A 113355-nucleotide genomic window follows, 5' to 3' on the forward strand; every position below is an offset into this window, starting at 1 on the left:
GCCCCACACTCACCCTTTGTCTGGATGAGGTTCCTGTCACGACAGGGGTAGAGACAGCCCCACACTCACCCTTTGGCTGGATGAGGCTCCCGTCACGACAGACATGAGGGCAGTCCCCACAGTAAGGCTGACGTTCCTGTCACGACACGCGCCGGAGCAGCCCCGTGTCAAACCCCTGCGCCGGTTGTGCTATCGCGACAGGGCGGAGAGCGGGCAGCGGAGGGCGGGAGGCGGAGGGCGGGCTGCTCCCCTCAGCTCCCCTCAGCTCCCCGGCGCAGGTTGAGGCCGGGACAGAGGTGCCCACCCCGGTTCACGCCGGGGCAGAGGGGCGGGACAGAGCCCACCCCACACCTGCGGCCTCTCCCCCTGCGGCCTCTCCCCCTGCTCAGCCCCAGCTCTTCCGCCGCCGCATGAGCTCCGCACCGGCCGCTCCGCCTCCGCCTCCGCCTCCGCCTCCGCCGCCTCCGCCCCGAGGGCGGCCGCGCTGCGCAAGGCCGCGCCAGGCGCCGCTGCCACCGCCTCAGCGCCGGGGGGCGGAGCCTCCCCTTAGCCCCGCCCCTCGCCGCCGGCTCCGCCAATGAGCGGCGTCCACATGCCGCGGCGGCGAGAGGGGCCCGGGCGGCCCAGCGCCCCTGACTTACATTAGAGCAGCCGCCGCCGGTGCGCGACGGGAGCCAGCGGGGAGCGAGCATAGCCCGAGCCGTGAGGGCGACAGCGGCCTAGGGCTGGCTGAGGGGGAGCATCGGGCTGCTTGAAGGGAGGGGGCGATCCGACCCTTCCCGGTGGAGGCGAGAGGCGGGCAGAGGGGCACCTACGCCTTTTTCTTCCCCCCCCCACCCGCCTCCGGAGCTGAGCGCGGTGAGGCGTGCCGGGCCGTGCCGTTATCGTCCTCCGCGGCGGCGGCTCGGAGCCCGAGGAGGCGAAGGGAGAGGCCGCTCGATCACCTGGCCGCGGCCCATCCCCGCGCAGGCACCCGCCGCACGCCCGCGCCCCTGAGGCGACAGCGGCTCCGGGGGCCCGAGCTCTCCTCAGCCGCCCGCCCGGAGCTGGGGGGTGCCTGAAGCCCCGTTCATCCCCACCGGAGAGGCCGCTCCGCTCCCCCGGAGCCTGTGTGGGGTGGGAGGGGGGCGAGGGCTTGTTTTTCTTATTTTTCCGGCTCCTTTCCCCCCCTTTTTCCTTTTTTTCCCCTTTTTCTCTCTTTTTTTTGGTTAATCTTCCAAGTATATTTTTCCCCCCTCTCGGCCTCCCTCAGGAAGCGCTGAGGTGGGCTCGGGTGCTCCTCTCAGTCGCGGCCGGGGGTCTATGGTGATAGCACGGGGGCGGTGGGGCAGAGAGCGAGGGGCTGAGGAGGGGGCTCGGCGCCGCCGCCGCGCCCGCTGAGGAGGAAGAGGCGAGGCACCATTTGCTGCTCCCTGCCCCAGCCATGGAGAACGCGCACACAAAGACTGTGGAGGAAGTTTTGGCTTATTTCGGCGTCAACGAGAGCACTGGGCTCAGCCTGGAGCAAGTCAAGAAGCTGAAGGAGAAATGGGGCTCCAATGGTAGGTGAAGCGGCCCGCGGGGATGCTGTCCCTGGCATTCATCGTCTTCCCTCTCTCATCTCTTCCGTCCCTTTCCTCTTTTAAGCTCATCCTTCCCGGGGCCCTCTTCCGAGGCCTAAACGTGTGTGTGTGTTGGCGAAGCCGGCATCTCTTACAGGACCCGGAATAGGAGCGAGGGAGAGAAGATGGCTGACTTGAACTCCACCTCGTGGGTTCTTTCATAGCCCGAGCTCACAGGGCTGCTTTGGGAAGGAGGATGTCACCTCCGTTTCCTTTCACCTTAACGCTGGGAAATCTCCTTTCAGTCTGAAATGAAGCCCTGGAGGTTGTTTATTTATGATTTTAGTGTGGGTTTCGTCCCTCTTGACCTTCATTTTCCCCTCCTTTTCAGTGCCTTTTCGTCCCTTATTTTACATTCTTCTCTCGAGTCGCGGGACGCAGGATTCGGCCGATGTTTCTTTTTTAACAGTAATCCTTCCTGCTTGGCCTTCCCAGTCCCTTTTGAGCTCCAGTGCCGTTGTACCAAACTGGAAAGCTATGGGGAAATTACACGGTGGGGATATTTTAGCTTTAACACTTTTTTTTGCCTCTTGGAATTACTAAATCTAGTTGTAAGGAAATGGAAGGGAGAGAGAAATAAGAAAATGCCCTTAAAATGGAGGAAAGAATCTGAAATATCTTAATTCAAGTTTGTTGTTTGGTTTTGGGGTTTTTTTAAGTGAATGTGGAGGAAAACCTTGGTCAGAAAGCGTTTGAAAAGCGTTTTGAGCCTTTGACCCTTTGTGTGCAGCACCAGCCTAAGTCCCACAGCTGGCTGGAGTGATGACTTGGCTGAATTGTAACCCTTGGCACATTCCAGCTAACCTCTAAGTGTGTTAAAATGCAAACCCATCAGGCCTATTCAGATGCTTTAATGAAAAGAGGCACCTTAATGAGGCTTTCAGTATGTCTGTCAAATCCAGCCCGGTTGAGTGTGCAAACCAGGAACGTTATCTAGTGGATGCCTTGCAATGCTCTCTAATGTGTTTCTCCAATGATCTCTTTTTGACATGCTTCCTGGAAAAATCTTGCGCTGACAGAGTTACCAGCAGAGGAAGGTAAGTGTGTTCATGAAATCTGCTAGTTCTTGTTGATAATTCATCCTTTTTTAAGGTACCTAACTAAATGGCTTTGTTACATATTGCAGGAAAAACCTTACTTGAGCTTGTGATTGAACAGTTTGAAGACTTGCTAGTTAGAATTCTGTTGCTGGCAGCTTGCATATCTTTTGTAAGTATGATTTATTTTGTCATTTCATAGGCTTCTGTATTGCAGAATGACAATGGATAGGAGCTGTGTGTACTCGTTACCCTTTCTCAAAAGGTAGAAGTGTATGATACAAAGGAAATTGCTATCTCTTAAATCAGTTGCTTTGTGCAGAGGTTTCCATATGCTAGAAACCAAAATTTCAGGGCATCTTTCATTGCATGAGTCATAAGTACGTAACCACACTTGACAGGTATTTTAGAAAGTGCTTCTCATTCAACCTGGTTTGCTTATTTGAGGTGGGATTTCCCAATGCTTTTGTTGGCTTTGAAAACTAACCTTGAGTAAGTGTTTAACTGGACATTCTTCTTGCCTTTGAGTTAATCGTTATCAAGCTCAATGTATAATCATTGGAAGACATTTTTGGATGCAGTGCAGACTGTAAATAGAATCTACATGGTGAATATTCCAGTTGCCTTCCCTTCCTGATAATAGCAAGGTGACAGTTGTTGCTTTTGACAGTGACAAGAATGATGACGGCTGTGATGGCACCATTGTTGACCAAATTTGGTAACTGACCTTTGAGTAGTCCGGTCATTTAAATGGACATCTTGCTTTACATACAGGATTAAAAGAATAAGAACAATTTTAACTATTATAACTTTAAAAGTGTTTTTATGCAGTCTTTTTACCTAATGGGTAAAGGGTATGTGTTTGCTGAAAAACTGAAAAGGAAGATAAAGGCTAAGTACAGAAGAAAGATGAAGGCTGTATGTCCTGGGGAGCTGGACAACAGAAATAGAAGTGTGCAGAGCATTAAATTGTTTAGGTAGGAGTAAAGTTTATAGTAGACTTTGCCCTGGAGTTGCAATTAACTACTTAGAAAGAATAAATGCTGCAGCTCTTGGAGGGAGTGGAAATTGTGGTGACCCTTTAGTTAAGGGCAAACTAATTAGGATGTTCAGAGGAGAATGTGCTCTGGAGCTGTTCTGTTTGATGGGGGAGGGTTGCTCTATTGTGGCTGCTGCAAAACATGCTGTATTGCTCCTCTTCCACCAAGAGAGGCTTCAGCTATCCCCCACGCTGACACTTCTCAAAGAGCTCTGGATTTTGGTACGCATGTACTATCATCAGTTGAGTGTTGGTCTTGACCATGGAGACAGATGTGCTTTACTCACTCTTCTGTTTCATGGGGAGTAAATCAGGCTGGTTGTAGGAAATTGAATGAACAGGTCATTCAAAAGCTTTTTTTCCCTCTTCTTTCCCATTTTCCCCTCCCAGAGGGTGAGAAGGGGATGTATTTCTGTACCTGAAGAGGCGTGACTTTCATCTCATGAGCTAAATGACAGTGCAGAAGGTTGTTAGCCTTTCATGCCAAAGTACATTATGTGGTTTTATTACAGCCAAGTAAGTGGAAAATAAATTCGCCAAATTCTAAGCTTTTATTGTTGAATCTGAGTAAGTACAATACCAGACTGACGGAGGTCATATAACATACACTGCCAAGCCCTCTTTGAAAGCTTGATTAGTATCTGAATTCAGTTTCTTTTTTCAGTATGCTTAATTTTACTGTCTAATTAAGAGGCTGTATTTTAATGGAATGTGGGATAGATCTGGGTTCTGTGCAACTGGCGTGCTATATGACCTTGGGCTACTGCTCTGCCTTTTCTGCTCTATTTGAGAGCTACAGAGATCCACTATAAATTGATGCTAGTAGCAAAGATTCTCTTTTGATGAAATCTTAATAAAAAAGATACAATTTAGTACTTTAAAAAACTTTGTTTATTTCTGGCTTTTTTCTTGCTCAGAAGGTGATAATTTATTGTCTGTATGAGAAAGAGCATCTTGAGGTGTATAGATCACCGTTGTTTTGCACTGTGGAAGCTTTTCTGGTGACTGTGTTGTGATCACAAATTATACTAGATTTTTTACTATTGGGAGTAACTGCACAGAAAAAGCCATTTTTAACAGAGATCTGCATGAGATTTTGGTGCAGAAACATCCCCTCTTACATACAACATAAACTTCTTTGTTCGAAGTGCCTTTTGTGTCCTCTACTCCCACACCCCCTGTCAGGTATGTGTCAGTAAAATAAATCAGACTAACAGCTGAATCTGTGTCCCTCTGGCTGATTGGAGGGGTCATATGCTGCGTGCTTGTTGGCTGTAGATACTATGTCCTGTGTTCCAAGTCGGAACTGCTGTTACAGATGTGTCTAGTTAGTAAAAGCCTTAAGTATGGCTTTTGAAGAGAAACAATATAAATAATTTCTTATGGTGAGTAAATAGATCTGTTTATAGGCTTGGACTTTGTCTCAGTGTTCTGTGAAGCCTACACAGAAGTAAACCCGTAGAGTGTATCTCAGCTGTTCAAGGGCCTTCACAGCCTGACTCTGCTTGCAAGTAAAAGGATGTTTAATTTTCCATGAACTATGGCTTTTAATTCTTGCTGATTGTGTAGCATGTACTCAGATCTACACTATTTACATAAAAGAACAGCTTTCTTTGCTGTGTAAATGACAAGTTGCAAGATGTTAATGGTGCATCTGATGTAAAGCTTTTCTTTGGTGAAGTATCTATGCTTTAAGGAGTGATTGTATGCTTAACTGTGCAATCTTATCTTTGGCCTTCATATAGAGTGAATTTTCTTCTACAAGATGCAGCATAGACTACAAGCTTTACCCAAACCTGAAGTTTTAATACAGCATCCTAAGAGCATTATGATTGTTCTGGGAATGTTTCCTAGTAGTGGATATCCATGTATAGATTAAAACAATGTATTGTGATTTAGTCCAGAGAAGATTATAGCCTGTAAATTAGCAGGAGTATAACCTAATCTGTGTTAAAAGGTGAGCAAAGATACTCTTAGAGGAAGTAAGGTGTGCTGCAGAAATGCGCAGGCTTTGTCCTGAAATCACCCCAAAACCTACCTGTTAAGGTCAGTGGCAATGAGTATGTGGCACAAGATAAAGATTGCTGTGGAACATCACACTGACATGCTTTCAGCTAAACTCAGATTACTTAATAGCAGCTGAGATACCAACTTATGGGGAGGGGTGATTAAAGCTTTGAGAAGAGATTGTGATTCCATTTTTCTTCATGAAAATCAAACTGGGGGTGCTATGTATCTTTAATTTCCTTATTGTTACACGAAACACAGGAACATGTTTATTTTCAGAAATCCAAAGTAGCATTTATCTGATGGGTGCTATTAATCTGCTAACCTGATAAAATTCTTGTACTTACATGTGTGGTCAAACTCTCTTGGCTTGGTTTTCTGATTTTCCTTTCTTTTCCTCCTCCTTGGGTAGCAAATAAAAATCTCTACTCCAAATTGACCTAAACCCGGGAGCTTTTTCTGTAGTAGCTCCTGGTGTTCAGTATAAATGTAATGGAATAAGTATTAGGACTACTGAAATAGTTTGCAACTGCTTAATTTTAAGCTAACATGTATTGAAAAGAGAAAACACTGAAAGACAGGTTTTCGAGCAGTAGTTTTTACTCTGTCCAAAGTATACTAAATCTCAATTCACAATATCCTCTTAAAAGCAGTCCATAGTTTTACATGGCCTGCTTTAATGAGTCCAGGGCTCCTTTCTGTTAGGATGAGGTCTTGCTCACACAGCCTGCTTCTAAGTTTCCATTGTCAAAAGGAAAACCAAACAAATACCCTTGTCACGTTGCTGACAACAAACTGTTTGCTTTTCCTCTGTTAGTGGTAAGCGGGTACAGCCTGCTGGGCAACCCAGCTCTATCTTGAAACCTCCATTCTTTAATTCTGTTTGTTACTTAATGGTAAGTAGTCATCTGAGGCCGCTTGCCTCCATTGCTTACCTGACAATACAGAGATAATTACCTTGTAGAAGTGCAGAAAGCTGTAAGGATGCTGATGTTCTAGCTGTTTGCATCAGTAGCCATCTCATTGCTGGCTGCCTTCTGCATTGTAGCTCTGCCCCCTTTTTATCAGTAACCATGAAGACTTAAGTGCCATTTGCCTGTTGTTGTGTATAGTATCTTGCAGGTTAACTCTGTTAGGCTTTGATTAAAATAGACTTCTGCAAGTCATAGCTCTAGCAGCCCTAAAGCAAATATGCTGAATGAAAGCTGCTGTTGGTATGGGACTTTTGTGTCTTAAGTTTCTCCTTATGTTGTCAGACTTGGGTTTCTCTTGAGCAATTATCTTCCTCTTTCCCTACCAGCCACTCTTCTAAGCTTCTTAAATGCATGCTAGCTTTACCTACTGACCATACTGTCCGAACAATACATTGGAGATCAGTGACCTGGAAATGAAGCTGTTCTGCATGTGAGTCTTAAAGTGATAAGGGCAGAAATAGGATGGGGCCTTTCTGAGTAGTAGTCAAATAAAAAATCTTGCTGTAAAACTCTCCAGGGTCTTAAAAGTATATAGGTGGAAACTTTGACAAGGACTCGGTGCCTTTGACAGGAGTTGTCTGGGCTCTACCAGGCTTCAGCATATGATTTGTTGTTACTAGAAACACCTAGTTAAATACTTGTATTCCTTGTTCTGCTTTTTCTTTGGGTTTTGTTGTGGTTTTGTTTTTACTTCAGGCTACTGTAAAATAATAACCTTACCTGTTACAGTAGTACGTGTTATATATCACTAGTATCCTAAATGTAGTGTTAAAATAGCGGTAATCTGCTATGCCAAACCCAAGAGCTCGCCATGTATTCTGTTATTTCTGTGACTATATTTACTAAAACATTCTAGAACTAGAGTTCAGGTCACTCCACTGCTAGTAATGGCATGGAAACCTTTTAGGGGAGAAATGTGTTGCTGCCTTCCAGCATTAATTAGGTACTTCATTTTCATCTGGTCATAGATTGGGGGTTTTGGGTAAAATTATCAAAGATCTAAACAATGAGATCTGTACTGTCAGGATCTCTAAGCTGAGTTCATGTGCTCTTTCTGAAATAATGCCTTATTGAAAGAAAAGATCTGTTGAAAACTTAATTTTGGTTCTCCTTGACATACTTGGATCTTGCTGTCCTTGTACCTACTTTCCTTACCTCTTACAGTTGCAGGTTTTCTCAGTGTTCTTTTACAAGACATGTGGTCTTCAATCTGAAAGGATTATGTTTTAGTGTTGTGTAAAGCAGATGTTTTGTTGCAGGTGCCTTGTAGGTGCCTGCTCTGTTACAGACATCACAATGATCAAATTTACTTACTTCGTTGGAAGTAAATAGGCTCTGCAGAGTTCCAATAAAGAAAGGGAGGGGAGAAACAGATACTAAGCAGCTTTTCTGATGGCAGTGTGTGACCTTGTTATATGCTAAGGAAACTGGAAATGTACCGTTAGCCTTTTGTGTAGCTACACAGGAGGCAGCAGAGCTGGTGCAGAGTAAAAGCTGTCCATGAAATAAAGGGTAATGCGTGGAGTGAAGACTACAGCGTAGACTGTATGACTGCTCTAGCAGGTCAGATGACTAAAGTTGTTACTGGGTATTGGAGATAAGTGGTGTGGGAGGAGGGAAGAAACACTGAGATGTAGGGAGTGGAAGAGATCCTAACTAAATCCCCTCTCCAGAGGGATTACACAGACCCTTAACATGTTGTGTTGCCAGTTGGAAAGTTTCAATCTTACTAATCATAGCCTAGATCTTATAAGTTTATCCTTTTTGTAATAAAAATCTGTTGTTGCATTGCATTTGCTTGACAGTTTGTTTTCTGCTTGAGGTTTTCTTGCTGCTGCTCCTTCCTTTTAACATCCTGGAGTGTTTCACAATTGAGCAATAGCTCTGAGCAGCATGTTGGTGGAATTATGGCGCTCGCTTTAGTAACGGTTTGCTCGCTGCAGTCTTGTAGTGATTCAGAGTGCTGTTGCCTGACTACCAGCCCTAATTATCTCAACACGTTGTTCCTATTTACTGTCACTTTCCAGGCTTCCTGTTGCTCAACATGTTGATGAAAAAGCTCTTCCTCTCTGGTCATATAAGTTTGACTTTCAGTAGTGACAGAACACTGCAGAAGCCCTGACACATCCCCATTCAAGTCAGGTGAATGGCAGAAGGCTAAAACTAGATGTCATTCTAAAGCAAAAGAACTGAAATAAAGCATGTGGAGCCTTTCAAGCAAGTCTTCAAGTGGATTTATTTTTTTAAATCTTTAAAATCCAGTTTTGGGTTTTAGCAGCTACTCAGCTTAGAATTCAACTTCAGATGTAACTATACAATTCACTTTAGATGCTTCAATAAGACACTGCTTATGTTTAAATAAGTAGATGCTTATTTTTTGTATCTCTTCTCTGTTTCCATTTGTGTATCTGAGTTGTTGGTAAAGAACAATTAACTTGGTTAAAATTCAAATTCTACAAAGTTTTAGTGTTCTGAGTAGTCAGAGTAATTCGTCTGTGTTCTGTAGCTGTTGTCGCAACTTCTGCTTGCATTTCTGAAGCAAACGTTACCCAGATAAATAGCTTGCCCCTTTAAAAGAAGAGCAGCCTTGGAAATAAACTCTGTACTACTTTACTAAAGATTCTCTTTCTCCTTTTCCCCTGCATATTGCCAACTCATTCATGAACTACAGACTTACAGCTTGGAAGATTGAGGGGTTTCCAGAATTACTCAACTGAAACTTAACCGGGTTTGCAATGTGTCTGTGTAAATAATTTAGTAATTTAAATCATTCTGTTTCTCTTCCAGGTCCTGGCCTGGTTTGAAGAAGGTGAAGAAACAATCACAGCGTTTGTAGAGCCTTTTGTAATCTTACTCATCTTAGTAGCTAATGCGATTGTGGGAGTGTGGCAGGTATGCAGCTATTTTTAGTGTCAAATCTCAAATGTTTGGAGTTTTCTTAGTCTAAGAGGAAGGACTACACAGTGGAGTGTCAGGTGTCTCATACAATGCAAGTAATCTGTGTTACTAACTTTAGATTCCCTAGAGTCAACATACCATAAAACTTATGCACAGAAAGTGTTGACTTAAAAGTAAAATGAAAGCTTCAGAAGTATTGCCAAAAGGGCAAAGTGCCCATTGGTGTGTCTGGCCCCACACTGGTGAACACATGGATGGGGTAGTCCAGAATGAAGGAAATAAGTTAAATCTTGTAAAGCCAAAAAACAATCAATTGGATCAGCTTGCAACAAAGGGAGTTTGTCCCAGCTAAGGAGCAAAGGATGGAACACTCGTAATCTCTTTCCTCTTGAGATAAGTGCTGTGTTTTAGTACATTTATTAATGCATTAATACAGTGTTAATTCTTCCTATTCAATTACTATTGTACCTACTAAATGTACATCAAAAGGCTGCATGGCTGTCAAAAGGCAGAAGCTTCTTCTACATACCATGAAATTTCTCCTTCATTATCAGCTGTGATATCAATCAGATGGCTTTTTATAAATCATACAGGCAGTAATACCAGTAACACATTCTAACACTGCTTGAGATGCCAGAACAAAACTGTTCATAGAACTTCAGGTTACTATTTTGATCTCTTCGGGCAGGATATGTTTTTATTAGAATTGCTTTTCTACAGATAAAAGGTTTTCTAGGAGTTTTAGGGTTATTTAAGTTCTTTGTAAGGTTGGTTTTAGTGGTTGGTTGGCTGGTGTTAATGTGATAGTTACTTGCTATCTTAGCACATTAGGTTTCATGCTTAAAACATGAACCTGTCAAAAAAACCCCAACAAATTAAGAGGAGGAGTCCTGCTAACAGGTTAAAACATGTTAGAGAGGAACCTACACACTGCAAGCCAGCAGAAAGGGCAGTGAGTGGCATTACTGCACATTCCTGTGCTCTGCTCTGTGCTAGCCCAAGTAAGCTGCCTAACTTGTGCACAAGAAGACTAACCCTGGAAAAACTCCATTATTAGCAGCTTGCTGAGCAACTGCTAGAGCTGGTATGGAGGGGAAAGCTAAAGTCGATCAGGAGATGACAGCATTGCCCCTTAAGTGTCATTTTCCATTCAAATCTTTATAAAGCAGTTGTGCAAGAACTAATCTTTAACTTGAAACTGAGGTACAATTCTGTGCTGCTGTATCTTTCAGAGTTATTCAGAGCTCATGTACCAAATATTCATTCTCCTGTGGGAACACTGTCCCCACAATTCTACATGTAGTAACTTTGAATATGAAATGTAAGGTAAAGCTATCCATATAGTTTGAGGATTTTTATTTGTAGTTGTATACCTTGTTGTAGGAAATAACCAGTCTTTCTTTTCAGACATGATAGTGTACAAAGAATACATATATATATGTATATGTACATATACACACACATACAGTGAATGGAATTGTGAAACAATTACTGTAGAGCTTAAATGACTCATTCCCTTGTCTTAATGGGCATGGAAAATAAGTCTCAGTACATAGTCTCCACCCGTAAATGTATCTGTTTCTACAGGTACTGGATGTGAGCAACTGAGTCATTGCCTTAGATCTGCCCTCCTCAACCTTTCCTCTCACATGCACTTTCCCCAAAGTGCCATCTGTTAGTACTTCAGTGATTAGTCTTAACTACCATAACATCAAGCAACAAACTGAACAAAGGGATATAGTCTAACACACTGAACTGGCTGTCCCAGCTGAATCATAGCATTGTTCAGGTTGGGAAAGACCTTTAAGATCGTTGAGTCCAACCGCTAGCCCAGCACTGGCAGGTCCAAAACTAAACCCTGTCCCTAAGTGCCATATGTACATGTCTTTTCAACATCTCTAGGGATGTGGTGACTCAGCCACTTCCCTGGGCAGCCTGTGCCAGTGCTTGACAATCCTTTTGGTGAAGATATTTTTCCTAATGTCCAATCTAAACTTGCCCTGGTGCAACTTCAAGGCTGTTGCCTCCTGTGCTGTCACTTCTTATCTTAGATAAGAGACCAATACCCACCTCACTGCAACCTCCTTGCAAGTGCAACCCTTGATTTCTGTAAGTAAGTAAAATTTGGGAGTGTTAGTCCACTTCAGTCTGAGTCTAAGCTGCTTCAGCTGGTGAGATGCACTTAAGACTATATCCATGAGCCTTATTTCTGCTTAATGCTTTTTTTCCATGTCAAAAAGCATCCATGTGTTACATAGAACTCTTTGTGTGGCCTCCCAGTAACAAGACACGGCAGATATTATTAATGGGGAATGCTGCAGGGTTTGAATAAATAACTTCTAGATTGTAAATGCCCTCTTAATATCTGAATTATATTATAATTATTTCCATTCAGCAACCTCATAAGGAGAGAGGTCACATCATTTTCTGTATTAATAAATGTAACTGAGCTGAGTCACCAGGATTCATCTAATAATGCATTTGAAGAACCAGATCTGACACATGTATTTTTCCTTGAGGGCTTTTAAAATTGCACCTTTTTTGTTGTCTTTTAGGAAAGAAATGCTGAAAATGCTATTGAAGCTCTTAAAGAATATGAACCAGAAATGGGCAAAGTATATCGACAAGACCGAAAAAGTGTACAGAGGATTAAAGCAAGAGACATTGTCCCAGGTGATATTGTAGAAGTGGCAGGTAAGACTCATTCCTGTACTGCATACATGTATTAGCATAGTAGTGTAAAACTGTTGTGGGGGCCTTATCTTAATGATTTGAGGCCCTGGGGGGAGTTTTCAAAGACACCTAAGTATGTGCTTTCACTTCAGAACAGTCTTGCCTCTCTTCATCCATAATTACCTTAAATGTGCATTTGCACTGAGGGAATTGTTTTTCGAATTGCCACTTATCTTAATTGGTAGGTCTAAAAGCAAAGCATCTTAATTGGAGCACAGGTTTAACACTTGTCAGGACTGTATTCTAAAGTCTCGTTTCAGAGTGTCTTAACTTGCCTGTTTTCTATCACAAAATACTCCTTTTTTTCCTTGCATGTAAATACATTCAGTTTCCTTAGGATTTGGAATGTAAAGACACTTTCAGTCACATTCTGCTCTTTATGTAAGGAAAGATAAGGTTGATTTCAACTCTGATACTTGTAGTAGCAGCACCTTTCTCAGTCCTCTCAGCCGGTATGACTAGCATGTGGCATCATTGTTTCCTCATCTTTCATAATTCTTTATTGCTTCTTTTGCCTATTGCTGTGTAGAAGGCACAAATAGAGATCTATACAAAGTAGAGCTTCCTGTTTCTCCAGTGTAAGCATTTGAAGTACCAGTCTTAAAAGACTGGACTATTGCATCCAGCTTTCTAATAACTTAGATTTGCCCTGAGAGGTATATCTTTATTTGGAGGAAGTGCAAAAATAGAAGTACTGTATACTGACAGCTAAACCCCCTTCATTTTGGTGATAATGCTGTACCAATAACTTCTCTTAAACTGGACCTGTCAGTGACTTTAATGTTTCCTATCCCTTCCCAGATAAAACTAGGTGATTCTTGTAGAGTGTCAGGACTGATGGCATACTCATATTTTGTAGGTCATTATCAACTGTTACGTGAGTGATTGTTCCTTGGGGAACAATTTAGGATGTACATCAAACTTTCTTTTTGCTAATGTCACTTTGCTTTTAGAGGTGGTAGCTGTCTCAAGAGGAGATAAATATATAACCCTTAAACTTGACTCTCCTCCTGTTTTAATTAGCAAGCAGAGAGAGTATGCACTCAAAATGAAGTTGGTGTTGGCTCTCTGCCCAGCTTTCATTTCTTGAGAAACTTCTAAGATTCACTGAGCTCTGTCTGGAGCCTCAGTTTTGTGCATAGGATGATTTCAGCCACAGCAGCCCTGGCTGGGATAGTTCAAAGCATGAATCTCATGAAGGCTGAAGCTGGTTTCCTCTTAACATCTGTTGGTGAGGAACAAGTACCAATACAAAGTGCTGATAGCTGAAATAAAGGGTGAATTGTGATACCTTGTCACTTACTCAGCTGTTTTGACTCACTATTGCTGCACTGTACAATCAAATCTGCGAGCTCTGCAATGAGGTTTGGTTTCGGCAGCTGATGTTTTTTGTGTCCTTTTTGAGGCAAACAGAACTGTATAAATTACAGATTCTGCAGTAAATGTCTAGTCCAAGTCTTCATCCTGTTTTTAAATGTCAGCAATAGAATGGTAGTCTTGGAAGCAGTTTATATCCTGGGAATACACTGGGGTTGTGTTTTTTGGTACTTTAAAGCAGTATTGGTAAATTGCAAAGTGATGACTGTATTTTGGGCTGGTTTGGGGTATCTCACTAAGGAAAAATGCTGGATTTTGCTGTTCTGCCAGGTGTCTAGAGCACAGAAAGTTTTCTGCTTGATTCTTTCTATTGAAAGAGGTGGAGGACAAACTTAAAAGCTAGTATGCTCATGCAGGGAAACAAATTAGCCAGCTTCTATGACTGTCCTTTATGGTAGGTGGTCTAGCTTGTGGATTGGCTGTAGAAGCTCATGCTGGTTAAAATATTCTGCCTTGGGGCTGATGACACAACAGTTTGTCTTAAGCTCTCAGCATATTTTTCTTACATTGACAGATATGATCAACTGCAGCTTTAAGTGAAGGTACTTTAAGTCACATAGATGTCTGATACAGAAGTGCTTCAGTATAATATGAATTCTGATACTGAAACAATACTGACTTGTAGCTAGACAATGATGATATTTTAATTGTAATCAAGCTCAGAAAAGCCACCAAGCAAGTAGAGAAGAGCAAGACATTATGTACCAGTGTTAGTGTCAAGACCTGGAGGTGAGAGAGACTGTGTGCATGTCTCTGCCTCAAGTGCAAGAGTACTGCGATGGCCTTTGACATGGTGTTTGCAAAAAGATGACCATGTAGGGAAGTGACAGAGCACTTCATACTGGGATACATATCTGGGTATGGAATTCTAGGCAAAGTGCCAATGACATTTGTGTGTCCAGGCAAATATCTTTCAACCGAGTGGCATAAATAACCAGGTGATAGGTTTCTCCCCTATGCTGATACCTAATTTTGAACAACTTTGTACAGATCTTCCATTACAACATAGTTGTATTTAACATTATAACAGCTTTGTTAATTTGGAGTAGCTGTAAGTGGGCTTGACACAGAAATATGTCTTTGTTGCAGGAGCTGGTAGATTGAAAATGGGGGAATGTATTTGTGTCTTTATATTGCAAGAGTTTCCTGAGAATAAGTAGCATTGAACCATTTCCAGAATCATTTGGTATTTTCCATAGTTTTGAACCCATTAAAGGTAATCTGATTGGCTTAACGTAAGCCAAAGACAGTGCAGTAATGGTTTATGCTATTACTTTTTCTTCTGGCTCCTTATGCTGTTCATGGAGTTTGACTGCATTCATTATATAGACTACAGTTTGCTTCATGACCTTCTAAAATAAAGCTCCTGGAAGATGTTTTCTGTAAGTGATCAGTTTGCAGAGGAAATGGATGCTGGTTTATTTGACTAGAAGTGATAGGGAGAGACTGCGGGACTGCACAGTCACCTTATAGTAAATATAGAATAACCTGAATTAGATTATCCCTAAAGTGGGAGATAACCTAATGTCTTACATGTCTCTTGGGGATCAGTGTGCATACAGACACTGCAGAACGCTCTATGAGCAATTATTGGTCCTTATGCCCAGTAGTTAACAAATCCAACAGAAATCCTACACTAAAATGCCAGGTATATGAGCTGACACTGTAGTCCATGTTTGCCCAGAGAATGTGCAGGCATGAATTTCTTAACTGTATATGTGTGAAGGAATTTCTTCCATGTCCACTTCAGCAGAGATGTTGGAAAAGATGCTGTTTAATCAGTGGGAACTCTTCAGGATGAAATTGGGATTACAGGTTTGGGCTGTATGCCTTAGATTTGCTTGCAGACCTTTGGTGGACATAGTTCAGAACTGTAGTGTGTGAGGGTTACTAAGCTACACTGTTTGTTTCTTAGAATTGATGAACTGAAAAGAAGGCCAGATGCTGTCCTCAAATGGCTTTTCAGTTTGATGTTTTAAATGGATTATCTTGCTACTAATCAAAGCTTAAGTTTATTGGGGGGTGCATTCTAAATCTGTAACTAGTGGCTATCTTAATAAAGAAGTCCTTGGTTTTAATGGAGGTTTTGTTTGCCTTGCTTGAAGTAACATTTTAAACAGAAACTTAAGGCAGCATGGCTTTAGTTCGTAGATGTTGTGTATGAAGTCCAGTATACAAACTAGGATAAACTGGAGGCACGTTTGGGAACAGAAGCTCTTGACACTTCCATTGTATTTTCTGGTCTAAAATCTGACTTCCTGTAATTTAATAAATGAATGTATATTAGTTGCAATCAGTAAATGACCAAACTGGAGCCATGGTAGTTCCTCTTCTCTCTGAAGTGTTGAATGATGGTCCTTGTCATCTGTTCTTACATCTGTAAGTACTCAGTGGATTAAAAATGCACACGGAGTTTCCAGAAGCTGTTGCTTATTAAATTAGTGTGTATTCCAGAAGACTTAACTTTAAGATTGTACCTGGCATAAAGCACACAAGAACTGCTTTCTGAGGCTTTTAATTCTAACTGCAGAGTACCTTAAGACTTTTCCTAAAGCATAGATGCCTTATAATTAAGGAAACATGAATTTTGGGATGAAGAAGCTTGGGAAGATAGATCCTTAAACTGAACTCCTTCAAGTTCCAGTGCGGTTATGAAGAGCTTCAGGTTCTCCCTGATGGTATAAGCAATGAACATTGATATTGAGGATCTAACTCTAAAATATCTGGGTCCTTGCACCTGTGTTTCTAATAACTAGAATCAATTTTCAGACTTGGTACTAGAGATGTAGGTTTGTTTTTTTCTAGCTATTGAGATGAAAGAACAATGAAAAGGAGGAGAAAGTAAGTCCAGAATAGTGACCTACTGGAGGTTATAAAAGCATACTGCTGTGAGGGTCACTTGAGACACAAAGAAGTTGACTGCAAGATAGTTTTTGGTTGACTTCGGTTTTCTTAGTGCAGATTGTTGTGTTTGCATTCATTTTGCTTTTTCCATAAAGTACTGCTTTTGAACCAGAAAAAATACAGGAGCAGGATCAGTGGTTGATAAACACATCTACAAGTGCTGCATAAATCTGAGCTTCAGCAGGCATTTTGGTTGTCAAACACGAGCGCATCACAGGCAGTTGCGAGATAACCAGATGCTGTCCAAACTCCATTGTACACTCCACTGAAGTCTGGTGAGGTTCAACTGAGGGCACATCCTAAACTTGTGTCACTTTGAACTCACATTTGAAAGCTTGCAAAGCACATATCCAATTTTTTTCCCAATTCCTGGAGCATTTTCCTCCAGAGTTGCCAAACTGTTGGGTAAAACCAATGAAACTGGGTTTTAATTGTCTGAATTCAGACCATGTCTGATTTCTGTGCTGATTAGAATCAATATTGCAGCTGGGTTTTATTATAAGCACAGATAGTACTGACCGAAATACTTGAACATCAAGATAATGTTCTGTTAATACCACATCACCGTGGCAAAGCAAGGCTGAAGACAACTTGCACCTTCCAGGATTCTTACTGCTTGTTCCTGTGTTGCCCAGATGTAACCTACCTTGGGAACAGGGCTTCAGCTTTGATGGGAAGATGGCTTTGTTCTCTACTTGATCTGGCAAAAGTTAAAACTTAATTTGCCACTTTGTTCTTTCTGCTATTTTTATAGGCTGATCACAAGAGTTTTTAATCTAGAAGACAATGATATAAATAGAACCACTAATTATAAAAGCTAAAGGTAGATAAATTCAGATTAGAAATAAGTGCAGACTTACAGACAGGGTCTGTTGGCACATCTTATTCAGTATTCTGGTGCCCTCTTCAGAGAGGGTGACACTTAAAAGTGTGTTTGTTCAAAACAAGAAGAAATACAATAGAAATGATTCAAGTCTTATGCACTATTTAATACAGTATATATTTTTTTCTCATGAATATTGTCTAATCTAATGTGCATCATAAAAGCAAAGAATGAATGTATTCAAATGTGCTGTTCTGTCATCCTAGCACTAAAAGCAAATGGTGTTTTACTGGTACAGTTAAAACTGAGTGGATCAGTGGTATTGGATTTCTTTTCAGAAAAAGCTGTATTTTACTGCTTTGGAATGGAAACTTAAAATAAGTTTCCTTATAATATATAATTTTATAATATAATATATATAATTATATAATATAATATAAATTCCTTAAATTAAGGAGACTTAAAATATGCTTCATACTCACTCTTCCAGTTTTGACAATTTGACACTCTTGGCCTTGTATGAAGGTGTAGATAGGCTCAATCTTCCTGTTCTGTAGAGTTGCTGATTTTTGGTAGCATTTTATTATACCCTGTTCAGGAAGTGTTAAATGCTTAAAAACTGTTACTACAGAAGAAAAATGAGGTTTCTGATAGTCTAACAAAATGAAACACAATAGGAAGATGAGATTGTGTGCATGCAAGGGGGGAAGAGGGGCTAAACTGAGCTTGTGTTAAGGAAGTTTAACATATAAAGCAGTTGTGCTGCGACAGCTGTACTTCTGCATAGAAGCAGTTGTTCTGGTCAGGTCTAAGCTTTAACTCTTTTTGTCCCCCAGCAGAAACAATGCTCATTTCTGACTTATCAAAGTGTGAAGCATCACATATGTGTTACTTCAAGCCTACCCATTTCAATTCTTAAACCTTAAGGTGATGCCCATACTTAATGTAGGAAGCTTCACTGTCATCAGTTTATTAATGAATGTTCACACAGTGGTGTGTCCTCTAATTTAGAGGATAAGAAACTTCATTTGAGCCAAGAAAGGGGACTTTGGAATGACTAACTCTTCCAAGAAGCTAAAGATCTCATTAGGGAAAGTGGATTAAATAATGTACCCATAGTAATATGTGATGTTGAAACAAAGGCAAGAGTTGCTAACACTTAATGTTTTTTTGGCAAAAGAATTGTATTAATTTTTGTATTGAATTTGTATTGAATTGTATTAATTCATTCCTGTCCCTTTTAATTGTAAAACCCCATCCATGGTGTATTTTGAATCAGGAATGTTTTAATAGTAGTGTGGTAGGTTATATCTTCAGACTTTAGTAGCATTTCTACTATAGCCTTATCAAATTAGAGCATCCTGCTGGAGCAGATAAAAGACCATAGTGTCTTTTGAAGACCTGGAGCATATAACAATAAACCTTAGTCTATTAAGACACTTAAAAGGGGAGGGATGGAATGAAACAGTTTTATACTTTTTCCTGTCTTCTCCATTTGGTGTTTTATGGCAGTTTTTTGGGGGTGTTTTTACTCCCTTTTGGGAACTGTTGTGTTCCTGCAGTGTTCAACCACGTGCTGAAATAGTGTCCCAGTTCTTCAGAACTCGCCTAAAACAGAGTTACAAAATTGGACAGCAATGGCAGAATAGTTTAGAACTGTATTGATAATCTTTATTGCTAAAGTCCAGTTCCAGCCCCACAGATACAGGTCAACACTAGCTTTGGTTAATGATAAATAAGAAAACTTTAGGTGGATGTTGTATATGAACAACTGTTCTGACTGGTAGAGGCAAAATTACTCTGATTTACTGTGATCAGGTAGATGGGCTGTTTGCAAACATGCAACTTTCTTTGCTAAGAAGATGAATTGTTCTTGTAATGCTTCTGTTAACATAAAAAGGAAGCAAAACTGTCCACTTTTTATGATGTACCTGTTTGTAAACCTGCTGTTAGCAAGTGGGAGGGACCAGAGGCAGTTAACAGAGCTGATATCGGTGTTCAAAGTACACATTTAAAGTAGTAGTTTCATGTTGAGGACTCTTGTATATCACAGTGGCTTCTTGAAGGTGAAGTTAATACTGCTTCCTGCATCTCCTACCACAAACAATTTTGGTTAGAAGACCTATAATAACATTTGAAACTTGAACGATAAATATGGTCTTGTTGTAGTCTTAAAGTTCTTTGTTGATAACCAGATGTAGCTAAAAATATAACAGGGACTGAAATCCACACAGCTTTAATAAGCTTATTTTGCCTCCAGCTTCACTGTTCATAAAACTGTGCCTCAGCACTTCTCCCTGTCTTCCTTGGTTGCTTAAACCACAGGCTGATCTAGCCTGCAGCATGCTAGTAGTGCATTTGGGCTGTATATTTGGGCTATATTTTGACCATATTCTGAAATTAAGTATTTAGTAGTATTGGTGTCTTGGAAACTGGTAATGCAAAAAGGATTATCAGTGCTCAAATGAAATACCTACATAATGAGGGGATCATTTTAGTCACTGCTTGTCATTAAATGGGGACTAACATTGCTTAATATATTCTATATTTGTAGTTGGAGACTTGAATCCTCCATTTCAAGGCAGCTTTGCGAGGTGAACAGGGCAGTTTCTGTGCTGGGTTGTCCTTAAAGACTAGGTTGTAAGGAAACCCTTTCTTGAGGAACTGCAATCATTTCTGCAAGTGCACACCTGCTTTGTTGGGCTCTGATAAGTGGGGTTGTACTGTGCTTGAAATTAAACATACCTGTAAATTACTGTACATACAGAGTGGAAATTGACCTATAACATTATCACAGCACTGGGAGGAGTAAGATGAGATGTGGAGAGCTTTGAACTCGAGAGGAAATGCTACAGTGTTGAATGTAATCACTGGGAATCTCAGTGAGATTAACATTGCCAATAATCAGATTGGTAGCTGAAGGAGCCAGGATTTTTAGCTATTCAATTGTCTGTGCTTTCAGTGAGGGAGTATGGCTTGTTTAAAATAAGAATTCAGATCAGAATGAAATACCACTCCAGGCTTCATCAAGGAGTGGAAACTTGAATATTCTGCTTCAATATAGGCTCATGCACAGTTAAATAAAATGGCTGTTTATTCTGGTTTACAGGGACCAGGTTGTATTTAACCATTCCTTTACTGTGTGCTGAATCACAGTATAAAAATCCTAAGAATATTCTGTGCATGAATAAAAGGGTTGTATGAATAAAACTGTAAGGATTTGAACCAAACCCTATTCCTGCTCATTCAAGAAGCAGTCAATTTTATAGTTAGAAGGGCTGGTTTAATCAGTAGTTAAGCGTTTGGCTGTGCTGTGCTTTAAGGACATGTACCTGGGCAGTTTTGAAAGCAGCTTCTTTGATTTCTTCAGAATAGGTGTAGAAATGGGGTGACTATTTAGGATTTAAAAACCCTTTGGTTAAAGTAATGAGTGAAAATACTTCTGCAACTGACTTGCTATTTTAGATGTAAAACTGGATTTATATCCATTTAGACTGTAGCAGCTCTATACTTAGCAATGTTAATACATATTCACCTTCTAATTTCTTGTCTTTCAAGTCTTGGGTCATACTTTTACTGGTTCTATGGATTGAAATGTAATTGTATTTAAAACACCCCCAGTTTCTTTCTTATGTTGAAGTGTATGGAAAAAAGCCTTCTACTTTGAGATGAGATCTGCACTAGACGGCTTACTAAAATTTCCTGTGGGTTCTTATCTACCATAGGATGATTTCCTATGTATATTCAGTTTCAGTTATGCTCATGAAAGTATCTTCAAGTCTATAAATGACTGGTTGTCAGAGCTGTTATTTTGCAAAGAGCTGCTTAAAATAGTTCTGTAACTGACCCTGATGTACAGCTTTCCTGCCTATTGGAAATGCCTTGAATATTTCACTCCAGGCTTCTCAGGCAAAGATGGTGATTGAATAATGTGTTCTGTCTTAACTTGTTGAGAGGAACATAGAAAGCTGCAGTATCCTAATAAATCTAACACTTCAGTTCTGGTGATTCAGGCAATTGATAATGATGGTGATGGTTTTCATGGACATACTGATGCTCAAGTATCACTTGTCTGTTAAAGCAGGGGTCTCTCCTAGTTTGAACAACTGAGCTGTTCATAAGAAATGGGTTGGAAAATCACTTGCAAACTTTCACATATGTTCTGTCCAGTTACTGGAATGTTTTAACATGATTTTTAGCAGCTTTTTTGTGCTACTCTTGAATAAATACTTAACAGTGTTGTCAAATGTGGTAGTGTATCTGGGTTGGCTGTAGTTTTCCAGCTGCTTTAAGTACTTTGAGAATGTTTCTGCAGATTGGCAGGGGTTACACCACAGTGTGCTGAAGTATTAGCCTGTTGTTCAATGATATCTAAAAACCAGCTGCTACTATATGTCTGCATCTAAACCTCCTCATGACATCAAGAGAGCATATTGAATAGTTTTGCCATTTTTGGTCTAGGTCACCGTTTGTCTAATGCTATTTTCTCTTGCTGCTCAAGGGCATTGTGGCTTAAATTAGTTTTCACATACTGTAATGATACAGAAAGGGGATTTGTGGTGATTTATTGGATCCCTTCATATACATATACTTACAAAAATAGATCTAAGTCTACAAGCAAGACTACGTAATCTTTTGCTGATTTTAATGGTTGGGATTTCTTTGACCTTAGAAGAAGTCACATGATATAAGTTTACTTAACATTTGAAACAGCTCTTAATTCCCTTCAGTGTTTTGTTGCATAGTTTTTGTGTGAGTGGTTGTATGTTCTATAGCTGTAAGACCACAATGGAGTTTCTCATGGTTATTTGTTAATGTGCATTATTGCTGTTAGTTGCATAAGCAGTTCCTGCAGGAATTGCAGCTTGTTTTAATTTTACTGCAGAGACACAGGCTCCATCTACTGAGAAGATCAGCTTTTATGAGCTAGTTATTCTCCCTTCTCTGTTTCCTTCCCTTATTTTATCATAAAAAGGAAGCTGAGGTTTGAATACATGCAGTGCTAAATTGCATTAGGAATGTTTGATTATACACATTCATCAGCAATATTGGCATACAGAATGTAGAGCCCCCAATATGAGTCAGAAACGTGCCTCTCATTAATATGCTTTAGCACAAGTTAATTTGCATGCAGCCATTTATTCACAGTAGTCACAAAATGGTGGAGCTTTAGCTCTTTAAAACTAGGAAAAGTTAGACAAGAGGAGGAAAGGAAGTGGAAGAATTCTGGGATGACAGAGATGCAGGAGCTAAACTGGCCACACAGCTCTGGCAACTGACTTCTTTACCCTCTACCATCTTCAGGAGCATACTGTTATCATCCTGTATCTCATGCTGCCTTGATATCTCAAACACCAGGGTTTAAGGGCTTGGGTTTTTATTCCCTCCAGTGTTCTTTTCTGCAAAGTAGATAAACATAAGAGTGCTGAGAGAATTCTAACTGGGACATGGATTGTGGTATGTTTAAGAAGCGTTACTGAAAAATAAAGCTAGTGTATGCCCTGAAATTAACTTCTAACTCTGAAATATCTGACAGTATTAAAGGATAACATGAAAAGAGCAGATTTGCAGAAGCACATTATTCTCACAATTGGTGGCAAAGAAAAGGAAATACAACTTCTTTTAGTTTCCACATAAATGTGAATAACATTCTGGTCTCTGGAGAGCGGAGGATTTGCTTTGGGCATAGGGAAAACCACCAGCTGACATTCCAGGACCAGTCATCCTGAAAAGGAAACTTGATGCACTTTAGCTCTGGGGTTTGAGTTTTTATAAATACATATTCTGAAATAGTTATTTTCCTGCTGATAATGTTTTCCCTTTGCTTTCAAGTGGTAATCATGTGATTAGAAAAACAATCCAGGGATTTACAGCTTCTTCCTTTGAGGTTAGGTAGGGATAGAGGCCTTGAGGGCAAATCTCAATTGCTGAAGTATATTGGATACTCAGAAAATTGGAGTATTGCAAACCACAAAGTAGTAATATACTGTTAGTAATCTCAGTCATTTGGACCATTACTGGAAAATGGTTTTCCTGGCTGATGGAGATAATAGTATGCTTGGTTAGAAATCTCTCAGATAACATTCTAACTCTGTCTTGTTCATTTCTTTGTAGTTGGAGACAAGGTTCCTGCTGATATAAGAATTACTTCTATCAAATCTACAACTCTAAGGGTAGACCAGTCAATTCTCACAGGTATCATTTCTGTGAATTTCGGATAATTATGTGCATAACTGCAAGTGCCTTTTCACTGTTTGTTTAGAATAATCAATTAGAAACAAGCCTGTAGCTATTCAAGTGCTCTGTTACATTAAAGTGCAATAGATTTCTGATCTAGTAACTTAACTCTTAGAGTAGCTGAATGCATTGCTTCATTACTGGCTTTGCATGTTGACTTTAGTGGGATAAACATTCTTACTGAGAAGTGTAATGCTTTTTTTGGGCTTTCTTTCTTCCTACCCCTCCTGAGACACACACCAGTAACTTGTGGGAAACTGCAAAATGAAGGATTTCTATTCTAGTTTGTGCAGTCTTCTAGGTTTAAACATCTTGTCACTGCTCAAAAATGAACGTATGGAAAGCTTACTGAATGTCTTCTGTAACAGTTACCCTTTTTTTCTCACAGGAAGGAATAACTTGAAATTCAGGCAGCTTTTAAAGCGCTGTTCCTAAAGACTGAGTGCCCTAAAGCCTTATTTGCTGAAATTGTGTGCACGAGCATTCATGTGTTTCCTGGTACCAGCTCTCCAATGCAGGAGCTATATTTAGAGCACTTTTCAGATTTGTTGAAAACAAAACAAAGTAGCAGTACTTCTGAATATAGGAAAGAAGCTAGGAATCGACCAGGCTTGCTATAACGTTGATTCTCTTGGCTGGAACATGAAGATCTGTCTGCCTGTTTTGGTAGCATAAATTAATGTTAACTAGCTCTGAATTTTAAAACAGTAAAGTATTCATAAGAAACCTATTTTTGATCCTCGAGTCTATCTTGAAACAGGCTCCAAAGTTTCTCAGTACAGATGCTGAATAGCATAGAACTGATTGAGCTTACTTATGTTTAGCATAAGAAAATGTAGACACTCCGTGTTCATCAAGCTGTCAGAACTGAAATAAGTGGAAGAAGAAATGCACCAGGACCAGAATGGGAACAAGTCCTTACTTTTGTTTAAATAACAGAATTAATTTTTTAAAGAAAGCTTTTTCTGTTTTCAGCCTATTTTAAGTTGATGCTTGATTCTCCTAACTGATAAAGCACAACTGAAGTCTAAGATGCCACTTTAAAGCTTTTGAAAGTAGGAAGCTTTGGCTCTCTTGGCTTACAAGAAATAGCATAACTCAGTGATGGAAGCTAATGGCAGCATCTTATGCAATCAGATGTGGTAATTAACATCTGTGGTTTATAGAAAAGAAACCTTTATATACCTGTGTGACATGTTTATAGAAATTGATACTCTTAAGGTCCTTATGGAAGACTTCTCTGAAGTCTTCAAACTAAAGAGTTAACAAACAGATGGGTGCATCAGGTCTGCCAGTATAACCATGATGTATACAATCACAGGTGTGTAACTGTGGTAACATCTGATTATTTAAAGGTGAACATTCCTCTTGCAATGCATAAAGAACAGAAATGCTTGTTATTGCATGAGAAACACACACAATAGTTCATGGAGTAGATCTTCCTGCATTAAGAGGAGGGGTGGAATATCAGCTGCTTACTTTTCCTGTTCCTTAAAAGACATGGTGTGTGTTTCATTTAGTCTAACTCTATAAAATGTTTACTTTCCTATTTCCATTGAAAGCCATTCATTTTTTTTGTCAGCTGAAATATTTCCTGTTTCACTTAAGCAATTAAATAAAATCATTTGAGGAAAGAAGTTTGACAGCCTACAAAATCTTAGGACTGAGGATTATCACTTTTTGATTCCCTATAGGACTCCGGATGATATATGTGTAATCTCTTCTTAAGACTATTATCTTAATTTTAGGTGAATCCGTGTCTGTTATTAAGCACACTGACCCTGTGCCTGATCCTCGTGCTGTAAACCAAGACAAGAAGAACATGCTTTTCTCTGTAAGTTACTTGGGTTTAGATGTTTAAAGCTTCTATAAAATAACACTGAACAAACAAAAATGTGCAGAACTTCAGGTCTTCACCTAAAAGCTGTAGGACTTCTTTGCTGTATTATCTGTATGTGTGTCTCTATGTACATGGAACTAAATGAATTAGAAAACAGAAGTAACTTCTAATAAAAGTGGTCCTGAGCGAAGATGTTGCTTGAAATGAGTTTATATGAGGAAAGTGATTTTTGCCCTTCACACTTTTAAAGTGCCTTTACACTGCTTATCTAAAGTAAGAGTTCTCAAGACTGGTAAGTAAGCCCAAATCAATTGTGGGATTGAGAGGCTAAAACTTAGAAAGCTAGTTATCAATAGAAATCAAACAGCTGTGTGAATTTCCTTAAAGGAAGTATTGAATGCCTTTCAGATAACAAAATAACTATTCCCATGTTGTTGACAGGCATCTTGAAGAAAATCTGTTTTTTCTCATGTTAAGTGTGTTCACAGGGAGCCCCAGAGAGCACATCATAGTAAATAACATTAAATATGGCAAAATACAGTTCTGATAAAAGGAAGGGGGAAAAAAAACCCACTTAGGATTCCAGTTGAAATACATACTGCTTATTCAGCAGCTGGGTTTGACTGTGTTGCTTATTGTTGATCGCTACTGTTTCAGTTGAGGCTCATTCTGTAAGCAGAAATTCTACACTGGAGTATTCCCTTACAGATATTGGGGTAATGTCATTCTCCTTATCTTTTTGTGTATCCCAGCTGAAATACAGTCTAGATTTATGTAAGGTGGTTTTATTGGTTTGGGGTTTTTTAATCAAATTAAACCAAAAACCAAACAGAACCTACCACCACCACCAAAACCTGCTTATAGCTTGACTATAACTTTCCTCTTCCCTTTTCTTTATGTAGGGTACTAACATTGCTGCTGGTAAAGCTATGGGAGTGGTTATTGCAACAGGAGTAAACACTGAAATTGGCAAAATCCGTGATGAGATGGTGGCTACCGAGCAGGAGAGAACCCCACTGCAACAGAAACTGGATGAGTTTGGAGAGCAGCTGTCAAAAGTCATCTCTCTTATCTGCATCGCTGTTTGGATAATAAACATTGGTCACTTCAATGATCCGGTTCACGGTGGCTCCTGGATTCGAGGTGCTATCTATTACTTTAAAATTGCTGTTGCTCTTGCCGTTGCTGCTATTCCTGAGGGTCTGCCTGCTGTCATTACCACCTGCTTGGCTCTTGGAACCCGGAGAATGGCCAAGAAGAATGCCATTGTTAGAAGTCTTCCCTCTGTGGAAACCTTGGGTTGCACCTCAGTTATTTGTTCTGACAAGACTGGTACTCTGACCACGAATCAGATGTCAGTCTGCAGGGTATGTTGAACTAGCTGCTTCTATTTTGCTTTTTCTCCTCAGCCCCTCTGAATAGTCAGCATTGCTTGAATTCTTTTGATTGCAAGTCTTTGAGTTCTCATATCATAAAAATCTTGCTTTATTTTCCTAAGATAAGCTTCCACTTTTAATTCAGTTTTCCACTGTGTAGTGTTTAAGGCTTTTATCTCTTCCCTTATTTAGTCATGGCCAAAAATAGTTGTACCCTCACTTGATGGAAGGCTAAGTTGTTTGCAAGCAGCTTTCCATTGACTTGTCTGTAAACCATTCAGTCTCTTGGTAACTATGTAGTATGATTTAATCCCCTGTTTCAGAAAGGTAAGATACTTACACACATCTTGCTTCTACAGTGTAAATGTGAAAGACTGCCTCTTTTACTTAGCAAGATGACAGTGATGGGGAAACTTAGTCATTACTACAGTAACTTGGATAGCCTCTGGTATTTTCACTGCTGAGTGGTTCCACCTTTATTTGGTTACTCTATCTTCAGTAGCTCTTACTGATCTGATGTAGATCACTGGTGTTCCCAATGTGCAGTATTGTATGACTAATCTGGTAACTTTGAGGTGTGGTTGACCCTGACAGCAGCATTGCCAGGGTCAGCTTCAGTGTGTGGCATATCTTTAGGTAAGCATAAGTTAGTACCCCTTGTCCCTTCCCCCCCAGTATTCGTTCTAGTGTTGATGAATTTGAGGCATTTATAGCTTAACATGATGCATGTTCAGTTGCCAGTTCTTTCTCCTGCACTTGATGTTTGGTATAGTAATTTCATGGAGAAAACATGAGGTTCTGTGTAACTGTAGATGTTCTGTGGTGTGGCAACTCTAGGACATCAAATGTTCAGAGTCATTACATCAGGTTTGAATTCCAAATGTATAAATGTGGAGCAGTGCACACCAGTGGCAAAAGGTTGTAAGCCTTAAGCACTTTATTCACATGTGATTGATGGCTTTTTCTTTCTAATTGGTGGTTGACTTGTTCTACTTCCTTAAGTATTGTAGTATTTATACCTAAGAGACACAAAGCAGCTGCTCATCAGTATTCTAGAGGAGGTTACTTGCAGTAGAGTTGCATAACTGCCCTAGTCTTTGCAGGGATTTTTTTTCATCATGCAGATGCCAAAAGCAGAAGGCTTCCTGGTTAACTCATCGTTTAAGTGGTGTTTATTTAAAAGCCCCAACCGCTCTAGTCATTACATTTGAAGGGCTAAATGCTTCTGATTTTGTCCAGTGCAACTCACTTGGTTCCTTGTTAACCTCTGACAGCTACAAAAGAACTTTAATTGCAAGATTTTGCAAAATGTAGCAAAATCATAGTATCTGTGAACTCTGCACTGCTGCTTGGTTTCACTCTTGCTCAGCTTTTGAGGAAGACTGGTTTACAACAGTCATTCTACTTGTAGTTAGATTTTATGTCAGGAGTTACGACTGAGTGTCCAAAAGAACTCTATACTAAAGAGTTTCAGTCAGAAATGATACTGCCTTAGGAGGAGACTTGAGGCAATGTGTTTTAAGGTCCTCCTGCAGTATCTCCCTTTGAGAATGCTCTTACTCTCTTTGTGGACTTCTAATCCATCAGCTTGTCTAGGTTTTTGATCTTTAAACCACTTTGAAGATTATAGAACATTGATGCAGTTCATTTGCAGAACACCTAATTATTAGGCTGTATTTTGTGAAGATGTTTGCCTAAAACGTACATCAGCACAGAATAGGGAAGGAAAGACACTGGCAAAATGGCTTATGCTAAGCAATGGGTAAGATATTCCATTAAGATACAGAATCAATTAGTGATAGATTTTGTTCTCTGCTACCACTCCAGCAAGACATGATAAGAGTGTGAGAGCTTCAGGCACTATGGGTTTTATCTGCCATCAATCCCAGATGTGGTTTTGCCTGGAGGCCTCCTAGAAGGGAAACAAACACAAAGGCAAGATTGAGATGCAGGTGTCATGGGGTGCAACTGAGTCTCTACTGAAAATAACACTTCAGTCTGTGCTAGAAGGGCACTGGAGCTGTCTGAATGTATCATCCAGCAGACTGGTAGCTTAAAAAGAGTGACTTATAACTACAAAACCAGGGCAAGGAAACACTTAGTGACTGGTATTAAGGGAAACTGGCCATAGTCTGGCTCTTGCCTAAAATCTCACCTCTTGGAGCTAGAAGCTTCTGGTATTTGTAGATGCTTTTACTTTGGCAAGAACTTCCAGTTTCCGAGCTGCCCTGTGCTGCTTTTATTGGAGCTGCTGTTTTAAACATACACAGGGGAATTGATTTACAAGTCTGAAGCCTAGGAAGAGCTTTGGGCTATGTTCAGGATTGTCCAGTGGATGCGTGAGTAGTCTTCACAGCTGAAGTTAAGTGTATGTAGTTATGTGGTTTTCAATTATGTGATGTACTTGTGCCACAATTCAGTTCTCAGATGAGATGTATTAAGCAGAAATGCTGTTTTCTGCACTTTGTGCTTCAGTATAAGGGGCTCTTCAAACTATGGGATCAAAGTACAGAATGTCGTATCTGGTTTTGTCTAGTTCGTGTATTCAGCCTGAGCTTGCCTCCTGTACCTGCTTTCCTAACACCTGTGTTTAAATCCCTACATTAATTATTGTTTGAAAGTAATAATGCTTCTAACTCTTCATTTCAGATGTTTATCCTGGAGAGAGTAGAAGGAGATTCCTGTTCTCTGAATGAATTTACTGTAACTGGTTCAACATACGCTCCCATGGGAGAAGTGTAAGTGTTGTGTTGAAGTTAAGTATTTGTCTGTTTATGCACTGTTACTTTAAGCTTGAAAAGCAATGCATGGAATATTCAGCAGTGATAGTTAATAAATGAAAGCTTAAGCAATGAGAATGCATACTGAAGGGCTAGAGGGGAAAGTAATTAACAGTAAAAGGAAGTTAAATTCTATTCAAGTAAACCTTCATGAAACTAACTTAACACAGACTTCAGTATTCCAATGTTTCTTTGATAACCTAAATTAGGGGTAGGTTGAGAGGATATATTTTACTGAAATCTTACTGGACTGAGATGAGCTAACCCAGTGCTTAAAACCCTGCATGAATCTGAACAGCTTTGGTTAATCTTTGAACTCAGTGTTTCTATTCCCTTTTCTCAGAGAAGGTAGGAGATTCCTTTTTCCTATGAATATGTTGGAGTTAGTTCTTAAACCTACTGCAATTTCCTGTCCCCTGCCTTCAGTGGTTTATTGGACTCTGCATCTGTACTTGAATAGATGTGTGTTTGTCTTAGCCATTGCATTTGAGCTTGTGTTAAACCCACTCCCTTAGGAAAGGAATGATGTGTCTGGTTTACTTCATCAGTTGCAAGTCTCTAGCAGTGGGAGAGGTGGTTCATCCTGACAATTTTAGGTATTTTTAGGGCTCTGCTTCTAGAAGGAGAGCCTTTTCTTACTGCAATGTTACAGCTCCTTTTACTTGCTCAGTCCTCCATGTGTTTTTAATCTCACCAGCTCAGTTTTACTTGCAGAAGAGAATTCTACTATGTATGAAGTAGAATGAAGAGTCAGTTATTGTAAACATTTCAACCTTACAGAGTTCCACATGCATGCCTCTGACTCTGTGCCTTCACTGATCTCAGTAGTGATTATCTCTGTTTAATTTTCATAGCTGTTAAACCATGGTGTTCTCAGCAGCTGGAAATCTTTATTCCCCAATTCTCTTTGGTTTCAGAACTAATTGCTGTCAAAAGCTTACGCTTTCATTTCAGGAGACAGCATTTACTTAGGCAAGGTGACATTCTAGCTCTTGCAAAGCATCCAACTATTACGCTTTAGCTGGTCTTGCAAGAGCTCTGGATAAACAAAACAATAAAATATAGTGTGGTGGCAGATGTTGAGTATAAGATGACAGCCATCAATGTATGTTAATGTTCTATTTTTACTTGCTGGAACCAGGGAAATGTGAACAAACATGTTCGTTGTGCTGCATTCACGTACGTAAAGAACATTCTGTGAGAGGGGAATGGCCACAGAAAGGCTGCTACTGGTGCATAAGGAAACAAATAGCTAAGTGCTCAAACCTTTAGGGTTGATTTATTTCTGCATTGATGGAAAGCTTTTGAAATCATTGGCTTTGTGAGGATTTTAAGGTGACTGACTTTGAATTGCAAGTTGTCACAGACAAAAGAAGTTCATGGGGATGTTAGGAGGCAGCCTAGTCCGATGCACTGCCCCAGAGCAGGACCTGCCCTAGATATGAACCTTCCTGACAGATGTTTTTGTTGTGCTTAACTTCAGATACTGTTGTCTTCCACAGCTGTACAAGCAGCCTACTCTATTTCATAACCATTAAGTGTTTTTGCAATAAATCAGGTTTTTCCAATCACTCTCACAGTATTTGATACATCCCTTCCCCTAAGATGTTGTTCAGAATATAAACTTACAAATATTTCTTACTGAAAAACTGAAATGTTACAGTGACAGATTTCCCAGGGATGTTAGGAGATTGTCAAACAGCTTAATCCTCTTTGAGTTCAGAACAAGTGAAACCAGGAAGTATTAACTGTGATAGGCAATGTGACAAACTAGGAGTTGCTGGGAAGTTTAAAGAGTTGACACCTTAAAGGCACTGCTTACAGCTGTAGTATTATGTGCAAAATGGCACTTGCAAAACACACTTGTGTTTTTAAGATGCATTTGGTTCACATGCTGTGTTATACAACACTGGAATTTGTTTGCAGTACTGCAAGAGACTGAACAAAAGCTTACATAATTGGACATATTGTAGTCCATGTTAGGAATTCTTCTGGAGTAGTGATCCACATCTTTCTACCACCAGTCCTTTTTTCAGCTCCCTGGGACCTTTAATGATAGATGTCATATATGAGTTATGTCTGCTAATTCTGGTAGGGGGGAATAACAGCTTTGAACACTGTCTTGGGTCATTCATGCTTACTCTAGAAGTACGCTAATGTTACAGAAAATGAATTCATTTACTACCCATCTCCAAATGTCAAAGCAGAGAAGTTGCTACTTCTTTGTGACATATAAATGGTGCATTACTTCAGGGAAGATTTCAGCTATTCATTATTAGGTGTACATGACTACTAGAAAAGAGTATTTCTTTTGTAGTGACATTTGGGTTATGAAGTTACTTAGCTCTTCATTGCTTTAGGAGGTTCACATATAATACAGGGTAATCTTTAAGAAATTGGAAGCCAAATCTCTTATGCCTGCCCAGAGGGTGCATTTAATGCATGGCAGTAAATCTGCAGAATATGCAGTAAGGTTAAGGAAGCTGAACTCCTGAGTACTCCCAACAATATCCTTCTTCTACTTGGAACAGCCAAGTCATGCGTATACTCTAATACTGCTCTCATGCCTCTTCACTGAGCTCTTCTGCATTGCTGTATGACTATCACTGGAGGAAATAAGGTTTTGTAATTCAGGTAGTGATTTCATTGATGACCATGTAATTCTGTTCATGACTCTGATCTCAACTTCAGAACTCACCTTTGTATTAAACCTGCTCTTCTCGACAATTTTCTTGTTCTGTAGTTCCAAGCCCATAACTAATCAGCATTGTACTAAATGGGAATACTAAAGGGATTAAAGAAGAGGAAAAGGTGAGATGCTAATACTAAATAACTAACTTAAATCTCATTTTCTTCCTTTGGAAAGGCATAAAGATGACAAAGTTATTAAATGTAGCCAGTATGATGGCCTTGTGGAACTTGCAACGATCTGTGCGCTCTGTAATGATTCCTCTTTGGATTACAATGAAGTAAGTACATATCCTGGAACAGAGGAGAGTGTGAGAATAAGGATAAATGTTTGTTCTCATCTGTAATACCTTTTAGTGGTAAATCTCCTTCTAGTCAAGAGAGAGTATTTAGGACCTCTTAAGTGTTAATTCTGGGAATGACTTGTTTGAACACAGAGAATGAAAGCCAGGCAGCACGTGTAATCTGAAATGTAGAGGTCTCCTGGTGTGTAGAATGCACTGCTGCTTTCTTGCTTTGCCTTGTCTTTTTAAGGGTGCTATATTTCATAATGACTTAAATGTTTGATGATAAAGTACTGACATCCTTCTCTGCTCATCTTGAGAAGCCTTCACTTGAGAGTGAAGCCTTGAAGCTTCCTACAGATCATGCTCATCAAAGCTGCTTTTTAAAACTAGGGGATTTTTTGGTTGTTTCATAAGCCATTGTAAGACTTGTTAAGCTTTTTGTCCATAGTGAAACTTGAGCATTTGTCTCTGGTAGGTTCCAGGTGAAGTTTAACGTAAACCTCTCATGGTTTTGTTTGCTTTGTCTTAACTAAAGGCTAAGGGAGTATATGAAAAAGTTGGTGAAGCCACAGAGACAGCGCTTACTTGTCTGGTTGAAAAGATGAACGTGTTTGACACAGACTTGAAAGGACTTTCTAGGATTGAACGTGCAAATGCTTGCAACTCGGTCAGTATTCTTCCTTTTATCTGGAATTCATTGGGGAACGAGTTTTGTAGTGTTGTCTAATTGAATTTTTATGTGCTGTTTTCTTTCTAAGGTGATAAAACAACTCATGAAGAAAGAATTCACTCTGGAATTCTCAAGAGACAGAAAGTCCATGTCTGTCTATTGCACACCGAACAAACCAAGCCGCACATCCATGAGCAAGATGTTTGTTAAGGTTAGTTCCTCACACAGGAAAGTGTAGTTACAGAATGGCTGCAGAGATAGCACAATACTAACTTATGGCACAACTGCAGCTTGAAGGTAAAGCAAGGACTTTGTAATTTGAGCAGATGTTGTAATGGAAAGGGACTTATTAATCTAAATGACTCTTACTTTTTTGCCTCTGCAGGGTGCTCCTGAAGGTGTAATTGACAGATGCACACACGTCCGTGTTGGAAATGCTAAAATACCATTAACCTCGGGAATTAAGCAGAAAATAATGTCTGTTATTAGAGAATGGGGAACTGGTAGAGACACGTTGCGTTGCTTGGCTCTGGCTACCCATGACAGTCCACCTAAAAAAGAGGAAATGAATCTTGAGGACTCCTCAAATTTCATTAACTATGAGGTAAGTTTAGTAAAATATCGTTTTAGGAGTTCTCTTTCTCTCAACCTGAGGAATGGGGACTCCTTGCGTCTGATTGCTTCTTGAGGAAATTACATCTGAGTTTTCTCTTTGAGTACTTTTGATATCAGACACAATAGTTAGCCATATTTGTCAAGGGAATGCTCAGTCTGATAACAGACTATATGTGTCTTTGAAGAAACTGTGTTCTTGATGCAGTTAAATAGCTAGCTGCAAATCAGATTATTTTATGTGCATACATAAAGTCCTCAGGATCAGAACACCTTCAACTCCGAAAATTATTGCACAAATTGCATTGTGGTTTCAGCTTTACTGGTTTTCAGTTGGATGTTGCTCAACTGCAAGACCTCTTTGGGTATTTTGTGATGAAACACACTTGTCATTTTGTGCTCTGAGGGTTAAGCTCACTTCCCTGCCTCCATACTGTCAGCTGCTAAAGCGTGGTCCATGATAATCATCTTAGCTGTTCTGTAATTTTCCAATGAAATCTGTATCTAGGATTTAGGGGGTGGGGAATGACAACAGTTACGTGAGAGCTTTTGGCTTGTGCTCTGTGCTCCTGGCACTGGTTATAAAAGGAAAGGTTTGACTGCTTGCAGGTTGAGTTTGCAAAGCTGACAACTAGAGCACGTTTCAAAACCACAAGAAGCGTGTTGGAAGCAAGATATGTTTGTAAAGGTAGGATCCCACTTCAGGGTGTGGGTGTGGCTGTGCTCTGAGAGTTAACTGTGTTATCCCATATGTTCATGGTGCAGATGGTACCATGTAGCATTGTGATACCAAAAGCATTCAATTCTTACTTATTTCCTGTTAATGTGCGTGTAGATCTGTTACTTCTCAGTTCTTCTCCAGCTGTCTGAATTCAATGTCAGAGCTAAAGTGCTCTCAGGATGGTGAAACAGGGAACATCTGTAAAGTAACCCTTTCAGGAGGAGGGAAAGACATAAGAGCATGAATATCATTCATAATACACTGGTTTTGACCAAATGGCAGGATGACACAGACCTCTGTCTTAATCACTTGAGGTAGAGCCACAGAATATTGTGGATGAGGAGTGAAAACCAACATCACTACACTGAGAGATACTTAGCAAGCAAAATGCTTGTTTTACTACTGTCAGTTGAAGTTTCCTAAAACCTGGTGCCCTCCTCTTTCAGACCAACTTGACCTTTGTTGGCTGCGTGGGTATGCTGGATCCCCCAAGGATTGAAGTAGCTTCATCTATAAAGCTGTGCAAACAAGCTGGCATTCGAGTCATCATGATTACTGGTGATAACAAAGGCACAGCAGTGGCTATTTGCCGTCGCATCGGTATCTTTGTAGAAGATGAAGATGTTTCTACAAAAGCCTTTACTGGTCGTGAGTTTGATGAGCTCTCCCTTGCTGCCCAGAGAGACGCTTGCCACCATGCCCGTTGCTTTGCTCGTGTAGAGCCTTCCCACAAATCCAAAATCGTTGAGTTTCTTCAGTCTTTTGATGAGATTACAGCTATGGTAAGTAACTGAACCCTTGTTTGTAAGGCACACACTGTTTACACCCAAATTATGCCTTTTCAAACCAATTTCTTACCTTGGAAAACACTTGTTTTCACATTTCCCTGAACTCAAAGCCTCAGAATAGTTCTGCACTTAAGTGATTTTTAAAGGTTCAGAACGATAGCCAGTGCAAAATTCCTTTCTGGTCCTGTATGTAAGTGCCCACCTTATTTCTTCTTTCAACTTAAAATTCTTGTTCTAGACTGGTGATGGTGTCAATGATGCTCCGGCATTGAAGAAAGCAGAAATTGGAATTGCTATGGGCTCTGGTACTGCAGTGGCTAAAACTGCTTCTGAAATGGTTCTAGCAGATGACAATTTCTCGACCATTGTAGCTGCTGTGGAAGAAGGACGTGCCATTTATAACAACATGAAACAATTCATCCGTTACCTGATCTCCTCCAATGTTGGAGAAGTTGTTTGGTAGGTTTGAAATGTTTTTGTTTGACCTGCAGTAGTGATGATGGACTCTTTGTTAGTTATTCATTTCTAGTACTTCTCACTAAAACCAGAGAAACAGGTTCTCCAGGTCATTGATCATTGTAATTGTGTGGAAGTCTGTGTACTTGCAGCCTAGTCTTGACTGGAGACTTCTAGCGTACCACGAAAGATTGAGATTGCATATAATGCTCTAGTTCAGTTAGTGGCCACATGCTTCAGAATTACTTCTGTGATTGGAGTAATACTCTAGAATAGGTAAATAAACCCCTCAAAAATGAAAAGATCTGGTATTTCAGTTAGTCACAGATACAACATACCTGTTTCTTTAACCTCAAGTTACAGAAGAATGTGTCTTCTGTGTCTTTGGAAGGAGTAGTGACCCAATGCCACAGAATGCATTTCTGGTAACAGTGTAAATACTGATCTCCTAACAGTTGTTTATATCAAAGCATGCTTTCTTACATCCCAGAGTGGAGATGTAACACAGCAATTGTCTTGCCTTGTCTCTTGTAAACTTCAAAGCTGTCCTTCATATGGCTTTGCTGCAGCCTCTGTTTCTGTTCTGTTTATTCACGCAGGCTCAAAGCCATGAAAGTTACTTGCTCATTAAATGTTTGCAGGACCTGTCAGTAATCTAGATAAATGAAGCTTAAGTCACTTGAGCTAAAATGCTGTAATGTTTTTAGTTTTCTGAATGTAAATATTCAGCTTGTGTTATTAAATGGATAACTCTATTTGAGAGAAGTGATGCCTACAGGCTTAGGCTTAAGAATTAAAAGGACTTCTTTACTGGCACAAGAATAAGCTTGTAACTGGTGGGTTTTCTTATAGTATCTTCTTGACTGCTGCCCTGGGCTTTCCTGAAGCTCTAATTCCTGTCCAACTGTTATGGGTAAACCTTGTGACGGATGGTCTCCCTGCTACTGCTCTGGGCTTTAATCCTCCTGATCTTGATATCATGAATAAGCCACCACGCAACCCTAAAGAGCCACTGATCAGTGGATGGCTCTTCTTCCGTTACCTAGCTATCGGATGTAAGTAGCAATAGCCTTTTTCTTAAGTAAACTTAGGCAGATTTTGTGGGTGTTTCTTGAGAACCACTTGAAAGCAGTTTGATCTCCTTGTATGCTAAAATCAACCTTAGGAAGACAAGCATGTTGCGGTGGGATTGGGAGCAAAGAACCAAGAGTAGCCATTAGTGAATGTATATCTGCATTAGCTGTTGAGGTCCTACATTGAACCACCCTAAACCTGAAAATGACAACTGTCATTTTTGTGCTTGAGTAGAGCACAACAGGTTTGGTGGCCTGGCTGTAATGGGGGGAAAGAAAGGAGTATCAATTTGTTGTAGATGTAGATTTAAACCTTAAATACAGCTGTAGTGCTCTAAAGCTAGAGTATCTATGTGGATATTTAATGCATCCTGTCTTCATGCCAGAAGTTGTGACCTTAATTTTCCTAACTGACTTGATAGATCTTAAAGCAAACCTTAGTGTTAGTTGGTGTAAGTACAGACATGTGGAGTTCTGAGAGGAAGGAAGAAAAATTGCAGGTTGATTACTCCCAAGTGCTGTTCTTGTTTGCCTTAACTGTTCTAGCTGTCAGCTTCCATAAACAGATATTAGGAGAGTATTTAATGGTTATGTAATTTACAACTGGTGGAACAGATTTCTTCCACAGGAGATAGATGAGTTACAATAGATGAATTACAGTCTGTTTCTTTCACAGTACTGGAGGTCTTGAGGTAGCAGTTCAAGTGTGGCAAAGGAGATCTTGTCTGTCATGCAGTTCACAATACTGATAAAAGCACTTTGCTTTCTTGAAGGTTATGTTGGTGCTGCCACAGTGGGTGCTGCTGCTTGGTGGTTTATTGCTGCTGATGGTGGTCCAAGAGTTTCCTTCTACCAGCTGGTATTTGCTCAGTTTAATACCTTTGGGGGGGTGGAGAGGGGGGGTACATGCTTCTTTTCATATTGGTTATTGCGATGACTGTAGGAAAACAATGGGTTACAGAAATTTATATCATGAGACAAGCCAATAAGATGTGAAAGTGACTTCCCATTCTTCTGTTCTAGAGCCATTTTCTGCAGTGCAAAGAGGACAATCCAGACTTCTTCGGTGTCGACTGTGTGGTTTTTGAGTCTCCCTATCCAATGACAATGGCTCTTTCCGTACTTGTCACCATAGAGATGTGCAATGCTCTCAACAGGTTTGTATGTCCAAGTGGCAGAGCAAAGTTTCTGCCCAGCTTATCCAAAACCCTGCTTTTTGTGCAGTTTGATTGCTAGCCTATGGACAGCTCAGCTAACGAAGAATGAGTCACATTTCCTTTCTGAATCCTGTAGTGCAAACAAAATGACTCTCTGGGATAACACTTGAGATCTGTTATCATAAGGTATATTTTTAAGTCTGCCAATTCACTCTGGTATTTTACTAAGCAGGAGCCACTGAAATATTTTCCATTATTTCTAATCTAAGCTTAATCAATCAGATTATCCCTCCTCTGTTGGTATAAAGTGATATCAAGGAGAACTAAAATAAGAATGCTGAAGATATGGAAAATAGTTTTTCCTTCCCTAAGGGAGTGTGGGTTTAGCCAATTAATATTAGATTATAAATGGAAACCACTAAATAGCACAATGTCAAGGGTATTTTTCTTCAAATAGCTTAGAGGTCAGTTAATTTAAAAACAAATAAACTTTAAATACTTTAAAGTTACTGAGGTAGCCCTACATAGTGGGATGTTGCTCTACATCTGATGCTCTGGATCGTGGCCTTTAATACAGCATAGCCTAAATGCAGATGGAATCTGAAGAGCAGAAGGAAAGGACAGGCATTAAGAGGATGCAAATCATTGGCCCTCTGTATAGCCAGTCTTGAAGTGAGCTTCAGAAGTGGGTGCAATAGGTCCCCAGGCATACAGTAAACTGGGGAGAGTTCTGCCATATGCTGCTGTGCCCATCTTTCCCTTATCCCTCTCACGGAGAGGACATCAGCATCATAGTGCAAAACATAGACTAGATCAGGAATCAGGGGAACACAAAAGCTTTAAGAAACAAATGTGAGGCTGAACCAGGTCTGCTTTGCTAAGCAGCCTTTCAAGGGAGCTTAAAGCTGCAATGTATCTATAAACCATTTCTTTCTTTCATGACTGGGATAACTGTGACTTGCCATGCTGCTTTTTTTTCCAGCTAGTTTTCTGATGTATTGTATTTCCTGTTAGTGTCTTATGGACACATCTGTACCATGTTTCTGTTGCAGTCTATCAGAAAACCAGTCCTTGATGCGGATGCCCCCATGGGAAAACATCTGGCTGGTGGGCGCCATTTGCTTATCCATGTCACTCCACTTCCTCATCCTTTATGTGGAACCTCTGCCAGTAAGTGCACGTCTTGCACCCATCCCTGATCTTGGGAACAGAGCTAGAACTTGTCTACAGTTTAAGGCGAGGGATGGAGAAGGGAAAACAGATGTAATGCTTGGCTTTCCTTTCAGATTATCTTCCAGATCACACCTCTGAATGTGACACAATGGCTGATGGTATTGAAAATCTCCCTACCTGTCATTCTGCTGGATGAAACACTTAAATATGTGGCCCGTAACTACCTGGAACCTGGTAAAGATAGTGTGCGGCCTGCCACCAAAGAGTGTTCTTTGTCAGCATGCACCGAAGGAGTTTCCTGGCCGTTTGTGTTCATTACTATGCCCTTGGTTATCTGGCTTTACAGCACAGACACTAACTTTAGTGATATGTTTTGGTCTTGACTGACACGATGACAAGTTTTACATTCAAAGAGAAAAAGTTTAACTTAATTTTTTTATTGTTTAGAGCAACTGTCTATTTCTGCTGAATTTTCACATGAACATATTTGCCGGTGATGGAGGTTTCATAATCTAGATTTTGTTTGTTTGTTTGCTTTTTTCTGACTTCAGTGGGGGCAATATATTCCTCTTTTATACACAGTTCAAGTGTCCATTGACATGTACAGAGAACTAACACTATTTTATGCAAATATTTTTTTGTAGATGAAAGCATGTACAGTGTTCTGTTCAATAGTCTACTCATTGTGTACAAAAAGCAAAACAGGTGATGTTGTTTGAGCCAGCGGACACTATCAAACTAAATTGGCAGCAGATTTTAGGGAATGAATGTGTGTTGTCTTAAAACTAAACAAGCATGTAACTGTTTGTCTTCTGCATGATCATCCAAACTTAAGTTGTCATAAAGTCAGGTTTGCTTCCGAAGCAGAACTCTCTGCACTGGGTAGAGAGTGCTGTGACCTCGGTCAGGATTTCTTCTTGGTTCCCCCCCTCTCCCCTCACTCTTGGTTCTTGACTGTCCTTGTTTACACCACTTTCTGTATGAGGTATGCCTGATCTTGCTCGTGCAGAGAACACCATTCCAGGTGCAGCCTGCGGGGTTCTTCCATCCTCTCCACACACATAGGGTTGGGGTTTTTTTCTAAGATTATTTATTTGTCTATTGTATTTTATTGTAACAGACCTTTTTTTGCCAGTGTTGCCCATTATGCAGGGATAGGGAGGGCTACTTCTGTCTACCTAAATCTAAACCAAGCCTTTTTAACAACCACAATCTGTTTTAATTCAGAAGAGGGGTTAAGTTGGGTTTTAATACTTTATTTACCTGTGTCAGATCCTTTCTTTTTTCTTCCCCCCCATCCCTTTAAGATCACAGCTTTTAATGAGACCTGGAAAAAATAACTTGCACTGCATAGCTAGAAATTGGATTTTCCTACACTTTAGGGCACTAATGATCAGTTGTATACATGGAGTTACTCTGCTGGCCTGTCGTTAGCCTGACGTGAAGTAACAAAGCTCGTGTGTGTGTTTTGTAAAATCTGTAAATAGCACATGACCAAATTGAACATATTGTATAGAACTATTTTTATTTTAATGTGGCACTAACCACCTTCATTATGACGGTAAATGTTAAAGCATGTTCTCAAATTCAGTCCTGTACCAACAACGTGTAAGTCATTAACAGTCCTAACTGTGGTGTTTTTCTCCAATGCCTTCCAACTTTCATCGACTAAAGTGAGTATTTCTTTTCCATTTCACCATGCCAGTGGTGACTTGCTGTAAAATAGCATATGCTGTATACGTGTTGAAGAATAAATAGTAATTTCCTTCATTCCCATGCTGTGTTTTGTCAACCTCTGCTGTGCTACATTATTATCACCACTTTAGACTCTTGTTTTGTGCTCTGAAGCTCAAAAATTACTGATTTCCAAAGGCAAAGGGTTTGCTTTTGGGTTTAGTGTATTTTAGGGTCTTTAGCACCCAGGAGCCTCAGTGCCCCAAGATCTTACAGCTTTTGGTCTTAAGTTTGAGATAATATTGGACAAATCTGTAACTTAAGACGCTGACAGCTGTTAACATATATGTTCAGTGTCCAAAACACTCTGGTACTTGTGGTCAGGTGCTGGTTTACTCCAAAGCTTTTTCCTGCTCTGCAATAGGGGATGCTGCTCTGAGCTGACTGTACCCTTCTTTACTCTCTGCTGTCTGCAGTGCTCAAAGTGCAGGTACTCCTCTTTGCAAAACCAGCTTATTTCCGTGGTCATCTGAAAAGACAAAAGACCAGTCTCAGCTTAACAGGAGAGTCTTTGAGAATCAGACTGGGGTCATTATGTCTTTGTAGAGTAGCAGGTGCTGTGTTATCTTGTGCTGGCTCATCTGCTTGAATAACCACATTCAAACAGCTTTCGGATTCCTCATCGAGGAAAATGATAGTTAAAAGCTATGTTCTGTCTGTGCCAGCTGGAATCCAGTGTGCACAGATAATTCTCTAGGTTTCAGGCTTTCAAATACAGATACTAACCTCAGAATACACCAGCCCTATCTGAAATTCCACTGCATTGTGAATACTCACTGTTTATATAGACTTTGACTTGTTTAAGTTGATGCTGAAGTGACTCAGGAGCTGGACCTGATGATGTAGTAGGTGTGTTGCCAAACTGTAAGCATTTGAATCCTGTTGAACGCCCTCTTTAGTGTGGAAGAAGGTGTCTTTTTAGCACGCTAAGGTTTTGCATACCACAAAGCCGATGGCCAGCACCAGCCATTGCCTGTATGGATAGTAAATGAGCAGTATGAGACTTGTCCCTGTTTCTTGAAACAGAAAATAGTAGGTCATGTACCTATTTTGATCTTAAGGAATTCTAAATCACAAGTATGTGATTTGTTGGAAACTAATGTTAGCAAGTTAGTTCTGTGTGCTCCCAATGTTATTGATGAACATTTTGCAGGGCAGGCAGGTCACAAACTCTTTGAACACTGGTTCTGAGTGAACCTCCAGAGCTTTTTAAAGCCATCTTGTCTTCCAGTCACCATGAAGGATTCTGCTTGTACAGTCCTATCCCTGTGTATGATGCTGAATAATCCTGCTCTAAACCCCCTTTTCCTCTGTCTCTAAGATGCTGAAGAGGAAAATGACTGTTGATGGTAAAATTCAGTCTTCAACTTCTTTATTAGAGCTCTGTGTTGAAGATGAATCTTGCTGCTTGTGTCATGGATTTCTATGTGGACATCTGAGAACTTGCTCATTTCTCGTGTCTTGGGAGTGCTTCCATTAGGATCTTGTGTTCCTTGGAGTTTGCCTTTGAAAGCTCAATGATGGCTGGGTGAATGGAATGACATTCATCCTACAGGCTCCTGAGGTTATGGAAACAGCCAGGTTTTAAAAGGTGCTCCTGAAGAGGCCAAGCACTCATCATCTACCCTTTTTGTCTCTTATTTCTCCCAGTCTTGCTGTCCAAATGTCCTGTAGAAATGGAGCAATAGGGTTCCTCAAGATCAACACTTATTTACCTTGGGTTCAGTGGTAGCTGTTGCTGTGCTTTCAATGTTTCTGCTTTCCAAGTGCTGCCACTACGTACTAAGTCACAGCCTTGTGTGGTCTGGACTGGCCAAATGTTAAGACCTACCATGACCTTCCTCTTAAGCAGTGAAATCAGCATCTGCTGGAAGCTTCCTTATCTGGCATCTTGGAGCTGTGGGTCTGGTCTTAACCCTTCTCAGCTGAGGGAGGTTCCCGTGTGTGCTTCGGGCATGGGAATAGCATGAGGCAGTGCTTCTCAGTTACAGAAACCATAGAAAACCAGTGCAAAGTCAGTAATGCACTGCAAGAAAATGTGTGCACTTAAATGCTGATTCTTAATGGTGTAGATCCTGTAGGTCTTTCCTTAGCTTCAGTCCTTTCATCTGGAGAAGCCAGGAAGGGAGTTCTTGTCCATTTAGGACAAACTGACTCCCCAGCATCTTGAAGCTCTCGCTTAGTTTCCTTGTTCCCTACACATCTCCTTTCCAACCTCCTCACTGTCCTAGGGTTATCTAGGGATGGAAATAGGCAACTCCTATTAATCCTGTGACTGTATCAATGGAAGCACTTATTTAAGCAGAAATAACTCATAAGTTACCCAGGCCTTATCTCTTGACCCATCTTGCAGAAAACAGCTTTATGCTTTCTGTTTCCTTCTGCTCTCATCTCACTGAGCTTTTCCATCTCCACCGTCTTTGGGATTCCTTAATGTCTTCCCATATCACCACTTATTTCCTAGTGTGAGAGGTGTGTAAGGCTAGCATCAATCATGGGATTAATGCTACCTTATGCTAGGAACACCAGGAAGGATACCAGCTTATGCTGGGAAACCAGCAGGGTTTGGTACCAGAGCAGCTCCTCATGAACTCAGTGTTCTGTAGCCTGGTCCAGAGCAAAGAAAAGGGTCAGGCAGCTGCAGGCAGGCACTTCTAGACAGGGGTTTTATCTTTATAGTGCCTCAGGCCCTCTCTGCTTTCAGATGTGATTCAAAGTGCTGTTTGGGAGCTACGCAGCCAGCGGCTCCTTTTTGCTGCTTTCCAAGCAATAAAAATAGTTCATACTTAGTTCCCTAAAGCATTATAGCAAATAAATAAGGATGAAAGAGGCTGCAGGAAAATATATGAGTTTGTCAGAATGCTACCAGGCTTATGTTTGTAGGGAGGCTATTTTAGGGAAGGGCAGAAAGAAAATGAGGTTTTTAATGGGATGATAGAATGCAGTACAGCAGTTCTCTGTCTCTGGTCCAAGAACACAGCCGATGCACAGAATATACCTGCTAAACAGCCTAAAGATGGTTGAATTTGCTGAGATGAAGGGAGGTAAAACTGATCCAAAGCTGTCTGTCTCTTGCACCTGTCTTGTTTACTTTTTTTGCACTTCTAACCATTAACTGTTTCCCTAATCTCTGCTAATTACATCCTTAATTACATTAATATGCATTCCCAAATCTTAGCAGGAGAGCCTAAATTGCATAGTGTTGCAGCAGGGCTTTGAAGAGCCACCATCAAGTTGTAGGCAGAATACTCGTCTCTCCTAGACGCAAGGCTAACCATACGCTGTACTTAAGGGTAAAGTACAGTACTAGCTTTATTACATTGTACTCTACCCTTTGCCTACACATTAATCTGTGTAGTTAATGACTTCTTCAAAGCTTTCCTACTGCTTCCCAGAATAAGCTGCATTACTTGGAAAAGGGACATTGTTAGGTCACTTTGGGGCCAAGCTTGGATATAATGCCTTGAATAGAAACTGCCCTTTAAAGTTCTCAAGAACTTGAGCTCAAACCTTGTAGTATAGAACTCAAAACTTACAAGTAAGTGAGGCTCATCCATTGCCATTGGTCAGGCAGAGAAAGGCAAAAGCTGTCTAAACATGTCTTAATTCTGTTTCACTGAGGTCTTACATAGGAAGCACTGGCTTTGCTGATGCTAAAGGGAGCTCTGCTGCACTCAGCACTGCTGAGCCCTAATCCAGAGTCCTGGGCTTTAAGAACAAAGTAACCTGAGAGTGTCCCTCCAATGCCAGGGCAGCCAGTTATCAAACTTAACATTCTTTCTTCTGTCACTGTTGATCTTAGTCTTGCTTGTATGATGATACTGAGCATTCATCCTTTCATTAACTGATGCCTTTTCTTTCTTTCCTTTTCAGCAATACTGGAGTAATCGCTTCCTAAACAATTTTGCAGCAATGTAAGGTTGTTTTGTTGCGTGCATGTGTTTTTAGCAACACATCTACCAAACCTTCTGCATGTATTGTGTAAAGATTCTTTGCTTTCCCTAAAACAAAACTCATTGTGTTTCTCTGTGGAAGAAATGTGTGGTACCATTAGGACTTCATTATTACAGATGTACAACCGTGCAATATCTAGCATACTGAATGGGAAACTCTGTCTCCAGAGAAGTTTGGGTTCTGTGCTGCATGGAGAAGAGTTGGGTTATCCTTGAACAAGGAATTGTGGAGCTGTCAGCCAATTTTCCCATATTTCTGTATGTAAAATGTCAGTTTATACAATGTACAATATCAAAATAATGCATGCCTTCGATCGTAGCCAAATCTTTCTCTGTATTGTATCATCCCAACCGTACTACTCTAGAACAGCTTATGTACAATGCTATCCTATTTATAAAATCCATTGGGAAATAACTTACAGATGAATGTTAAACCATAAGCCTCCAGTTCAGAACTTTGGCTTTTTCTTTTGATCCTGTGTGCAAATGGACCTCTTTTGCACTGTAATGTAACTTATTTAAATCTAAGGCAGTAAGACAGATGTTGGTGCAATACAAACTATCGTGATGCATTTATCTAAAACAGCAACAACCGACTTTAACCAGTGACCACAGCTGCATGTGCGACCTTTAGAAGCTGTAAATAAGATCAGTTGTCTCTTTCCATGCTGACAGTAAGAAGCATCACACCCGGTTTCATTTGTATCAGGTAAATAAATCTCTTCTACCATACATACTTTGCGTGTTATTTTATGCACTTTGTTTTCTGCAGGTACATTTGTTCATACTTCAGCGCTCTCTTATATTAAGGCCAGGATGACACTCACTATAGCACCAACACCATTGCAATCTTTCCTCCTAGAACTATGCAGATGCCAGCTGCTCTTCCGGCAGTATTGACCTCCTCGCTGGTGTGATTTCCTCTGTCCGGGGGCTTGTGTGTGTGTTTAAGGGACACTGTCAAGTACTTTGATCACTCAATTTTTTTAAACTGCTCCATTGTTTGTAAAATCCCTCTGAGAAACTCAAAATAAACGATTCTTTCCCAACTCCATCTTCACTTTTTTGTCCTTTTCTGTCTTCTAAATTGCCCCAGCATGAAGCAGTTGCTCAATCTCTTCCCCTGTCCGTAGGCAAAAGGAAGATGAACCAAATGTGTTTGCTACAGTGCACACCATGAGTAAGCTACAAGGAGTACTCTTACACTGCTCTTTTCCAAAAGAGGGGCTCTTCTGCCACCTGCTCACAGGGCAGGAGTCTGTAAGTTTCCAAAGGCTATAAACTGAGTTTAGTTTGGAGTAAGAGGCAAGGGAGCCTCTCTAAACACACAACTTCATCCAAGTGCAGTAATGTGCTTTAATGTCAATGTAATGCCTCTTAACCAGCAGCAAACAGCATTATCTAAATGAGGTGACATGTATGAGACCCTTCAACTGCAACAGTGTGACATTTAAAAAGACAAGGGTTGAATTCCATTGTTGAGCTGCCCTAAAGGAAGCTGGAGGATGCGTTTGTGCTTGTGCCCACTTCCTACTATGGTAGTGCTGAGCTCTGCTCCTCACCTCTGGGCTGAGGCTGTCAGAACCGGGTTCAGCACTCAGCTCTTATCTACAACTGCAGCTCTTCCCAATGTTGTATTTATAGCCTGTCATCAGCAACACACCAACAGCACCAGCGAACAGCCCTTGCTGTGCCACCCAAAGGCTGGACCATCCCATTAACACTACAGAGGCACCTGAGCTCAGGGACTAAAGAACTGCTCTGGTATCACCCTTGTCACCTCCAGCTTTGCTTTCATTAGGAAGCAAGAGAGGAAAAGCCAAGGCTGCTCTGTATGCAGGTGGCAGAGTCAACCTTTCCTACAGAGGCAGGCAAGGAGCACTGCTTTACTGCTGCGGAGTGAGACCTTCAGCAGCTCCCAGCAATCAAGCTGCAGCCAGTTCACACCTTCCCAACCAAGGCACGCACCTCCAGTGTACTGTGACTGCAAAGCATGGAGCGTTGTGATCCTGTGCTTGCTGCTGCCCTGCATGGACACCCCTGGCAGAAGTCATGACTTGAATGAGGTTTCTGTTGTCGCTGCCCTTCACCATGACTTGAGCACAACCTTAAGCATGACTTGAGAGTCACCTGCAGCGGGCAAACAAGCTCCCATCACCCCTGAACTCATCAAAGGTGTCTCCTTTCCCTTCCTCGCTGTCTGCAGCCTGGCTGACTCGAGGCTGCGATGCCAACAACGATTCATGGTGGAGCTATTCAGCTTTCCAGGGATTCCTGCCAAATACCTGTCATCTCACCACACTGCTAACAGCACTTCCAGTCCTCTCTGCAGCGGCCGCTTTGCTGTGGACACAGTTCACCTCTGCCTCTAAGTTATGCATACCAAATCCTGTAGCTTTGTAAAACTCTTAAGCCTCTGGTTTATGGGCACTGCCAGCTCCTTGGGACATCCCACTACAGGCTTTATACCTTTAGAGAACTGACAGCACAAGAACCAAGGTGCAGCTGCCAACCCATGAGCACAAACCTGCCATCAGGTGCTGCAGACTTCAGCCTCAACCAGAGAGCACGGACTCATGATGAGCTGCTTCCCAAACCCCACATTACTCATATTCACAGCATCCACACCTCTCACAGATCAAAGTAACAAGAACAGAAGGAAACTGCTGTAGCATCGATTCAATCTCTGCTCTGTCACACAAGGCACCTGCATGTGGCCTATCAGAAACCAAGGCCAAGTTTCCAAAGCACCCAGAACCTGCTTTAACAAGTCCTCCACCTCCCGGAGCTACAGCACCTCCCCAAGCAGCACCAGTGACGTTTCTACCCACATCCCAGCATTGTGTCAACCTGATTTTGCAATAAAGCAGCAAAAAGCTGTATGTGATGTGCCAAAACAGGCCTGGGGAATGAATGTGTGCACCGCACAGCATCAGATCTGCATCAGGACATGCAGTTAAACCAGAGACGTAAACCACTGCTGCTGCCAGTGGTTAGTGGGGAACTCAGAGCCGTCCTGGTGAGACCAGCTCAGTATTTAGCCTTTCCCTACATCTAACCAGGTTCCAGATGCTCCTTAGGGAGATCTCTACAGAACCCAGAAGGGCTTTCATCTGACAGACGTACATTGAAAGACCAACAGCATCCAGCCTTTCACAAAACAGACCTGCTGATGCTCTGATCTTAAATCCTAATGGGATTAAGAGCTCCCCTCACCAGCTGCACAACAGGCTTTGAAGTCTTCACCAAGACACTTCCATCTCGGTGAAAGCCCCACTGGCAGCATCCCACCAAGCTACTCCATCTACCTGTTGCTAACCGTGCAAGGGTAATCCTCACTGGGTTGACACTGGAACCATACTGGGGTTAGGAAGGGGCCAAGTCCTGCTTGCAACAGGCAGCACCTCCCTGCGTGCTGTGGCTGCGCACCCGGCAGTGTGGTCCCTCACACAAGGAATCCCTGTAGCAAGTTGTAAATGTCTCTATACACTACAGCCAGATGATGGACGTGCTTCCTTCAGCTGTGTAAAGCCTTGGAATTTATAGCATGGATGATAAACCATAGCATGAAAGGAGATGAAATCCATCTGTTTCCTAATCACCCTTTCCAGGCAATAGAAACAGCAGGAACAAAAGCAGGAATCTAAGCACAGCACAGGAAGGGTTAAATGCCTTCTGCAGAAACTCAAGTATTTCCAGTGTTACTGGGTGGGAGGTCCTTAGAACATCTCAGAGGCCAAGATTTCCATGAGGGGAGCAAACACTTGACCTTATGGAACCGGCCATGGTTCAGTGTGACATTACCCTCTGCAGAGCAGACACCAAAAGGAGCCACCTCCTCCTTTCCTGCCTACTAAAAGCTGTCCTGGCAAGCTGAGGAAAGGTGAAGTCTGTTTTCAAACCCCATTCCTCCTCATGTAACAGCCAGCGGCAACACCAGAATCCAGTAGCTACTCAGGCTAGTACTGTTCTCTCACAGAAATGCCAAACCTTCTCATGTTAAATAGGTCCCTGTATTCCAGGCCCCTGGGACTACCAGATGGACAGAGACAATTCAATCCATACGAACATACCTTGCTTTCACTACGGACCTCAGTAGGGAAAACAGAAACTGAGGGACCCCATCAAGTTTTACAAGGGATCACAGATTGCAGCTTTAACTGCCTTCCTGATAGACAAACATTTATCTGAGGAGCCATACGGATGCAGCTTACTCAGACCAGCGTAAGCAAGATGTGTGGCCACAGATGCTGCTCTTGCTCTGCTGATGTCATCATGCTGGGAAACTATTTAGTATTCCAAGAGGATGAAGCCAAGTTACCGGCTTCAACTCATCCATACTGCACGTCAAAGAATAACATTATATATTACAGAGTAAACATTAAGAAAAAAGCAGGAACAACAATTCTAGTAGCCAAATAGTTCAGGGAAGGAGCTGGCATCTGAATGGCTTTTACAGCAAAGCCCAGGGCAATGCACCACCTCCCCAGCACAGAGATCAGCCCTTCTGTACTGCCACTTCAACCCGAGCTCTTGGATCAGCTGCCAATGTAAGTAGTTCACTTCTGACAGTCATTAAAGTCTCCCAGCCTGGGTGGTAGATCTGGGGTTTTATATTTGGTTATGGTGTAGTTGTGTACCTTGAAATCACAACAGCAGGCACAGCCTTTGAGAGTTTCATACAGCTGAGATCCAAGGGAGGAAGTAAGAAATGCTCCCTGCTTCCACCCTGGATAGAGTCATTTCCACATCACTGAACTGAAAAGCAAGGAGGGAATATGACCACACAAAGAGAGGCCTAATGAGGAACACAGTTATTTAAAGGAGTAAAACCAAGTCCTAGTTAATCAAACACCTCTCTAAAATCAGCAGCAATAGAAAAGGAAAACCCACCTCAATTAGACAGAAAACATTAATCCTGGCCAGCAGCCCTCAGTTCTGTCTATGAGCTCTGCTTCACCCAAGATCTGGACATCAGAATTGGAAATACTGCCAATATTTCAGGTGTTAGCAGCACATTACAAAGCATGAGCATGCCACTTGCTACAGAGCCTGCATTATTTAGGTCATTCCATGCCACATCTTGAGCACGTGGCTGCTTTGAGGCTCTGGTAAACTCAGTCTTTTAGCTCTCACCCAAATGGATTTGAGGTTTGAAAAAATTCAGTTCCTTTCCATCACTTCTGTATCCTTCCTATGGCAGAGTAGGAAAGAATTCAACCTTACTAATGACACCTTTGATTTAAATTCATGGATTTCAAGCAATCACAGGTGCTTTATCCTTATCCAGCCCAAGACCAGCACTTGCTGACAGGTCAACCCCATACATTACAACCCACATACATTGAGGCTTTCTTGCCTCACCTGTGAATTGCTTCACACTGGGGAGCTCATTCACGACTTGACACAATCTGAACTCCCATTTTTGGCTTTATGATCTCTTCTATGGTGCACAGCACATGATTAAGAGACAGAATGAGGTCAGCTGCTTATTATGAGCTAATTGTTCTATTCCCTGAACTAGAGCACCAGGAACTGGAGGGTGCAAGATCTCTGCAAAACCCAGACATCACATTCTAAACTTAGAATGCTAATGAAGGCTCATTAACAGGCAAGAAGAATCCCCCGTGTATCTATATGATGCACTCAGCATGTATGGCACCTGAAAGATCTGTAGTCACTACTGTACAAGTATCAGCTGCATCACCCCAATACATCAGGTACTTACAGAGGTATCATATGCAGGATACAACTGAACTTCTCACTGCCAATAAGGAGCCAGGTTCTCAGGAAAGAGGCAAGGACACAGCTCTATTCATAGCTGCCTTTAGGTGTCCTTACACATACTGGACTTGTTTGCTATAGCCACACGTAAGCACATTGATGGTTTCTTTACAGCACACTCATCTTGAGGTGCAGCTTCTTGTCTGTTCTAAAAGAAATGATCAGATTATCTACAAAGATACTATAGTGGCTTTAGTAGAACTGTGGTTCCCCAATTTCTTGTTCTATGTGAATGCTTCTGGAAATGCCTAAAGCCAGTGGTGTCACCTGCAATTAATGACCTGTTTAAAGGCATTAGAATAGAATGGCCCAGCAGGTTGCAAAATGCAGACCACATACCTCATATATTTCTCTCATAAAAGTTGAATATCATAGAATCATAGAAGTATGTCCTTTCTTTAGTTTAGTGACATCAAGAACTCCACTCTTTCATCCACAACAGAGGTTTGGGATGCATCTATAAAGCTGATGAAGCTACCCAGCTTCCAGATGCAGAACACAATCTGACGAGTGCTCAAATTTGAGGAGAAAACAGAGATACATGTGTATTTCTTTCTGTTATGAAAGACAAGCAATGAGCTGGTATCACTGCAGCACAGAGCAACAGCAAGAACAGACTCTTCACAAGAAGAACCCACCAGCATGCAATTAGTAAAATGTTTGCTGACTGAAACGCAGCCTTTTGGTGTATTTGTTTAAGGGAAGAGCAGTAACAGCTCCTGCCAAGGCACTCACCACCATGGCAGCAGCACACGCTTTCCTCTTCTTCCCATATAGTCTTCAAATAACCATAATTCTATTTGATATTCTGGAAAGCCTAAAGCCCACAAAATTCCAAGAGAGAACAAATACCCAGCTCTTTTCTTGTTTTAAATGGATAAACTATTAGATTCCTGCTTTGTAAGATGTGACACTGAAGTATTTCCAAACCAGGCTATAATAGAAGTAATCTGCCTATTCTTTTGGTTGTACATTTTCCTAACTGATACAACACACTTCACAGAGGGAGAGATTTTGCCCTTATCTGCAGTATACACCTACAAGTAGGGAGAAGGGTGGTTTTCCCCTTTTATTTCACCTGATATTCAAAACTACTTCTTAGCTTCATAAAGAGTCTGTGTGCTCCAGCATACCTGTGCTAACAGAATAAATACAAAAGGAATTCAATTGCCAATATGAAGATAAAAATACCTGGTTTAGTAAAAAGGAAGGAAATCAGAACTTTAAGAGAAATAAGAAGCAATCCCTCCTCCCACACATCAACCCCACAAAACCAAACCAGTTTCTAAGTTACACAAAGCAGCTTGCCCTGGAAATGCTGATGTTGAGAATCTGTGTATGAAGCAACCTGGCTTCAAAAGGTGAGAGAAAACACAATTCCAGTATCACCTGACAGAAACACAAAGTACATGAAGGTGGAAAAACAAGACAATATGTGTATTTGCATAACTTAACATTTCTACAGTAACGCAAGCAAAGAGGGATGAACTCTTTTTATATGGTTTTAAACGTCAGTGCTGTACACAGAATGTGAAGTGCTTTGAGTCACTGCTCTAAAACCTTTTAGTGGCATCCTGAAATAACACTGCGTTCCAAACTAAACGTTCATCTTGAGACTGGAAGTGATTACAGGGTTTAGTAAAGACTGAGGAAGCAACTGTGATTCTCCAACACTGGGTCAATGCTGTACACACAGAAATCGGTCAGCTACAAAAGTGTCCTGGAAGTCCAAGTTTCCGAGTGCTCCGAACTCTTCCTGAGCAGCACGTGTAATGCCCTACAAACAGACAAGTTAATTCAAACACAGCAAAAGTGCTGCTTTCAGTGACACCCAAGCAGCTCCTCCAGGCTGCAACAGGAGCATCAGCCCAAATGGAAGCACACAAACAAGAGTAAGACCTTTTCCACAAAGGAGTACAAACCACTGTATTTACAAACTGATCAAGCACAAACAGCCCTGCCCAGAATTCAGATGCTGTTTTCATCAGGCTTATGACACACTTCAGATTCTAATGCTTTGGGTTTTAGCAGGCATTTTTTGAAATGAAAGTTGCAAATAACCTCCAATTCAGTCAGTCCCTTACACTTAATAAATATGAAGCATCAAGAATCTTCATGGTACTGAGATGCATAGAACTGTTAAATGGTTCCAGAGTCTTGTAAGAAAAGAACTAAAGTCCTTTGTTACTGCAAAAAAATATCGTTTCTGTTCTTCAAGGAAAAATGGCCCTGGTGGTGTGGTCAAGTGCCAAGACCAGCAGGGGGCTGAGGCCATTACTGCATGCCAAACCACTGCTCTTGATCTGCCCACTGTGCTGCTTCACTGTCACTGCCTTCCAAGTCCCCCTCTTCTCCACTTCCCTCCATATCATCCACATCTTCTTCCTGGGTTGCATCTGTTGGACTTTCCTCTTTCTCCATTTTCTGCATTCCTTCCAGTGACTTCTGATCATTTGGATCCAAACTGAGGAGAGTAAGAAAAAGAAAAGAACTGTCCTAAATCTTTTATTTCCCTCTTTAGTTATGACCTTATTAACAAACCTCATCTTCTTGTCTGCACTTCCTGTTTAACACCATCAAGAAGTCTATTTTAGTAGATGATGCAGCTTCACCTCCAGCTGACTCTAACACTGAGTGTTAAGTCTTTATATAAACCAGTTTTGATCCCCAAGAACGTGCTTATCCAAACATCACACTCCTCCAGGAAACTTCATCAACTCTTCCAGATAATACTAATTATAAAGTAACATAAAAGCAGGAAAGATTTAAATTGCTGTAAGTACCTATGTGCAAGTGAAAAGCAGCTGACCCATTTAAGCTATGTAAATTTGTAGTTGACATAATAGGCTACATTTAAAGCAAATATAACTTGTTGAAATCAAAGCATAGTAACAGTTAATATGGCAACGCCATCAAAAAACATTTTGGTTATGCTTAATTAAATCACACTATTTAAATTTACTTAATTGCTCATTTTTTATATAGTGCCTGAAAGGAATGGACTGACTATATAGTAATTCATAGCCATAAATGCCTTAATCCTTCAGTTGATCAAGGAATTACATGTCTAAGGGCATATTCAGCATTAATACGGTCCCTAAAGTTTGTACATCTCACTTCAAAGCTTTATGACCAACTAAGTCACGAATGGGATGTCATTTGTAGGGTTTTAAGGGAGAATGATCTAGAAGTACCTCTGATGCAGATCCTAATCTATTAGTGGCTCAAACTTTTACTTAGTCAATTACTGGTTCTTATAAACATACTGCAATCTCAGTCTCTGCTTTACCTTAGGGCAATACTGTACTGGTCCATTGCTTCCTGGTACTCATTGACAGCTACAAGAAAGTCTCCCAGTATTCGGTGCAGAACACAGTCACTCTGGTTAGCCAGTGCATTCCTCAGCAAAGCAATTCCATCTTCGTATTTCTGTTCTCTACCTGTTTATAGGCAAAACTACAGCTTTAATTAATAGTTTAGATACAAGTATATAAAGTCAGAGTGTACAGAGCAACGGCAACAATACACTTCTTGCAAGATTAACTCTAAACAATGACTTTTTGTTGCAGTAATGGCTACATTCCCCATTAGAGACACTCTGGAATCAGCACATTTTGTCTGTAATTGTTTTAAGTGCTGGTGTAATATAAGCTGCTAGATGCAATTAATTCCTGTGATTTTTCCTTCAGGATAGAACTGATAAATCCCTGGGCTGTAACATCACATCACTTTATTGATGGGATTCTTCACACCAATAAAGCTGCAGAACACTCTTCTGTGTAAAGCATCATGCTTTGAATAAACTGACATGGAAAAACCCAAAGGAACTTACTAAGAAGTTCTGCTTTCTTTACCACAGCTTTAATGTAATCAGGTCTTTGTGTCAGTGCTTTGTCCAGTAATGTCTTGGCTTTCTCCTGTGTGACTGGGTCCTCGAGACAGACTGTTGCCAACAGAGTGAGTGTCTGGGCATTTGCTCCTAGGGTTTTATACACGTTATTTGCCATAACCATGGCTTCCCGGATACTGTTGGATGCCAGGTAACATTCAATGAGACCTGATGAGATGAAAAGGAAGCATTTCAGGTTTTGAGTTCACACTACAGACACTCACCCCTCCTCAATTATTTGCACTTAGAAGCATTCAAGACTTCAAACACCTGACACTCCAATAGGCAAATACAAACTGCAATGGAGAAAGCAACTCTACATTTTAACATGTCCATTCTATACATAATTGACTTTATCACTTTATTTATAGATAGATACTAAAAAAAGAAGCATAAATACACCTAATCTTTTCCTCCACTTCCAGTACAGAGATGTGAATACTTCAGCTGGGCTCCTCAGAACTATTTACTTGAAGTTGCTGTAAATATGACAAAATGAAGCTCCCAGTGGAACTAATGATACAGTTAACATCATCATCCCAAAGGGATCTGCTCAGAACACCCAAGTCTGTTTATATCCAGATTAAACAAAGAGAAGAACTGTCTATTCTCGTCTAACCATCAGCATGACACCAAACCAATAGTGAATGTGTGAGCAGCTTCACTTCACTCACCTTCATAGCAATCCAGCCTGCAAGGTGCAAGACGTATTGCTTCACGGAAGTGTATAATTGCTTCCTGGACTCGGCCCATGTTCCTAAGAGCAGCTCCTTTCAGCAGGAGAGCTTGAACACTGTTACTATTCAGCTGGATAGCTTTGGCTCCTAAGTATAAGGCACGAGAGTATCGTTTACTGTAGAAACTATGACACCTATGGAAAGACAAGAGGGGTTGTAAACATGTGCTGGCTGTGGTGCCTGTGCACATTCATAGAGGTTTAAAAGAAGAAAAACAAAGGCAATTACAGGCAACTATTGAACTTCTTGCATTTGAAGGTAAGAATACATGTTCAGGGGAAAATAAGTGAACTTTAGGAGCTTAGAAAAAAAGCAGTATGAATATTAACTGCTACAGCTATTTAATATATCATTAGTGCACAGATGTGCTAACTCTAATAGGTTTAAACATACAGAAAACAACCAAAATAGGTATTTATGGATAGTTAAGTCAGCCAAAGAACAGGATAGGAAAGCACCTTGTGAACAAAAAAGCCTGAATCCACTGTATCGACTGCAATCCACCAATCAACCATGCAATCAACCAAAATTTGCATGCAGCAAATCAAGAGTTGAGATAAGAAAGGCAAGAAAAGAACTTACCCTGATACCACCCAGGGTTCTGCATGCTGATCAGATATATTGAAGAGACGGCAGCCTAAGTTCTCCACATCCTCTAATCGACCTTCACGTGCCAATAAGTAACCATACACATCCATTCCTAAAGGGAAACGTTTCAAGATCCAGCAGCAAGAAATGGAAAGTTCATTCACACCAAGAAAAAACAAAACCAAACCCATGAACATCTACTTTAAACTGTATCTCTACCAGGAATGGTTCCAGATACAGAGCTTCTGAATTGAAAGGCAGGTACAAGCAGATACAACATTCCCCTGCATGTTTGATTGCATGTAGCTGCTACTCTAATGTTACTCATCAGATCACTACATTATGTACATGTTCTTTTAGGACTCACCTTTTATTAGGTAAGGATCCAGCATTTGTGCTTGTTCAAATTTTAGAATAGAGTTTTTATTATCTCCAGCTCTGAAATACAGGTCTGCCAAGCTCCCCAGTAAGTCCACATTATCCCTCAGCAATGACTTCTTCTCTAAAGAGCTTTAAGAGAAAGAAATGCTGTTATTAATGCCATTTTAAATACAATTATATATAAATATTAATACATTATCTGACTGCATCATGCTCTTGGAACTCTTACCAAATGGTATTTATTGCTCTTGTGTTGTCTCCAGTATGCACAAAAGCATATGCCTTGATCCACACGGAAAGCCAATCCAAGTTAGGAATACTCTGAATCACGTTGATGGTCATAGAGGCCACTTCAGCACCTTTCACTGACAGTGAGAGCAAGCCTGTGCAGGAGTGTATAGACATCAATTTCAGCCATTATAAAGTGCTTTTAATACAAATTAATTGTCTGCAGACCAGAAACTCCATCCCTTGACAAATATAAACAAGCAGCTTAACACTGATTTTATAACAAGCATGATGTAAGCATTATATATTACATGCAACTGTAAGACAGTTACCTACTCCCAAGCATAATTCAAATTATAATAGTGTTTAATACTGAAATCCCAACAGTTGCAGACACCCACCTAGTATGGCATCAAGTGCTAACGGGCACTGCCTCAGTACTTCCTTGTAGCTCGTAACAGATGAGCGTTCTTGACCTGCTTTCTTGTATAGATTTGCCAACATCATATTGATCTATAAGCAAGAGAAATATAAGTAGAGTCAAATACAAGAAAGGAGAAATCCTCACAACTTTGTCTTTAAGTGTGCCTCCCTCCCTCCTCTTCTGGGCAAAAGACAAGATTACCTGCTCTTCTTCTTATCCTATAACTTACCACATAGTACATAATGAAAGTAAATGCTCCTTTCTGAGTCCAAGGATAAAATTTACATTATTTTGTATTTGCATAGCACATCTTGAAATCTCAACATCTTTCTCAAGATATACTGAGCAAGGACTTGTGACCAGCCTGCCAGAACTGACCTTTGGGGTCCTCTGTCTGGAAGGAATTCCATCAAGAATAGCAATGGCATCTTTATCCTGCTTCAGCATTGTGTAACATTCAGCCATTTTATATTTCACTTCAATTTCTGATGGTAAACACTGAAATAAAAGGGAAAGATTGAAGTACAATGTTGCTTTAGTCAGGCAAAAGATGTGAACACAGCTTCCTCATTAAATGCTTATACTATGTTGCACAAATCTAGTGCAAGAAAGGGAATGATGCTAGTACGAGCCTACCACTGGCTCATACTGCTCCTGTCTTACAATGAAAAACATGAACTACACACACAAAAACCATCTCATGTTTGAGACCATATTAAGTTTGGCATTAGAAAACACCACGATAGTGGGTTTGGAACAAGTTAGCTTTAAATGTCACGTTTATTAGACATAAATCCACAACCTAAGGTAATTCAGACCTGTAGATGTGGTGCTTAGGGACAGGGTTTAGTGGTAGACTTGGCAGTGTCAGGTTAATGGTTGGACTTGATGATCTTCAGGGTCTTTTCCACCCAAAAGGATCCTATGATTACCGAGTCAGACACATTCATGTAGGCAGCACATAGGTCAGTTTGTAAATACCTGGCTCTGGGGAGTTGTTGCAGCATTCCCAGTTGAAGGTCTTACTTTTGAAGTTTTACTTAATGCTTTTTTCTGCTGCAAGGCCATCGTATACTTACTTACAGCATTCCTATATTCCTTATCATGGAAGAGAGAGTCTGCATGATACACCAGGAGCTGGTATTTCTGAGATGGTGAAAACAGCTCCCTAGAAGAAAGGCAAACAGAAAGGCTGAGATCAGCTGCTGCAGGAGAACCAGAACCTTACAGAACCAAAGCAGTCGGAGTTCTGGCTTCACCTTCCAACTGTTGCTGCTTCTTTACTACACGGAAAGACCCTCGAGTATCTCCTCATAAAGGGATTATCTCACCGATTCACTTTATCTCTATACAAACAAAGGTAAAAGCCGCCCCTGACACCTCATCAGCAACAACACCTTATGGTTAGCTGCTTGGCCACTGCTTTGATAAGGGAGCAGCCCCATCCTCCCCATAACAAACCACATTAAAGCACGTTTTGTCTGGATAGACTCAAAACTCAACCCCGCTCCTTGTGCTGCTGTCCTCATCCTAATCCCTATGCTCCCACATTTTACACACCCCCTTTACAACTCTCCCAGTCTGTTTGCAGAAGGGTTCGGGTTTCAGAATGGGATTTGGGCTTCAATTAGGGCCTCAACCCCATTCAAAATGGTAAATTGCACCTTACGGAAAGGTCCTGACAAATAACGGGAATTGAATCAAGGTAACGGCTGTGACCACTGGAAGGAGAGAACTGCTGCAGCAGTAAGACATTCCTGCTGTCACACGCACCCTGACGGGTACGGGCCCTGCTGCTCCTCCGGAGCACCGGGAACGGCCGGGAGCTTGCCCGGCACCAGAAACAGCTCTAACATCAAACCTGCTTCCATCCCTGGCAGTGCTCAAGGCCAGGCCGGACACAGAGGCTGGGAGCAGGGTCCCTGCCCATGGAGCTGGAGGAGCTCTGAGATCCAACCCAACCCCGTCTATGGCTCCATGCCCCCTGCCCGTGCTCGGTCCCGCCCGGCCGCTCCTGCAGCCCCACCGGCCCCACGGGAGGCCCACTCACGGGTTGTTGCCGCTCATGGTGAGGAGCAGGCCGCTGAGCAGCCGCACGTTGGAGTGGAGCCCGGCGGACGCCATCTCCCGTACATGCTCCACCACACTCATGCTGACCGGACACACCGACCGGGACCGCCGGTACCGAGCACTCCAAAATGGCGCCGCCCAGGGGGCCTCGCCCGCCGCCGCCGCCTGCAGGGGCCCGCGACGCTGCCGGACGCGGTCTGACAGGCGCACGGAAGGCAGCCCCGGGAGGCTCTGCGCCTGCGCAGTAGCGGGGCGGGCAGAGGGGTGTGAGGGGAGCTGTGGGGCCACGCACAAAGCGGGAGGAGCTGTTGTCCTGTGTGGTTATATGGCACAGACATCGCCTGTGTGGGTACGGTTAGTTGGGTTTGGTCCATTTTTCCTCTTACAGTGTTATGTGTTGGCTGCGGCATGTAAATGTGACTGAGGCCTGAGACACAACAAAGCTCCTGCCTTTAAAAACAGGTAACTGAGGAGAAAGACTGGTCAAAATGTAGATTTCTTTCGGGATACAGCTAGGGGAAACGCCTTACTAGGGCCACTGTTAGCTACAAGGCATAGACTGAAAGGAAGGGTGAATCATAAACTATTTTTTCCTCTTTATTACAAAAAGAATGTAAAATATGGCTATATTATATATTACATATATGTAACTGTTACAGCAAATCAAATCAGTGGGAGCTTTCAGTTTGAGCATACTGTCAGTGCTGTCTGGAGGGCAGGACACCTCTCAACAGGTCAACATGCCAAGCAGCAAAAGTGTATTGGTGCTCTATGGTGACAGTGGAACACATATTGCCACAATGGAAAGAGACAACTGAATAAACCAAACTTGGATTGGAATCATCTGACTGATCGGAACAGTTGTGGCTCTTTCCACTATTGTGTGATGGTTGTGCTTGAATCTGCACCACAAAGGGAGCCTCAGAGTATGCTACAGCATAATTACATATGTATTATCTGTGTGTGTTACCCTTTGAAGGCATTTTAGTACCAAGGAGCACTGCTCTGTGAAGGCAGACCTGCTCAATAACCACAAACTATAGCCCTGTACTAACTCCATTTTCAGTGGGAATGATTCACTCCACCTGATTAGCATTACACAATAATGATGGTCTTTTCCCCAAAACCACCCAGCTCTGATTTCGTCAAAGGCCATCCATAAGGCTTAAAGCAGTTACCACATTAATTACAAGCCAAGTTTATTGAAAACAAGGTAAAAACCACTGCACTCGACAACACAGCGTGAGAAGCGTGTTTTCCGTGGACATACAGTACTGAGACTCCAGCCAGCAGAGCAATCCCACAGCTCCCCCTGCCCCACAGGCAAGCCCATTTCTTCTCTTAAATACAAGCCCCATTTTAAATGCCAGCTGCAGTCACTGATAATGAAGCAGCTTGGATCTGAAACAGCATGTTAGAAATCACTTATTAAGCACCAGCTTAATAGTATTTGCTTATTCAAGTTATCTTTTTGTTCCCTCTAAGCCCTCATTGACTGGTTTGTGGTGGGGTTTTGTTTTTTTCTTCATAAGCACTTAATTCTTCCTTGGTACAAAATGTATCCAAAACAAAGGCAAAATACCTAAACACCTTGCTGTGACAATGTTTAATGTTGTTGCTACTTTGCCTCTTCACTGCCCAGGACCTGACAGACTCTTGTTCATGAACTGTCTCTTCACAAAGCAGATCCACCACTGCGGAAGGAAGCACAAAGTCAGACAATACCCCAAAGTGCTTTCCAGGTGATAAAAGAATGGACTTAAAAGTATTCAACCTCTGACAAGCAAAAAATGTTAAGGCTCCAATTTTGCACATAGGGTTTTCCACACTGGTTTCTACTGGAACTTAGGTGAACGAGAGGACAGGAATAGACTCGATGAAAATATAATGCAGGGGGTTGGAACTAGATTATCTTTAAGGTCCCTTTCAACCCAAACCATTCTATGATTCAATAATATAGAATATTATATATAGAACATGTATCTGTAATATATATAACATATAATATGTAATATATATAGAATATATATCACAGAATATACGGCTCTGAATTAAAGCAGGGCATTCTACTTTATCTTACTTCTATTAATTTTGCTATTCCAATATAATTATGAAGGGATGCATCAGAAAGCTATGCCTCTGAAGCTAAATTAGTCCAAATAATTTCAATACTAAATGCAGTCACATTTGCACATGAAACATGAACAGTCAGGAGGACATTCATTCATTGATTAGCTATTTGTTTTTAATCTGGATATGAGACAAAAGGGTCTGCTTCAAAGAAGCTTTCAAATCAGAACTGCCTGGAAGATGAAGAGCATCATTCCTGCCTGTGGATTTCCATTTGAAAACCTTGCCAAGAGCAGATGTGCAATACTTTGAAGAGTCAAACCAGACACCACTTATTACTGCTCTGCATTTTAAAGTAACCCAAATTGGCATTCACTGTCTTGCTGCATTACAGACTACATTCATTGATAACTTGCAGCCTGCTATTTCACTAGCCTTGTAAAAGCCAGGAAGCTTGTGCCAAAGTTATCAACACCTGATCCCTCCCCCATCATCTCACTTCCCTCCACAGCAAACCTCTTATTAGATCTGTGATGATCACATTAAACTCTTACCTTACTGGGCTTGTCACTCTGAGGATCAAATACTTTCTCACAAAGGCGAAGACCAGTTTCTTGCCTCAGCTGCTGCAGGTAGGCCCTCATCACCTCTGAAACACAGCACAGGAAAAAACAGTGGAAACTGAGGCAGCACCGAGTCAGACTGAACTGAACAGAACAAAAAGAGCCATCACTGCTTACAGCAGAAAGTGAGTTTCACATCTGTAGGTACTCATCAGCTGGCTGAGTTGGTTTGCTCAATTTACAGCCATACTTGGGATTTTTATAGTATTTCTATTTTAAGGATCATACAAACTCTTTTCTTCTCTCAGTTACCTTTGCTCACTGTGGGCTTCCTATTCTGCCAGTGCAGCAGTTGGCTTGGGCTCCATTACATGGTTTATCTAGTGATTAATGCTGATACAAAAGGCAGACTCAGATCCCTATTCTGTCAGATCTATGGGTCCCAGGGAACCACTGCCCCCTGAGGTCAGAAAATCCAGCTCTGCTCCTCTCACAAGACAGAACTGCAGATTTAGAACATTCAGTTTTAACAGCAATATTTCTTATTGCAGTCACAGAAATGCAGCTGGTAAAGTAAGAGCCCAAGGAAGCCTTTGGGGATGCTGGATTAGCCTTACCTTCCTCCTGCTTGTTGGCAGGTTTGGCGTAGATGGCATTAAGTGGAAAGCCAGGCTCCCCGGGGATTGGGAAGTTAGTGATTCCCAGTGTGTACATCTCTTTCTCTCCTTGGCCTTTGGAGTTACACTGGAAGAACCGAGCAAACAAGGGATTAACAGTTACAAACAACAGCTGACGTAGTGATAGAACTGTCTATTTTATCTGTAACACATAAAAACTCTTCAGAAAGAACACAATGTTTCTTTGGAGATCCACAAACCTGGAGAATCAGTGGCTCTGACAATAGGGAGTGGGGTCAATGGGATTATTTCTGCCACTGGGAAGAGAATATCAGCAAATCCTTTCCCAGCTATCCCCAGAACAGACTCAGTTTTCCTCCTGCACAGAAATTCACTTTTCTTACCTTTTGCAGCTTTTTCAAGCACTCAGAAATGTAGAGGGTTACATAGATCAGTGTTCTGTCAGCCTCGTTCTGCAAAGCAAGAGCAAGCAACAGGAATGAGTTTAAGCCATTCTGGCCTACAATTTCCCCATGAGAGGGAAATGCAATTCATGGCATTTACCCAGCTTTTAATTAAGTGGGAGGAAGGGAATTTATTGTTATCTAGTAGAACTATTTCATTGAAAATAAACATATTCACAGCACTAACCCATCAAAGAACATCCATATGCAAAGTATCTTTAAGAATTACCTTAATTTCATAGTTTTTGAAGAAAACGTTAGCTTTGAAGTAGTAGATGGCTTCATCTATAATATCTGTGTCCTTAGCTAGCAAAAAACAAATACAGAGTTAATGCACTGTTACAGTACGTTTGGTCATAACTTTTACACACTGAAATACATAAATAAGGATTATTACAAAAGCAAAACCTTGGTATTCACAAAAAGCAGAAGCCAGAAAGCAGTTGTTGGTGTGCGAAACAGCAGTGAGCTCAAACTGTTAACACTTAAGGGTCCTTGTCTTAGCAGGACCTTGAACTCCTTTCTTCTCCCCCCCACCCCCTGCTATGATTTCTCACTTCACAAATGGCAGGATTTCAGCAGCTCCCCACTTTTCTACCAGTGGAATAACTCACCAGCACTTTAACAGTGTAAAAGTCTTCACAGGACACAAAAATGGTTTTGGAAAAAGATCACATAAATTTCATTATCCTCTTCAAAACAAAAGGTGAGGAGCAGAACACAGTTCTGGATGCCAACCACCGACTGCTTAAATTCAGTATTTCCTTTATATTTCCCAAACTGAACCACCACGTTACTAGGGACTAGCTACTTAATGTGCTGAAGGGGAATCCTGACCAGGCTGCCTTTGGACCCTGTTGGGATGCCTGTAACTTCATCTCAATTTTACCCTGAAGTGCTGTCTAACCTACTCCCTGCCCTTCAGAGCAGCCGAGTGTCTTCAGCCACAGACCCAAAGCACAAGTTCTCTGTAGCTAAACCTCCACTTCCTCTGACAGCAGAGGGTTCACACCACCACATCCTCAAAACTTACGAGCACAAGAGGAAGCAGGAGAATAGTAACCATAGGCTTTAATTACTGAAGCAACTGATTTAGCTGGAGTGTATTTCTCTGTGCATAACTGTTTTCTATGATTTGAACAACTTAAGTATTTGAAAACTTCCTTCTCTATAAAGTGCAGCTTATAGAAATATAAACTGGAAATAGCATTTAATTTCCAACCAACCTGAGGCTCTTCTCACCGCTCTTACTAGTGCTGGCTTGGAGCAAACTGAGAGATGATGATGAGCTATACACAGGCAGTGATTCAGAGATAAACTTACTTTCCCGAGGTGCTGGGCCTTTGAACTGGCTTCTGATGGGTAACAGTGCCATGTTCCCAACTAGCTTGGTGTCTGAGTCCATTAAAGTGGAGTGGTAAGCCTAGAGATGGGGGGAACAGATGGTTATTAACGCTGGTGAAAATAGACATTTCCATGTCTGATCATGTGTCCCCTGTGTCTTCCTCAAGCAGGAGTCAGTCTGGTTTGTTAGTGATGCTTCCAGTATTTTTCCCTTGCACAAACATCTGTGTTCTCTTTAGGCCCAGATCTCAGTGCCATTCTGGTGAGGACCATGGAAGCATCATCACTGGTACCATTTCTGATCACAGTGGAGGGAGACAGGATAAAACAGGTACGGGGAGGCTGCCGGACTCCATTCTGCACAGCACCAAGGGAGCAGCAGCCCTGTTCTCCTGCTCAGCTATGGGGCCATGTATAGTTCATTGAAAGTCAGTTGGCCATTAAATACGACTGTATTTTATTCGCATGTCTAGCTAATAATATTAGATAATAATACATAAAGCAAGGCTTAACATGTACCCACAGAGCCAAAAAATAGACCCTTCTGTGGAAATAAAAGACTAAACCTTTTCTGGATGTGACAGATTCTCCCTGGAAAACCGATTTTTAACCACCGATGAATCCAGTTTTATGCCCTTTCCAAGCATTCCCACCGAGAAGCCTTCACCTCCTCACAGCCTATGTTTTGTGGGGGAAGAAGGGGGATGCAGCCAGGAGCATGAGTGTGTAAGCAGCATCCCCTAGCAGAAAGAAGGGGTGTGAGCAACACTAGAGCACAGCACTGCTTTTACCACCCTCTTCCTGGCTGCAGCCGGGGGATCCCTGGCAATAGGAGGAAGAGGAGGGCGTTGCCCTTGCAGCAGCCTCCCATAAGCAGCAATTCCCCTCTTTCATTGGGATTCCTATTAGCCCCTTTGGCCCCCCAGCAGCTGCCCAAGGCCGGCAGAGCCCCTGTCCCAGCCTCGGGTGGGGGGATCGCTCTCACCCCCCCCGCCCGGCCCGGCCCCACCGCCCTGGCCGCTGCCCTCCCCTCTCCCCGCCGCACAGGCAGGTTAAGCGCCGGGTGCGAAGCCCCCTCACCGGCATCTCGAAGGGCAGGACGCAGGCCAACGGGGCCGGGCAAGGGGAAAGGCAGAGAGGAGCTGGCACCAAAGCTTCCTCGTCTGCCTGCGCTGCAGGAAATGAGGCAGCAGAGGCGGTGCGAGGAGGGGAAGCCGGAGCAGAGGCCTGCGGAGTGTACCGCCCCGAGAGGGAACGCTGCTGTGAGAGCACTGCTAGCATGGGGAAGGTGCTTGGAAGCACACCCAGAGGGGGACTTAGTGGTTTTGCGTTCCCCGTGGAATTTCCCCCTTCCCTCTGCCTTTGCTGTGGCAAGCACTACAAGTAACCCCCCCTTAACCTTCCCCATGTCACACTTCCCCAGCCACCCTAGCATCTTCCTTCTTGCTGGAAGAGGTGAGCTCCTGTCCCCGGTAAGGGTCAGTGCTTGACCAGAGTGCAGGAGAGGATGCTTTGCTTGCAGCTGGTTTTCTCTCCTGTGCATTTGCAGCACTCCTGGGCATTGCGTGCTCTGCCTAACATGCAACAGCCAGAGCCAGCTGCTGGGCACTCGGTGTAAGGAAGCACAGAGTGGGGCCAAACATACTGCATTTGGTGGGATGCACACTCCTGTTACTATCAAGCCATAAGGTCCTGTATGACCCAGTATGCTGAATTTGTCCCCAATGATTCATGGCATGATTCGGGAAGAAAAGCTTGGGAGATTTGGAAGTGCATCAAAGTAATCTAACTGCAGGGCTGGGGTTTGTCCTTTTGACATGTCACAGGCATCACTTGTCTTGAGGAAGAACCAGTCTGGAGGTGAGGGAAGCCAGCAAAGGTTTCCCAAAGTTTGCATGTTTTAATTCAGCCACATTTGGTCCTGCCATGAGTGATCTGATGAGCCTTTGAAGAGCTGATGTTTTTCCACAGCTCTTCTTGGTGACTGCAATGGCTATCTTGAAACTGAACTCTCAGTGCTCACTACTTGTGATGGGAGTAAGGTTTTAGAAATGTGAAGTATCACAAGGCTGGCAATTTTTGCAAACCTGCTTTGAAAGACCATTTTAGTAGCTCTTAGGTGACATCTTATTTTGCAGTTTTGTGTTGTTCCCATTTAAAAGACTTCATGCAGTCATCTGTGACCTCCACATAAGGATGCAGGGAAGCTCTTTTCCTCTAGACATGCATTTGCTGATCCATTGAACCTCCCTTCCTGTTTTGACTGTGCAGATGCTTATTTCAAAAATAAGCACCATAGCAGCATGCCCATTTAATCATTTCTTTAAATAGTCATGAAGAACAACCCTACTGATGAGTAAGAAGAAAAGTTACACCTTCTGGACTAGAAGCAAGAAACTACAGAACTCAACTCCGTTCCAAGTTGCTCTCACAGCCCAGGTTTAGGTAAGTGAAGTTGTCTTCAAGTATTTAATCCTTGATTTGGTTTCCTTTAGGGGGTATCTTTGCTCTCAGACATCTGCTGACTGCTCCTACAAAATTACATCAGTTATTCTACTGAAATACTTGGCTGCGTGTGTCTTGTGAGGATGGGGTTGATTTCTAATACATGGACTATATACAGATGATATGCCTAACATCTAAGCATTCACTGATGTTAAGCATTTCACAATTTCAAGTATTTGTTGCTGAATTCTTTGTTACAAACTGTGTTAGTTAACATGACTGCACGAGACCATCACCAAGTTCTGGTTTTCTTTTGAGTGTTGCATTGCACTTAAGATGTTATTGATGTATAAACACCACTTAAAGCCATGCGTGATTCATATGGAAAACAGCCTTAAGAAAGCTTAAAATCTGGGCTTTTCCAAAGTGAATGTAAAACACCCATCTTCCTCAAGAGGCTGGGAAACCACTATTTACCAGATGCCCCTTTGAAGCTGCCAGTCAGCTCTTGACCTAACTCAAGTTCAGTTATCAAGTACAATTCTTTCTCTCCTCGTAATGAAACTACTTACTTATCTCCAGTACTATTTATTACAACCGATTGATTTCAGTGTTACCCCTTTTGCAGATAATTGTTTTCAAGCATTCCTATGCTTAAATGAGATACACCAATAAGTGAGGACTTGTATAGCCCATGTGTTTTATAACACAACATGCATAAGAATAAAAATTGTTTATTAAAATAGTTACAAGGGCATATAGCTCACTCTTCATTATAAATAGTAGTTATCTTACAGATAAAACATTGAGTATGTTTGTGTAGGAGCGGATTTTCTTTTTCCCTTTTGAACACAAACAAGGTATTTTCTCCTCCCAGATTTGAACATTCATTTTTTACTCATCCACATGATCTTGAAAGTATTCATCCACAAGAGCAGATTTATCTTCTTCAACTTCCTGCCAAAAAGAAAACAGAAAAGGTTAAAACCTGACTTTTCCCCTCGTGGCTCCTGCACCTAAGAAATCTTAGTGATCTTACTGGTCCCTTCTGACCTTTCAAGTTTAAAAGACCTTAGTAGTAAGTGTATTACAACTTATATTATGGATTCTTTTTAAGGACCCATAATACCATCTTCTCATCAGAAGTACTTTACCTTTGGTTCTTTAAATTCAAGATCTTCTCCATACTGAATGGTAAAGTCTATGTGCTGCAGGACTATGTTTATGCTTTCCTCATCAGAGCGATCAAAAGGGAGAAATCGAACCATACCATAGTCATCAATCTAGAGAACAGATTCAAAGGATGTTAGTAAGCAAATGCAGTGAGTTCTCAACCACAGTTCTCTAAGCTACCTCCTTAAATCACACTTAGGTCTTCCTTGTCTGAAAAATCTTATAATATAATCTGAAAAAAATAATGAGTTAAAATAGGCAAAAAAGTAAAATCCTCAAGTGCCTGAGAGTCTTCCCAATCCTGTCTTTGTTAACAGTCTAGTAGGTAAGTACATATTTTTGGGGTGGGGAGAATTATAGAACATACAGTATCAATAACAGCAGTGAATTCAACAACGACACAGTATGGTTTATATATACAGGACTGAATTTAAGGGTAGCAGTTAAAAAGCAATATACCCACCAATCCACATATGGATTTAGTCAGCTTTTTAAACATTTTGCTTTTCAATATATTTGTAGAATCTTCAATCATAGAATACATATCTGGATCCAAGTACCTGGGAGAAACAATGTCATTGTTAACATGCAAAGAATCCTTGGCCACAGAGCAAATGAGTCATTGTGCTTTTATATAGCTGCCAAAACATCTGTGATCCAAATGAACTGTATCAGAACTTAAAATGTGTAAAAACAGTTTTTGTAGGTATTTGAATATCTCACAAATGTAAAAATAACACATAAGTAATTCAGTATGGTCAGTATCAAAACCCTGATATGATCAGCTCTGGTTTAGGTTTTGAAGTACAGCAGCCTGCAATGTCATTCAGAATAAGTTATTCAAGATAATTAGTTACAGAAAAATCCAGAGGTAAGTACAAACATGGAGCTAGCTTTCTGATTCTGACTAAACTGCAAGCATCCTACCCAGGTGTTTAAAGCCTATGTTTGAAATCAAACAAATGCATCATAGAACCATAGAATAGTTAGGGTTATAAAGGACCTTAAGATCATCTAGCTCCAAGCCCCCTGCCATGGGCAGCGCACCTCCCATTCCAGAAGAGTACATTTTAATTGTGGGAAGCATGAGACTGAATTTTGAATGGAGTTTGCCTCCTCATATTACACGATAAAAGTAGGTTTTTGGAACTTACTTTTCTATTTCCTTCTTGGCTTTCTTGCTCAGCAAATCCATTTTGGTCATAATGTTAATCTGTGGAATCTCTAAAGATATCATTGCACTGAGAGCTGCCAGAATTCCAGAGATAAACTGAAGGAGTATAGAAATGATGTCGTTAAGCACAGAAAAATGTAACACCAATACACAGACACTCACCCACAGTCTAACTAATGAAAACTGGACACAAACCACGTGAGGAATTATTCTCTGCTGGGAAAGGGAAGTGCTGAATATCCCATCTGCCATCAAATCTGGATCTGCCACTGAAAAGGGAATTCGGAAAACCCAAAGCCCACCTCTGGATTTGTACTGCTGGATGGGAAAGCAGCCTGCTCTCCTTTCAGATATGAGAAAGCTCCCATGGAATGACAGGAGAATTTTGCTTGGAAAGGACTTCTAGAAGCTATTTTGTTCATACAGCTGCTAAAAGCAGAGGCAACTTTAAAGTCAGATCAGGGTGCTCAGGGTTTCTGGCCGGTCAAGGCTTGAGTAGCTCCATGAGCACTCACTACACAGTATCTCTATGCCCTGTTCCCACAGCACGGATTTGCTTTACATCCAACTGGAATTTTCTTTGTTGTCACCTGTTTCTGAAGCAACTGATGAAAGCAATCACATCTCCCCCAGCTTAGAACTCTTCCTTCTGGACTAAACAAACCCCACTCTGAAATTGCTCAGATTCTTTCTTCATTCTCAATATGAACTTTTACAACAGATTTCAAATGGATACCTTAAAAGATTCCACCATAAACTGAGAATCCACCAGAAAAACTCCACAGACACGGAATTCCCATTGCTGGAGCTGCTCCACCAGCTGTTTCATCACTGGCAGGTGTGTGTAGAGCTCGATCTGACCTGGAGCACATGCAGAACATCAGGTACACAGGGATGTGAGGCCAGGAGGAACAGTTATCCACGCTATAGTACTGCATATGAAGGACACTGGAACGCTGATGTCTGCTTACCTGGGCAGTCAAACAGCACATAGTCATCCTCTACGTGCCCGAGGCTTTCCTCCAGCCAGCTGAAGTTATTAGCGAAGTATTCCATGCAGAACACGAGGCCACCGTTGGGTCCGAACCGTAGGGAATCATCCTCCATCACATCATCAACCTCTATTAACTCGCGGATGTCTACAACAACAACATGCATGGCAGCCTCAGCTCGTTCGCTAGCAGCGGTGCCCGGTACCGGCCTCCCTCCGCTCCCTACCTGCCGTGACCGGGTAGCTGAAGAGCTCCGCCGCCGGGTCCAGGTTCACCACCTGCACGGCGCGGCCCAGCGCCTCGCAGTGCTGCACCATGGTGGAGCAGTAGGTGCTCTGCAAGGCACACACAGCCGCTGGCTCGGACCGACCCCACCGTTATCCCCTCCCCATCACCGCCCGTCCCCGGCCTCACCTTGCCGCTGCCCGCCGGGCCCATCACCAGCTGCGCGTACCGGGGCATGGCGGCGGCGGCGGCGGCGGATGTCCGCTCCGGCGCGCCGTAGCTCACGCAATCACGTGCCGCTGGGGAACGGGGCGGCCGCGCTGTACTACGGCGAGCCGGTGGGCTCAAGCCGCGCCCTGGGGCTCTCGCGAGACGGCGGCGGAGGGCGCACGTGCGGGACCCACCGGAGGAGGAGGAGGAGGAGGACGAGGAGGAGCCGGAGCCGCCGCCGCGGCCTGAGGGGCCTCCCGGGTAACACCGTCCCCGCCGCCACGGGGCTCCCCCTCCCTTCGTCCCGGTGCAGAGCGGCCTTTCCCCCCCCCCCCCCCTTCGGTTGCCAGCAGCCTTCCCTCCGCTCTGGTACCCTCCCTGTCCGCCGGTGCCGCTGCTCTGTCCGCCCTCCCTGCGATCCCTTCCGTCTCCGGTAGCTCAGCGTCCTCCGTTCCCTCCGCTCTGCCCCCACCTCACTATGTCTGCGATCCCATTTGGCTGGCACACCAGCACCCTTCCCCTTCTCCCCCTCCTCCCATCACTTTTATCCCCTTCGTCCCTCATTTGGGATCTCCGTGGGTCCTCTCAGCATCCATCCCCTCATTACGACCGTCTGCTGCCTTTCCCTGTCGCCTCCCTACCCCCCATCACCTCTGCCATTTCCCCCTAGCTCTCTTCAAAGCCCAGGCACAGCTTTGGCTCGGAGGCTTCCACACATATATCCTGCTTGCTCCCAGTGATCCCGGGGCAGTTATACATTGCAAACCCCTCTCCTGTTGGCCCCCATCTTCTAAACACCTTGCCTGTAAAAGTGTGCGTGCAAACCACTATTAAATAGATCAGTTGGTTGAATTTCGGTTGCGTGTTTTGTGGTGTTTGGGTTTTTCTTTGCCCAGACCTGTCCTAGGATTAGATTGTGACTGTTCAGGTACGGATGTAAATGACCCCTATTCTTTGCTACTGTACTGGCAGTACCTTCCCCCAGTGTCCCTGCTGTTCATATACCACTGATTTAACGTGGTGCTTCACATCTTAACTCAGTGTGTTCTGTAATTCCATGTGGTGTTCTTGCAGATCTTTCTTAATTTCACACTGTTTTGTGGCACTTTGGGTTCCCCCCCCCTTATGTGCTAAAATTCCGTGCTGTTTGATATCTTTTGCAGCCTTTTCCCGTGTATTTTTGGATTATGTCTTGACTCCTGTTTTTTCCTCCCTGATTTCTCCTCCTCTTAGGATTGTAGCTGTTTTCTCTGGGACCCATCAGTCTCTGGGGTTCTTTTTAAGTTGGGAAAGATGTGAATAACTCCAACCCAAAACTTAGGTCCTGCTTTATTTGTTTTGTGACCTCCAGGCGTGTGACATGGCCACGGATGTAGCTGAGCCTGTGGTCCCTGACTGCAGAGGAGACATAAGGAGCGGTGGTGCCAAGTCAGATGGTGACTACCCCCTTCGGGTTCTCTACTGCGGAGGCAAGTGCTCAAGGATCAGTTGTCTGTGATTCACACAATGTGCTGTTTGTGAGGGCAGCCTAGCAGAAACAGTGAGAGCATCAGAGATCCTCTTTTGGTCAGCTGTTATTGAGAAGCCAGACCAAGCTTGAGCTTTCTGATTGTCTTTCAGCAGTTTTGGGGTCTGAGAGATGGAGGGTACAAACAGCTTTCTATGTGTAGAAGTGTGAGTTGTGCTCAGATTGTAACCTGTTGAACAGAGATCTCCTCCTGCAGAAAGCCAGTAAAGCCTTTAGCACAGAAAATGCCTTTAATCAATAGTATGACAGTAAGAAATAAAGTTAAGAGTTCATGAAAGTAATGGCTGCACTGTGTTTAGAATTATTCTTTACTCATAACATCTGTAGTTATGTGGGTGAAAGTATATTTAGATAAGGATGTTCTGTTCCTTTGGGCTTGAATGCAGTTACAAGGGGTTAGGAAAGAATGCCTGTGCAGTGTGAAAGTCTGGAGGGTTGGACTGGGTTTGTGCTGTGGCCAAGCCCCTCTTCTGGACACTGACAGCCCATGGTAAAAGGAAAGCCAACCAAATCACATGGTAATTTATTGGGAATATTATTTTGCCAGGTAGAACTGGTGTTTCTTTCTGTAGCCTTTCCCAAAGCTGTAGGCACCTCCTATAAAATACTATTGAGTCAATGTGTGGTTATAACCCTAAGTTATAAGAAGTCACCCCTAACTTTAAAATGCCTTTTTGAATTTAACACTAAATGGAGAAGTTATTTTTGTAATCTGTTTTTTCTCCCTTCTTTCCCCAGTCTGTTCATTGCCAACAGAGGTGAGTTAATGTTTTTGTTGTCTGAGTTTCTTCTTTGTTTCTTATGATTTCTGAGAATGAGGATTCTTTCTGATCCTTTCTGCTTTTTCTTAAGTGTGGCAGTTCTGTGCTTCACCCCTCTGCTCTTTAGGATGACGTGAGGTTTCCTGTGTGCTAGTAAAGTGTTTGTATTCATTCGTCTTAAGGATAAATGGCTGAGCTGAATAGCCAGTGTATTGTGCTGTATTTGTGGTGTATTTTGTAGTTATTCTGGTAGCAACATTCATGTGACGTTTCTTCTCCAGTACTGCGAATACATGCCCGATGTGACTAAATGCAGACAGTGGTTAGAAAAGAATTTTCCAGATGAGTTTGCAAAACTCACAGTAGGTAAGAATCTTCTGTTTTCTGACTGATCTCTGCCCTCAGATGTATTGAGAAATCTCTGGGCAATTCTCATTTACCTTTTCCCACTGTATCAAGTATGAAAGTTAATCATTTTCTTAAGAGCCTACCATGCTTTTGGATGCTGTGAAAGTGTTTGATAATGTCAGAAAACACTGAGTAAACAGTGTGCAATTTCAGTAGTAATGTTTGAGCTTTCTTAAGGCTCCTCCTGTAACCAGTCATCCATGCACTTGTTTCCCATCAGAGTTTTATGTCTGTCCAGTCTCTGTGGATGGCTAGAGGAAAGGTCATTAATAACAGAGAACTTGTTGATTTGCATTTGGAATTTCAGTATTAACACTATAATTTCTGTATCTCTGTTGAAATGATGTGAAGAGACTGTAGAGAAGCTGTAACTGTACCTTTGAGCTAAGGCTTTTCTGAAGTCTGATTTACATAAGCACTGTAATAAAGATGTAACACACATCAGTCAAGGGGCTGCTGCACCAAACATCACTGTACCTGTTCTGTAAGGCTGTGGTAGGCTGACCCCTGCCTTTGTTCTCATTCTTCTCCCTGCTCCTTTCTGATGTATTTCAGAAAATTCCCCTAAGCAGGAAGCTGGGGTTGGAGAAGGCCAAGGAACTGCGGGGGAAGAAGAAGAGAAGAAGAAGCAAAAGAGAGGCAAGGTCTAAATAGTTGATTGTGGTACTGATTCATAAGCAGTTTGGGGCATCCCTTTCTCACCCCCTGGTGTGGACTCTGGCACAGATTCCCTGTGTTTTGGTTGTTAGCTGTGCTTTGACTTTACACAGAAGAGACCAAGTATTTTTCTTCTAGTGATAACGGAGTTATTGCAGTGATAGATACTGATGAAAGAAGTGGATAGGAGTAATAGCAAGTGAAAGGTGACTTGCATCATGTGTCTTACTGTTCTGTTGCACTTACTCAGGGAGCAATTCTTCTCAACCTAAAATCAGCTGGCATGCTTCCCAAAATACTTGTTTCTGCCCCATTTAACAACAGTTTATAGGTTGCTGGCAGAGTAGAACAAAGATTGCTTTTCTCTGTTCGTGCCTCATGACACTGCTTTAGCCTGTCTTAACTTCCACCCCCTCCTCTGTGTTCAAGTAACGGGGTTTGGTTTTATGCTTTTAATACTACCACCTATGGCTTTGTTAACAGCTGTGTCTCTTCCCAGCAATACTACTGAAAAACATCTTCAAAAGCCAAGTTTGGAAGATATATATGGAATAATCTAAACACATTTATCTTTTATCATTGGATTTTTTCTGTTTAATTAATTAACATACTTTCCACCCTAAATCCAAATGCTGAGGTTGTTAATATGCATTTATCTGTGGAGTGCCAGTTGTGTCTGTAGTGCTTCATAAATTATGGTTAATAGCCCAGTAAAGTTCAGATTTTAAGCCACATCTCACTGCAGATGTTTTATGTTGGTGGCTTGGTAACCAGTTATGTTTACTTTGTCAGTAAGTTATGTGGGGTAGCAACAGTGATTTAGGTTCTGTAGCTTGGATGCTTTTCCCAGAGACTTCAGGACATTTTAAATTCCCATTAATTTAGTGTGAGGTGGTATGGTTAGACTTGTGCCTGGCTTTTGGTTCTAAACTAATAGTGTTTAAAATACTTAGGGATTTTCCTCCTAGAATGAAAAGTTTAATTTATGCTTTGGTGCTAACTATGGTGGTATAAGATTGACTGTAAGAGAGAGGGTGAGGAGAAACAAGCAAAAACTTCACTAAGACACTGCAGAAAGTTACTGAAGACGTTTTAAGACAGAAATTTACTGTCTTAGATTATCTGATATCAGTTTACAGTGATGTGGAGTTGAAAGTGCTGTATGTTAGAAAAAGAACTAGTCACAAGGGGTTAGTTTGCTTGTCATAAATTCTTTATGTTTTCATGCTGAGAAGGCTCAAGGACATGAAACTCTGGTTACCCTGAAGTAACTTGATGAGTGTATACACAGTTAAGAGATCTTAATCTGCCTTAAGAATCTTAATGAGTGGAATATATCTTTTGCATGCTTTACTCAGGCTAATAAGCGCCTGATAACGTGAAGTGTTCCCTTAGGTTGGCCTAGACACAGACAGTAAGAAAGCTACTAAATCATGTAGAATTTTGGCAGTCAACTACTGTAGCTGGCTTCTGTTTCAGAGGCAGGGTGTCTTATGGTAGCTCGGATATAGATACATGGCTCATGCTGGGGTCCTGCATGGGTATCTGGTGTTTAACCCGGTGGCCTTAGCAGGCACATCCTCTTATAGGTGGACATGAGTAAGTTGCTTTGCCTTGAACACAAACCCCAGGGATGTTAAACTCATGAAAAACATTAAAGTAACAATTTCTTCCTTGGATTACAACCAAAGAACAATTCCTGAAAGAATGGTTAAATGTAGACAAAATGCAAAGATTGGCAGAGTGCAGGGAAACCCCCTTTCAATAGCTGCAGTGGGGTTCTGCTGTGCAAGCTGTACTTGAACACACATTTGACATGCATTCGTTGTTATATGAGACCTTAGATAATAGTTAAAAAACCTTAATGTGAGACAATGTGCAAAATGTAGTTTTGTTTACCAACACAGACATGAGATTAAGGGTGCCTTTGTTTATTGGGGTGACACCTCATCTTACATGCTCTTTAATGAAGTATGACATCCTGTAACCTTATGCTCTGTTTTAAAGGTGGAAGGGGTCAGATAAAACAGAAAAAGAAGACTGTACCACAGAAAGTTACAATAGCTAAAATTCCTAGAGCAAAGAAAAAATATGTGACAAGAGTATGTGGCCTTGCAACGTTTGGTGAGTTGACTTTTGCAACGTGGTATTTCTTGGGTTTAGATGTGCTTGCCTTTAACATCGTCATGGTATTTCTTCTGGTTGTATTACACTGAGTGATCCGCTTCCATCTGAGTGCCAGGGTACGTTAAAAGTACAGTTACTTTTCTTAAGGATAAATTATTAATGTCCGTATTTCCATGGTGTTTTCAAACAAATAGGCTTATGGGGTTTTTAGCACATTTTGATGTTTAACATGACAGCCACTTGGTTTTTATAACAGCATCTTACTTCACACATTGATCACAAATTCTGTTTAAAAGGTAGTTTTTAACCTTGGTTGTATTAACAGCACACACTGCATATTTCCTGCATGAGAGCAGCAATCCATGTCCTTGAGGGATCAGGAACACCCACTGGCTTGATGTGAACTGGGAACGTATCTTTGTGCTGGAAAGCCAGTCTCAGAAATCACTGGGGTGTGTTTCTGAAAAGAACATACTGAAGCAATTCTGGGGAGAAACGTGTTCAATAATTAGGAGGCTTTTCAGATCTGGAGGTGCTTTTTAAACAGTTCTTTGCTTCTCTAGAGAGCACACTCAGCCTTGACCTGCCTCAACAGAATGTGCAGAGGACGTTCAGTGATTTTAACCTTGAATACTTTACTAGATTTGTGGAGTCAGTTGTTTGTATGTCAACAACAGACTTTAGTTTTCAGTGGAAACTGTAGGAAAGCTTTAGCTGTAAATTGCCACTGGTTTTTCAACAGATAAAACAAGATTCCAGTTTTAAACTTGAGAAAAGTACCTTTACGGCAATGATTGTACTGAAACTGCCCATTTTCCATCAACAGAAATTGATCTTAAGGAAGCACAAAGGTTTTTTGCTCAGAAATTTTCCTGCGGTGCCTCAGTAACAGGAGAAGATGAGATCATCATTCAGGGCGATTTTACAGATGACATTATTGATGTAATCCAGGAGAAGTGGCCTGAGGTAACAAACCCTTTCTTCTGTCAGAACCCCAGTTTTCCACAATAGCCTGTGACTTTCCAATGAGATTGGAAAAGGGTTTATTCTTTGGCAGCACAGACTGGTGTGCAGAACTCAAAGAGTGGTTGTTGCCTTCCCATCTGTGAATTGTTAGGTTAAGGAGTGATTAAACTTGAAGTCAAATGTTGTTTCCGTTGTCAAGGAACAGCAGATCCCCCTGCTTGTAGTGCTGTTACTGTAGATAGGACAGTGAGAAAGGCATGTCAGAGTAAGTCCAGCTGTCAGATATCTGTGGCTTCTTTGTGACTGTTCCTTAATGGTCAGTGCCTGAGTATTCTTACATTGCCACCCTATTTTAAAAAGTCTCTTAAAATAGCCCAGAATTAAACCAAACAAACCCCCACACACTTGTGCTTCAGCAGGAGACATTAATTTGGGGTTGGACTAAAATGTTGATGGTTGAGACGTTTGGTTGTGCTGCTGCAATCACAAGTGTGTGCTTCGACCCTCCCTTGTTGTGCTGCTGTTTCCTGAGCGGAGGAGTTCTCTCTGACATAACTTTCTAGGCCTGTCCTTATTCAGAGCTCCAGAGGCTCAGCTGTGTCCTATAAGCATGTCACTCATGTAGGATTTACAGCAGGGAATCTCGGATGGTGCTGTATGCTTCTCCCACACTTCATTACATGTACAGTGGTGAATATTGAGTGAGACATTTAAGAAGAAAATAGACTTAATATGCTGTGTTTTGGCCTTTTTTTCCCTTAGGTGGATGATGATAGCATTGAAGATCTCGGAGAAGTTAAGAAGTGATGGTGGAAGCCTACCTTTATTTAATTCTATGGTTATAAATGATGTAGCCAAAGTGAGGCTTCTAAATCCCTCTGCTCTGCAGTGAAGCTGTGGAGAGCCCATATCCTTGGCATTTTCACTGTTTCTGTATAGGCTGCTTGGTTATTTTTGTTGTGATACTTGCCAAAGTTCAATTGGGTTTTATCATGCTTATGCATGAAGTAGATCTAAATAAAATCACTGTTCCTCACTGAATGCAGTTTCTGTTTTCTTTACAGTTGCTTTCCTCTATCAGTCTTACAGGAAAATAATAACCTAAGTCATTAGAAGGTTATTTTCATCTGCTGCCCTTTCTGCTGAACTCAAGTGAGTAAGGCCTGTGGTAACATACACACTCATACTTCTGATTAACTGCATAAACCCTAGATATTGGAATGGGACAAATGTTCTACAGGTGTGTAAGCACTTAAAGGAAGATGACTCCTGAAGTGGTCAGGCAGTTGGACCAGATCATTGTAGGTCTCTGCCAACTGGAGTATTCTGTTAAGTGATAACACTGAGGAAAATGCAGATACATCTGGAACATTCAGCCTGTTATTATAATTCAGATTATTTCCTAACCCCACTAGTCTTCAAGGTGAGGGGATTTTAGTGGCCTTATGTTTTTAGCATACAGCTGGTTCCAGAGCAGTGGTAATTACCACACCTTCACAGTGACTACTGCTGGTTTCCCAAAGCCTTGCTCACACAGGGGGTGAGATGGACTGCTGGTTGTACCTCTGCTCTCCAGCTGTACAGCTCCACTCTCCTTACTCCCACAGATGGCCTTGGCCATGGATTTGGAGCTTTTTCTTTCACTGCTCTATTTAATAATGTTAGATGCTGCGGCAGAGGCCTGGAATAGACATGCTCCTGTTGCAGTCAAAACTGGATGAGTTGAAACCCAGGAGGGTGATGCGTTGTGCGCTACCAGTAAAGTTCCTTGTCGTGGTTCTTGTTTGTAAGCCTATTGGTTGAGGATGGGGTGTTCAAAGCGATGGTGTATGTCTGTATCTGTTACCTGTGAATCCAGCAGTTCTCGCTGCCCTCCTGTTAACGCTATTACTGAGCCTCGTCCGTCTTCCCGAGCAGCTCCAGCCCCAAGCGGGACTCGAACCCGCAGCTTCCCCACCGTAGTGGGCGGGGCTTCAGCCCAACCGCAGCCCGAGGCGGCCAATCAACGGCTGGCGGGGGCGGGGCGCCGCCGTGACGTCAGCGAGGGCGCCGGTGGGTTTGGCACGGGGTACCGGTTGGGGGGGGCAGGCCGGTAGTGGGGCACGGTGGGACCATGGGGTCCTGCGGCCTGCACCGGCTGAGCAGGGTCCCGTTGGTCTGAACTGAGGGTCCCGTTGGTCTGAACGGGGACGTCCCACGGCCCCTCCACAGCCCTGGGCTCCCGTCGGAAGCAGCGGGACCTGACCCCGCCTCGGTCGGTGCTCAACGGCTTGTGTCTGTTACTCCTGCAGCAGCAGCAGCCCCGGCGGGTGACCATGTCCGTAGACCGGAGGCGGCCTCCATGCCGAGCGTTGCAGTCATCGGTACTTACCGGTGTGCACTGATGCCTGGTAGCTCTCGGGCCCACGGTCCCCTATGAATCCATCGCTGCCACGTTCTGCTTTGCCCCAGGTAAACAACGGAAGCGCAGTTAGTGTGACATTACTCATTGTACCGCTGGTGGAGGACCGCAGGTGGTACCACAAGCATGAGCAACTCACTGAACAGTCTGCTTATAATATAAAAATAGCTTAAATTAAAACCTCAAGTTTATAACCAGAGGTTTTTCCACTTCTCCTTCACATCAAAATGTGTTCTGTGCGTTATCCTTTATAGCAAAGTAACCCAAGCCTTGAGAACAGCACCATTGAGAAACAGAGGCAAGAGCTGCAGCTCTTAATTGCAGAACTGAAAGACCGTGATAAGGAACTCAATGACATGGTTGCAGTGCATCAGAGACAGCTTCTAGCCTGGGAAGATGATCGGCAGAAACTACTGACTTTAGCAGAGCGATGCAACTTACTAAACAGTAAGTGTTGTGTGTATAAAGAATAAGGCCCTTTTAAGCATGATCAAGTGCTTAGACCCTGCAATAATGGTTCTGCATCATATAAGGAACTATTTCCTACCCTTCGGCCTTAAATACGGTCTTTTTCGTTCTGAAATCAAGACTTCCATGATAGTACTAAAGTAATCTGATCATGAAGGAGGTCTCATAATCATAATTCTGCTTGAGTCTGTAGAACTGATTCTATGGATTCTTAAAAAAAGATAATCTGATGAAATAAATGTGGGGGAAGAGAACAATTTGCCAACATGCTGTTGCACTGCAGAGCCCTGTGCCCCGAGGTGCTGCTGCACACCTCTGACATCAACTACCAGCTAATCACCTGGCAGCTCTGAACAGTCTTGTTTGACAGCCATAGTACAGAGGTCAGCACAGAGTTCACCATCCAGCCTGGGCAGGCAGGGAATCCTGCTTCAGAGGTTCTATTTCCAAAGCACGGGATTTTAAACACATTGGGTTAAATTGTTTCTCACTACAGTATCTGAGCTGTTTTCTCACAGGTCTCTTGTGTCCTTTCTTTTCAGATGAGCTGAACCAGAGAAATGAGATTATCAAATCACTGACCCGAAGGTTAAAGTTGTTAGAATGTCAGGAGAGTGACAGGAAGACAACACTTGAAAGCACACAGCAGAAGTTCAGAGAGCTGTCACAGAAGGTGACAGATACAGCTGCTCACTGTCAGGAACTGGAGGTAGGAGTTAAGTCATGGTCTGATTCTGCAGACTCTGCATGTACAGAATGCCAGTGGCATTTGTGAGTTCCGCTAGGGAATAAGTAGTTCATGTTAAGGCTCCTGAGTTGCATTTGTCTATTAGTACAATAATGTTAGATGAAGGTATAACTCTGATTTGCTGGTGGAAATACAGGAGGGGAGCTTTCCTAAGCTATGATTTGGAGTTTGCTGTTTGTTTGCTTAGTTTTGGGGAACACTGTTCAGAACCAGCTTGCTTCCAAGCATGTCTGTAATTGTAATTGCAAAAGGCAGTGCTGGCCCCAGAACAGTGCTGGTCCTTGGTTAGGCACTTTTAGAAGGTTTTACTTACAGCTTTGGTTACTGTGATGAACTACAGCGTTCTGAAAATGGCTTAGGGTGTGAAAATAATGGGTATTCAAGGGTTCTGGGGTTTATTAAGTGATATGGCAGTGATGTGTTTATTGGGATTATTTTTTCCCTGTATGCAATAAAGTATTATCCTGCATTTTCATCTGCCTTATTGGCTTGACCTAAGACATGCAGGATATTAAGACCAAATCAAGGGGTTTGTTATAATGAATTGGGGAACAACTTTTTTTCTCGAGTTGCCTTTTCTCCAGATCCTCACAACTTGCCCAGAATCCCACATTCATGATGTTTAAATGAAGTTGTGCACACATTTACTTGACAGATAGTAACTGAATCACTGAAGCAGTAGCTGACACTCTTATTTCTGTTCACTAGGAGATAAATCAAAGTCTTCACTGCTCAGTTTTGGAACTGTCTGCTAAAACAGGCCAGCTACAAGCGAGAGAACAGGAGCTACTTACTATGCTTAAGCTGAAGGTAACATCTGTCATCTCATCAGGTACTGAATGTGGTCAAACTGCAGTGCAGTTACTGACTGTACCTAGTGGTTTAGTCGCCCACTGCTGTTAAATTCATAGGCTTGTTTGAGAAGGAAAACTTGGTCAACAAAGAATAAACTTTATTTTCACAAACAAGCTTGTTTCCTGGCTTTGATTTGGGTTTTTTTCCTCCTAGAGCTCAGAAGTAGCTCTAACTAGTGCAGTAAGATGTACTCTTGTTTTGTCAAAACCCGTATGTAAAACAATAATGAAGAATACATTGTATTTCATGTTTCAGGACGAGGCTATACTTGAAAAACATGATCACATCACTGACTTTACATCTAAGTTCAAAAAGGTGGAAGGTGCATTGCATGCAGCAAGGATGGAGCAATTCAGTCTCAACAAAGAAAAGCAAGACCTCAAACTGAGACTAGAAGAACTAGTACTTGAAACAAATAAGCTGAAAGGTAAATGTTCATACTGGGCACCTCATTTAGTGTAGACCAGCATGATTCCTTTTCATTCTGGGGAATACTGCATTTTGTTTTAAAGATGACCTCTGTGAAAAGGTGAAAGAAAATCATAAGCAGCAGGAGGAAATAATTCACCTCAAACAGGAAAACGGCTGCTTGAGGAACGAGCTCACATTTGCTGGTAAGTGAGGGCAGTTGGCTTTTCATGCCTTAGCTTTTAATAGCTCAGAGACTTCTAGACAACAGTTCACCACTGTCTGTGAAGGAGGAAGCTTCTTATCTACCTTTCTTGCAGTTTAATGAATACATATGGCTTTGTGTGCCATTGCCCTGTGAAAGCATTATCTAGGGCTTCTGCAGGGGCAGGTTATAAAAGCACAAAGTTCACCAGTGTGATTACACACAGAGGAATAAATGGCTCAGAGGATTCTCTCTTGAATTTGTTGAGATTTTCTTGTCTCCTGTGGTATTAATACAGTAAGTGGGGGTGGCATTCTCCCTTCTGACATAGGCTGCATAGAAAATAGTGACCTACTGAATAGAAGCCACATACAAAACCTAAAGCTTAGGCCCTATGAAATTACCATCTCACCCACTCCCTCTGGCTTTTGTATGGAAGCAGTATGTTTACCAATTCTCTTTTTCCCTTGCTTTTCTTCAAGTGCTGGGTTTGATTTAGACTGGTTTAATACGCAGGACTTGGTAAAGTGCAGCCTGCTGTCTGGTGATAATCCATGCTTTAGTTTTGGGTAGAGAGGAACTCCTCTGTGCTGCAGTGGATAAGAAAGGCAGGCTGGTGGTTGCTGCAGTGTCATTATAGACAAGAAATATATACCCTGAAAAATAGGTGACCAAGGATGTCCTCTGCTGGATATGATTTACTTCCCTATGACTTCTTATCTGCCATTACCTTTGCCAAATATTGATCCCATGTCTCATTATTTTAGAAACAATAGTAATGGGATTTATTTCTCAGCATTTTTCTGTACAAGTAATGAATTAGGATTAATTGCTGAATTGCCTTTCCATAAAAGAATGTGAACATGAAAAAGTAAAATCAGTTAAGGAATCAGAATATTGCTGCTGGTAAAATAAAGGTAGGTGCTGTGGAAAGTCTGAGGAAAACACTTAATCTGTTTAACTGTCTTATGGCTTTTGTGCTCCTTGTCTGGAGGGGAAACAGATCCCACTGATCTCATGAAAGTGCTTTTGTTTTGGTTAGGTACCTGTTTCTACTGCTTCAGACATGCATTAACAAATGTATTTGCCTTGTGTCTGTTCACTTTTAAGTAATGAGAAAAGTATCTGTGTTTTGAAACAGTTGAGAAGGCAAAGAGACAGGATCAACTTCTGCAGTTTGCAAAGTCTAAACAAGCACGGACTGACACAGAGCTATCAAGTCTGCGAAAGGTACAGACCTCATCGTGTTTCTGCTCTGAGACTGAAGGCATTTTTCAATGCACCAGATCTGCATGGAACAGTAATAAAAAGTTAGGTCTAGCTATGATTAATGAAGGAAAAGAAATCAAATTTGCTGTTTCTGCCTTGCTGGGATCGCTGTGGAGCATTATTTTCCCTTTTTGGTTAAAATTAAAACCCCCATGCATGGTGCAAATCCTGTTACTTACATGTTCCTTTAGCTAGTTTTGTGTAATTGTATTTACTCAGTCCTACAATGAGTAAATACCACCCTCGTAGCAGTAAAGTGGGGGCACTCTGTTGAGATAAGCTTGTCGGTGTGTGTGTCTAAACAGAGAGTGCTAGGCGCGAGAAGTCACGTGAAGGGCAGTGGGAATAGGGTGAACTGCCTGACACACATGTGCAAGTGAGCTCAGGCAGTGTAAAGGGGCATGGGGTACTGAAAGAGCTGTGTTTCAGCAGAGACTTAAGCCCAGTGTTTTCACCTGCACCCATCTGAGGTTCTCGAGGCATGTTCAGTTCTTTCTTTATTGCAAATAATTGATGGGTATGTTTATCATCTACATCAACTCTACAAAAACTTCCCTGTAGTGAATGCCAAATACCATGATCATCATTCATGTCTTGTAGTTCTGCATAACTTTGAACAACGTAACAACACGTATGAAATCTCACATATCAGATGGTCCTGTAGTTATGATCGTGTGGTTCCACCTTAAAAGAACACTGCAGTCTTCTAATAGAAATATTGTTTATTGCTGCAAAACTTTATTTTCCTAAATACATGTAGAGATGGCCCCTTAGGTCTGGAAGGCTTTCACAATAGTTTGGCTACAGGTATGAGTTTGTAAGTGTTTTGAGGATGTTTTTGGAAGACAAGCAACGTGTTAGTACCTGATGGCAATATTCCAGGACTCCAGACTTCCGCTAATGCACATTGCTATCTTTAAACAGATCTATGTAAAACAGCAGCGTGACTTGCAGTTTCTTCATGTCAGTTTGGAGAGCTCTCAGGAATTCAGGCAAAAGCATGAAAAGGCAGCACATGAAAGGAGGTAAAGTAGTTTTTTAATGTATTTTATTCACAAAGAGAGACTTCACTGTTCAGCCGCAACTAGCACCCTGAAAGAGATGTGTGCTGTGTCAACACAGCTTTGCTAGGCTCAAACACAGACTTCTGTCAGGTTCTGGCAGGATACAGCTGTCTGTAGTTGGTATATGAACTACCGCAGAGCCATGGCCACAGTCTCTGGTTAATGTCTAGCTTAACCTTGAGTACAGTTATGTATGCTCTTTGAATGCAGTATATCTGACTGTTTTCTTTGTTGTGCCATTGTAGCATAGGTATGGCATTCTCTGCCCCTGAAAGTAACAGCAAGACAGACACAGCTAGGACTGAGGGAACCCATGGGATATGCGAGGAGTGTGGAACTGCACAAGTTCCAAAAGGCAGCGTGAAACCCACCTCTAAGATGCGTGAAGTAGATAATGGATTGTTACAGAATGCATCAGACATGGAGGAAACTACCTCAGCATACTTAAACCAGTGTCCAAAAGTTGTGAAAGTCTTGGCTGACCTTACGGAAGAAGAAAAGCAGGATGTTGCATCAAGCTCTGATGAGCCAGGCAGCCAAGTATTTTGTGAGGCAAACAACACAGGGCCTTTGAGAAACAAGGAAATCTCTGAGAATGAGGTGGAAATCAGAGACCAACAAACCTTTGAGTCATCTTCGCCTGAGCAGGAGCATTGGCTTAATGTCAGTTCTTGTGTAGATTTGCAAAGTACTTTTATCCAGAGCACAGTCACATCTGCCCAAAGTGTTAATGAAAATGAAACCTGGGAAGAGAGAACTGGAATTCTGTTTTACCAGAAAAGCAGAGAGACTCCTGCTGCAGTGCACAAGCCTGAATCTGATTCCAGTACCAATAAGTTCTTCATCAAAAAAGATGCTTTGTGGAAGCCAGTATCAGATCCAGAATGGCTGAAGATTTTCAAACCCATAAAAGGAGATGGAAATGTATGGCATGGAGAAGATTGCAGCTGTCTCAGGACTGCACAAGAGATGAAATATGCCTGCTCAAAAAGGTTATGTGCTTGTTGAATTTAAGAAGTAGAGAGGTATAATCTAGAGCTACGTAGAAACTTGGGTGTACAAGCTCTCAATAGTTTCTGTTATCTCAAGTGATGGTTAAAGTAAATGCTGTTCTAAAATTAGGCTCCCAACTTGAAAAGTAGTAAATTCAGAGTAAGTTAAAATAGCTCTTAAGGTATCATGGTTCTATTTTTGTGCATTTTTCTTTCCTCAGCTCTTATCCCCAGGAGCTGTGTGGGCAGGGGAAGCTGCCATACCCCAGGACTTGCCAAATGAACCAATTGAGACAAATGCAGGTTTAAAACATTTCAGGATTTCTTTGAAATCCCAGATGTTGCTTGTAAATCTGGTGGGTAAACTAGAGCTGGACTCTACAGTGATGTTCCTGTAAGGCAAGAAACAAACCTAGACTGTGTGTGATGCTTTAGTAACTGTGTTATTTCTATTGAGAAGTCACACAGCGGCTGGGCAAGAATGTAGGACCTGGCTCTTCCTCACAGGCTGCTGCCCTCACTCAGGGCAGGAAAACGAGAGGGCAGATTTAAAGGACAGCAATCTGCTCTCTAGTGAGTCCTTGTAATGGGACTCTATCCCTGTGTTTATGCTGGGGGAGGAAAAAGGGATGAGCAGAATGAGGCTTCTAATGCTGAAAAGTGCCAGAAAACTACTCAGGTGCCTTGGTGGTATTGGAAGGTATCCGAGGTACAAAAGCTGCTTTACATTTATAGAAGTGGTTTTGTGCCTGCACAAACAAGGGCATTCAGAGCTGGGATTTCTGTGGATTTGTTGTGCTGGTTCCTCTGTTTCCTCTCAAAGACTTGACTGACTTACAGCTTGATCTAGAAGGATTTCTGAAGTTCGACAGAGATTTCATAGCTGCCTTTTAGCCAGAGGAGTAGCAGCTTTTCAACGGGCAGTTGGCAAGTACAGTAAATGAACAGCTGTTTAAACCTGCTGAGAATTCCAGCCAGCAAGTCTGCCCAACGTCCAGGCAAATTAATGCTATGGAATGGAGCTATCTGATGTACAGATGCTTTCATTCTGTGTTGCTTTTAAAACAAAGCTATTACAGGAATTGTTACTGCAGTGGCACTGACCTGCTCAGAAACAAGGTGGATGGGCAGCCATTGAAAAAGAATGCTGTCCTGGCACATTCCCACACAGCTTAGCTGAGCTTCATGCTGTGTGTGGATTCTCTCTGGTTTCCACTAGCCATAAATCATTAATAAGACTCCATTCCCCATATGTCTACCCTGCCCTTTCTTACCTGCTCCCTCAGCAGCACAAATGACACATGCTGCCATCTCCAACCCTCTTTGATTGAATCCTGAAAACTGTTTTCACTTTTTCTCTTGACCTTGGGGGAGGTTTAGGGGAAAAGGAACAAATTCAACCCAGGCAATGCAGATAGAGCAGATACCCTTCAGTAAGGGAGGGCAGCGCCACCCATTTGGGGTTTGCTGTCAGGTTTTCTTGATGCCCACATTTGGTCCTGGGGCTCTGCTAATTGGAGACATTGACTCAGTGCAAATCCCAAACTGTCAGTTTTCCAGCCTCTGATTTGTCACTGAATAAGTTCTCACCCCACAGAGGGGAGGAAGGCAGTAGTAGTGCTGTCTTCAGTGTGGGCTTCTGTTAAGGCATTAATGGCAGAGAGCAAACACCACATTCCTTCTGGGACTTCAGTCTGGATCCTCCAGTTTTCCATTGCTGGCTTGGGAGTGCTGATGATGTATTTTATGTGTAGGGGAGGGTGCTGGCACCTCCCTGTCAGCCCAGCAAATATTTCTGACATGAGTTCTTGAATTCAGGAGCAGCCAACAAGAAGGCTATTAACACAGTCAGATACCTTAACCAACTGCAAGGGTGGTTGTGAAATACTGGAGCACAGGAGTTGTTTCTGTGCTCTCAGTGACTTCCTTTATGTTGGACCAACTTTTGCTGCCTTTGGATTTTTATCTCAGTTCTGGTTTTAAGGACAGTGTCAGCAGTAACCTGTTCTATCTGCTTCCTTGAGCTGTTGCCCTGCCTCAAAATCAAACCTGTTTCCCCCCCTCCCTCCCAACATGGGGATTTCTTCAAAACTGGCTGTGCTCATTGCATCTCATCACATCCCCTTTTGTAGGCTGCTACACTTATTCCCTCACATCTTTTCAGAGCCTTTCCTTGTCAGAAGCATGCCAACATGAGCTTGTCTCTCTTAAAAGAAAGCCTATTCATTGTACCCCAGTGTTTTACAAGAGAAGTGAAATGAGACACAACAGACACTTGTGAGCTGGGATCCCTCACAAGGGCTTTTTCTTACATTGAATGTCATCTAAAAATAACCTTTTTTAACAGTCTTGCCTGGTCTGGAATGTGTTGTTCCACCAAAGGAAGTACCTAAAGAGTATTTAATGAAATGTTGTAAATGTAAAGGAGCATTTTCTTTAAAATATGCCTATTTTTGTGTTCACCTGATCCAGGCAGTGCTAGAATTGTGCTTCTGGTTGGTTCAGTGTGATGCAGAAATGTCATCTTTTGGGGAGATGCTCACGATTTACTTTTGTATGAAGTGGAAATGAGCAGGTGAAAATGAACACTGCAAAGCTTGAAACTGCCAACAGAAACCAGGGCAGGTCTTTGTATGTGAAAACACAGCACTGGGGACAGAGGGCTGCTGGTTCCTGTATGGCTGTGGGAGATGATCAAGATCATTTCAAATGTGCTACAGTTTTTGTTATTTCTGGTCTTATTTTGTGCTGGAGCTGAGTGAGGGATTTGGTAACGCTGGGGTTTAAGGGATTGAATTGAGGAGTGTTTTTTCTAGGGTAGAGTGTAATTGAAACTCTTCTCTTACACCTTTGTTGCTTTTTTATTGTGGGAGAGGTGTAAAAGGGAAGTTTCAGTCATTCAGCATGCATATTATGTGCTAAAGACCTTTTGTATTAGGCCAAGCTTGGGATGGCTGCAAGCCAATGTTCATACAGTAATAGGTACAGGGTATGATTTGTTGCTTTAACAGTCATTTAAATGGCTTCTCAGATATTCCTAAATACACTCAGAAGCTAAGGGAAGATGGATGCCAATAGAGGGTCTGCTTCCAGCCCCACACTGGAATGGCAGTCAGGCAGTTTAGTCTGGGGTTTAATCACAGTTTGCTCAAACAGCACTTTACTGTTTGCTGCTGTGTTTAAGTAACACCTCTTTGGGGGAGCTCCCCTGTGATCTCTGAAGTGAGATGGTGACTTTAAAAGACTGAAATTCCCTTGCAAAGAACATCTATAGATATTAATTAGCCTAATGGTTGGTTGAAAAGAAGGAGTACCAGAGTATTTGGAGGAGTTAGAGGCTGACTTTTACATGCTCTTTGCAAGGTTAAATAGATACTCAAGCACATGGTAACTGTTCTTGAAACTGGTTGAATGTCAGACACCCAGAGGTTGAAACTGATCTAATGAAGCTGTTAAACATGGGAGCTGCTCTGAGGAGCAGGGTTTTCTCACATGCTCCATGGTTTTCTTGGCTCAGGGCTCAGGATTACTTATGTTGTCCCATGATTTTCCTTTGAAAGGTGAGAAAGGATGGGCCATACTGTTTGTGGCAATGTCTTCATTTCTTAACAGTGGAGAAAACGTGGATCTGAACTCTTTTCACCTGGATTCTCCCTGCTTGACATCCACCCAGAAAGGAGACAGGCCTCAAAGGTGTGACAAGTTCTGTGATGAGGAATTCCCTCTGGAGATCAATAGCTTTCCAGTGACTGAGCCAACAAACAGGTGCTGCAACGCTGCCATGGACCAAGTCAGTATTTTGTTGCAGAACATGATTGTAAGGGGAATTATGGTGGTAGGAAAGCAGTTGTCTGCCAGTGTGGCAGAACCAGGGTCCGGAATGATGGGATATGAGGCTTAACGGGGGTAAAATACTTTATCAAAATAGTTCCTTTTTGTCTCTGCCTTGGACAGCATAAGTGTGAGGAGTTCAAACCATTATAGATATTGTTTTATAGATATATCTAATTTATAAATTATAGATATATCTGTATCTAGAGATACATATAGATACAAGCTTTTGAAATGCAAGACTTTAGGATAACAAATTGGAAATTCCATTAAAGCAGGATACCAGAGTATGCTTGAATACAGTTGTTTCAGGTTATTGGACGCTGGGTTTTTGCCTTGCTTGGCTTTCCCCTTTCCCACTGAAGTATTGTTGTTGTGTGCACTGTATGTACATGCATGTGAAGATCTCTTAAAAGTGATACCAGGAAAGAGCTCTGTGTCTGTTACAAATAACACCACTTAGAGTCTGGAGCAGTGTAATGTAGGAGTATTTTGAACAGACACATTTCAAAATGAAATTGATGATTCTTGGTGGGTTATAATCCTTTGACATATCCCAAAATGACTGTTTCATGACTTTGGCTCCCTTTCTGTCTCCTCCAGGACACCAGTTCTCCCATAAGTAAGCTGCAGCATGTGCTGACTGAGTCCCGACAGATGGTTGCTGATCTGGAGCTTAGCACTCTCCTCCAGGCGAGCCCTCACTGCAGTGCAAACAGCAGTGACATTAACACGGTATAGATTGCTCTCCCGTGACTAGATTTAGGTGGTCATGAATAGTGATTGGGAACATCGTTTCCCTTGCACTGCAACACTATGAATATCCTCCTCATGCTTTGCTGAAGGTAAAATTCCTGCAAGTACTTGAATTCTGTATAGGATTCTTTATGGCTCCTCAGGGCCATGGCAGGATTTGATTTTTGCCTATGTCTAAACAGATGGAAAGAAGAAGTCGTTTTGGAGCCAGCTGTAGGAGGGACATTCAGAACTGGTTTATTACATGAGGCATATTTGTGGAAAGGAGGGCAGTACAGGAAATACGTGACATATAGGATAGTATTGTGTATGAATTTAAACCAGACTCCTAGCTTAAATGACTTCACAGTTTTTGTGGGCTTCATTGCAGGCTCAGGGAACATACTCAAAGGTCAAAGAAAATAACCTGTCCATAGCTGTCAGGGTGATTTATTTTCCAAGCCTGAACACTGGTCAGGAGTTTATATTGAATATGTGGGCAGTAATAGGAATAATTGCAGGAGGGATCACTTGTTTCTTTTCACAAATATCCCTAAGAATTTCTACCTTGTTTGATAAGGACATTGTGCCACTTGTCACTAGAAAAGACAAAACTTGTGCTGATAATGGAGACCTTAGGGGTTTGGTGTTAAAGCAGACTCAATGAGAAGCTGTATGCTGAAACCTCAGCTTTCTCCTGAAAGAGATTCCATCTCTCTAAAAGAGTTGCACCCCTTTTATCCTCGGATGAACTTGACCAGAACAATGTTGCTGTAAGTAACAGACACAGTGATTTTTATAACCTTCAGAACCACAAAACCTTAGCTGTGCTGGGACTGACAGAGTCTAAAGGTTGTGTGCCAGCGTTTGCATAAGCTGAAAGGGTATTTTGTTCAGAACCTCATCTGCAGGGTTCCATTCAGCGTGAGAGACAGCAGCAGTGTAGTTTGCAAAGGCTGTCGTGTAGGAGGGATTCCTGAAAAGCTCTCTCCAGAACAGTGGCTGCTTGTGGCTCCTGCTCAGCCGCATCAGCTGTCTGGCTCCTGCTTTACTGGCTGGCACGTCACAGCTCAGCTAAACCGGCTGTGCTTTGGTAGTGAGCCTGACTCTGCTTTACAACCTGATCCTGCATTTTTGAGCCTGAAATTGGCTCCTCATTTGGGGTGGTTGCTGTAGTGCGTAGAGAATGAAGCAGGCTCGTGTTTACTGCTGGGGGCAGCTTCTGCACCACATCTGTAGAGCTTTGATCTACTTTCAGAGTGGTTCTGGGGAAAGACTCGTCAAGCGTGTTTTTAATTCCTCTGTGCAGGCCACATAACCTGTGCTTAAAGTCAGGTTTACCTGAGGCTGTTTTAAACTGTGCTTTAAAACATGTATTAAATCCCTTAGGATTTAATCAGTAAGGATTTGTACGTGTTGGATTCTTTGCCCTGCTTGGAGGAGGGAGAAGAGGGAACTACAAAGTGTATCCTTGCTGCTCCCCAGTTTGAACCTGTATTTTGTGTTATCTCAGTTCTTTGGTTTCCATGTGGTGTTTTTGCTTTACAATGTAGACAACAGAACTTGCAGAAGGTCTTCATGGAACCCAGTTATCTGCTGCAGAAGAAAGAGATGCTAAGCTCCCATTTTCTCTATGATGTCCTGCGAGTATGAAGGTATTTTCATCTTGATCTTAGTTGGAGTTTTCTGTTCCTCTTTATAAATGCACCTGCAATATTAATATGAGTTAGACTTCTGAGGTGAGCCTGGCACAGGATTCTCAGTGGACTGCTCTAAGTGCATTTCAAATAGAACTCCTGTGAGTTAACAGCAAACAGATAGTAAGGCAACAAGTAATCCCTTTAGTCAAACTCTTCTCAATCACTTTCCTCATCCTCTGGGCAGTCAGATCTTGCAGCACAATCCCTGAGTACCTACACACTGCTTATTGTAGTTAAAAATCCTTCTGTGTGTTACAGATAACAGGATCAAGGATGTGAACATTGTTGAAGGGAGAGACTGGGAGGTGTTTTTCAGCGCCACGGCCAAGGGCTGTTCTAGCATGTTGTTCCTGGGCTCAGAGCTCCAGCAGCAGAATGTATTGAATAGAGCTGCATACAAAAAGCAGCCTTGCCCATAGATGATTGTTTTTTCTTCTTGAGTCAGGAAATTTCTCATTCTCTGATTATTTGTTTTACTGCTGTGAATTGGATCCTTGCAGTAGGCACCGTGTTGTCTGCTTCTGAGGACAAATGAGTAACCAGATATGGGTAAAATGCTGAACACCACGTGGAAATGAATAAGAACTAGCAACAATGGGGAGAAAATGGACCAAAAAAGAAGTCTTCCAGTGCTGACACAACCCAAGCCAAGGGGAGTTACTGCACAGCAAGCTGAGTATGCAGCTCTGGGGCACTGGATTTCTTACACTGATCGCCTTTAATCCCATGGAGAGCTGGTGCTCAGTTCTCTTTTGGTACACTCAAAGTGCAGTCCCTGAGCTGTCTCTCTCCTATGGAGCCAAACCCTCTGTGTGCTGGCTTGTAGCACCCTCGTGTTCTGCTGTTGCTGCATTAAGTCTGGAGACACTGAGTCTTCTTCCAAAATGAGTTGGGTCTGCTTAGTGCACACTAATGGGGCTCTTGTGGGAAATAGATGCTGAGTAGCTGGAATGCTGTACCTTGCTCTGCACAATGTTCCTATGTGGAGAGCTCTCCCTTTCCTGAAAAGAGCCCTCAGGTAAAAGGAGCTGGAGGTTTTATGGCTCCAGGCCAGCACTGTGACTTGCATCCTGAAACTACTGCTGTTGGAAAGTTTCAGGAGCAGATCCCACAAAGAGCTGATGCAGCAGAGGGGGAGCAGACTCTGAGCCTACAGAAATGAGTTCATCTGCCTCAAGTGAGAGAGGCTCAGTGCAACAAACGGACCCACAATTCACTGAGGAGCCATGACAAGTAGTGACTCTGCAGGTCACTGACTGCTGCATGATTCTGGTTTCCTCCTTTTATTAAAAGGCACTGGATCACTGTGCTTGGTTTGGTCCAAAGCAGCTTTTTACAGGTCCAGAAATAACTAAATATTTGTCCTTTTCACACAGGGAAGTGATTGAACTGATGTGCACTGGGTTTGGGGGTGGGTTTGAATTGCTTTGCAGTCATCTGAGTGCAGGTGCACTGACATTGGGTTCATTTCCTGACTTGCTGGCAGTGATTTAGCCATGTCCATCAGTGGGATGTTTTACCTTTAGGGAGAGAGTGTTTGGGGGAGAGTCGAACAGCAAAGCAGTGAGTGAAAGGGGACATTCAGTTTGGACAAGGTCATGGGTGCCAGTGCTCAGGGGTGGTGACTTGGTGGTTGACTGAGGGCACAAAGATTGATCCCTCTGCAAAACAAATGGGAAAGGCTTTTACTTCCCGACACTGCAGCAGGTCCTAAGACTGCTGTCATGAAATGCTTTGGTTACCTTCCCTCCTCTTCATATGTGTCCACAGGTTTTAGGTTGCTTACAGCATGACGTTTTCTATAGGAAATTGACAGATACGTGAGCACTTCTTCTGTTTTAAAGGGAACTTAACAAAAACCTCCTGTTTTCTGCAGCAGATGAAGACCTTTCCAACACAGAATTAACCTGGAGACCTGGAGATCACCAACCCATCAGCGACGGTGGAAAGTTACCTCATTATTTTTCCATGCTCTTTGGAGTGAAAGCCTCCCAAGGAGATGTGGGGATATGTTTTATCTTGAAATAAAACACAGACTAACGCCAAGCTCAACAAAACTGTGTTTATAGCAGAGAGCTCAGGTTAAACACAGGCTGGGTTTGAAGAATCTCAAGTGCGTAATTGTTCTAACACAGGAACTATTTTTCTTACTCTTTTTTTTATAGTGGCTCAGACATATTTATAGCCTATGACACAGCCAAATGTTCCTTTTTTATAGCTGATTGTTTTAGCTCTGGACTTGTGGCCACATAGAGGGAAATGAATAATGTTTAGAGGAAGTTCCCAATTAGGGCTGTAGCCAGGAACTGCTCCTGTGTGGTTGAAACAGGAGAGTTGTCACCCATGAGATGGGCACAGCAACACTTCCATTGGGCACTGCTTGTTCTGCCAGGAGCTTGTGACAAGATGAGGTGTGTCCAGTGTGGTGGGACTGGGGTTTTGGCCTTAAACTGGTTTTTAATCCTTGGCTATGGGGCAAGATGTATTCCTTGACCACAATATGAACTTGTTTTATAACTAAAAGCCAATGGAGGTGACACCTTTGCTGTATCTTTCTTGCCTGTTTAACATGCTGATGTACATCACTGACTGCTGAAGACCTGAGCTGGGTGGACCAGCTCTGTCCCTGCATGGGGGCAGCGAAGGGGTGGGAGCTCCTGGCTCTGTCTAATGCTAGGAGTTAATTGCAGCAAAACCCACTGTGGTTTTCCCTTGTTAACTCTTTCCTGTAATTTTCTGCTCTCTTTTTAATGACCAAATGCCAGGTAATGTGCTCATGGCCTCAAAATTGGTCAGCTAATTCTGATCGCAGCTGCATCCTCCCTGTCCTCACCACCCAGGGGCATTACCCACAAAGGGAGTCTCAGCTTTTCTTTGAGTTTCCCCATGCATTTAAAGTGCATTTGATTCCTTCTCCTCAGAGAAGCTTTGCAGGTTCCATCCTCAAATCCATTGCTGTGGGTATGACAAACCCCCCCCTCAGAAAGCTGATGCTGGCAATGCCATGATGCTGATCCCACAGCTGTACCATATGCCAACTCCTGGAGAAACTGGTGCAACTTCCCAGCAGGAGCTGGTTTAAATGTGTTGAGCATCAACGAGTGAATGCAATGAGGTACGTTTCAAATGGCAGCTGTGAAGTCATAGAGAAAACCAAGCTGAAGTGATGCGACAAGGATCAGTGGAGCTGCAGGGTTGGGGCTACCCTCGGTTTGTGCAATGGGGAAGGAATATTGGGGGGTAATTGATTCAGGTACAAACCAGTTCCGTTCCCTGTGATTCAGGCCCCCTCTAACGCTGCTGCCGTGGTTCTGGAGGTCCCGCAGAGACTCCCGGCAGTGCCTTTGCTGTTGTGTTTCATACTGAACTACCAACGAAAGCACAGCAGCCGCTGGGCTCCAGCGCTGCCGCAGGGCCGGTGCCCTCACTGCTGCGTGGTTTCTCCGACGGGGGAGCGCAGACAGACGGGTACCGGCGGTGCTCCGACCCTGCTGGACGTGTCCGGAGCGGGGGGAGCCGTCACCCCACGACCCCATCCCCGCCCCACCGACGGCCCCATCCCCGCCCCACCGACGGCACCGCCGGGCTCCACCTGCCGCGGGTGGGTGTGTCCCGGCGCGGCCGCTAGGGGCGCCCTTGTGCCGGGGCGCGGCGCAGCGCAGTGCGCGGCCGGGCGCAGCCTGCGCGGAGCGCAGCTCCCGGTGCGCGGCCGCCATGAACAGCATCAAGAGTGTTCCTGCGCGGGTGCTGAGCCGGCGCGGAGGGCACAGCCTGGAGGCGGAGCGGGAGCAGTTCGACAAGAGCCAGGTGAGAGCGGCGGAGCTGCCGCGGTACCGGCTCCGGTACCGGTACCGACCTGCGGGGCATCCCTCGGGGCGCGCTGAATGCGGGGCTAGGGGGGGAGCTGAGTCCAGGGACCGGCCGCTGTTTGTCCGTCCGTCCGTCCGTCCGTCCGTCTGTCCCTGCTGCCGGTGCGGCGCACGCTCCCCCGCCCCCACCTGCCCCATCTCTTCCTCCTGCCGTGGCCCCGGTACCGGCCCGTCCCGCTGCCTCTGGGCCGGGTCCCGTGGCCCCGGCGGGCAGCAGAGCCCCGGGCAGGCGGTGTGTGTGTGTGTGTGTATGTGCCCCCCCCGCGGCCTTACCGGCAGGTAACGACGGCCATGAGCAAACACGGGAAGTTTTATGGCTTCGGAGGGAGCGCGGCTGAGCCCGGTGCTCGCACCGGTAACCGGCACCTCTGCATCCCCTCCGTGCCCCTCGGTGCTGGTCCGGGGCTGCCCAGCGGCACCAGGGGTTGCTTTGTACGGGCTCTGGGCCACGCGTGAAGGGGCCCTCGGGGACCGGGATGTCCGGTCCCAGGGAGGGAGGCAGAGTCTAAACAAGGCCTGAAGTTGTTCGTGTCCCGCGGTGTCCGGCTTGGACGGGGGTGCCTAAAGCCCTTCCCACAGCCCCGTGGGGTGGGTGATGCGCAGGGTACCAACAGGGCTGTCATCCGGCTTGTGGGATGTTGATTACCCCAACAGGGGATGGACGGAGGGATGTGCTCACAGCAGAACCCACAGTGCCCTCCCCGCACGCATCCCCAGGCCACTCTTTGCACGCTGTGATCGCAGAGCAGGTATCCTGCCCCTTTGCCTTCCTGGTCCTTCCCTGGGCTGCTTTGTCCTGGAGAGCACCAGTGAAGGTGTCAGACCCCGGGGTCACGGTGCTGATGGGGCAGGCAGGGGAGGAAGCGAATCCTGTTGGGTTTGGGGAGCAACACGGGAGAACCGGCAATTCCGGTTCCTTCTGGACACGGCTCCTTCAGCCGCCCCACCGGGCACCGCTGATAGAGAACGGCGGTGGCAGCGCTGCCTCGGGTGCCGAAGGGCAGCGTGTGCCTGCGGGGCCGGAGCGTGTCCCTCCTCCCTCTGCCCTTCTGTGGTGTTTTGGGCTTGTTGGTGGGGTCTGTGCCCTGTGTGGGAGCTCATGGGCACAGGGATACCATGGGCAGAGATGTGTGCAGGGAGAGTGTATGGTGGTTATCTATTGGATCTGAACCCTGGGCTTGCTGGCTGATGATCACATTCATCACCCCAATTGGATCTAAACCTGGGGCTCGCTGGCTGATGGTCACATCACCCCAAACTGGTCCGTTGGATCTGAACCTGGAGCTCGCTGGCTGATGGTCACATTCACCACCCCTAAAAACTGCTGAAAAACAGTCCTAAAGGAGCCTTATCCTAATGTTTCCTGTAGTAATGCTTCCTGTGGGAGCTGAACTCTTCCAATGTCAGTATGTGGGTATTGATTTGCCTTTTATGTCTAATTATAGCAGCTGTGGAGATGGCCGCTGGTCACCTTTGTATGATGGGGACACCAGTGCCATGTCCCCTCCATGTGCTTCACTGGCCAAGGCTTCACCCCACCCTGGAGCATGATGCTGCCAACCCCAGGAGCCCCATCTCCTTTCCCAGGTTGATGCCCATGGATGCAGGCAGGGGTTGCTCTCCCTGTCTGTGTGATCCCAGTGATCTGAAGGTCACTGGCTTCCCTTAAACTGCTTTTTGAGGTGTTGTGATGCTGACATCCCCCTTGGAGCAGCTGCTGTGGGAGGTGGGAGCTGCTGTCCTGCACCAGGAAGCAAAACGTGCCCTTTTCTGCAGCCAATTCCTGCTTTTCCTAAGCAAGGAGGTTCAAACTCCAGTGAGCTCCGGGAATACCGTGTGTGGGACTGATGAGTGCTGTGGTTTGGGAAGGAGGAGCATTAGGAAGGGAACTCGGGAGCTGCTGTTTGCAGTTCATCTGATCCAGCTCCATGTCCTGCTCCCAGAGCGCCAGGACCCGGCATTCACCTGCTGGGATTGTGTCCCTGCGGATGCCAGGGCCCTGGGGAGCTGTGGGTGGGGAGGATTGTGCTGTAATTAAGAGCAGCCTGGAACTAAAGGGTGGATGTAAACCCTGCTCCTTCATTTGGGCGCTTTGATCCCGGCTTTAGTCACCCGCTTGGTACGTGAGGCTGAGTCAGGCGTTGGGGCTGCACCCGTGGGCACCACAGCCTGTGGAGGGGCAGGTCTTGGGGTTGGACCCCCCCATGAAAGCCTTGGCAGCACTGATTGTGTGCCTGCAGTGACACCAGGACCTCCAGATGTGCTGCTGCTGTGTGGTCCAGGTCAATGTCCCCATCTCAGAGCCATCCACAGCCCAGCTTCACCAAGCAGCCGGCAGGGACATGCATGTCCCAGGCTGCAGCATCACCCCATGCCCATCCCTGCTCCCACCATTGCCCTTCCATGTGGCTTCAAGGGATTGGCATTGGTTTGGTGGCACCATAGGACCATGCTAAGTGTGGTGTCTCTGTCATGGCAGTGCTGTGGGTGGGCTGGGGGCTGCCCCTGCACTGTGCTGGATGTCAAATGGTCCTATAGAAACCTCAGTGCTGAATCACCAAGGGTGAAACCTGCCTCTGCAGCAGCTCCCAGGCTGGATTTTGGCTGGTAATGACATTATGGGCCATAAATGCCATAAAACCACCAGCACCAATGGGAATTACAGCCTGGTTTTGGGATAGGCCAGCTGGGTCCCAGCCCTAGTCCCATCCTACCAGGCAGTACTGGGTGGCTGAGCTCCTGTCCTAGGGATGTGGGACAGCATTCCCTTTCCTGGGGGTCTGGGAGCCAGGATCTCACTGGTGTGTTGGGATGAGCCCATCGTGCTGCTCCCACACAAGGCAGGCAGTGCAAACTCAGGTTTGGGATCTACAAACCCAGGTTTGGGATCTGCAAACCCAGGTTTGGGATCTGCAAACCCAGGTTTGGGATCTGCAGACCCAGGTTTGGGATCTGCAGACCCAGGTTTGGGACCTGCAAACCCAGGTTTGGGACCTGCAGACCCAGGTTTGGGATCTGCAAACCCAGGTTTGGGATCTGCAGACCCAGGTTTGGGATCTGCAGACCCAGGTTTGGGATCTGCAAACTCAGGTTTGGGATCTGCAGACCCAGGTTTGGGACCTGCAAACCCAGGTTTGGGACCTGCAAACCCAGGTTTGGGATCTGCAAACCCAGGTTTGGGATCTGCAGACCCAGGTTTGGGATCTCAGCAAGATGCAATAACCCCTTTAAGCAGCTCTTTGCCTCCAGGTGTGTCTCCAGTCCCTGCCTTGTCACTGTCTGGTGTGTGATGAGCTTTACCTTCTGCCAATGAACCATCCCTTTGGTTGCCCTGGGAGGTGCTGGCAGCCTCAGGACCCCATCTCCTCCCTGTGCCAGGATCAAGGATGCAGCCTCTCCATCGGCTCCAGGCTTCGGGTGGTTGTGCTGCAAGTGCCTGTTCCCAAGCACTCCGGGCTCATTAACCTTTGGGGATAAGAGGATTACAGCAAGTCACCAGCTTAACTCTGCTGCTGTACAGCCCTACATGGCAGGGTGACACTGGGGCTTCCCCGCTGCGGGAAAGGCAGATCCAGCCTCTTGTCCTGGGCTCATCCCTTTGGGACAGGCTCACTTTTGGGGATCCATTCACTGTGGTTTCATTGCTGTCACGCTCAGCTCGTGGGTGCTGCTGTTCTGGGCTCTTTGGGGCTGATGTGGTGCATGGATACCTTTGGCATCGCCCCTTCAGTGCAGCATCGGGTTCCTCCTGCATAAGTCAGGAGCAGTTGATAGCTCAGCATCGGGTTCCTGTTCCCGCAGGGAAGCGCCTCAGTTCGGAGGCATCGAGGCACAAGCAGCTGTGTCAGAGCAGGTGCTTGCCTGGGGTTTATGGGGTTCTGTGGCTTGTGGGGCCGCAGGGAGGGACTGGGTTTCTCTTCCTGCACGAGCGGCGGAGCTGCTTCCTGCCTTCCAGCTGGGACCTTTTCCCTCTGCCGGTGACCAAGGGTTTGTAGGCACAGGCACAGCTCCAGCATGGGGGAGTCTGTAGGGACCCAGTGAGGAGGAGGAAGATCCTCATCCATCACAGCAGCTCAGAAGCGACCCCTGTCTGGGTTATCCTATGGGAATGACCTGTACCTGGAAGTGCTCTGTGATCAAACACGTTAGAAGTGGATAATCCTCTCCTGACACTCGTTTTGCTCCACCTGAATGGGCACTGTGGCTGCCAGTCCCTGTGTGCTGGGGACTGTGTTTGGATGAAGGAAGTCCTCAAACGCTGCCCTCCTGCACACTTCAAAGGCTCCTTGTGACCAAACAACCCTGGGATTCAGCATCTTGCTGCTGTGATGCTGGAGATGGAGTTGAGTTCAGGCTGCAGGGATGCAGCCGTTTGTTTCCTGGGACAGGGTCAAGGAGGAGCATCAGTGGTGTGGTCAGTAGCGACCTGGGTCTGGCTGTTAACAGGTTGTTTTGTGGGTAAAAAAGCCTATTTTGGGTGTCACAAACAGCTTTGAAGTGTTACAAACCGCAGGGCATTCCCCAGCAGCACCGGCTGCAGGGGTCACACCACTCTCTCCCCTTGCAGGCCATCAGCATCAGCAAAGCCATAAACACACAAGAAGCACCAGTGAAGGAGAAACATGCCCGACGTATCCTTTCCCTTGGCTCACCTGGATGAGCAGAGGAGATGCTGTGTGAGGGTTCACCCTGTGGGGCCAGAGCTATGGGAGGTTTGGGACACAGGAGACCCACACAGAGCTTGGTTGGGGGATGGCATCTTGTAGGTTCATCCATCAGTGGGGATGCAGACAAGAGCAGTGCCAGGACATTGTGTTTCTTGGGCAATAGAATGCAGAGGGCCCTGGTGTGCCCTGCAGTGGGGTAGGAAAACAAATGGGGTTTTATCTGTGAGTGCAGCATCATGTCAGTGATCCCTGCAGTGCACTGTGTGTGTCCCCTTTGTAATGAGTGTGAGCAGGAGCTGTCCCCATCCCAGCCTGTTCCCTGTCTGTGTCCCATTGGCCTTGACTGAAGGGAAGGGATCATCCTGGGGACTCACCACGAGAAGGGAGCGTTCACCTTCTGGTCCTATGCCATCGGGCTGCCCCTGCCCAGCAGCGCCATCCTCAGCTGGAAGTTCTGCCATGTCCTACACAAGGTGCTTCGGGACGGACACCCCAATGTGAGTGTCCCCTCGGAGCATCCCTCCTGCTGCACAAAGGATGGGTTCCCCTCCCTATCCCACCTTACCCAGGCCATGGGGCTGTGAAGTGCTCTGTTCCCTCCTGTCTTTGAAACCAACCCCTGCAATGCCCCAGCCTCTGGTTGCTATTGAAAGGCTTGAACTTCTCCTTCCAAAGCTGGAGCAGCAAAAGGGGCTGGACCCATCCTTCCCCCCAGCTCCCTGCCAGCCCCACCATGCACATCCCTCCTGGTTTTCATAGCCTACAATGGTTTGGGTTGGAAGGGACCTTAAAGCTCATCCAGTTCCAAGCCCCAGCTTCTCTGGGCACCCTGTGCCAGCACCTCAGCACCCTCACAGGGAACAGCTTCTGCCTAATGTCTTCCTAATGCTTTTGCCCCAGGTCCTCCAGGATTGCCAGCGGTACCGCAGCAACATCCGAGAGACAGGAGACCTGTGGGTGAGTGGGGTGAGAGGAGATTTGTGCCTTCTGGGGAGTTTGGAGGTGGTGAAAACACTGTGAGCACAGGGAGGGCAAAGCACCACCTGAAACAACCCCTCCTCTGTGACCCTGCTGGGTGATGGTGAAGGGCAGGAGGGTGAGAGCCCTGGGGCTCCGTGTGGGTTCTGGTTGTAGCACTTCAGACCTGCCTCATTTCCCCTGGCAGGGCCATTTACATGACAGGTATGGGCAGCTGGTGAGCATCTACACACGGCTCCTGCTCGTCAAGATCTCCTTCCACATCAAGGTGAGACCCTCAGCTGCCTCCATGCCCTGTCCTGCTGGGGATGGGGCTTCACCAGGGGATGTTTCACCCCAGTGAATGCATTAACAGCCATTGCTGTTCTCTCTCTCCTGTTACAAAGCATCCCGAGTTCCCCCCGGGCCTCGAAGTGCCGGATGAGGTGCTGGAGAAGACAGCAGGGACGGATGTGAACAACATGTGAGTGTCCTTGTGGGAGCACAGCACCCGGTGGTGCCCAACCAGCTCCATGCTGGCAGCATCCAGTATCAAACAGCTCCTGAGCAGGGCAACCATCGGGTTTAGGACTGGTTGGATGGGGCCTGAATCCTCCTGCACCTGCAGAGCAGTGAGGGATGGAAATGCAGGGAGCAAACCTGCACTGGGTGCCCCATCCCTGGCAGTGCTCAAGGCCAGGCTGGACACAGGGGCTTGGAGCAGCTGCTCCAGTGGAAGGGGTCCCTGGGTGAGCTTTAAGGTCCCTTCCAACCCAAATCCTTGTCACTCTGAGCCCTCACCCTCATAAGGACCTGCAGTGACCGTGAGCAGCCGGAGCAAGGATGTGTCTGCTGATGGGTGATGTGGTTTGGGGTCTCTTTGGCAGCTTCCAGCTGACCGTGGAGCTGTTTGACTACCTGGACTGGGAGCTGAAGCTGTCGGAGTCAGGTGAGGAGGCAGCAGGTCCCTCCCAGCGGCTCTTGAGCAATAGCTTTGCTCTTTGGTCGGGAATGGAGTTCAGAGCCTGAGCTCAGAGGCTCAGCTCCTTCCTCCTCCTGTGAGGTCTCTGAGCTCGCTCCTCAGTGCTGCTGATGCCCTATAGAGGTGGTTGTAGGAAAACACTTGAGGAATGTGGTGGGTTTAGCCCACCTGAGCAGTGCAGAGCATTGTTTTGAGAGCACTGCTGCCATGAAATGGGTTCTTCATTGGTTTTAGTACAACCACGTTAATCATATGCGTTACCCAAATCCTTCTATCTCCCTGAAGCAGAGGATGCGGCTGTACCTCTTTCTAGATACCCCTTTTCCCTTGCTGAGATTCCTTCGGGAATGTCTGATTCTCTCGGCTCCTTCTCCAGGAATTTTTAGATGGCTTAAAAATGGGTCAGTTTCTGCCTCTGCTGTGAGTCAGGAGCAGGGAGCTGCCCTGGAAAGCAGGGCCCAGCAGCAGACACCAGCTCCCGGCTCCCACCGGCTCCTGCGTCTCCTCCTGACCCACTTGTACAGACAGTTTATATCCATCAATATGGATATGGAGCAGGGAGGAAGCCGGAGGGGATCTGCTGCCTGGATCCCTGCCAAGGGAACGGATCTGTGTCCGAGCCAGGGCATGTGAGGCTGCAGTGCCGGCAGGTCCAGCCCCTGCCCTGGGATGCTCTCCGGCTCCTTGCATGGTTAAATAGAGCAGAGCAAAACCCTTTGTCTCCCCCAGCCTTTACATGGTTTGGGGTTAGATCCCTCCTTTTTGGGTACCCAGGGGCAGAGCTGAGCACCCCTTTCCTCTGCCACCGTTGTCCCTTTGGGTGTTCTTGCTCAGAAGGGGGTTCCCAGCGCAGCAGCCCCAGTGTGTATCCCATACCCTGGCACAGCCGCATCCATGGTGGGTAATGATGGAGCTGAGATGTGGGGTCAGCAGCTCACTGTGCTCCCCTCCAGTTTTCAGGCAGCTCAACACGTCGATGGCAGTGTCACAGATGTCAGCAGTGCAGTGCCGCCTGGCTCCCCTCATCCAGGTCATCCAGGACTGCAGCCACCTCTACCACTACGCGGTCAAGCTGATGTTCAAGCTGCACTCCTGTGAGTCACAGAATCATAGAATCATAGAACAGTTTGGGTTGGAAAGGAGCTTAAGATCATCCAGTTCCAACCCCCCTGCCATGGGCAGGGACACCTCACACTAAACCATATCACCCAAGGCTTTGTCCAGCCTGGCCTGGAACACGACCAGGGATGGAGCATTCACAACCTCCCTGGGCAACCCATTCCAGTGCCTCAGCACCCTAACAGTAAAGAATTTCTTCCTTATATCCAATCTAAACCTCCCCTGTTTCAGTTTGAACCCATTACCCCTTGTCCTGTCACTACAGTCCCTAATGAAGAGTCCCTCACCAGCATCCCTGTAGGCCCCCTTCAGATACTGGAAGCTGCTCTGAGGTCTCCACGCAGCTTCTCTTCTCCAGGCTGAACAGCCCCAACTCTCTCAGCCTGTCCTCATACAGGAGCTGCTCCAGCCCCTGATCATCCTCATGGTCTCCTCTGGACTTGTTCCCACAGTTCCATGTCCTGGGGACGTGTCCCATCCTGGTCTTTTCCCAGCTTGGGTTTCTGGTTGGATTTGGGGATTAGGATTGCATGGAGCATCCATTGCCATGTCCCCATGTCCCAGCCAGGCTCTGAGGACCTGCTCCATTCCATGTACACATCCCACATGAAGGAATTAGAAGGGCTTGTTCTTGATGAATTCAAACTGACGAGCCTTGGCCTGCCAGCCATGGAACTGCTGGGCAGCAGGGTGCAAGGGGCCTCACATGGGCATTATGGGGTTTCCACAGCCACCTTCCTGTGCTGTGTCCCTGGTCCCTATGCCAGCAATGGGGATACCCCACTACCACCCTGACCCCCACATCCCATTCCCCCCTGGCCTTAACCTGATGGCTTTGGCAGCTGGAGGGCTCCAGCTGCATGTGAATGAATGGATCAGCTGTTGTCCCCCCATCACTGCAGGTCTGCCGGCAGACACACTGCAAGGCCACCGGGACCGCTTCCATGAGCAGTTCCGCAGGTAAGCCATGGCTGAGTGCGATGCTGGGGTCCCCTCCTTGCTGCCATCCCCCCCCCCCCCCACAAACAGTTCTTCTTTCCCCCTTCCAGCCTCAAAAACTTCTTTAAGAAGGCATCAGACATGCTCTATTTCAAGCGGCTCATCCAGATCCCGCGGCTGCCAGAGGTACAGTAGGAATTCCATGGGGTGCTTTGGAGAGCTTGTGGGTTCAGGGTGTCCCATGGATGGGCTCAGTGCCTGAGGACACAGCAGCACAGGGATGGCTGCCTCCCTTCTCTTGCTGTGCTGCTGCAGTGGTTCCAGGTGATGCCATCACAGCATCTCATCCCCATAGAGCCCCCCGAACTTCCTGCGGGCATCCGCGCTGGCCGAGCACGTGAAGCCTGTGGTTGTCATCCCTGAGGAAGCCCCTGAGGATGAGGAGCCAGAGAACCTCATTGAGATAAGCACAACTTCCACCATGGAGCCACAGGTGGGGATGGGGACCCCGGGATGGGAGGACACAGGCACCCGCAGCCCCGCTCAGCTCAGCACCCTCTGTCTCCTCCAGGTCACCTCGGATCTGTTTGACCAAACCTTTGGGCCTCCCAATGGCATTCGGGATGACAGGTATGGGGGGTCCAGTGGTGATGCCGGTGGGGTGGCCACTGCCACATGGGACCAACCTGCCTTTTCCCTGCAGGGATGCACAGATCGAGAGCCTGAAGAAGGAGGTGGATGTGCTCCGTGCAGAGATGGAGAAGATTAAACTGGAGGTAAAGCCCTGTTGGGAAGCAGCCGGTGTGGGAGAGCGGGGTGCTTTAGGGTGCATCCCCTATGGGATGCAGCAGAAGAGTCCTGGTACCCAGTGCTGTGTTCTGGGCCTCTCCCAGTGCCAGAACCCAGCTCCTGATGGGCTGGGCTGGAGGCATGTGAGACCTGTCCCACGTTGTGTTAGCAGCGGGCACGGAGCAGGAGGGCAGAGCTTTCCCATGCATCTCACAGCAGCTTTGCCCAGATCAGAGCCAGGCACTGGGCTGGGGATGCTGGGGAGGACTGGTGGCTGCTGCAGTGCCCCATTGGTGCCGGTGCCCACAGGCACAGAGGTACATCACACAGCTCAAGGCTCAGGTCAACAGCCTGGAGGGGGAAGTGGAGGAGCAGCGCAAGCAGAAGCAGAAGGCACTGGTGGACAACGAGCAGCTGCGGGATGAGCTGCAGAGGGTGAAGCAGGACAGCAACAGGTCCCAGCGGCTGTGCACCGAGGCAGAGAGTAGGTGTCCTGCAACACCCCTGGGCTGTGGGGTGTACTCAGCACCGGTGCTGAGCCTGTCTCCCCTCTTCAGAGAAAGCCACTGCCACCGAGATCCGGTACACGAAGCTGAAGGAGAAGCACAGTGAGCTCATCAACACCCATGCCGAGCTGCTCAGGAAGGTAACACTGCAGGGACTGACTGATGCCTTCATCCCTCTGCTCAGCCCTATCCCATGTTGGTGCCGTCATCCTGCATCCAGGGCCTCCTGAGCACCGGGTGGGAGACGCCCCTTGAATTCATGCTCATAAGCAGCCAGCATCTCGGATGCCATGAGAAAGGCATCTTGGAGGTGTCCCCTGAGCCAGGATGTGATGGGAACAAGCATGGCTATGGGGGGATCCCCCTCTGATGCCCATGTCCCCATGCAGAACGCTGACACTGCCAAGCAGCTGACGGTCACGCAGCAGAGCCAGGAGGAGGTGGCACGTGTCAAGGAGCAGTTGGCCTTCCAGGTGGAGCAGGTCAAGAGAGAGGCAGAGATGAAGGTGAGCAGCAGAGCCCTGCATCCTTCCCTGCTATGGGGCCCTTGCCAGCCTGGGGAACACAGCTTGGGTGCATGGGGTGGAGGTGGTGGTTGGTGTCAGTCCCTGATCCTGGAAGGGGCTGCCCTGGCTCCTCAGGAAGGTGTTATTCAATGTGTGCTGTACTCCCTCTTGCCCAAATCTGCCTTTTCTTCCCCCAAGAAAATGCCATGATGCAGGTCAATGGGTTTGGGTGCTTTCATTCGCTGGGGGCTGGGAAAGGAGGAACCCCCCCAATATCCTGAAAACCCCTCGGTGACACCCATCTGGGTTCATTCCCATGGCACTGGCTGCTGCCGGTGCCAAGCGGGGCCGGAGCATCCCTGCAGCTCCATAGCCATGCATTGCAGCTGGAGGACCAGGGCCTGCAGATGGAGCAGCTGCGGCAGGAGCTGGATGCCCGACGGGAAGAGCTGGAGCAGGCACAGCGCTCGCTCAGCCACGCCAAGCAGGTACGAGGCTGGGGTGCAGGATGTGCCCCGATGCCCATCACACAGCAACCAGCAGCTCAAGGCAGTGTCACTGGGGCTGAATGTGGGTGCATCCCCATGCATGTCCTCAGCTCCCCCCTCTGCAGTTGTTGGGCTCATGGCATGGTGACAGAGGAGTGATGGGGTCTCCTGGTCCTGCTGGCAGGCAGGCACAGAGCTCAGTGCTCAGCTGGAGGCCCTGCACACTGAGAAGGAGGTGCTGAGGCGGTCGGTGAGCGAGAAGGAGCATGAGCTGCTCTCCACACGTGGCCTCATCCAGGAGAAGGAGCTGCAGCTGAGCCAGGAGGTGGACAAGAGCTCGAGGGAGATACGAGAGCTGCAGGGCAGGCTCCTGGAGAAGGTATGGGGTGAGATGTCTTTGGGGGTGCTGAGCAATGGGGGAGCTCAGATGAGCCACGGCTTGGAGCAGCAATAATGGGATGCTCAGGTCTAATCCTGCAATGATGCTCTCAAGGGATGCGATGGTGATGGGGTGATGGTGATAGGGGTCCTGTGTCCCAGCTGTGCATCCTTGTCCCTCACACCCCACAGAGCAGCCAGGAGCAGAGCCTGCAGCAGAAGCTGCTGGACCAGCAGTTCCTCATCCTGCAGCAGACGGTGCGGGAGGCAGAGGACATCCTCCGGGACGCTGTGGCCAAGCTGGATGATCCACTGCACATCCGCTGCACCAGCTCCCCAGGTGCATCCCACTTGATCATGGGGCTGCAGCACAGATCCCATTGCCTCTCAGCTTCCCCCAGGCCTTTTTTCCCTACCAAATACTACACCCAAGGAGACTGGGATCAGATTTACCAGGAATGAGCTTTTAGCTCTAATCCCAGCACTGTTTTGCTCAGATCTTAGTGCTGTTCCCAGGCCAGGGCCACAAGGACCTGAGCTGTCTTGGCTTCCACTCAATGGTGCCTCATGGAGTTAGAACTGACACTAACGAAGCTGAACTCATTGCAGATTACCTGCTGAGCCGGGCGCAGGCAGCGCTGGAGTCCACGGATGCCCTGGAGAACGGGCACGCGCAGTACGTGGCCTCCATGGCAGGTACCTGGGGCTGGGGACCGGGGGCATCACTTGCACCTTGCTTCTGTTATCCCCCATCCAGCAGCTCCCGGCTGCTCTGGGGCCGTCGGCAATGGTGCAATGCCCTGGTGATGGAGGGATGGAGCGGGTGGGTTCCTGTGTGCTCAAGGAGCTGATGGGGTCAATACCAACCTCTTGTATTGACCCTTGAGTGTGTTCAGGGGCTGGTTGAAGCCCCCAAGTGGTGCCCTGGGCTGGCAGCACCTGACCACATCATCCCACCATCAGATGCTGCAGGGCTGGTGGGGGCTCTGGCCCTCTTTGCACACTTGACGGCCGACACCATTGTGAATGGCAGCGCCACGTCCCACCTGGCTCCCACTGACCACGCTGACCGTGAGTGCTGTGCATGGGTGCTTCATACTGGGGTTCTTTATGTCTGTAGTGTTTTAGGGGTGGGCTGCCGTGCTGAAGCATCCTGTGGTAGGGGCTGGTTATGGGGCAGGTCTTCCCTGGAGGCAGCTTGGTCCTATCCCTCCAACATTCCCTGTGTTCTGGTGCCCCTTCCTGGGATACTTTGCTCATGGAAATGGATTTATCCTCTTCTGCAATAACTTCTGGATGCCATTGATGTGTGGCATCATCCTCATAACTGAGGGGAGGAGGAAGATGAGGGTGGTGGGGATGGGATGGAGGGACCCATTGTCCATCGAGGGACCTGTCTCCAACCCCTCCTCTCCGCAGGGCTGATGGAGACGTGCCGGGAATGTGGGCAGCAGAGCCTGGATTACCTGGGCAAGCTGAGGGATAAGCAGACCCTGGGATGTGCTGAGCTGGGGGACGTGCGGCAGGCGCTGCGAGGGGTCCTGCAGCTGGCCCAGGTGGGAGATGGAGCCCATTGCACCATGGAGGCTGGCAGGGTGGGATCACTGGCACGGGTGTTTCCCCAAGGGAAGTCAAAGCAGTTAATGCAGAAGGATGTTGCCTCCATTTGTCAATGTGGGAGTTTGCTGAGGCTGCAGCTTGAGGGACAGCTTCTTTCTCCAGGGATATACCCAAACCCGTGGCTTTTATGGCATTTCCCATAGTCCAGAGCTGAAATCTCTGAAGGAGTCCAGGGTCGGAGTGAGCTCTTTGGGGTGGCTTGTGCCACATACCAACAGGTTATCCGTTTGTTCCATTGAACCGCTGTTAACTCAAAGGCTCGTAGCTCTCTGGAGCCCTCTGGAGCTCTGCACTGTCACAACTGCTCCTGTGGTTGAGTTTTGTCACCTTGATTCAGGGCATTGCTTACCCTGTGCCATGTCTGCTGCACATGTGCCTTCACCCTTGTGATCCACAGGGTGCTGCTCCTGCAGCTTTATTTAAGGGGGAAAAAAGGAGTTGGATGCTTTGCTTTGGTCTTATTCCTCACAAGTATTCCCTTCTCTGCCCCAAACCTGGTGACTTCTGCCTCCTTCGGCAGGAGCTGAGGCCCAAGAGTTTGGACATCAAGCAAGAAGAGCTGGGGGACATGGTAGAGAAGGAGATGGCCTCCACCTCCAAGGCGATTGAGGATGCTGTCAGGAGGATAGAGGTGAGATGGGGCTGCAGGATGGACCATTCTGGTGCCTTGGGGCAGCAAAGTGTCCGTCTCTCCTCCACCTGCATCCAACTTCCCTCTTGTGTTTCCCAACAGGAGATGATGAGCCAGGCCAGGAACGAGAGCTCTGGTGTGAAGCTTGAAGTGAATGAGCGGTGAGTGTTGAGGGGTGCCCTGTGGCAGCCATGGGAGGGTTCTGTCCATACCCTCCTGGGCTGTGCTCTGCTCCAAAGCCCCATTTGCAGCCCAGTCCTGCATCGTCCTTATGCTGAGCACAACATCCTCTTTAGGAGGGTGGACCTTGGTCTTGCATGTCTAAGCCCGTTGTTCACAGCTGCTTTGGGGGCTGGTTAGCAGTAACCTGCAGGCTGGCTGGCCTCCACAATAGACCCTAACTGGGACACAGCATTGGAGGATGCTGAATGCTTCCTCTTGTTTCCCTACAGGATTCTGAACTCCTGCACGGACCTCATGAAGGTGAGTACTGCACACACTGAGCTGGGGCATCAAAGCAAAACTGACTTCCCCCCATTGGCAGCATCAGTCCAATCCCTGTCAAACATCAGAACCTCTTTCTCTTCATTCCAGGCCATTAGGCTCCTTGTAACGACATCTACAAACCTACAGAAGGAGATAGTAGAAAGCGGCCGGGTAAGCCTCTCTGCAGATGGGCTGCTCAGCCCCGTGCCCTTTACACACATCCCTGTCACCTTTGCAAAGCCTTGTTTAAAGACAATGGCCTAAATCTGTGTGTTTTAAACCCAGCCCAAACCTGCAGGCTTGGAGCTTAATGCTTGTTTTATTGATATGTATTTAACCAGACCAGCAAGAATTGCCCAGAGGGCACAGAAATGCTGCCAGTCCCTTGCTTTATAGATGAATTTCTGTATTGTCCTGTATTATATGGATGTTTTATATGGATTTATGGATCTGAACATTGTTGTATGTAAGACCCAAGTTAACCCAGGCCATGATGTCCTCATAACAACAGGGGGCAGCAACAACTCAGGAGTTTTATGCCAAGAACTCTCGCTGGACCGAAGGGCTGATCTCTGCCTCCAAGGCGGTGGGATGGGGAGCCACGCAGCTCGTGTAGGTACCCGGGGACCTCTCCTATGGCTGTGCCTGGGGCTGGCCCATGCTTTTCCATCACCAGTAACCCAGACTGTGCCATGGTCCTGAGCGGGCACAGAGCATTACTGATAATTCCTTACAGAGCATCCTGGGTCAGTGGAATAGGGGCTGCTGGTTCCTGATTGCAAAGTTACTTCAATTGAATACTCCATGTCCATGTCCATGCTCAGATGGTTGGGGATGGGGAGGCTGGAATGGGTGTGGAGCATCCCTATGGCAGTGGGGGTGGTTTTGGATAAACCTTTAAAACCTTTAACCTTTGGGTAAACCTCACCCACATCATTATGGACACACAGTCCTGCCTCTGCTGGTGTTTTGTACCTATCCAAAACATTTGGGCTTTGAGTAATTGCTTTGTAAATGAGCTTTAAGTAATTACAAAGCTGCTGGTTCAGGGTCTGATGCTGGTTTCTAAGGACTGGTGTGTAGTGCATGGTGAGGATCTAACACAATGTCCCTTCTGACCCCAAACACAGGGAGTCAGCAGACAGAGTTGTCCTGCACATGGGCAAGTACGAAGAGCTCATTGTCTGCTCCCATGAAATCGCTGCCAGCACAGCCCAGCTCGTGGCTGCCTCCAAGGTGAGTATCCCGATGACATTCCTGCGTGCAGCTCCTCCTTGAAGGTGTTTTGTTCCCAGTGTTGTCCCATGGATGCTCCCAGGCAGTGGGTTGTTACCCACCGGTCCTGCAGCCTCCTCCCGGAGCAGGGAGGGAGTGAAACTCTTCCTGTTCCAAAGTCAGTCTGTGATTTTAATCCATCTGTTTTCACCTGCATTAATGTTCCCACACCTTCCCTTGGAAATGGGGATGTGTAAAACCTCCTGTCAAGCTGCTTATGTAAAGAAGATGTTAATTATTAACGAGAAACCCCAACTAAGCACCTGCAGGAGTGACAGTGATGGAGTTAGTTCGGTCCTTGCTTTCACCCACACCAACAGCAAAGGTGGTGATGGGGAGAGGTTTCCATGAGCAAACAGGGAGGGAGGCTGAGGGAGGAGGACCCAGAGGGGTTTTTACAACAGATGGCTTTAAAATGAAGAGCATGGTTAAAAAAGGAATAGCTCTGCCTTCACTGATGCTGCTTATCCATGTGTGCTCGCATGGGAACAGAGCTGGTCTGGTGCCCCAGGGCTCACATGGGTCAGGTTGCTTGGCCATGATGGGATCAGCAGGTGTCCGTCTGTCTGTCCACCCATTCCACCTGTCACATCTGAGGTCCGTCCTGATGTGGTCTCTGCTCTCTGCAGGTGAAAGCTGACAAGAGCAGCAGGAACCTGGGCAGGCTCCAGGAGTGCTCACGCAATGTCAATGAGATGGCAGCCAACGTGGTGGCTTCCACCAAGTCAGGGCAAGAGCAGATCGAGGAGAAAGGTGAGGGGTTTGCAAGGAAAGAGGAGACCCCCCCAGATCCCTTCCTGTGTTCAGCATTGCATTGGGATAGGAGGAGGCTGTGCTCAGCAGGGACCCTTGCTTCTCTCCACAGACACCATGGACTTTTCGGGCATGTCCCTCATCAAGCTGAAGAAGGAAGAGATGGAAACACAGGTATGGACGTGAAGGTGGATTTGGTGCTGCCCTGATCTGGACCTGCACATTGTGTGTGGGGGGGTCCCTTCTTTACCACCTTCATCGTGGTGCTGCTGCCGGTGGGGATCACACCCATGGGATGCACAGGGCTGCTCTTTGGCTGCAGGTGAAGGTGCTGGAGCTGGAGAAGCGCCTGGAGGGTGAGCGGGTGCGCTTGGGTGAGCTCAGGAAGCAGCACTATGCCCTGGCCGGGACCTACGACACGGAGGAGGATGGGGAGGCAAAGCCAGCACCAGCCCCTAGGAGAGGCATCCTCAAGAAGCCTCCCTTGGCTCAGAAACCCGGACATGGGGAGGTAGGTCCTGGTGGGGGGGGTAAATACACACTGGGGAGGGTGTTCACAGCACCAGGGGATGCTATTTGGTGTCTCCCCTCTTCTCATTGCAGCCCCAGCGAGACGCCAGCTCATACCCACCTCACGTCTAACAGGGGCTGCCTGGGTCCCCATCCACCAGCTCACGTTGCCTTCGCGCTCGTGTGCCTTCCTGCTCCGGGCCCCTTCCTGCCCGGAAAACTGGAGTTTTCTAAGGAATCCTTTATTTGTATTTGTATTTTTCTTCACTTGATTTTTATCTATTGGGGTTGGGGTCCCCTGGGCCCCTCCTGCTCCGGGTTAATTTAATTTGGGGTTCATTTGGGTTATATCCTTTTGTAAGGACTCTATCGATCAGCACTAGAAGTACCTGTAGCTCTCTACTGTACTGCTCGGACCCTTTCCAAGAGCTCTTTTTACCATAGGAAACTTGGGCTTTTCTTGCAACCATTTTTTAACTCCCCTTTCCCAGCCTGAGGAATACCGGGATGTGGGATCAGCCCCTCCATGGAGAGGGAGCCCTTAGCCTGAACCGGCACACGGAGCAGGGCTTTGTAAAGGGACGAAGCAGCTACTGACACACACACACTGGCAATAAGGATGCAACCCTTGTGTTGTCCTGCTCTGTTGTTTAGCACCACAGCACTGTCGGGATCAGTTGCATTCTGGTTTATATTTAAGAGATGTAGCAGAATTCAATCTAATTGTGGCCAATGGGAGCCAGGGGATGGAGGAGTCTGCAGCAATAAGGAATTACTGATGTGGAGGGATGGAAAGGTCCTGTCAGCTGTATCTTCCCTTGGAGCTGCTGCCACCATAGAGATTATTAAAGAAGCAATATTTAAAGTAGATGTTGTGATGCCTGGTCAGCTTGTCGGTGGGGAGGTGACCGATGGCAGGGCTATGGCATGGGGCTCTGCTGCTTGAAGCAAGCTGGGCCTGAATGCTGAGGAGCGAAAGGCAATAAAGTGCCTTAAAGTAATGAGCTAAAGCACAGAGGTAGGTGCATCAGTGTGTGTGTGTGTATATATATATATATATGTATATGTGTGCATAAATATACGTAGTCATAGTCTATATGTGTGACTTGTATGTATCTGTGTATGGTTCTGTGTGTGCCTATATATGTATTTATGTATATGTATGTTTGCATATTTATAGCTAGATACACACATGTATTTGAGCATATAGGTCTGAGCATCTACACACAGATGTATACAGCACATAGGTCTGTATGTGGATGTATCCATCCATCCAGCCCACAGTGATCAGCTCTCCCAGGTACAGCAGCAGCACCTTAATTCCATGGCTTTCATTCCAGCCTTACTGAACATAGGTCATTAAATACCCAAGAAGCAGCTTGGGTGCAGGATCAGTGCTGCCTTCTAGCCAGGCCAGCCCTTACCTGCAGCCTCACAGCTG

General features: G+C 44.5%; 7 protein-coding genes across 9 annotated transcripts; 4 read left to right on the forward strand and 3 right to left on the reverse strand.

Moving 5' to 3' along the window:
• The first annotated feature begins 1294 nt into the window (after positions 1-1294).
• Positions 1295-41023, forward strand: ATP2A2 (ATPase sarcoplasmic/endoplasmic reticulum Ca2+ transporting 2). The gene is made up of 20 exons (XM_005145135.3): positions 1295-1541; positions 2621-2638; positions 2728-2810; positions 9446-9550; positions 12112-12250; positions 23508-23588; positions 25379-25464; positions 26373-26837; positions 29496-29584; positions 32493-32595; positions 33137-33268; positions 33360-33482; positions 33657-33875; positions 35051-35386; positions 35631-35851; positions 36701-36903; positions 37695-37780; positions 37945-38078; positions 39131-39248; positions 39365-41023. The coding sequence occupies exons 1-20, from the start codon at positions 1424-1426 to the stop codon at positions 39632-39634; spliced, it is 3129 nt and encodes a 1042-aa protein (XP_005145192.1). The 5' UTR covers positions 1295-1423; the 3' UTR covers positions 39635-41023.
• Positions 41024-52138: 11115 nt separating this feature from the next.
• ANAPC7 (anaphase promoting complex subunit 7) lies at positions 52139-59208 on the reverse strand. Of its 2 annotated transcripts, XM_005145134.4 has the most exons (11): positions 59020-59208; positions 57951-58137; positions 57348-57467; positions 56947-57058; positions 56547-56700; positions 56304-56446; positions 55931-56048; positions 55286-55482; positions 54555-54779; positions 54012-54162; positions 52139-53186 (listed from the first exon to the last, which is right to left on the reverse strand). In XM_005145134.4, the coding sequence occupies exons 1-11, from the start codon at positions 59118-59120 to the stop codon at positions 52997-52999; spliced, it is 1698 nt and encodes a 565-aa protein (XP_005145191.1). In that variant the 5' UTR covers positions 59121-59208; the 3' UTR covers positions 52139-52996. The 2 variants fall into 2 exon arrangements, with proteins under 2 accessions (XP_005145191.1, XP_033924475.1); XM_034068584.1 differs by lacking the exon at positions 59020-59208 and having other exon boundaries at positions 58049-58137.
• Positions 59209-60213: 1005 nt separating this feature from the next.
• On the reverse strand, positions 60214-65277 carry ARPC3 (actin related protein 2/3 complex subunit 3). The gene is made up of 7 exons (XM_005145133.4): positions 65178-65277; positions 64077-64176; positions 62983-63059; positions 62694-62762; positions 62290-62416; positions 61664-61758; positions 60214-60733 (listed from the first exon to the last, which is right to left on the reverse strand). Exons 1-7 carry the CDS (start codon positions 65181-65183, stop codon positions 60671-60673), a joined length of 537 nt encoding a protein of 178 aa, XP_005145190.1. The 5' UTR covers positions 65184-65277; the 3' UTR covers positions 60214-60670.
• Positions 65278-67392: 2115 nt separating this feature from the next.
• On the reverse strand, positions 67393-70388 carry GPN3 (GPN-loop GTPase 3). The gene is made up of 8 exons (XM_034068264.1): positions 70296-70388; positions 70108-70216; positions 69861-70028; positions 69626-69750; positions 68870-68985; positions 68179-68275; positions 67697-67825; positions 67393-67499 (listed from the first exon to the last, which is right to left on the reverse strand). The coding sequence occupies exons 1-8, from the start codon at positions 70341-70343 to the stop codon at positions 67437-67439; spliced, it is 855 nt and encodes a 284-aa protein (XP_033924155.1). The 5' UTR covers positions 70344-70388; the 3' UTR covers positions 67393-67436.
• A 42-nt stretch (positions 70389-70430) lies between these two features.
• Positions 70431-77804, forward strand: DENR (density regulated re-initiation and release factor). Its single transcript, XM_034068263.1, has 8 exons — positions 70431-70577; positions 71668-71785; positions 72583-72602; positions 72887-72971; positions 73569-73652; positions 75678-75794; positions 76624-76763; positions 77526-77804. The coding sequence occupies exons 2-8, from the start codon at positions 71677-71679 to the stop codon at positions 77568-77570; spliced, it is 600 nt and encodes a 199-aa protein (XP_033924154.1). The 5' UTR covers positions 70431-70577; positions 71668-71676; the 3' UTR covers positions 77571-77804.
• Positions 77805-78917: 1113 nt separating this feature from the next.
• On the forward strand, positions 78918-93976 carry CCDC62 (coiled-coil domain containing 62). Of its 2 annotated transcripts, XM_034068579.1 has the most exons (13): positions 78918-79214; positions 79419-79611; positions 80175-80341; positions 81089-81190; positions 81491-81662; positions 81748-81849; positions 82990-83078; positions 84042-84142; positions 84427-85173; positions 88786-88918; positions 89608-89739; positions 91293-91394; positions 93319-93976. In XM_034068579.1, the coding sequence occupies exons 1-12, from the start codon at positions 79179-79181 to the stop codon at positions 91374-91376; spliced, it is 2058 nt and encodes a 685-aa protein (XP_033924470.1). In that variant the 5' UTR covers positions 78918-79178; the 3' UTR covers positions 91377-91394; positions 93319-93976. The 2 variants fall into 2 exon arrangements, with proteins under 2 accessions (XP_033924470.1, XP_033924471.1); XM_034068580.1 differs by lacking the exon at positions 84427-85173 and having other exon boundaries at positions 93316-93976.
• A 1114-nt stretch (positions 93977-95090) lies between these two features.
• On the forward strand, positions 95091-112782 carry HIP1R (huntingtin interacting protein 1 related). The gene is made up of 32 exons (XM_034068257.1): positions 95091-95246; positions 99876-99939; positions 100330-100472; positions 100876-100932; positions 101141-101221; positions 101340-101416; positions 101820-101881; positions 102868-103008; positions 103936-103993; positions 104083-104158; positions 104328-104465; positions 104544-104602; positions 104676-104748; positions 105071-105245; positions 105319-105407; positions 105657-105773; positions 106160-106261; positions 106446-106640; positions 106832-106979; positions 107249-107335; positions 107603-107710; positions 108059-108195; positions 108780-108890; positions 108993-109051; positions 109343-109373; positions 109485-109547; positions 109888-109988; positions 110507-110612; positions 111281-111404; positions 111517-111578; positions 111727-111915; positions 112008-112782. Exons 1-32 carry the CDS (start codon positions 95154-95156, stop codon positions 112044-112046), a joined length of 3165 nt encoding a protein of 1054 aa, XP_033924148.1. The 5' UTR covers positions 95091-95153; the 3' UTR covers positions 112047-112782.
• Positions 112783-113355: the final 573 nt, after the last annotated feature.

This window comes from Melopsittacus undulatus, chromosome 12 (assembly GCF_012275295.1).
Source record: "Melopsittacus undulatus isolate bMelUnd1 chromosome 12, bMelUnd1.mat.Z, whole genome shotgun sequence".
In the NCBI taxonomy this organism is placed as follows: Eukaryota; Metazoa; Chordata; class Aves; order Psittaciformes; family Psittaculidae; genus Melopsittacus; species Melopsittacus undulatus.

What these genes read in the sequence shown, in the direction of transcription:
- ATP2A2 (XM_005145135.3), top strand. Translation starts at nt 1,424, where the DNA reads ATGGAGAACGCGCACACAAAGACTGTGGAGGAAGTTTTGGCTTATTTC. An exon ending in TGAGCAAGATGTTTGTTAAG is followed by an intron (nt 33,483 to 33,656) that starts GTTAGTTCCTCA and finishes TTGCCTCTGCAG; the next exon opens with GGTGCTCCTGAAGGTGTAAT. An exon ending in CAAATTTCATTAACTATGAG is followed by an intron (nt 33,876 to 35,050) that starts GTAAGTTTAGTA and finishes CTCCTCTTTCAG; the next exon opens with ACCAACTTGACCTTTGTTGG.
- ANAPC7 (XM_005145134.4), bottom strand. Translation starts at nt 59,120, where the DNA reads ATGAGTGTGGTGGAGCATGTACGGGAGATGGCGTCCGCCGGGCTCCAC. An exon ending in AGCACTTGATGCCATACTAG is followed by an intron (nt 56,701 to 56,946) that starts GTGGGTGTCTGC and finishes ACTCCTGCACAG; the next exon opens with GCTTGCTCTCACTGTCAGTG. An exon ending in GGATCCTTACCTAATAAAAG is followed by an intron (nt 56,049 to 56,303) that starts GTGAGTCCTAAA and finishes GTTTCCCTTTAG; the next exon opens with GAATGGATGTGTATGGTTAC.
- ARPC3 (XM_005145133.4), bottom strand. An exon ending in TCAAAAACTATGAAATTAAG is followed by an intron (nt 62,763 to 62,982) that starts GTAATTCTTAAA and finishes CTTGCTTTGCAG; the next exon opens with AACGAGGCTGACAGAACACT. An exon ending in AGAGTGACAAGCCCAGTAAG is followed by an intron (nt 60,734 to 61,663) that starts GTAAGAGTTTAA and finishes TTCCTTCCGCAG; the next exon opens with TGGTGGATCTGCTTTGTGAA.
- GPN3 (XM_034068264.1), bottom strand. Translation starts at nt 70,343, where the DNA reads ATGCCCCGGTACGCGCAGCTGGTGATGGGCCCGGCGGGCAGCGGCAAG. An exon ending in GCCCGGCGGGCAGCGGCAAG is followed by an intron (nt 70,217 to 70,295) that starts GTGAGGCCGGGG and finishes TGTGCCTTGCAG; the next exon opens with AGCACCTACTGCTCCACCAT. An exon ending in CTAAATCCATATGTGGATTG is followed by an intron (nt 67,826 to 68,178) that starts GTGGGTATATTG and finishes TCTGTTCTCTAG; the next exon opens with ATTGATGACTATGGTATGGT.
- DENR (XM_034068263.1), top strand. Translation starts at nt 71,677, where the DNA reads ATGGCCACGGATGTAGCTGAGCCTGTGGTCCCTGACTGCAGAGGAGAC. An exon ending in TCGGGTTCTCTACTGCGGAG is followed by an intron (nt 71,786 to 72,582) that starts GCAAGTGCTCAA and finishes TTCTTTCCCCAG; the next exon opens with TCTGTTCATTGCCAACAGAG. An exon ending in ATGTGGCCTTGCAACGTTTG is followed by an intron (nt 75,795 to 76,623) that starts GTGAGTTGACTT and finishes TTCCATCAACAG; the next exon opens with AAATTGATCTTAAGGAAGCA.
- CCDC62 (XM_034068579.1), top strand. Translation starts at nt 79,179, where the DNA reads ATGAATCCATCGCTGCCACGTTCTGCTTTGCCCCAG. An exon ending in CTCACTGTCAGGAACTGGAG is followed by an intron (nt 80,342 to 81,088) that starts GTAGGAGTTAAG and finishes TCTGTTCACTAG; the next exon opens with GAGATAAATCAAAGTCTTCA. An exon ending in AAGGCAGCACATGAAAGGAG is followed by an intron (nt 84,143 to 84,426) that starts GTAAAGTAGTTT and finishes GTGCCATTGTAG; the next exon opens with CATAGGTATGGCATTCTCTG.
- HIP1R (XM_034068257.1), top strand. Translation starts at nt 95,154, where the DNA reads ATGAACAGCATCAAGAGTGTTCCTGCGCGGGTGCTGAGCCGGCGCGGA. An exon ending in GCTGTGCACCGAGGCAGAGA is followed by an intron (nt 105,246 to 105,318) that starts GTAGGTGTCCTG and finishes TCCCCTCTTCAG; the next exon opens with AGAAAGCCACTGCCACCGAG. An exon ending in AGAAACCCGGACATGGGGAG is followed by an intron (nt 111,916 to 112,007) that starts GTAGGTCCTGGT and finishes TTCTCATTGCAG; the next exon opens with CCCCAGCGAGACGCCAGCTC.